This window comes from Scyliorhinus canicula, chromosome 14, assembly GCF_902713615.1.
Source record: "Scyliorhinus canicula chromosome 14, sScyCan1.1, whole genome shotgun sequence".
NCBI classification, from domain to species: domain Eukaryota; kingdom Metazoa; phylum Chordata; class Chondrichthyes; order Carcharhiniformes; family Scyliorhinidae; genus Scyliorhinus; species Scyliorhinus canicula.
In genome coordinates, this window is record NC_052159.1 from 110,686,957 (window position 1) to 110,822,950 (window position 135,994).

At 45.3% G+C, this 135,994-nt stretch overlaps 1 protein-coding gene across 2 annotated transcripts; it reads left to right on the forward strand.

The window, feature by feature from the left end:
• Positions 1-61,167: 61,167 nt before the first annotated feature.
• Positions 61,168-121,610, forward strand: arglu1b (arginine and glutamate rich 1b). 2 transcript variants are annotated; one of them, XR_005463287.1, is made up of 4 exons: positions 61,168-61,711; positions 107,432-110,781; positions 111,173-111,256; positions 120,717-120,756. XR_005463287.1 is itself a non-coding variant. In XM_038819066.1 (4 exons), exons 1-4 carry the CDS (start codon positions 61,407-61,409, stop codon positions 120,882-120,884), a joined length of 783 nt encoding a protein of 260 aa, XP_038674994.1. In that variant the 5' UTR covers positions 61,171-61,406; the 3' UTR covers positions 120,885-121,610. The 2 variants fall into 2 exon arrangements, 1 of the variants encoding a protein (XP_038674994.1); XM_038819066.1 differs by having other exon boundaries at positions 61,171-61,711; positions 107,432-107,657; positions 120,717-121,610.
• Positions 121,611-135,994: the final 14,384 nt, after the last annotated feature.

The window sequence follows — 135,994 nt, forward strand, 5'->3', positions numbered from 1 at the left end:
ACCATCATGAGCAACAATGGCCCGTGATTCCACAGTCGAGAATGGTCCACGTTTGCCAATAGATTCAATTTCAGGCATGTCACCTCCAGTCCGTACTATCCGCAATCCAATGGCAAAGTCGAAAAAGGGGTGCACATTGTTAAGCAGCCCATCCGCAAGGCCTCGGACTCCACTTCCGATATACACCTTGTACTACTTGCGTACCGGGCGACTCCCTTGTCTACTGGCATGTCACCAGCTCAACTGCTGATGAACAGGAACCAGTGGGCAACGCTTCCAGCCATACACCTGCCCAACCTTGATCACCTTCCGGTGCTGCAGAAGATGCAGCAGCTTTGTGACATCCAAAAGCAGGGCTATGACGCACATGCCACCGATCTGGACGTGCTATTCCTGGCAGACACGGTTAGGATCAAGATACCGCATGGTGGGTGGTCTGTTCCGGCTGTCGTTGTTCGACAGGCCGCGCCCAGGTCCTATGTCACGCATATGGCTGATGGCTCCATTGTGCGAAGGAATCGAAGGGCACTGTGAAAAGTTGCTTGCCTACAACCACTTTCTCCTCCATTTCCACTTGTCGAATTGCCACCTCCAGACACCTTGAACCACGAGGCCACCAGTCGTGCCTCCCACTCGTCTGTCAAGGCACCGTCATCCCCTCCACCACCTCTCTGGTGGTCACCGAGGATCAGACGCAAGCCTTAGAGACTGGACTTATGAGCATTTGTTTTGTTTGTTCTGTTCTGTATTCCTCAGTCAGTCACATTAGACAGACACATTCACATGCATATACGTCTACAAAAAAAGGAAAAATAAAAAAGGGGGAGATGTCATGATATGCAAACATGCAACCAATGAACACACAGAATAGGACATAACCAATGGACGGTCAGGGCATTCAGAGGTGGCATCACTACACGCGGAGCAAGGTGAGTGGCAGCCCATGGCCTGATCTAGGTTTGGCAAGGGTCGTGATGGGTGTTCTAGGGACTGCAGGTCCAACATGCCAACCCCTGGACCATGGTAATTCCGGTCCTGGGGACAACTCCAGCCCCAGCCTGCCTGCCCCACAAACCACCCAGAGCTCCCTCTGACCTCGGTGGCCTATGGCACGCGACGGAAGGCTATTGGTGATAGGGAATTGGCAAGTGTAGTTAAGTGAGCTTCACACCTCCCAAGTGGACCTCTGTGGGTAAGCGTGCCATGTAGCAAGTGGGAGTTATTAACTGGCATTCCCACTCAGACCGTGATGCCTGGACACTTAGGATGCAATGGCCAACATCCAAACACTGAGGCGCTGGGCACCAGCACTGTAGACATTCCGGCGACTAAAGGCTGGGTGTGTGTACCAGGGAGGGGATGAACACCTGGTCCAGGTAACGTTACGTGCGAGAGTTTGGAGTACAGGGTCTGTAGTCCGGTGATCAGGGGCCCTCGCTGCAGCCGGGGTGCGTGGGCAGGACATGTCCATGGGGTGGGGGAGGGGAGGAGCAATGGGGGGAACTGAAGGATCCTCGGGTGGAAAACAGCACTGGTCGTCAGTCTCACACACTCTTCAATTCCTTAGACATTCCACGGGATGGACGATATCTTGGACCCTGCGGAACTTCAGAATTCTCTGGCGCCGGAGAATTTGGCAACCGGCGGGGACGGGATTCATGCCGCCCCCCGGCGATTCTCCGACCCGGCGGGGGGGGGGGGGGTCGGAGAATCCCGCCCGTGGTGGTGATGGCCTGATGGCCTCACTGGGCCGAGCATCGGGAAGCTCACGGCAGTTCCTGCTCGCTACCACACTTAGAAACATTTTGGTTAAGTCAGGCATTAGCTCTGTTCGTCTCTCCACAGATGCTGCCAGACCTACTGAGTTTTTCCAGCAACTTCTGTTCTTATCACAGACACACGCAGCAAATTTCAATGTCAGCCTGAACAATTGTTATTTTTTTCCTCCATATACAATATCAAAAATACAATCTTAACCTTGTTATTATATTGGAAAGCTAGGAATCCCAAATAAAAAATAAAGTACAAAGACATTTATGATGTGCTCCAATCTGTCCCAGTATCTTACGGAAAAGTGATAAGCTACTCAATGGGAAATCCATCTGGTACATGGAAATAAGATTAACAATACTGTGTCAATCCACATTGCTTACAATGTATGGTCATGATACATGAAGTCCTGTAAACCTCTAATCTCTTGGTCTCAAAAATTCAATTTTCTGAACCTAAGTTGAAATATAATAAACAGCCGCAAATAATAATGGGGGTGATATTGTAAAGCCTAGTTCCGTGTTGGGGATGTTGTGATGTTTGATCAGCATTCCTTCTCCCCATATCTGGTCCCACTGAGGCAGGAAGAAAGTAAACTCAGTGCTGTCTTCTTAACTGAATGATTTCAGCATACAGTCCCTCAGGGAAGGCACTGTTAACTGGTTGCAAGCTGAAAAGAGTGTATGTCGCCCCAACTCTCATGTCCTAAGGACAATCCCTCTAAAAGTGGAGATTCACTTGTTATGTAGAGATTTCTGCAGACTTTCTCTGGAAGGCATGGAGAGAAGCAAAGGCACAGAGAATGGAGCAACAGCCAAGAGAGAGGGATGCTATGCTGCAGGCATTAGTTTAGGAGGTAGAAAGGAGAGGAGAAACAAAGGACTAGTTTGTACACTCCTTTCCTGATGGGTTTAAATGTGAGGGGCAGGGACAGGACATAAAATTTCTCAGGCGACATGCCTGCCACCTACCGTGCCCACATCACTATTTTACCAACAGTGGTAGTGGCATTGGATAGCGTGCAAGCTAGCAGGCCAATTGAGGCCCTGAAGTGGACAATTCATGCCCACTTCCGGGCCTCATCCTGCCATTACCGACCTTTAACCAGCAGCAGAAGAGGCCTATGTCAAGAGCCCAACCAGCAGGTTTCCCTACATGGACTGGTGGTGGGAAGAGGTGAATTCCCTCTTCATGGGTTCCCTCCTGCAGTTTGCCCTCCCCACCATGGTGTCGTAAACCCCAGCCCCCCAGCCCATCACACTCCTCACTCCCTCCCACCCTTCCTCTCCAAGGGCCTGCTAGCTTCACACTCGGCAAGCTGCCACAAGCACACTGAAATCCTGATGCAACGCCACATACTTCCATCCTAAAGTAAGGGAGAAAATCAGATGGATGCCATCAACATATGGTGCTTTAAAAGCAAATCATGAGATCCGTGCTGCTGCCTTGGAGGCTCATACTGCTGCCATCCATGGTTGCAGATACCAGTGCTCAAAGACGCTTGCAGGTTCTCACACTAATGCAGTCTATTCTTCAACAGATTACTAGGATTGCTGAGTGTGGCACCCTGAGGGAGTAGCAACGTTTATTCAAGTAAAAGCCTGCTGTCCATTCTCAAGGTGACAGCAGTCATGCTTCCACCATTTGCCATTCCGCAAGAGCCCTTACTGTTGCCTGTCAGCCAGCCAGCCCAGCCTGCTGGCACCCATGCTGAGGGGGTGTAATCTGAAGTTTGCGCCACAAGGCCCCAAGCAGCTCAACGTAGGCCTGCAAGGCAATCTTCAATCTCCTCAATGCAAGCAAGTCAACAGTCCTCCACCAGCCACGTTGCCGCCACTGGGATAGCACTGTGTACATGGGGCCGGGCAATGGGTCTCACAAATATTTCAGGGAGGATGTTAACCAAACCTGCATGCTCCAAAATAGCAGACAGTGCAACGTCACAATTTTCCGACTCCGCATGTGCCCTGCCAGTCACAGCAAGTCACAGGAGCAGCAAAAGAGATGGCCAGAAGTGCGTTTCACTTCATGATTTCTGTAGCGCCCATATGAATAGCACTAAGGAATCTAATTTTATGGCCAATGCCTTTCAAAAATGAAATTTAGTACTGATGATGAAGAAACCTGACTGAGCTCAGTGACACTCAGAAGTTACTAAAACCATATCACAAACAATCTATAACAATAATACTCAGTTATTATCTGCCCAGACTGTTTCGATTGATCAGTATAAGGGCTGCGTCAAACTTTGTTGTTCTGCAGCTATGGGGGTGACAGCTGGTTAATTAGATATTTAGAAACTGTATTGTAATATTCGGTACTGAGTGTACCGAGCACAGCAATTTTTCTGACCCATTTCTCGTCCATGCGTGCAGTTCAGAGATATGTGAACTGCAATTTTAAAAACTTCTCACTGTAGTTTGTGGAACTTTGCTGTGTACAAAATGGTTGCCACTTTGATTTGGATGTGAATCCAGGGGGCCAGTGGAAGGGGTTCATACAGTGTCAAACAATGGGACTTTGGGTGGGGGGGGGGGAAGGAGCTGGGCTCCTCATTTTAAATTAAGTTCTTGTTATCCATAGTTCCGATTGGCACTTTGTGGGAGCGGGGGGGAGGGGGGGGGGGGGGGGTTGGGGGGAGGGGCGGAGGGGAAGGGTGAGGGGAGGTTGGGGGTTGAGAGCAGGGCTGGGGGAGTTTGGCATGTGGTGGGAGATGGGGGATTGTTGAATACACAGGAGGGAGGTTGGGGCAGTTGGGAGTTGGGGATTAGGGTTTGGGTGGGGCTAGGTCACGGATGGGGAAGTTGTGGGGTGGGATGTGGTGTTGGGAGAATGGGGTGTAGGCAGGTTGGGAGGGTGGAGTGGGTTAGGTGGTGATGTCACTTTTAAGGTTTCGTACCACAGGCCTAAATACTGTAGACATCTCAAAAATGTTCTTTGAAAGTAAATTAGCGTATCAACGGCAGTCTAAATTTTCATTATGCCCTGAAGTAGACACAGTCCTGATGACATGCTGTGTTGATATACCAGAGCTTCAGAATCATCGGCCTCATCAAAATGAATGGAAGAATCTAAAAACCGGGAGTAATGGAAAACAGAACCTTGATGCACTATCGCCCATTTTATTGCTCTTGCAAAATCTGGGAATGTCCCTATTTGTCACTAAGGTATTGTTTCAAGATGGTTTTTACAATCTCTGCTCCATCATAGGTTCACACCATCCTGCCTAATCCTGCACCACCCTGTTTAAAATCTAGCAGAAGGTGGTCACAGATGAACTAAACTTTATTTGGGGGGAGATGGGATTCCTGATCATATATTGTAACTTCAGCAACAATAAGCTACGTAAAATCGCAGAGGAACAGCATGAAGCACTTTAACCACAAAGGGTCTTTATAAAACCCAAATCCTATGACTTAAGTTCCTCTAGAAATGATTTGCTGCAACATGTTTTATTGCTGTTGGAGTTTCTTATTTATTCATTAATGTTTCAATTTTACGCTATAAATTCACAGTGTACAACACAATATGTATGACAGCTTCTGATGGACGAGAAAACAATCCAGTTCCTGATTAATGCCCCACCATGTTTTTCTACCATTTATCATTCTTTTCTGAAAAATTCAGATCAACAATTTATCGACTTTTTTCCTAAGCTGGGGCTAAGTCATTAATGTAAAAGTGCAGATGTCATTTATGGTTCATAGGGGCTGTTTAGCACACTGGGCTAAATCGCTGGCTTTGAAAGCAGACCAAGCAGGCTAGCAGCACGGTTCGATTCCCGTAACAACCTCCCCGAACAAGCGCCGGAATGTGGTGACTAGGGGCTTTTCACAGTAACTTCATTGAAGTCTACTCGTGACAATAAGCGATTTTCATTTTCATATCATTTTTCATTGTGGGTTTGTGCAGAGAAGTCAGGATGGTAAGGTTGTCAATTCTACCACTGGGCGGCGACGGCTGCATAAGGGGATGGATCAAGGAGCCAGAAGCCGAGTGAGTGCGCGCGGAAGAGGCCTCCTGCATGGGGACCTCCCTCCGGGCCCTCACCATGGCAGCACTCCCATCCCCACCCAAAAAACACTCCAGCAGCCCAGTGGCAATAGCCACCCTCCAATCCTGGAACCAACTACTGCAGCAATTTGGCCTGACCAAAATGTCGGACAAAGCTTCCATCTGCAACAACAATAGGTTCACACCAGCACTGACTGATGCCACCTTCCAAAGGGAAGAGTCAGGGAACAAGAGAGGAGAACCAGGGAGGTGGGGGGGAGGCAGGGAAATGAGAGCCGGAAGGAAGGCACAGGATACAATAACAAACTTGGCATCTCCAGGAGCAGGGAACGAGGAGAATAAAGACGAAAGATGGGAGGAACGGCAGAGGCGGAGGTGAGCGCAAGACGGCAGTGAGATCCGTCCGGGAGAAGAGAGCGACAACACCAACACCAAACCCATTCGAGTATTGCCTACTGTAATTGTTTCTCCGGCACCCGAATGTATATTTACCTCCCCAGTCTCCAGCCCCCCTCCCTCCCTCCCACAAACAGTCGTCTACTTATGTGTTGTGAATAATTTTGCCAGATGTACAGAGTTGCTGCTGTTGAGCTGGTGCACAATATCCTACCAGTTATTCTATTTTATTTGTTATTGTATTTTTTTTATTATTTATTATTTCCTTTTCTTTGGTATGTTTGGGTGTGCCCTTCCCTTCTATATATGTATATATATATATGTTTCTTATCCTGTGTACATAACGGTAAATATACTTTGTTCAAAAACCCAATAAAAAACATTTATTAAAAGAAAGGATGGTAAGGTTGTATTAGTTACAGAGTTGAATTGTTCTATAAATGTAATAACTTCTTTGCAGCCACTTTCCTAACATCAATTTATTGCACTGTAATTAATTCCCCTTAAAAAATCTGCATTGGGCCTCCAATGTCACCATTGCTAGAGTCACATTGCCTACTGCATGCAGCTATAATGAAAGAAAGACAATGTACATTTACACATGTCTCAAATAATTTCACAGCCAATGAAATACAATGTAGGCAATGTTATAAATGAGGAATCAAATATTGTGATAAAACTCTGTTTCATTGTAGATATTGAAAATATTATCTGATGAAGGGTCATCCAAATTCAAAATCTGTTCTCTCTCCTCAGATGCTGTCAGATTTGCTGAGATTTCCCAGTACTTTCTGTTTGTGTTGAAAGTATATTGTATACTTGTATACAATATATTGTAATGAGAAGTAGCAATCAGCAGAAAATTCTGACTTGCTGGTCAAGAAAACACAGATATAATTGTGAACCATTCAGTCTTTGCGCTTTGGCCTTTTAAAAGTGAGTCGCTCAGAGACACCTAAGGGCACCAATGCATTTCACTGACAGTGAAGGCCTATGTTGTTCAATCAGTCCAATTTATTGCTCAGTTGTCATTTGCTATTTCTAGTCTGTTAGATCACTGATAAAATAAAATCCAATTACACTCTTTCTGTGAAATAATTATATTGAGTAATATCATGCACCCAGGCAGGAGAAAGTCTTCTAATTCTTCTACTAGTGGAAAATATTTTGTGCAGCATATCCAGGTTGCAAGTATTGAAACCTTCTGCCAAGTATGAATTTACTGTCACTTTGTCCACACACCATAATGTACTGAACATGTTAATGAGGGCTGAGGCCCTCTGAAACCAGTGATGTGGAGATGCCATCGCTGGACTGGGGTGAGCACAGTAAGAAGTCTTACACCACCAGGTTAAAGTCCAACAGGTTTGCTTCAAGCACTAGCTTTCGGAGCACTGCTCCTTCCTCAGGTGAATGAAGAGATATGTTCCAGAAACATATATAAAGACAAAGTCAAAAATGCCGGACAATGCTTGGAATGCGAGCATTTGCATGTAATCAAATCTTTACAGATTCAGAGATAGGGGTAATCCCAGGTTAAAGAGGTGTGAATTGTCTCAAGCCAGGACAGTTGGTAGGATTTTGCAAGCCCAGGCCAGATGATGGGGGGGTGAATGTAATGCAACAGAATCCAAGATCCCGGTTGAGGCCGCACTCATACGTGTGGAACTTGGCTATAAGTTTCTGCTCGGCGATTCTGCGTTGTCGCGTGAGCTGAAGGCAACCTTGGAGAACGCTTACCTGGAGATCAGAGGCTGATTGCCCTTGACTGCTGAAGTGTTCCCCGACTGGAAGTGAACATTCCTGCCTGGTGATTGTCGCGTGATGCCCGTTCATTTGTTGTCGCAGCGTTTGCATGGTCTTGCCAATATACCATGCTTCGGGATACCCTTTCCTGCTGCGTATAAGGTAGACAACGTCGGCCAAGTCGCACGAGTATGTACCGCGTACCTGGTAGATGGTGTTCTCACGTGTAATGGTGGCATCCATGTCGATGATCTGGCATGTCTTGCAGAGATTGCCATGGCAGGGTTGTGTGGTGTCATGGTCGCTGTTCTGAAGGCTGGGTAGTTTGCTGCAAACAATGGTTTGTTTGAGGTTGCGCGGTTGTTTGAAGGCAAGTAGTGGGGGTGTGGGGATGACCTTGGCAAGATGTTCATCTTCATCGATGATGTGTTGAAGGCTGCGAAGAAGATGTCGTAGTTTCTGCGCTCCAGGAAAGTACTGGACAACGAAGGGTACTCTGTCGGTTGTGTCCCATGTTTGTCTTCTGAGGAGGTCGGTGCGGTTTTTTGCTGTGGCGCGTTGGAACTGTTCATACGAGGGCATCTTTCAGCATCTGTAGATGTCTGTTACTCTCCTCCTCATCTGAGCAGATCCTGTGTATATGGAGGGCTTGTCCATAGGGGATGGCTTCTTTAATGTGTTTAGGGTGGAAGCTGGAGAAGTGGAGCATCGTGAGTTATCTGTGGGCTTGCGGTAAAGCGAAGTGCTGAGGTGACTGTCCTTGATGGAGATGAGAGTGTCCAAGAATGCAACTGATTTTAGAGAGTAGTCCATGGTGAGTCTGATGGTGGGATGGAACTCATTGATGTTATCGTGTAGTCGTTTCCGTGATTCTTCGCCGTGGGTCCAAAGGAAAAAAATGTCATCGATGTATCTGGTATATAACGTCGGTTGAAGATCCTCTGCGGTGAGGAAGTCTTGTTCAAACTTGTGCATGAAGATGTTGGCATATTGAGGTGCGCATTTGGTCCCCATGGCTGTTCCGTGCGTCTGGATGAAGAATTTGTTGTCGAAGGTGAAGACGTTGTGATCCAGAATGAAGCGGATGAGTTGCAGGATTGCGTCTGGAGATTGGCAGTTGTCGGTGTTGAGGACTGAGGCTGTTGCAGCAATGCCGTCGTCATGGGGGATGCTGGTGTAGAGTGCCATGGCGACGAGGAATGCTCCTGGTTCAACTGGTCCATGGGTGCTGAATTTCTGTAGGAAGACCGTTGTGTCGCGACAGAAGCTGGGCGTACCTTGTACGATGGGTTTCAAGATGCCCTCGATGTGGCCAGAGAGGTTCTCACACAGGGTCCCATTGCCTGAAACGATAGGACGGCCTGGTGTGTTGACCTTGTGTATTTTCGGGAGGCAGTAGAGATCTCCAATGCGGGGAGTACGTGGGATGAGAGCACGTAGGGTGCTCTGAAGGTCTGGATCTAAGGTTTTGATCAGTCTGTTGAGTTGGCGGATGTGTTCCTTGGTTGGATCTGCGGGTAACTGTAGTGTTCCTGGTTGTTGAGTTGTCGGTATACTTCTTTGCAGTAGTCCGTTCTTTTCAGTATGACGGTGGCCCCTCCTTTATCTGCTGGTTTGATGACGATGTTGCAGTTGGTCTTGAGAGCGCGGATGGCGTTGCCTTGTGCTTGGGTGACGTTCGGGCTGTCCTGTGAATGCGATTGATGAATCAGGCATTGACACGACTCCTGACGGCTTCAGAATACATGTTGAGTCTAGGGCTTCCGGAGGGTTCCAATTCGACTCTTTCCTTTTCGGTTGCCGCACCGCAGATCTCTCGGTATGCTGTTCCGGTTCATTGGTTGTCTCCTTGGGTTCGCTGTCGGCCTCTTGAGGTCTGTGGAAGAATTCCCGGAGCCTCATTTGCCTGATGAATTCCTCTGTGTCTGCCGCGACACTGATGGGGTCCATTTTGGTGGTGGGAATGCATTGCATGGGGGTTGCATGGGAGATGTGGCAGGAAGGGCATGTCAGAGCAATGACATTGGAAGAATGGAATAGAATGGGAATGACATAGTAGGGAGGGCATGGCATGGAAGGGATGGAATAGGAGGAGTGAGAGGGAGGGGATAATACTTGAGGGGTGGGATGGCAAGCGGTGGCATGGCATGGAGGATTAGCATGGGTTGGCGATGGCTTAAGAAGGATAGAATAGAATGCGATGGAATGGCATGAGAACGTGGAATGGCAGCAAAGGAATTGAGTGGGAATGATGGAAATGGGAGGAGAAGGAATGATGGGAGAAGATGAGATTAATTGAGAGGGAGAGAATTACATGGGATGGATAAGGTGCTAGATTTAGTTGAATATACTAATTTGTTGAATATACTAATTTGATTGAAAAGGTTTTGCAGGTCTCTGCTAGCACCAATAACTGTCACATAATACAAACATCCCAAAATGGGACCCAAAATTTGTAAACTTGCATTTATGAAGTGCCGTTATCAAAGAAAAATGTTCTGGTTGTTTCGCAGAAGCATGATAAGAAATTATTTGGGTGGGATTCTCCGGTCCTGAGACTTTAGTGTTGATGCCACAGCAGAATACGTGGACCTACATGTCAGCAAACTGTTGCCCGCACCTGGACCGATTCAGTGACCATTGAGGGGCTAGCACTGGTGCCACGTGGAACACAATCGATTCCAATGAGAAACGGTGCAAGATTCGCTATTGACACTGAGGCTGACAAGCTGCAGCTGCACGTACACACTTCACACCCCACGCACCCTCATCCCAGCTAACAAGATGGCACTGGTTATGCGGGAGCGCACCCATCCCACCGGTGGGTCAGCTGAGGCCAGAGGGCATCTAGGGGAGTGACCTGGGGGGACACCAACACGACCCGTGGCACTAGGTTCATAGTGGGCAGTCAGCGGCATGCGCAGCTGCATGGCTGCCTTGCAGGCTGCGACAATGATGTTCCAAGCACATCCACCCCAACCCCACAGCCCACCTCCTGGCCACACCCGCTACTCCCCCCGGCCCTGGCAGGAGACCCTTGGCCAGCGGTAGAACTGTCAGCAAACTATGGCGATGTTGGACACTTTTCGTCCCCGTCTCTCTCCCTCAGCAGCCACGTCACCTGTTTCACGATGTTTAAAAGCACAAGTGAACCTCACCGCCAGGAATTTCCCCCAGTGGAAATGGAGAATCGCGGAAGCCCCAGAGAATACCAGGTCAGGCCCGTTAATGATATGCCAACAGTATTTACTGTACGTGCAGAGTGGAATGCATTGACGCCACTGTCGAAGCACTGGAGAATTGCGATTTGGCGTGAAAACGGCACCCGCCATAATTTCGGCATCAAAACTGATTCTCTGCCCAATCGCATTTACCAATTCCGGCGTTAACTGACGGAGAATCCCACTTTATTTGTTTGGTCAGTAAATTGCTTAGATGATTTTCCGTTCCTTGTTCACTGCCAGCGCTGTGTTAGACTTGCATTTAAGAGATTAGTGGGGTCAGTTAATTACTTTTTTATTTTGTGCTCAGATAACTTTTCTCTTTTATTCAGTTTTAATGTATGCCACATCTTGCACCACAACAAATAACTGGGTGGAATTATAATTCTGACAGTTTTTTAGAGAATTGCACTGGAAGAACACACGAGGCAAACAAACGTTGTTTGATATGAAAAACAGAATTTAAATTAGGCAGGTTGGTTATGGTAACATTGTTTGTCTCATTATGCATCATTAAAGACTCGTAATACTGCACTAATTTGCATCACTAGATTAAAATGGACTTTCACATCACATGAAAAATCAAAGTGCACTTAAGGAGTACAACTGCCTTTATAAAAGTATATTTAAAAAATTGCTTATTACCCAATGTATAACAACTTGCATTTATATTATGATTTTAAACATAGAAAAATGTCCCAAATGATTCACTGATGCATGTTAATAAAATGAGTGCTGAATCAACAGAGAGAATAAGAATGATGACCAAATGCACAGATGAAGAGATGTGTTTTGGAGGTTCTTAACGGAAGAGAGGGAGTAAGAGGATCTCAGGGAAGAACATCAGAGGGTGGGATTGAAGTTGCTGAAAATACAGCTATCGATGGTGTGACAAAGAGAGGAAATGCCCAAGAACCTTGAGTTTAGCTACTGAAGAGCTTATGAAGGAAATCTTGGGCTCGAGGAGACTGCAAAAATAAGGGCCTGGGTTTTCCCGGTTGCATGGGGTGACATGAATGGGAAATCCCACTGCAAAGCGACGGGAAGAGAGAGTCCTGCTGCCAGCGAACGGCATGCCGCCGAGAAACACGTGACCAGAGAATCCCGCCCAAGAAAGTTTGGGGCTAGTGTGAAATTTAAACATAGGCAAAAGATTTTAATTTGAGGTTTCGAGGGATCTGAAGGCACAGAGGTCAGCAAAATTGGTGTCAGCTCGGAGGCAGACAGCAGTTTGGATTTTTTTTCAACAGTGGATAATTGCTTCACTGTCTACTTTACTGCCTTCTGCAGTGAGGCCCGCATTTTTAGTCCACTCCCAGTTCTGAAGAAGCTACAATGAGTTTATTTTTGGGAATACCCCTTTTCATTTGCTTTGGAGGGAGCAGAGGAAAAGCAACAGGGGTGAACAAATTTATGAGACATCACAGGAGATAGCTGGAAGCCATCAATTGGTACCCCTACTCCAGGTTAGACACAAAAAAATGCTGACTAAAGAGCAGCAGGGTGACCAACCATTCCGGAATTTCCATGACTGTCCCCTAAATGGGCTTTATGTCCTGGGTCCTGGGTCAGGCATTCCTGGGATGCAATTTGTCCGAGGTTTCTTCTGTCTTTTCAGGCTTTGTGGCGACGCATGCTTCGGCTGTGACAAGTTGGCGGATTCTGTTCCGGGCTATCAGTTGGTGTTCAGGGAAGTGGTGGGATCCAAGTAAGGACTTGGCGCACACAGTGGATCATGCACAGGTCAAGGACTGATTCTCCCGCCCTGCTCCCACAGTCTCGCCAGCATCCCTCCCTTTCCCCCCCCCCAGGCATGGTGTCCCGTTTCACAAACACTGCCCTTCAGAAGGGCAATCAGTGTGCCTTATCCCATATGCTGCAACTTGACCTGCATCAACCATAAACTATGACAACATTTAACCTGGAAGTAGTACAGTAAGGGTAATTTGTCATTTCTCTAAAATGGCTGGGAATTTGTAATTGCTTTTAAGAATGTTTGAAAATGATTTTTAAGAATTTGCATCAATTGTAAAGGGATCAATTTCAGTTCTTTTGGCTAATAAGAAAAACTGGTCAATGTAACCTGGTGGCCCATGGCCTGAAGGCAATACCAACAGGAATAAGGCCAGATGTTGTGTGGTTGGAAAACACATGGGCTGCGATTCTCCGAAACGGAGAGACAAAGCCGACGGCGGAGTGAAACCCGGAGTGTTTCACTACGGCGTCGGAGGCCGCTCCTCGCCCCGTATTCTCCCCCCCCCCCCCCCCCCCCCGGGGTGCTAGGAGCAGCGTTGCGCGAATCACGGGCGCCGGGCCTTTACGCTTGCATCAAAGCGGTACACCGAGAATGACGCGGCCGGCGGCGCCTAAGTGACGTCAGCTGCGCATGCGCAGTTTGGCCGGCTCCAACCCGCGCATGCGCGGTTGCCGTCTTCCCCTCCACTGCCCCGCAAGACTTGGCGGCTTGATCTTGCGGGGTGGCGGAGGGAAAAGAGTGCATCTCTTAGAGACGCCGGCCCGATGATCGGTGGGCACCGATCGCGGGTCAGTCACCTCACAAGCACGCCCGTGGTGCTCGATCCTCTCTCCGCCCCCCACAGGCCCCACACTTACCTGTCGCACGATGTTCACGCCGGCAGCGCCCAGGTGTGGTTGCCGCCGACGTGAACCAGTCGGGGTCGTCAGGCCGCTCGGCCCATTCGGGGTGGAGAATCGGCAGTCGCCGTAGGGGTGGGAGAATCGTGGGGGGTGCCAGAGCGGCGTGGCGTGATTCGCCCGGCCCTCCTGCGATTCTCCCCCCCCGGCGTGGGGAGCGGAGAATCGCGGCCATGGAGTGCTGCAGACACAAAAGCAGTGTGAAAGCAGAAGCTGTGTACAGCCAAGCTGAAAAGTACTGAATCCTAAATGCAGTGTGAATAGCTCAGGCATATCAAAACTGAGGCCAGCTTCTCTGTCAGCCGACGTCGGAATCGCAATTGGGCGGAGAATCGATTTTGACACCAAAATCATGGCGGGCACCGGGTTCATGCCAAATCACAATTCTCTGTGCTTCACAGCAGCATTAATGCATTCCACTCCGCACGTACAGTAAACAAGGTTCACTTGTGCATTCTAAAATCAAATCATGAAACAGGTGCCGTGGCTGATGAGGGGGAGAGGAGAGGTACGGAAAGTGTCCAACATTGTCATAGTGTGCTGGCAGTTGTGCCGCTGTCCGGGAGGCTTCTGCCAGGGCTGGGTGGGGGAGTAGTGAGGGGGCTGGCCATGAGGTAGGCTGTAGGACCGGCTGGACGGGCATAGATCACCATTGCCACAGCCCGCCAGGCAGCCATGTGGCTGCACACGCCACTGACTACCACTGCAAATCTAACGCTATATGTTGTTTGGGTGCCCACCCATGCATCTGTATCAACCATTTAAAGTGCAATTACAATTAAAGTGCAATTTACCTTGTTATTTGAAGTATCATTTTCCTATTAATTGATGTATGATTTGCATTAATTATAATGCATGCTGCAGTAAAAGAAAGTTACAAAAAGGAGAATCTTGTTGGTCATTTTTTCGTATGGGGGGCATTCAATAAATTTGGTTAATTTGTTTATGATTTCCTTCATGGGCAGGAATATATATTGCACTTTCAATGATAGTCAGAAAGATATGGGTGATTCCAGGCTGCCACTGAGGACATCAGTAACATTAGCCAGCTTTGCACAAATGCATCAAGTGAGTCACAGAAACATTGTTCGCTGGGACAGCCAATTCAATCACTCCCCCATGGAGAAATGACAAAGCACAGTAATTTTACCAAACAGCAAAATTCCAAATGTACAAGAAGTCATTGATCACAGTTACATATGCAATTATGTTTCCTTGATCATTCCATTGTACCAGTCCACAGGAAAGCATGACTTTCTCAATATCCAGTACATTCCCCAACAAGCAATCATACAAGCGGACAGCTCTTTGAACGGCACCAGGCACTGTGGCAGCATGTTTTCATTTCAAAAGACAAAGGGCGCGATTCTCCGCTCCCCACGCCGGGTGGGAGAATCACGGGGGGCCGGGCGAATCACGACACGCCGCCCTGGCATCCCCCGCGATTCTCCCCCCCCCCCCCCAAAATGGCAGAGAATCGCCGCTCGCCGTTTCTCACGCCGACCGCGATTCTCCGGCCCGAATGGGCCGAGCAGGCCTGACGAACCTGACCGGTTCACGCTGGCATCAACCACACCTGGTCGCTGCCGGTGTGAACATCGCACGACCGGTAAGTGTGGTGCCTGTGGGGGGCGGAGGGAGGATAGAGTACCACGGGCGTGCTCATGAGGTGACTGGCCCACGATCGGTGCCCACCGATCGTCGGGCCGGCGTCTCTAAGAGACACACTCTTTTCCCTCTGCCACCCCGCAAGATCAAGCCGCCATGTCTTGCGGGGCAGCGGAGGGGAAGACGGCAACCGCGCATGCGCGGGTTGGAGGCCGGCCAAACTGCGCATGGCGCGGCTGACGTCACTTAGGCGCCGCCGGCCACGTCATTCTCGGCGCGCCGCTTTGACCGCAAGCGTCAAGGCCCAGTGCCCGAGATTCGCGCACCACCGCTCCTAGCCCCCGGGGGGGGGGGGGGGGGGGGGGGGGGGAATAAGGGCCGAGGAGCGGGCCTCCAGCGCCGGAGTGAAACACTCCGGGTTTCACACCCGGCGTCGGCTGTTCTCTCCATTTAGGAGAATCTCGCCCAAATACTTTTGGGCAGATCTTGAGAAATGAAGATTCTTCATTCTACTGCTATTTCTGAAGATACCTGTACACTTTCTCAGGACACCAGCTGGGCAATATTATACTAAATTTCATTCTTCCGCCAGACACATCATGGAGCAGATAATTTTGAAGGCTCAACTGGCTGGCTAGGTCTGATTGTGCTCTATCTTGCTCTGCTGCAGTGCTAGAACGATGCACAATCGATGCACGAGCAACAAAAAACACAGCCTACAAAATGTTGAACCAGATATAATACATCGAATTATGAACATGTAGCAGTGTTCTGTTTCAATGTCTATCCTCAACATGAGCCACTTCCCACCCTATTTTACCTCTCTCTAAAATAAATTGCTTCCTAGTTCTTTCTCCCGTATATACTTATTTAGATTCTTCTTCAATGCAGTTATTGACTCAATTACCAGCAAGCTCCACAAGACAACCAAAGCAGTTTTTTCCAGAATTCCTTAATTGGATTTATTAGTGATGACCTTATGTTTCAGGCCACTAGTTTTGGATTCCACCAAAACTCCAAGAAATCTATGATCAAATTGCACAGTATTGTTGGTCGGGACACATAGTTTAAGTATTGCTCCATGACACAAAGAAGACCCATTCAAGCACAGACATAGTGCAGAGCTATGTGCTATGAGAAGGAGGTATCTGAGATACATAATGTAACAAAGAGAATGGAAAAGGTGAACCAGAATTCAACCTTAAATTGCAAGTGGAAGTCAAGGAGACACAGAATCAAAATAGTGTAAGTTAAATTTAATACTGATCTGTAAATTCTTCTAGAAAGGCCAGAATAGTAGAGTTTAGTACTGAAAATATAGAAAGCTGTAATAATTCCAGGAAATGCAGAGTGAAAGGCCAAATTAGTTTAAACTGAAAATAAAGCCGTTACAAAACACACAAAACAAACTTCCCAATACAGAACTATCGGGAACTGCCGGTCGGGTCTGGGAGCTACATTTAAAGGTCCCGCTATCAAGCCCCAGCTAAATGGACCTGTGCCCACTCACCAACAGATCTCATATTCCATGAAGCCCACGGGGATACCAATCAAACCCTGTGGTCCTCATGAGGGTTATCATATACCTCCCCCTCAGGTCCGAATCATCCCCCTCACTCCCACAACGATGAGGCCTCTTTCATCACTTGGCACAAGACCTTGAGTTGGCTGCAAATGGAGCCGGATCAGGTCTGGGGATTGATGTGTTAGGCGGGTTGGTTTAACGTTGACTGCAATTGGATGCAGGGAAGCTCGAAACAAACGTCTAACACCGGAGATGATCCAACACGGTTTTATTTCAACTATGAACGGCTGTACATGTTCAGCTGTGGGTTGACACTCTACTAATCCTTCTGACGACCTCTTACTGGTTCGACCAGACTTACTAGCATGGCAATAATGTTCACTGACTTGTGCACTCCCACAGTGTCAGTGTCTGGGTCCCGAAAAGAGCGGGAGTCTGAATGCCATGTGAGTTTTATAGTGGTGGTGTCTTGTCTGGTGATTGGTTGTTCTGTGTTGTGTGTTCATTGGTCATCCTATGTGTCAATCACTGCCTGTCTATCGCATTATATACATGAGTGGATATTATGACAGAGATCGTCACTTCCTTGTTGAGTATCGAAGGGCTACATACGGAGGCTCATCTTCAGTGCTGACCTCCAGCAGGGAATCAATCTTTTTTATCTCCATTCATCGTCACAGGAATGACTCTCGGGTCCCCCATAGGCTGAGCCCCTTTGTCAAGGTAGTTGCAACGGCATTAAGGATGTCATATCTACTGAAATCTGCACATTGACAGCACCTCCTGTTCTGAAGGTCCTTTTAGATGTTGCAGTTCCTTTTTAAGGTCTCCTGCTTTGACTCCACCTTTCCCCAAGCCGTTAAAAAGAAGGCTGAGTCTGGTGCGCAGTCATCACCCTATTAACAATTCCGTTGTCTCATAAAAACCAAGCCAAGTTTGTTTCCAGGGAACCAGCAGGCTGTTTCTTCATTACAGTTTTGGATATTTGAAAGCCCGTTCACCAGTCCCTTAGACAATGAATGGTGCAATGTCGTTCAGATGTGTTTGATATTGTTCCACTTCATGGATGCCTGAAATGCACCACTGGTAAAGGGGGTACCATTATTGGATACGAGGGCCTCTTGCCTGATGTGGGCACAGAAACTTTGCCAGAGTTTTTCTATTGTTGTATAAGAAGTTGTGGAAGACGTACAATGTTTTCTAACCATTTTGCGCAAGCATTGATCATAATAAGGTACATCGATCCCAGGAACAGGCCAGTGAAGTCCACATGCATCCGTATCCATGGTCTTCCTGGCATTCCCATGGGTGAAAAGAGGTCAAAGGTAGGGATCCTGGTTTTCCTGGCACAGGGAGCACTACTTCTGCAGATTCTCAATGTCTATTCCAAGCCCGGGCCACCAGATGTAGCTCTGTGCAAGCATTTTCATCTTGGATACGCCGGGGTGTCCATTGTGTAATTCTGTCAGGATTGGGCTGGTACAACTACTCGGCTCCCCACAGAAGGATGCCATCTTCTACACTCAGCCCTTGTCATTTAGTGACGAAGGGCTTCATGTCACCCGTGGCGTGTTCTCAGGTTCTGCCACTGAGGATCACTTGATGCAATTTTGCCAAAGTGAGATCCTCCTGCGTCCATGCTTGAATCTGCTTTGCGATATTGGCAAGGTATCCAGGAAGTTCAAGGGCATTATGACTTTGTCCAAAGCCGGCAGAGGTGTCACGTTTGTGGGCAGCAGAAGGCGACTCAGGGCATCCATGTTGGCAATGCGTGTTCCTGGGTGGTGTTCAGGAGAATATTCAAAGGCCATTAACAATAATGTACAATGTTGGAACAAGCCGAGGCGATGGGGGGAATCACTTTATCCTCTTTGAAATGGCCCACCAGGGGTTTATGGTATGTTATGATTGTGAAATAGGGCAGCACGGTGGTGCAGTGGTTAGCACGGCTGCCTCACGGCGCCGAGGTCCCAGGTTCAATCCGGGCTCTGGGTCATTGTCCGTGTGGAGTTTGCACATTCTCCCCGTGTCCCACAACCCAAAGACGTGCAGGATAGGTGGTTTGGCCACGCGAAATTGTCTCTTAATTGGAAAAAATGGGTACTCTAAATGTTTTTTTTTAAATGATTGTGAAATATCGGCCGTAGACATATGGGTGAAGTTTCTTCACTTCTAAAATAACAGCCAATCCTTCCTTTTTGATCTGAGAATAGCGTCTTTCCACGTCCTGTTCTCTCTTCGGGTTATAGTGAGCCAGGATGTTTGATGATAGTAACTGCTGCTTCATCTTCGTGAAGGCTTCATCCTGCAGCACCTGCCACAACCACTTCTGGTGATTTTTTTTTAAACAGTGCGCGCAGGGGTGACAATAAAGTGGCCAGGTTTGGGATACCTTTCCCATAGTAGTTTACGAGGCCTAGGATTCTGTCGTATTTTGCGGGGTTGGTGCCTCTTTGATGGCCTTCACTTTATCCTCGATTGGGTGTAAGTTTTTTATCAGCTTGATACCCGAGGTAAATCTCTTCACCTGCCCAGAACGTACATTTTTCTCGTTTGAGATGGACACCTGCATTAGAAAATCATTTCAAAATCTCCTCCAGGTTTGGCTCCTGTGATTAGTATGTCATCTAAGTTTACCGCTACCATCACGCGTTGAAAAATGGCGTATGCCGAAGAGACTCCATAGGGCAGGCATGTATGTTTACATAAACCCTTATGGGTACTAATCGTCACGTGCTTCCTGGATGACTTGTCTAGTTCTAACTGGAGGTAGGCATGGATCGTATCTAGTTTGGTGAAGGTTGACCCTTTGCATAGACGTTCTATGCATGGCATGGATTACTGATCTAAATTTGAGGCTTTATTAACTGTTAGTTTATAGTCCTTGGAAAGGCAGACCGACTTGTCAGGCTTGAGGACGGGGACTATTGGTGCAGCCCATGCTGTGAACTGCACTGGTCATATTATCCCGAGACTCTCTAACTGTTGCGTTCAGTCGCGAGTTTGGTAAGTAAAGCGTATGTGACTGGCTATGCCCTGAAATATTTGAGTCGGGCATCAGGGTCCACGTAATTCCCTACCCATTTCCCTTTATTCTCCAAGGCCTTCTTGGAATACCTCGGGGTATTTGCTAATGACCTTGTACAGTCCACTGGTTCCTAGTTTACAAATTTGTAGCCTTTCCAAACGGATCCTCTGGATCCAGTCTCTGCCCAAGAGGCTGAGTCCTGGTCCTTGTGCAGCTATGAGCGGGAGTCAGGCTATGTGCTGCCCATAGGTAACCAGGGTCATAGTGGTCACCATAATCTTCAAAGGTTCCCCTAGATAGATGGCCAACTTGCCCTTGGTGTGTTGCAGGCTTCGGGACAAGAAACCTATCCAGAGATGCTGGAAAGTCTGGACAGTTCACATATCCACCTCCATTCCTAGTGAATGGTTGTTGACCAAGACCGTTATCATTATGGGGAAACCTTAGGGGAGATGATGCAGTTTTCTTGCATCATTTCTTCCTCTCTGGGCTGATAGACTTGCAAGACCCAGGCCTGAAACATGTCATCCTCCGGGTTGCTTCCTGGTAATTCTAGGGTTATCCGACCATCTTTTGAGATGCCAGAAGGCCCTGGTTGAGTTGGAGCTGGGTGAGGCACTTGAAAGCCTTCACTGCGAATGCTGGCTTCTCTGTTTGAGGAACCTCCCGCTTACAGCCTGAGAGTGTAACTGACTATCATCCCTTGGGATTCTTGGGCCCCTTTCTCAACATTTTACAAGGACAGTGCTAATTCTATAGTCCTTTAGAAGTCTAGGGTGGATTATTACCAACACAGTATCAGGTCCGTGTAGCATTTTGGCCATGGATGGACCAAACTCGCATTATTCAGTCAGCTTCCTTAATCTAGCCAGGAATTGTGTCATAGGTTTCCCAGAGATCCTCTCAGCAAAGTTGAATTGATAATGCTGGAGGATTACAGACAGTTTGAGGTCTTAATTGTTTTTTTACTAGACACACAAGCTCGTTGAACGTTTTAGTGTCAGGGGCTGAGGATAAGTTAAACACTTAATAATGCTGAACGTCAGGGCCCCACATGCTGTCAAAAGGATTACTTTATGTCTCTCATCCCCTTCTATGCTGTTGGTGCATGCATTTGGCATACTGGCGCCAGTTTACCATGGCTGCATCATGAGGCTCATGCTTTCCAAGCAAGAGCATTTCTGGACTTTTTTCTGCTTTGTTTCTGACCAGAATTGTTGTCAGCGGGTTTTGAAAACACTGTTCAGAATCCCGTGCTTGATCCTCGTCGCCAATGTAATAATTCCAGGAGGCACTGACTGAAAGACCAAACTGGTTTATTTTATACTGAAAATGAAGCTGCTACCGGGACACACAAAACAAATGACAAAGCCCAGGGCTATCAGGAACTGCTGGGCCGAGTCCGGGAGCTATATTTAAAGGTCCCGCTCAGAAGCCCAAACCCGCTCATCACAGGAACTGGTATTCTACGAAGCCCACGGAGAGATCAATCAGCAATCCGCCATGGTCCTTGTGAGGGTTATCACACAGGCCATTTGGTCTATTGAGTCTGTGCTGGCTCTCTCAAAGGGCAATCCACACCTATGCACTTTCCCCATATCCCTGCATTTTTACTGCCTTCAGGTATTTGTCTAATTCTCTTCTGAAGGTTATTATTAAACCTATACCCAATGCCCTCTCAGGCAATGCATTCCAAATCTTAACAACTCAATGCATTAAAATGTTTTCCCTCAAATGTGCTTCTGATTCTTTTGCCATTCTCCTTAAATCCATGCTCTTTGGTTGTAAACTCTTCAGCCATTGGAAACAGTTTTTCTTCATAAGTAATTCAGAAGCATAAGAAATCGGATTAACAGTGGGCTACCTGACCCCTCAATGCTGCTCCACCATTTAACAACCTCACGGGTAATCCGCAACTTCAATGCAAGTTTTCCACCTAATTCTCAGAATCTTTGATTGGATTAGGAGTCCAAAACTCTGTCCCTGATACTTGCAGGTAAAGGCGTTTGCTAGGTGACAGGTAGAGGAGTTCCCTTTGCTGCCCTCGGGGGTGTGGGTCGGAGAGGGGAAGGTGTCTGACATTTATAAGGTAATGCAGGAGGTGAAGGAGTCGTCAGTGGAGGAGCTGAAGGCCAAATGGGAGGGGGAACTTGGGGAGCAGATAGAGGACGGGACTTGGGCGGATGCCTTAGAGAGAGTCAACTCTCCAAGGCACTAAGCGAGGCTTAGTCTCATCCAATTCAAGGTGCTGCACCGGGCCCACATGTCCAGGACTAGGATGAGTAGGTTCTTTGGGGGTGAGGACAGGTGCACCAGGTGTTCGGGGAGTCCAGCAAATCATGCCCATATGTTCTGGGCATGCCCGGCACTGGAAGAATTCTGTAAGGGGGTGGCGGGGACGGTGTCGAGGGTGGTTGGATCCAGGGTCAAACCAGGGTGGGGACTCGCGATTTTTGGAGTTGCGGTGGAGCCGGGAGTGCAGGGGGCGAAAGAGGCCGGGGTCCTGGCCTTTGCGTCCCTAGTAGCCCGGCGGAGGATCTTGCTGCAGTGGAAGGATGCGAGGCCCCACGTGTGGAGACCTGGATCAGTGACATGGCGGGATTTATAAAATTGGAGAGGGTCAAATTTGCCCTGAGAGGATCAATACAAGGGTTCTATAAACGGTGGCAGCCTTTTCTGGACTTCCTGGCTCAAAGATAGGTTGAGTAGATGACCCATGTAAGGAAACTGGTTGACTCTGAATCTGCCTTTTACAGAGTTAAGGTTCAGCTATATGGTCGTGATTCGGTCAAGGATCAGATGAAGATGTTCATCATATTCTTGCATAGCACGGACCCAAACCAGGGTGTCATTGACAATGATTTTGCAAGGTTAGCCTACAAAGAGTTGCTTCATGTACTGTTGCTGGAATATTGTCAGGGCCCATAGCTTTTGCACTATTCTGTGCCTTCAGCTGTTCCTTGACATCATGCGGAGTAAACCGAATTGGCTGAAGACTGACATCTATGATGCTGGAGACCTCAGGATGAGACTGAGATGGATCATCTATTTGGCATTTTTGGCTAAAGATTGTTGCGATTGCTTCAGCCTTTTGTACTGATGTGCTGGGCTCCTCCATGATTGAACATGGGGATATTTGTGGAGCCTTCTTCTCCTGTGAATTCATAGAATTTCCAGTGCAGAAGGAGGCCATTTGGCCCATCGATTTTGCACCGGCCCTTGGAAAGAGCACCCCACATAAGCCCACGTCTCCACCCTATCCCAGTAACCCCACCTAACCTTTTTGGACATTAAGGGCAATTTAGCCTGGCCAATCCACCTAACCTGCACATCTTTGGACTATGGGAGGAAACCGGAGCACCCGGAGGAAACCGGAGCACCCGGAGGAAACCGGAGCAGACAAAGGGAGAACATGCAGACTCCACACAGACAGTGACCCAAGCTGGGAATCGAACCAGGGACCCTGCAGCTATGAAGCAACTGTGCTAACCACTGTGCTACCGTGCTGTCCTTGTTGTTTAATTGTTGTTTAATTGTTTAATTGTCCACCACAATGACTCTTCCGGCGGCTGAAGCAGGGAGCGGTCCTTTGAGGAGGAGCTCCTGCTGGGATCACAGCTTTGTTCCGTTCTTTGCTGCGAACGTGTGCCCAAAACACAAAAATTGGTTTGTTTGGGCCACCCCACAGCAAGGGGATGTGGAAGAGGTGCCAAGCCAGACACTAAAAGAAGGAAAAAGAGGCCCCTTAAAGTTGGAGATTTGGATGCTCGGGAGCAGAGCGGTCGCTGAAGGGAGAGGCCCCCCTTTCCGGTGGCGGCCACGAATTCAGCAGCTGCATGGAAGGTCGCTCCAGTCTGGAAACTTTCTTTGACCCATTGGACCCGATGAAGGGGAACCAAACCCGGGGAGAAAAAAAATCCTCAAATCTGAGGCAGACCCGGCGAGTTAGAATAGCGGTGGAAGAGAGAGCAGATTCAGAGGGAGAAACAGCATGGAGAGAAATAGCATGGAGAGAGACAGACCCGGCCAATTAATATGGTGGAGGGAGAGCTCACCGTAAACAGTAGGATTATGGCCGGAAAAAATAACAAATCGAAGGGACGGCGAGATGTAAGGAGCAGCAGCGAGGGGAAAGTGCAGGAGCGGCGGGCGCGCAGGCAGGCGGCCCCGTGAGATGTGTTGGAGGTTCAGGCGAACCTGGAAGGGGAAAAGCTGGCGGACCAAACAGCGAAGCAGGAACAGGACACGGCGACAGGGGGAAGAGTAGACAAGCGTGCTGAAAAGGGAGCTAAACGCCATAAAGGAGGCGATCAGGACGCAGCTCCACACGATGATGAAAGAGGTGCTGTCGGAGACGACAGACAAAATGCAGTGAACCACCGAACGCCTGGGAAGGAAGGTGGAGGCTCAGCAGAAAACGATCCTGGAGTTGGAGCAGGCCGCCTCGGACCAGAGTGACAGGATGGTAGCTCTGGAAACCGAGGTGAGAAGGTTGGTAACGACCCAGGGGAGCCTAAGAGGGAAAGTGGAGGACAAGGAAAACAGGTCCAGATGGCAGAATGGTGGGTCTGCTAAAGGGGATAGAGGGCAGAGACCCATTGGGTTACATCACCCAAATGGGGCAAGCTAGTGGGGAGGTAGGACTTTCCAAACCCCCTGAAATAGACATGGCGCACAGGTCGCTTCGACCAAAGCCCAAAGCCGGGGTGCAGCCCAGAGCAATTATTGTGAAGCTGCACTGATTCCAGGACCAGGAAAAAATCCTAAGGTGGGCCCGTCGGACAAAATGGTGCATGTGGGAAGGGAAGAATATAAGGGTGAACCAGGACATTGGGGCGGATCTGGCAAAAAGGGCTGGGTTCAACAGAACAAAATCAGCACTCTACAAAAGTGAGGTGCGATTTGGGATGTTTTTCCCAGCCAGGCTCTAGGTAACATTCAAGGGAAAGGAACTATATCAGCGGAGGCTGATGAGTTCGTTAAATCGAACAAATTGGGGGAGGAACAGCCGCCACAGCAATGAAAGCCACGGGGGCGGAAAAGAAAGGAAGAATCGGAACAAAGAGCGGTGGACCGCAAACAGGGACAATAATAGCAGGAACTATACTGTTATACTGTCAATTCACTGTGAGACCGTGAGAACGAGTGAACATTAGGCTTTATTATCCATGAACTCACCTGTCAGAGTCGGCTGTACAAATGAGTGTCACCCACAGGTGGCCGGTCTATATATGGCCCCGGTGAGGGCGGAGCCAGAGGCAGAGCCCACTGGGGTTCCAGTACAGTACCTGGAAGTAGCCCGTATCATCACTTCCAGGTCATGGGTCACATCATTATACAGATAGACATGCATTAGGTGAAATACATTCACCACATGTACACATTTGTTTTGTGTTTTGCGCGGGACTGTGCTGCCTCATTTTCGGTCTCGTTTCTTCTCTCAATGCGATGGGGGGGGGGGGGGGGGGGGGAACGGAGCAAGGGAAGTCAGGATGCGAAAAGCAGACAGAATGGCAAGGCAAGAGCTGGTAGGATGAAGGTAAAGCAGGGCCAGAGCTGGGCAAGTACTGGGAGGGAAGCCACCGTATTAGCGAGGAGGGCCAACACGGGAGGGGGGGAAGAAAGGAGGGCCACGGCGCGCCTCTCAGGGAGAGGGAGCACCTGGCACAAAGGGGGGGGAAACGGGGCAGATGGGGTGGAAGAACACAAGGGGGGTGATAGAGGGACAGGGGCTAGAGGGGCGGAGAGGGGCGGAGGGAGCGCAGAACAGAAGAGAAGCAAAGAGAAGGTTGAGATAGAGAAGCAGAATGAACACAGGCCTTGGCAGGCATGGAGCAGGCGAGGAACCAAGAGTGCAGGGTCGCATCCACGTGGTGTACACATATTTGGCCGGGCCCAGTGCCTCACGTGGAGGACCTTCTGGCCGACAAGGCCTTCTGCCAGAAACCACCGCGGGCCATAGGCGACTACGTTAGTAACAAGCAGAACGGATGGTCTCATCCTCCACGTTCTGGGTAGCACTGAAGATCGTGACCAGAGGAGAGATCATAGCCTACAAGGCAAGCAGAGATAGGGAAGAGAGGATGGCCAGGCTCCAACTGGTGGACTCTATTCTGGAAGTCGACAGAAAATACTCCGAGGCCTCGGCCGTAGAGCTGCTGGCGAAGAGGAAAATGTTGCGAATGGACTTTAACCTGCTATTCGCTAGGAAAGCAATGTATCAACTCCGCCAGACACGGGGAACCTTCAACGGACATGGAGACAAGGCTGGCCGCCTCTTGGCTCACCAGCTGAGAAAGCAGGCAGCCACGAGGGAAATAGCACAGGTAAAGGATAGCAGAGGCAGACTGATAACAGAACCAAAGGAGGTCAATCGGGCATTTGAGACCGTCTACTGGAGACTGAGCACCTCCGAGCCTCCCAACGTGGACGCATGGATGAAACAGTTCCGAGACAGATTGGAACTACCAGCTGTGGTGGAAGCAGCTGGAAGCACCAATATATTTGGGCGAAATCATGGAGAGCATTGGCTCCATGCAGGCGGGGAAGGCATCCGGATCTAGGTAACATTCAAGGGAAAGGAACTATATCAGCGGAGGCTGATGAGTTCGTTAAATCGAACAAATTGGGGGAGGAACAGCCGCCACAGCAATGAAAGCCACGGGGGCGGAAAAGAAAGGAAGAATCGGAACAAAGAGCGGTGGACCGCAAACAAGGACAATAATAGCAGGAACTATACTGTTATACTGTCAATTCACTGTGAGACCGTGAGAACGAGTGAACATTAGGCTTTATTATCCATGAACTCACCTGCCAGAGTCGGCTGTACAAATGAGTGTCACCCACAGGTGGCCGGTCTATATATGGCCCCGGTGAGGGCGGAGCCAGAGGCAGAGCCCACTGGGGTTCCAGTACAGTACCTGGAAGTAGCCCGTATCATCACTTCCAGGTCATGGGTCACATCATTATACAGATAGACATGCATTAGGTGAAATACATTCACCACATGTACACATTTGTTTTGTGTTTTGCGCGGGACTGTGCTGCCTCATTTTCGGTCTCGTTTCTTCTCTCAATGCGATGGGGGGGGGGGGGGGGGGGGAACGGAGCAAGGGAAGTCAGGATGCGAAAAGCAGACAGAATGGCAAGGCAAGAGCTGGTAGATGAAGGTAAAGCAGGGCCAGAGCTGGGCAAGTACTGGGAGGGAAGCCACCGTATTAGCGAGGAGGGCCAACACGGGAGGGGGGGAAGAAAGGAGGGCCACGGCGCGCCTCTCAGGGAGAGGGAGCACCTGGCACAAAGGGGGGGGAAACGGGGCAGATGGGGTGGAAGAACACAAGGGGGGTGATAGAGGGACAGGGGCTAGAGGGGCGGAGAGGGGCGGAGGGAGCGCAGAACAGAAGAGAAGCAAAGAGAAGGTTGAGATAGAGAAGCAGAATGAACACAGGCCTTGGCAGGCATGGAGCAGGCGAGGAACCAAGAGTGCAGGGTCGCATCCACGTGGTGTACACATATTTGGCCGGGCCCAGTGCCTCACGTGGAGGACCTTCTGGCCGACAAGGCCTTCTGCCAGAAACCACCGCGGGCCATAGGCGACTACGTTAGTAACAAGCAGAACGGATGGTCTCATCCTCCACGTTCTGGGTAGCACTGAAGATCGTGACCAGAGGAGAGATCATAGCCTACAAGGCAAGCAGAGATAGGGAAGAGAGGATGGCCAGGCTCCAACTGGTGGACTCTATTCTGGAAGTCGACAGAAAATACTCCGAGGCCTCGGCCGTAGAGCTGCTGGCGAAGAGGAAATGTTGCGAATGGACTTTAACCTGCTATTCGCTAGGAAAGCAATGTATCAACTCCGCCAGACACGGGGAACCTTCAACGGACATGGAGACAAGGCTGGCCGCCTCTTGGCTCACCAGCTGAGAAAGCAGGCAGCCACGAGGGAAATAGCACAGGTAAAGGATAGCAGAGGCAGACTGATAACAGAACCAAAGGAGGTCAATCGGGCATTTGAGACCGTCTACTGGAGACTGAGCACCTCCGAGCCTCCCAACGTGGACGCATGGATGAAACAGTTCCGAGACAGATTGGAACTACCAGCTGTGGTGGAAGCAGCTGGAAGCACCAATATATTTGGGCGAAATCATGGAGAGCATTGGCTCCATGCAGGCGGGGAAGGCATCCGGATCCAACCGGATCCCGGCGGACTTCTACAAAAAATTTGCACTTGCCCTGGCCCCACACCTAAGGGACATGTTCGCGGACTCACTGGCAAGGGGCACCCTGCTCCCCATGCTAACGCAGGCCACAATTTCACTGATATCCAAAAAAGATAAAGATCTGACGGAATGTGGATCATACAGACCCATCTCACTGCTGGATGTGGACATGAAAATACTCGGAAAGGTCCTGGCCAAAAGGCTGGAGGACTGCGTACAGAAGTGGTTGCAGAGGACCAAACGGGCTTTGACAAGGGTAGGCAGCTCTCAGTGAACATCAGGCGCCTGCTGAATGTAAAATGACCCCCCCCCCCCCCCCCCCCCCCCCAGAGGTGATCATCTCCCCGGCCGCAGAAGGAAGCCTTCAACAGAGTTGAATGGAACTACTTCCTTGAGGTACTGGAACGGTTTGGGCTAGGAGCGGGATTCACCACCTGGGTGAGGCTCCTGTACAACACTCCCAAAGTAAGTGTCCGGACTAACACCACCAGCTCTGTATACTTCCAGCTACAGAGAGGAACAAGACAGGGCTGCCCCTTTCCCCACTCTTGTTCGCGCTAACAATCGAATCCTTGGCGATAGTCCTGCGGGACGCAAAAAGCTGGAAGAGAATCCGGAGAGGAGACAGAGAGCAAAGAGTTTCACCCTGTGCAGATGCCTGCTCCTCTATGTCTCGAAGCCACAGGAGGGACTGAAGGCAATACTGCAAATCCTGAAAGAGTTTAGAACATTTTCGGGCTACCAACTTAACCTGGGCAAAAGTGAGGCGTTCCCAGTGAACTCAAATGGGGGAGGGGGCAGAGCTGGAGGGGCTCCCGTATAAAATGCCCCAGAACAGGTTCCGTTACCTGGGGATCCAGATAGCCAGAGATTGGACACAGATCCACAAGTGGAACCTGGCCAGCCTGGTGGAGGAAGTAAAAAAGGACCTTCAAAGGTGGGGCTCACTCCTACTCTCCCTGGAGGGAGAGTGCAGCCGATCAAGATGAATGTGCTGCCAAGGTTTCTCTTCGTGTTTAGATCCATATCGATCTTCATCCCCAAATCCTTTTTCCAAAATGTTGGCAGTCTAATCCTGCCGTTTGTGTGGCGGGGGCGGGAGGAGGTAAGAACCCGAGAATTCCCAAACCGATACTGCAAAGAAGGAGAATCAAAGGGGGCTTGGCTTTACCAAACCTACAATGTGACCTCTGGACAGCAACGGCAGGGGAGAGGAGCTATAGACAGAGGGCGGCGAAATGAGGGTCAATTAAATGAAAGACAAAATAAACCTCTCTGTACAAATAAGTAAATTAACGCAAGTAAGAAAAATGTGATGTTTATGTACAATTGTTTATAAATATGAGAAATGCCAATAAAAAGATTTTTTTTAAAAAATTGTCCACCACCATTCACAGCTGTATGTGGTAGGACTGCAGAACTTAGATCTGATCCAGTAGTTGTGGGATCGATTCGCTCTATCACTTGCTGCTTATGTTGTTTGGCATGGTTGTCCTGTTGGTTGTGGGATTGCCTGGCTCTGTCTATTATTTCCTGCTTATCCTGTTTTATAGATTCACCATGTTGGCATCTCATTTTTCGGTATGCCTGGTGTTGCTCCAGGCATGCCCTCCTGCACTCTTTATTGAACAAAGGTTGAACCCCTGGCTTGGTGATAATAGCAGCATGGGGATATGCCAAGCCATGAGGTTACAAATTGTCATTGAGTCCAATTCTGCTGCTGTTGATGGCCCACCACATCCCATGGATGCCCAATCTTGAGTTGCTGGATCTTTTAAGGCCACTGAACAAACACAGGTGAAGGTGCAATCTGAGGCAGATGGAATAGTCTAAAGCAAAAAAATTAGAGCATCCAATAGCATATAAAAATAACATGCCTGTATTAAATTCCTCGATCCATGATTTTAATGGTGATGGTAGCATGTGCTTTCTGTTCCGTTAAGATAACGTTTCACATCAGTATGATATCTATTTATTATTGATTTGAAGGAGTTCCACATTGAGCCATGTTACCTGCCATGAATGTTTTGATGTTGAAAATAATTAGGCAGATTTTTTTTTACCACTTCCCCGTGGGAAACACTTATCACAAATCAGACATGGGTGCCTTAAACAATGTAACAGGGAAGCAAATGGGAAGTGGTGCAAGGAAACTGCTACATGTCCCAAATTATACAGGTTCTGTAATTTATCAACAAGACAACAATGAAACAACAGCAATAAATTTTAAAAGAGACAAATAACAATGGCTCCACCACTTGGACATGTGGTTGACCTTGCTAATGTAAAATGCTATTTTAAAGCGAGGAACATATTAGAATGATCATCAGACTAGTAGTGGGTGTTAATAAGGATTTCCCTTGGAAACCAAGCTGATAGAAAGGTCAGGAAAATGATAGTGGGGTTTGGCAATGTATCCCTATTGAGGGGTGAAATCAGTTTTTAAAGAACTCTTCAAGCAGTAGCCTAATTTGTACAAGTAAAACACGGAGACTGTAAATGCCATAAAATAACACATTGCATATTTCTCTAGTCACTTACCCATTCATTAAAAAATTATTTCCTCCCCTGGACTGCAGCTCCATGTTTCTCCCCCAGACTTCTGAACCAGGCCCACTGAGAAATGTGGAGCATAGTTGCTCCTGGAGTCCTTTCTTTGAAGTTTATTTTAAGAAACATCAGTGGAAGAGAAGCCACCATCACTTTTTACAGCTCTAGCTGCCTTATACAGGTAAGTTTAAATGTCCCAGCCACTTTGATAGGCAAGAAGGTAATTGTGTAAATGGTCAGTCGGGTGGTTCTGAGAGTGTCAGATGACCAAGGCCTCTGGGGGGGGGATTGGGTGAGTGGTGGGGGTATTTGTGGGTGTAGTCAAGTGGTCAGGGGGTGAAGGGGTGGGGGTAATCAGACGGTCAGCAGTGGAGGTGTAAGCAGGTGATATGGGGTATTCGGGGATCACGAAGATGGGTGGGTGGAGGAGGGGGTAGTCGGGGGCTCAGTCAGTATTCGAGGGGCCAGTGGGTGGGAAGGGGGTGGAGGGGTAATAGGTGGGGAGTAGTTGGGTAGGCAGGAACGATAGCCCACGGGTCTAGTGGGGGTACAAGGGAACAATATTATATTTACACTTGAGTTAGAACTATTTAATCCTTCTAACTTTTCCTGGGAGGCAGTAGTGTAGAGGTATGGTCACTGGACAATAATCCTGAAATCCAGGGTAATACACTGGATAGCAATAAAGTCAATAATAAGGAATGAAACTGGACGGACCATCCGGCATCAACCGAGGTATCGGAAATGACAAAGCCAAATCCAGCCCTGTCGACCCTGCAAATTCCACCTTACTAACATCTGGGGGCTTGTGCCAAAATTGGGAGAGCTGTCTCACAGATTCTTCATGAGGAAGACAGAATTTGAAGGACTTTTGTGGCTGAGTGATCACTAAAATCTGAGTGAACTACTGAGCCAATTCATAACATCTGTCAAAGTTGTACCTGCCATTTGTAGTGAAATGTATAATTTATATTTGTATTTTCAGGGGTTTTGCTTTTACTTGCAGTATAGACAAAGGATAGCTAGGTTGCCATACCATAGGTTGTCAGACTTTTATAACAGAGATGTTGCTCACAGTCCTAGGTGAAAGAGAGGGAAATCTCTCAAGTGCCTCTGATGATGTCACCACGTAGACATGTGACATACTATACAGAAGAGCATCAGTTACAATACATAACATCCCACTCCCTTTACTCCTGCAGTGAAATAACAAATGTCAACTTCAACTTTTACTGTGGTGAACAGTGATTATTTAATACTAATGAGGGTCTTTTAGGGTGGACATCAGTTCCACTTCAGCAGAATCCGTTGTTTAGGAGTCTTTATTTTCACACTCTTGGTAGTGCGTTCCACACTTGACTCAGGCACATCATCTGATAAAACTTGTTCCTCTTCAGCTGCTACAGAAGCTGTTGGTTCGACTGTTGTAGAACCTGAACTCGACTCCAACTGATCATAATGTCATGTGAGAGTACCTTTAAGAAATGGGTGTTTATCAATGATGTCAGTGTGTGGGTGAAGCTGGGCTGTCTGTCAGCGTTTTACTTTCATTTTAGGCTGTTTGCTGCAGGGTGTGTTTTAGTTTTGTTTTCAGAGCTGGATAGCTGCAGTCACAGCCAGAAGGTGTATGAGTCTCTCTCTCTGTAATCTAAAGATGTAAATCGATCCTTTGGTGATTTAAAAATAATAACTGCTCTCAGTAGTGACTTTAACCTGATATGCTTCTGTTTTAAAGTTTTTTTTAAAGTCTTCTGGATGTTAAAAGGGAAGCTTAAAGGATTACTGAGTGTTGTATTCTTTGGGGATTGTATTTGAATTGATGGTTGCTAAGATGTTCACTGTATGTTTTAAAAAGGTTAACTTGAGTTCTTAGAATAAACATTGTTTTGCTTTAAAAAATACTTTTCCATTTCTGCTGTACCACACCTGTAGAGTGGACCGTGTGCTCCACATACCACAATCTATTAAAAGTTCTGGATCAGGTAAACTCCAGAATACACTTGGGGGTTCCCGTACCAGCCTCCCTGAACAGGCGACTAGGGGCTTTTCACAGTAACTTCATTTGAAGCCTACTTGTGACAATAAGCGATTTTCATTTCATTTCATTTCAACCCTGGCCCATAACAATAGGTCCAGGGATTTCCCAACATTGAGTTCTGATGTTGGCCTCTCAGATACTGACGCTGCCAATTCTCAATTTGAAGCGAGGATTTGATCAACGTGTCGCCTGCAAACACTTACATCATCGGTTTCTACCGTAGAAGAAATAGGCCCCCACCTTTGCGAGTATTATGGCAGGTAGCCAACCACTTCTCACATGAAGAGTAGTTTCTTGTTAAAACTCTTTCTCCTTGCCCAAAACGTCTTGATTTTGATGTCCGTTCATAGCAAGGAACTTGATTTTGTTGCTGTTGCTCTACTATGATAGGAATGTCAGGTGGTAAGAACAAATCAACCTTGGTTCTCAGCTTCCGATTTAGAAGCGATGGCTGCAATTCACCGACCGCATTGTGCCCGGTCCCGATCCGGGAACGCTGGCGAAAATCAAGATTGGCGCCGGGCAAGAACCATTTTGCAATTCACGTGACCTGCTCCCGATGGAGAGTTCAGGATCGCTCCCAAAAATGATGTGAATATTATAAACCCTTATTTGCCTTCATTTCAATCTCATTGACAATTGAAGTCAAATGCATCAGCATTTCGGGAATTACCCACTCCCCAGCAGGAACTCACGTGGGCGTCATTCAGCACTCCTTTTCAAAAATGTGAACCTGGGGCAATGGCTTCTGAGGGGAAGTGAGGAGGTGAGTAGCCAATTTCATTTTCCAGCATGCAGCTCAAGGGCACCGAAGCTGCTGCCGCAGTGCTCAGTGTGGGAGGAGGGGGAGGGAACACCCCTTGGGGTGGTTGTGGTTGGTCAGGGGGCTGAAGCATTCTAGGTCAAGTGTCACCCTGGGCCAGGGGCATGAGGAGATTGGCATCTGTGAGGCCTTCAATCCATCTTTAAATATGCTGCAGGCTGTCTGTCCTGCCTGACAATTCCAGGGTGAAAGCTGCCTCACCTCAATGGTATTGTTCTCAGAGGTCTCCTCCAAGGTGTTCTCCTGTGTGGTGAGGAGGTGGGGGGGGGGGGGGGGGGGGTCCGGATGGTCTGGCCTCATCGGATGGAGATCCTGCGAGACATTAGACATGTGGTCAGTGAGCGGGAAGGGTCATTTTGTCTGACATGAACAACTCACTTGAAACAGGTCACCTAGGTGAAGGGGCAATGGAAGCTCACCTCTTTGTTTCAGGCCGTCCTTGCTGTTGGTGACTGCTCTCTCCTCGGGCAACCTCGTGATTTCCATGGCCCGTTCCTCTTCAGGGGTAAGGACTCGAGTCTCTGGGACTCTGCCCTCCATCTTGGCCTTTTCCTGTTTATTATCAGCTGCAGGGACAAGAAAGCATATTGTGAAACACATGCTTGCTGTGCCAGGGGTCTATAGCAGGTGGCGTGTATGGGCACTGCACCTGGACATGAAGGGGTTGTGCTGGTGGGTGACAAGAACTTCTCAGGAACAAGCATGAAGATCAGATGTGGGGAAGGTGCGAGGTGTCCGCCAGTGATTTGGAGGAGGGAAGGTGGTTTGGGAATTTGAGGAGTAGCAGGCGTAACTGATGCCAGAAGAGACGTGATAACTCAGTGTTGCAGCTCGGTGGAGGTTGTTTGTCTTCTTCCTACATTGGATGGCGGTCCTCCTCATCATACTGCCTGAACTGACAGCCACTGCCACAGCTTCCCAGGCGGCACAACTGACCCTGCTGCTGGTCCTTTGAACCCCTCGAGGAAACAGGGTGGCCCGCCTCTCATCCACGACATGGAGCATCCTTGTGCGGTTACCATCCCCAAAGCGAAGAGCAGGTCTTCACGCTGTCATGCTTCTGTGTTGACTGGGAATGAGTGGTAAGGGAGTGTTTAAAAGCAACTCCCCCTTGTTCGCATCGAGAAGCTGAGGCATGTGTCGGGTGAATCAGACTGTGAGGGAGCCAATAATGTAAAGAATCTCGTGGGGCCCATTTTTGCCAGTAAGTCCCATTGAATATAGACCGCAATCTCGTCAATGAAACACCCTGCTAAACACACCAAAACCATACTTTGAATTTTTTCCATTGTATTGTGCCCAATATTGCTGGCAAATCTAGGGTTGTTGTATGAGTGACAAATTGAGGAACTTATTCACTCTCTTAAACAATGGTCCTTGTCCTTGGAGGCTTTGATGGCATTCTTCAATGACTGTATCAACCTCTCCACCAATCCATTTGTGGAAGAATGATAAGGCGCAGTTTTTATATGTTATACCATTGATGAGTATTTTGTATCCTAACACAAGACTGACATTGACCTATTCTTTCTTCAATCTGTGAATCCAGTCCCAGTCACCAGAAAAAACACCTTGCGAGCTTTTTAATACAACTCCTAGATATCTTTCATGGAGTTGATCCAGTAAACGACTCTGCAATCATGGAGGAATAATGACTCAGATCCCCCATATAATTATTCCGTTAGGTACTGTTAATTCAAGTTCCCTTGTTCGGTACGGCTTGAATTTCCAATTCCTCCTCTATTTATCCAGTGGTATACATTTGAAGATTATGTCTATGTCATTCCCCATCACCGGAACTGACCTTGTGTGTCTTTGCACTCGATGTAGTAATAGGTACATTATCCTCCTGGAAAGTACACATAGCTTACATAGTTCCTCTGTGATTTGGCTCTGTTCCCCCATTGGTAAATGCGATCGGTGTTTCCATTTTGCTCTGATCTTCCATATTTAATCTCATAATTATGCGCTGATAAGATGACGGACCATCTCTGAAAGCGCCTCGCAGTTGGAAACGTATCGACCAAAAATCATTATCAAAGGCCTGTCGTCTGTTAACAAAGTAAAATGTCTTCCGTACAAGCAGAGATGAAATCAACTGACTCCAAAGATTATACTGAAGGCTTCTTTTTCCAATTGAGCACATTGCTGTTCAGCATTTGTCAAGGTTCTCGATTTGACATTATATGAGAGACAACTGCACCTACACAGTAGGGTGATGCATCACATGCGAGTTGTATTTTCAACTTAGGGTCGAAATGAATGAAGACTTCCGATCTCTTCTACAGATTTATGACTTCAGTATATGTCTCTTCACAGTCTTTTGTCCAAGTCCATTGTTAGTTCGCCCATAATAATGTATGAAGTGATTTTAATATGGCGGCGAAGTTTGGAATAAATTTTCCATAGTAATTGATGAGTCATAAAAAAGATCTCAGTTGCGATATATACTGCAGTTTTGGCATATCTAAAATTGCAGTCATCTTCTAAGGTTTCTTGTGAAGCCTGTCTTTATCAATTACATGGCAGAGTTGCTTATCGATGAGTGGAAAACTTCACATTATTCTCTCTTGTTATGAAGATTGTTTTTCAAATGCTCCAATGTGTCTTCCAAATTCTTTAGGTGCTCCAGTTCAGCTCTGCCAGGAATTAAAATGTCATCCAAATAACATCATTGCAGCCACTAGGGATTTGGTCCATGAACTTCTGCAATAGGGCCGGTGCAGACATTATTCCGAATGCTAGATGCTTGTACCTGAACACTCCAATAGTCCCAATAGTTAGAAGAGGTTGCAATTCAGCTGCAACCTTCATCTGGAGGAATGCTTGAGACAAATCTATCTTACTGAACAGTTGTCCAAACTGACAACAGCAAATAGGTCCTCTATTAATGGTAAGAGGCACTGATTGGTGCACAATGCTGGGATTATCGTCAACACCACAGATTCTTACTGTGCATTCTTATTGAGTTAAGTGCATTCAATTTCCAGCTCAGAACTTCAACATCACTCAAGTATGAAGCAGTGTGATTGGAATGCACGTAACTCCCTTTGATGTGGTAGATGTTTGTCAACATTGTGGTTTCTGCACTTAGACTTACTCACCCATGAAGAAGCTGATTGAAGCAAAACTCACAATGTTTTCTGGAAGCTGTCATTCATAGCCTACTTCCAGAAATAAATGGATGGCTTGCAGCTAATAGATCTGAGGGGTTTAAACACAAGTCACAGCTATTCTCTTTCAAGGAATGAACACTTGGTGCTTCCATGGAAGTTTTACAACTGTAATTTTTTTTCACTGCCCCTGCCTGGACTGCTCTCTAGCTTCCAGGCAGGCGTCTTTTTTCTGGGGGAAGTCTGTGTGTGAAGGTCCTCTATTTGGAGGCCTGTGGGAGGGTCTGTCTGGTTGGTGGATCTCTGTGGGGGGTTCCTTTAGTTAGGCGGTCTCTGGAATTTTTCTTTAATTAGGGGGTCCCTGCAGGGATTAATTTATTTAGAACCTATGGCAGGTTCCATTAGTTAGGGATTACCTGGGGGAGTCTCCCTTTTAAGGTGGTCCCTAGCGGGCTCTCCCTAGTTATTGGGTCGGGAGGGGGGTGCTCCCTATTAAGGAGGTGCCTGGCTGCCTCCCACTTTAGGGGGTCTCTGTGAGGAGGGTCGTTGGAGGGAGGGTTATGGTAGGCGAGGGGTGGGCAGAATTGCATTTTGGGGGGCAGGGCGTAACCTTTGGATGGACTTTGGGGGAACTCCCTTAAGGGGTTATCCCCTTGGACCACTGCAAGGTCCATTACATCAGGCTTACGTTTGGTGAGACCTATTGTAAATCTCGCCCACTTGATTCCTGGTGCAAGGGACCTGAGAACTACACAAGGCCGGAGAATAAAGTCCGCGGCCCGCTAAGTGGATGCAAATGGGTCATTGAGACTCATTTGCACCCATTAGCATCATCCCATTGGCAAGCAGACGCAAACCCCAATCCCGCTGCCAGTGGGGGGCCAGAGCATCGCGATCCGTTTGGCGCCTGGCACGAACCTCGATTATCAGTTAGACGCCCGCTTCTCCGCCCAATCGCAATTTGCGATCCTGAGGAGCAGAGAATTTAGCCCAGTATTTTGATGTTTGCTTTGGTGGATCTATATCGTAAAAATTCTTCTTGGTAGTATCAAACCTGAGTATTGCTGACAAAAGAAGTCATGCTGTCAAAGCTTATCATCTTGCACTCATCAGGGCAGAGTTGCGATACCAAATCTCAAAGGGAACAACAATTATACAAGATCATATTCATCTTAATTGATGAATCAGTACTTCTCTATATTGAACACCTCTTGGAAGGAACATTGAGGGTGGCAAGGACACAGAATACACTCTGGGTGGGGGACTTCAAGGTCCATAAGCCAGAGTGTTTTGGTAGCTGAATAACTGCCCATGCTGGCTAAGTCCTGAAGGACATATCTGCTATTTATAACTTAGCGCAAAGGACCCTGCGTAGTTTTCCTCGACTGTGGATCAAATGGGCGGGATTTACAATATTTTTAACTCCATCTTTTTCCTTGGCAACTATCTGAGGCTGAAGCAGATGGCTCACAACCTCGATGTTGTATTTGACTCAAAGATAAGCTTTGAATACATCTGTTCCATCACTAGCATTGCCCCACTCTGCCACTGACTCAGCTCACTTGATGCTGCAACCCTCATCGTGGCTTTGTTACTGCTAAATTTGACTATTCAAATGCTCACTTGGCAGGTTTCCCGCCACATTCCACCCTACATTATTATTTCTTTTAAATTTAGAGTACCCAATTCTTTTTTCCCATTAAGGTGCAATTAAGTGTGGCCAATCCACCTACCCTGCACATCTTTGAGTTGTGGGGGTGAGACCCACGCAGACACGGGGAGAATGTGGAAACTCCACACAGACAGTGACCCGGGACCAGGATCAAACCAGAGTCCTTGGTGCCGTGAGGCAACATTGCTAACCACTGCGCCACCATGCCGCCCCACCCTGCATTATTTTTAGCTCATTCAAAACTATGTATTCTAATAGACACCAAGTCCCTTTTACACATCACCTTGTGCGTGATGGCCTATATTGGTTCCCAGATCAGCATTATCTCAATTTCCATCGTTGTTTTAAAACCCTACCCATTGCTTCATCACTCCTCACTTCTGCAACCTCCTTCTGACAGAGCAACCGTCAAAGTCTTTCAACCCCTCCAATTTCTCTGGCCTCTTGCGCATCCCTATCTTTAGCTACCTCAACCCCAAGTTCTGGATTCTCACCCTAACCCTCTTCATCTCTCTATCTCTCTCTCCTCCTTTCAGATGCCCCTGACAAAACCTTTGGAAATTTGTACCAATATCTCCCTCTGTGGCTTGGCATCCTATTTTGTTGATCTTGGGACATTTTGCTTTGTTAAAAGCACTATATGAATGCAAGCGTTGTTGCTTTTATAGTTATATGAAACTTAATGGCCCATTTATACCATATGGTCTTCATTAATGTGAAGCAGTTTCATTTTTGAATCAACATAAACTGGTTCATATAACCTGGGAGTGGAGTATGCTTGATTTAATTCTAAATACCACTTGTGCATTGTTATGACTGTATATTACATTAGAATTAGGAGCGGTGCTGTGTTACAGATCACTCAGAGTCCAGGTTGCTGTGGCAACATACCCTTTTACATGAATGCCACAGTCTGGAGATATGGATTGTGGTGGTAGAGGCTCCAACTTCCTTGCCACCATCTGGTTGAATGCTTTTATTGCCTGCCATTAGCATATGTTGGAAGGATTTGCAGATTGGTAATTAACCTGTTTGGCCACATTATGGGTGAACACCCTCCTTAGTGTAGAGGGACTTTAGAAGGGTTTCACAGGACGGTGCAACATCGTGGGCCGAAGGGCCTGTACTGCGCTGTAATGTTCTATGTTCTTAGTCATCAAGTCCCACAAACATATAAATCAGGAGTAGAAGTAGGTCACTCAGCCCTTCGAGCCTGCTCTACTCAGTCAATAAAATCATGGCTAATCTGATTGTAACCTCAACCCCATGTTCTTGCCTACTTGTCGATAATATTTCACCTCCTTGTTCATCAGGAATCCTTCTTCCTGTGCCTCAAAAATATCAAAGGCTTTTGTGGAAGAGCGATCCTAAGACTGACAACTCTCTGAGAGGAAAGAAATCCTCCTCAACTCTTAATCTTAGTCTTAAATTAGCAACCCCTCATTTTCAAATAGTGACTCCTAGTTCTAGATTCTTCCACAAGAGGAAACATCCTCCCCACATCTACCCCCTCCCCCATTTGTGGACGACATAGTAGCACAGTGGTTAACACTGTTGCTTCACAGCTCAAGGGTCCCAAATTCAATTCTGGCCTTGGGTGATTGTCTGTGTGGAGTCTGCACAACCTCCCCGTGTCTGCGTGGGTTTCCTCCGGGTGCTCCAGTTTCCTCCCACAGTCCAAAGGTGTGCAGGTTAGGTGGATTGGCCATACTAAATTTCCCTTAGTGTCCAAAAAATGGTTAGGCGGGGTTCCTGGATTATATTGGATGTGTGGGCTTAAGTAGGGTGCTCTTTCCAAGGGCTGGTGTAGACTCGATGGGCCGAATGGCCTCCTTCTGCACTGTAAAAACTATGATCCTGCTAGGTGGAGTGGAAGAACTCAAACTCAGACCTTCTGACTCAGTGGCAGGGATGCAATCCACTGTGCCACAAGACTGCATCCCCCATGAAATAGGAGTAGAAATATGTCATACCATCTCAAATCTGCTCCACCATTCAATAAGATTATAGCTGATCTTCTAACTCAACAAATAATGATAGATGGGAGATAATTAACTGCCATTGCAAAGGCATGGTTGCTCGGCGACCAATGTTCGGACCTAATGTTCCTGAGTACACAATTTTTATAACAGGCAGACAGAATGGAAATGTAGGAGGTATAATCCTGACAGTAAATTATGATATAAGGACAGCTGTGAGAAAGGACATTCGCTCATAAACTGAGGGAATAAAGTCAGCATGAGCAGAGATTGGAAATCCAAAAATGCTGTTTACAGGTCTCTGAATAGTAATTATAGCAATGGATAGAGTATTAAACAAAAAATAATTGGAGCTTGTACGAAAAGCAATGTAATAATTGTGGGGACTTTAATCTGCATAGAAACTCGACCCATCAAATTGGTCATGGTGGTCTCTGGAAGATGAGTTGGTAGAATGTTTCTGTGACAGTTTCCTCGAGCAATATATTGTGGAACCAACTCGGGATAAAGCTGTTTTAGATCTAGTATTCTGCCACAAGGCAGAGTTGATTAGCAATCTTGTAGTAAAAGATCCACTGAGAACAACTTATCATAATACAATTAAGGTTCCACATTAAGTTTGAAAATGACACGCTTTGGTCCCAAATGAGAATCATAAACTTAAATAAAGCCAATTAGGTCCAACGTTGTGAGGGGAGTGTTGGCTAAGGTTGGCTCAGAGGTGTTATACAGTAGACACTGAGAGCAAATAGACTAAAAGATAGGGTGATAAATAACCACTCAGAAATATTTAAAGAAATAATTCAAATGTTCAACAACAATACATTCCCTTAAAACAATACAAACAATATCCATCTGTACTTTACTTAAGAAGTTAGGGATTGATTTAGAGTAAAACAAATAGGTTTATATTACAAATAATGGTATGACGCCTGAGGATTGGGAGTGTTTTAGAAATGAGCAAAGGACCACCTTCGATAAGAAAGTTTGATAAGTTGATAAGAAAGGAAAAAATAGAATATGAAAGTAAACTCGCTAGAAGTATAAAAGTTGATTGCATCAATTTTTATTAGTATATAAAAGGAGGAGAGTAGCTGAAATAAGCCTTGGCCCCTTGAGATAGAGACAGGAGAAATTATCATGGGGAACAGAAAAATGGCTGTGAACAATTATTTTGTGTCTATCTTCCTAGTAGGAGACCCAATTTAATAGAGAACTGGTGGGCAAGAAAGTGGCAGATGAGGCATATTGTGGGGAAGTGCGAGGTTATTTTCTTTGGTATTAAGAATAGAAATGCAGATTTTTTTTAAAGGCATGAGATATGTAAATGTTGATGTTCAGAGGAACTTGGGTGTCCTCATACAAGAAAAACAGCAAGTTAGCATGCAGGTACAGCAAGCAACTTGGAAATCAAGTGGCATGTTGAGCTGTATTGAAAGGGTATCGGACAACTATAATAAAGAAGTACTGCTGCTATTGTACATCACTTTGGTGAGACATCTGAAGTACTGTGCACAGTTTTGGCCTCCATATTGAAGGAAAATTGTAATTGCATTGCAGGCAATTTAGCAAAGGTTCATTAGATTAGCTCCTGGGATGAGAGGGTTGTCTTATGATGAGATACTGAACAAACTGGGCCTATACTCCCTGGTGTTTGGAAAAAATGGGAAGTAATCTCATTGAAACTCAAAAGTTTCTGCAGAGGTGTTATACAGTAGACACTGAGAGGTTGTTTCCACTGGCTGGGGAATTTGGAGCACAGGTCACAGTCAGGATAAGGAGTTGACCATTTAAGACTTGGATGAGGAGAAATGTCTTCATTCATAGTGCTGTGAATCTCCGGTTTTCTCTACTCGAGAGAGTGTTGATGAGCCATCATTGAAAATATCTAACAGTGACACAGACAAAATATTTTTTGTCTCAGAATATCAAAGGCTATGGGGAGCAGACAGGGAAGTTGAGTTCAGGTCAAGGGTCAGCCATGATCACATTAAATGATCGAGAAGGCCCAAGGAGGCATTTGGTCTATTTCTGTTTCTATTTCTTATGTTCTTTAAGACTCCCCTGATAAGACTCTACATAATGGCAACAGAATGAAAGATTTCAGAAAATCTATCATTTGTATCCCATGGGAACTAGAAACTAGTTAAAAGAAGAAAACTGTAGAATATTTAATGTAATCTGGGTACTTTAGACAGGATATGAATCTCCTGGCAAAATAAGGGCCATGCACAAAGACTTCTAATAGTTATTTGGAGAGTGATTCCATATGCACCTCTACAGGTGTTCCTGTACAAGTTCCCTATCAGGACAACAAAGTCACAAAGAGACATAGAAAACATAGAAAGATAGGAGTACCATGATAGTGAGAAGAAGTCAACTTTCCACAGTACAGTGTTACTGGCACTGACAGGGTTGAAATTAACAATCTGAATTATGTTGGGGGGATATTTATAGGAAAGGCGAGGTAGGTTCAGGTGCATGTTGAGGGTTAAATCCCCTAAAATCAAAACTGTAGGTTTGCGGCTTGTAAAATAATGAGTTATTTTATGCTTCCTGGGCATCTCCATTTTGAGTTGCCCTGAGATGTCCTATCTGCCTCACCAGTGCCCACTTCTCATGGTGAAATTGTCAAGGTTCTCAAGTTGACCACCCTCTGATTGAGCTGTCAGTTTCAGGAACCCACTTGCCATACTTTAGTGGGGCGGCAGGCTTGGAGGCAGCCAATTAGGAGGCTGCCCCAAGGAAAATAGCTCACCCAATTTGGCTCCTTGTAAGAGATTACAGAGATGGAGATGGATGCAACCATGGAGGGATTTGGAAAATAGGATGGCTCCTTGTGCTGTGTTATTCTTTGGGAAATGAAAATCAATTCAACATTTCCAAAATTTCCACAGGCTCCAAGAGTAATATGGAAATCAAAGAATATGAGGAAGTAGTGAGGTCGATTTTTCCCTGGTGCAGACTTCCATTTTGTGACTCAGTCCTTATTAACATTTGGTATATCTGACTGCAGACCAAACAATGAACACCTCAAGGCAGGTTAGACTCTTGCCACTGCAATATTGGGTGACCTGGCCTAATAAAGTTTGGTCCACTCATGTTTGGTGAAACAATTAAATCTGAAGAGTGGGAAACAAAGCAGCAATGGCTAAGACTAGTGTTATGGAGCGTTTAGTAGCATGTCCTTTCTTCCTGGCTACACAAAATGACAGTACTTTTTTACCATTGGACTGCATGATTGGACCAGCATTCTATGTCCAATAGTCTCCTAAAATGGGGGCCCTATATACACCATTACCTTTCTGAAAATTTACACAGCTCTCAAGACAAATTGTTTCTGGGTATCAGGTGTGTGGCGAGCTGGGACTTGCTCAGCAGAGTGACTAAGATACAAGATCCGAAATAATTTAGATTAAGAAGATTGGGGAAGACTCATGAATGTAAAGCCCTCTTCCCAGTTTTGATTTGATTTGCTTTTCCCTTCATCCCCCCTTCCTTCTTTTCCTCTATCCTCTTCCCTTTAATGTCATCCATATCATTTCCCTTTTTGCAATCCATTTCATGCCTCCATTTTCCTTTCACATGCTGTCAAATCTTCCTCATTCATGTTGCAAAATGAACTGCAAATTGTCGACAAGAATTCCTGTTCTCTCCAATAATTCCCATATGCTTTATGCAGTTGTCAAAATCACTTCAAATTGTACTTGGGTAAAAGGACTGATTCGAGTGGTTGTCAATGTGAAACATTCATGGCTGGCATAGATGTAATTTATATGGTCAGCAACAGGTTTGTATTGTTTTGTCACAATTTAGTGAGAGTGAACAAGAAATGTACAACTGGTTGGCCAACAACATTTTGTGACATTGTTAAGGAGCTTTACAGTGGCAGCTTCTTTAAGGTGTCCCAACTCCTTTCACAACAGCACGGTGCAGCACGGTAGCATGGTGGTTAGCATAAATGCTTCGCAGCTCCAGGGTCCCAGGTTCGATTCCCGGCTGGGTCACTGTCTGTGCGGAGTCTGCACGTCCTCCCCGTGTGTGCGTGGGTTTCCTCCGGGTGCTCCGGTTTCCTCCCACAGTCCAAAGATGTGCGGGTTAGGTGGATTGGCCATGCTAAATTGCCCGTAGTGTCCTAAAAAATAAGGTGGGGGGGGTTGTTTGGTTACGGGTATAGGGTGGATACGTGGGTTTGAGTAGGGTGATCATTGCTCGGCACAACATCGAGGGCCCAAAGGGCCTGTTCTGTGCTGTACTGTTCTATCTATGTAACATTTCTCAGGAATTGCAGGTAGTGCTGTAAGGTTGAGTGTGGCCATCATCTCCTTCCAGGCATGTTGCCTTGCTGTCCTGAGCTGTGGCCACACATCCCAACTTAGGCACCTTTGCTTTGCCAGTTATGAAACAAGGAGTTCCAGTGCTGCACCAATCTATCAGAAGCCCACTGCCTCTGTTTCCTCGCTCCGCATTAATTATATCAGCTATTGAGCATTGACAGTCAATGTCTTTGCCCAGGTATGCTTTGGAAATGGTTGATGTTTAAAAATATTGACAGCCTCTATGCGCCCCCAAGCAGCCTCTCACCTTTAAGTAAATGTTCCAACAGTTCTACACATGATTTCCTACCCGTAGCCAAATGTCAGGTTTCATGTCAACCAAGAGTTATCTGAACGTATTTTGAGGTTAATTTATATTCATTAGTGATTAAGATACAAGATCCAAAATAGTCTGGATAAAGAAGATTAGGGAAGATTCATGAATGTAACACTCCCAACAAAGCACTGTTCCCAGTTTGACTTCCTTTGCTTTTCCCTTCATACCTCCTTCCTTCTTTTGCTCTATCCTCTCCCCTAGAATATTTATATTCTCGAGGAAAGCAGACTCAAGGATAAGCAATAAGCTAACGCAGTAGAAATATTAAAATTAGACTGACGGCAACATTTCTTATGGGTCAACTCTCTTCCAATTGGGTAGAACAAATCCTGGGCTGTCAACTTCCTGCTGGGTATATGCCTGAAAATCAATGCTCAGTTGTACAAACTTTATTCATATGAAAATACAATTAGTTATTACAGAATTTATGAATTTAGATATTGTGAAAAGATAGTGAAACTGAACCACCTGATTCACATTTATTGATGGCACATATAATGCCATCTCACAGTCTTACAGTATGTTTGTTTATTTATTTAAATGAATATGTAAATAAATTTTAGTAATAAAATAAAGAATAAATTAACAACATGTATTCAACTAAATCCTTTACAAAGCATTTAACTATTGTGAAATCATTCTTCTTAAATATCTCAACTTTTCATCTCTTCACCATCAATGATATTTTACATGATATGGCTGTTCACTTAGGTTTCTTAATAAATTTCTGTTCCAGATTATGCTGACTTTGTATAATTAATTGATAAATAAAAACTTTTTTTTTTGAAAAGCTAAGAGTACCCAATTAGTTTTTTTCCAATTTAGGGGCAATTTAGTGTGGTCAATCGACCAACCTGTACATCTTTTTGGGTTGTGGTTGTGGGACCCATGCAGACACAGGGGAGAATGTGCAAACTCCACACGGAGAGCGACCCGGGGCCAGGATCGAACCCTGGTCCTTGGCACCGTGAGACAGCAGAATAAAACCTTAATTTTAAGACTAGGAAATCAAACAATAATCTATCCTTTTCATGGTACATGAACTCATTATTTTTTATTCAATCATGGGATATTGGTGTTGCTGGCTGGGCCAGCATTTATTGCCTATCCCGAATTGCCACTGACCTAAGTGACTTGCTAGGCCATTTCAGAGGGCATTTAAGAGTCTGGAATCACATGTAGGCCAGACCACCTAAGGATGGAAGCTTTCCTTTCCCAAAGGGCATTAGTGAACCAGATGGTTTCATGGTCATCATTGGACTTTCAATTCCAGATTTTTATTGAACTCAAATTCCACCATCTGCCATGCTGGGATTTGAACCAGTGTCCCCAGAACATTAGCCTTGGTCTCTGGATTGCTCACCCAGTGATAATACCACTGACACCGCTGTGGTGAATGTGATTCACACTATATATAGTTGCAATATCACTCCATGTATATATGTTCGTTATCCACCCATTGTAAGTACAGTTGCACTATCCGACCACCAGGGGGAGTCGCTCTGGGAGTATGCGAGAGTTTGTACTGGGCTCCTCCCTTGGCTCCGCCCAGGACTCCTCCCCCTGGGACCGATGTATAAAGATCAGTGCCTTAGAGCCAGCCTGCCAGTTCACCTGAAGTTCAAGGACGAATAGGCTGGCTCTATTATAAGTGTATTAAAGCCTCTGTTCAGATCCAACTACATGTGTTCGCTGAATTGATGGTTCCATCATCCGCCTCCCGAATTACAATTGGTTTAACTGTAATTAAAGATGATTATGTAGTATGAGGTTACTTGCAAGACATTAATGCACAGATCAACTGCTCTAATATGGGGGTGAATTCTCCGCCTCCCCAGCCACGTATTTCTCGGTGGCGCACCGTCATTGGCAGCGGGATTCTCTGTGTCTGCCGCTGGCCAATGGGATTCCCCATTGTAGCCACCCCACACCGATGGGAAACCCGCAGGTGGGGGTGTGCTGCCGGTGGAATGGAGAATCCACCGGTGGAGAATTCACCCCATGAACCATTTTAATGAAAGTTCAGGTGTTACATATTTTGCATAAACTAACTGATGTATTTTGTGGAGGAAAAATGAATGTTCAAGGGTTTTAAAGGTATTTCTGTATTTTTTAGTCCCAAATATTATTAAGCATCATAAGTGTGAATTCTGAAATATTACGACATAGAAACCAATATATCAGATTTACCATTTTGTTCAGTAGTCCACTCAACTGGCTTAAACACATTTTTGGCTGCTCTGGATGTATAATGCCTCAGAAGCATATTTTGGAAATTTGAACACTGTTTGCACCATGTTTTTTTGTATGATTGTGTCTGACACGTTTTCTTGGCTTGGATTTTGAGGTTGTGATGACAGCAAAACTCAGCATTCATCATCATTACAACTTTAAGTGACAGCAATTTGTGCCATCTGTACATGCAGAGTTAAACATGGAAATCCAAATGTTGCTGTCAGCGATTCCCTCCACAGATGGACATCTTTAGAAATCACTCAAATTAACATGAAATTCCACTTTCAGGTTTTTAGTTTTGCTGTATAAAGCCTTTGAAAATGTTAAGCCTTATGAATGAATTGTTTTTAATCTGTTATCATCATATTTGATTTTAAGATGAGATTGTTCATAGTTTGGGTTTACAAATACTGCTGGAGCAGTATTTTCAATTATACTAACCATGTACAATAAAGGCTTAACATGTTCAATACAGACTTAACACGAGGCTCTACATAAAACTACCTCTCAACATTCTCTGTCGTCACTGATGTTGCAGACATTGTACACTGATGCTGTAGACATATTTATATTTTTAACATTAACCCTTTATACTACATATAATAGTCTACTAAGCTCAGAATTATTGCTGAACAACCTCTCTGGAGGCCCTTTCTGTGGGATCTGAGGGGCTGCAACCAAAAGGAATATGCTGGAAATTCTCAGCAGATCTGGCAACATCTGTCGGGAGAGAAAAGAGCTAACGTTTTGAGTCAAATTACTCTTCGTCAAAATCATTGCACTCGAAACGGAAGCTCATTTCTCTCCCTACAGATGCTCTGCCAGACCTGCTGAGATTTTCCAGCATTTTCATTTTGGTTTCAGATTCCAGCATCTGCAGTAATTTGCTTTTATCTGAGGGGCTGCAGTGAGGCAAGTTCTACCAAGAATGGGGGAAACAGACAATGGGTGGTATTTTATGCCCTACCCCATGGCAGATTTTGAGACGGTGGAGCATTTAATTGGGCAGGAGATTGGCAGGTGGAGAGCCTGCCACATTGACACTTCCAGTCCATTTAAGTCTGCAGTAGGAAGGCCCAAGGATAGCCATGGTATGAAACCAGCGGCAGGCAGGTCTATCACTGGAGCATGACAAGCAAACCTGTGCACCATGACAGGTAGGAGGGGGTCTCTCATTCAAAGGGACTTAGTGTCTGATCGAGGGACCCAGCATCAGACAGAGAGGGGCCTTCTGAGAGGGCCGTGGCCTTCCTATCATATGCCTTACAATCCAACCATGACACCCACACACACCCCCCCCCCCCCCCCCCCCCCCCACCACCACAACCATAACTTTCGTCTGACCTGGGTTGCTCTGGGCCACCGGTGGGTATTGTTCCAGCAGTTTGTGTCACCTCCCTGGTGATGCTACTGAGGAAAAGAAATACTGACCAATCTGAGGCCAGCAGCTCTCGTCAGGTTGGAACTCCTGCCCCTGGAAAGTCCATCAGTGACCTGTTAATTGCCTGACTGGCTCAGTATTTGCTGGCCTTACACCGGCTCTCCAGTCCATGGCCAAGATCCCCATCACCTCTGTAAAATGTACCCCCACAGCCTCCTATCAAACTGGCGTGGATGGAAATGGCTGAGGAGGAACAACATGAGTGTGGTCCCTCCAACGTGGAGACAATACAGCCGAGTAATCCAGGAGCTCGGAAGGATGGGGCTGGTGAGTGGCATAAAACTTTCAGGTACCATGCACTAGGCTTTGACTTGCTCAGCATTCTCCTGCACAGCAGAACTCAGGTCAACACATCTATGTACATACCTTTCCCTGCAGGCACCTCGCATCCACATCTGAACAGCCACCATTCACCTCCTTGCATTCATGCCTTCACAAACGTTGTCCTTTCTTCCTCTGCACATAAGCCATTGCAATCACCTCCCTACCTTCTGCCCTTTCAGAAGAGAGCGTGCAACCTGATGAGAGGTGGAGACATGGAATGGAGGCTGTCTGGGATGGGAAATAGGCCTCCAGTGTTAAGTACCATGTTCGACATTCACAACGCATACTCACCTGCTCCAGTGAGAACGCAGCCTTGAATCATGAAGCTGCAGATATCAGCAGTGACCTGCCATGAGACAGGTGTTCAGACATGTTGAGAGAGCTGGTCCTCTCCTTGTACACGCTGTATTGGGGGAGTGAGGGCCTGATACTTCTAGCTATATCTGGGTGGCTATCCTCTTTGCCATGTGGAGGGGCATATGGCTGAAAAGAAGTAGTACTATTGGTGTGACTACTCCTGCTGCTGGAGCATTTATCAGTGCAAAACTTAGACCATCAGAAGAGGGTGTCGCTCAGAAGGCAGGCAGCAGGGAAATGTAGCTGAGGGTGTAGCTGAGAAGACCTGGCAAGCTTTGCAAGTCAGCCTCTCAGCCTGATCATTTCTGCGACTCTTCAGTGTAACTGATAGAAGCTTGCACGTTTCACTGAGGAAGTTGCTCCCACTTTCCTCTCGCCTTCTCGAACCTTCTGTGCTGGAGACAAGATGGGCAGATCTTGTAAAGATCCTGTGAGCGGGAAATAGGCAATCAGGGGCACTTGACTGAATGGGTGGCAAAATGTCTGCTTCCAATTGAGTTGGGTGGGTAGGCGCCAAAATCGGCGGCCCGGCAGAAATATTGATCTGGTCAATTAAGGTCAATCAGGCTTGTTATTATTAGGGTCAATCAGGATTGTTTGTGGGAAGTGGGGGCTATTGTCACTGCTCGGAGGGATTTCCCATACAGGAGATCTCCTCCATTCACACCTATTCCACCTCCGACGTTTTCACCCACCCTCGTACCCTTTCTGCGTTAGCCACCCAGTTGCAAAATCGGAGGTTCGGCAGAGCCAGTCCTCCCATATTTCTCTTTCTTTACATGATGCTTTTACAGATCCTGGGGTTTTTCCCACCCACACAAATGCAATAATTAATTGATCTAACTTGGTGAAGTAGGCCTTGGGGATGAAGATCGGGAGGGATCTGAATAGAAAGTACAATCTTTACAGCATGTTTATTTTTATTGTCTGCACGCTTCCCGCCAGGGAGAGCAGGAGCGGGTCCCACCACAGGTTTCTCTTTACCTCTCCCACTAGGCTCAACAGGTTCCACTATGGATCCATCCAGTTATGGGCTATCATGATTCCCAGGTATTGAAACTCTGTTTGATCAGTTTGAAAGGCAGTGTTCCCATCTCTGATTCTCTCCCCTGGGGGTTCACGGGGAAGATTTTGCTATTGATCAGGTTCTGTTTGTAACCTGAGAAGGCTCTGAACTTCCTTAGGAGTTTCATTATTCCTCCTGAGCAGGCTTGGGATTTGAAACATAGAGGAATAAGTCATCTGCATAGAGTGAGAGTTGGAGACTTTTGCCGGAGCGCCCTGTGGACCCAGTCTACCTCTGGGGGTTTGATGAAGCCTTCCTCTCTGACCAGTTTCCCGAGCATCCTTGCGATGCATTCTGTTGGGTTCCTGCCCTCTGGTAGACCAACAATTTCCAGGTTCTGTTGAAGGGACCTGTTGTCCTAATCGTTAACTTTCCCCGGAGCGCTTTCTGGCTTGTTACCAACCTTGCCACCTCGGCTTCAAGAGAGATGATTGCATGCCCTGACCGGTGGACGCTTTCTCCATATCCCACAACATTGCTTCCTGGGTCTCCAGTCTCCACTCCATTCTGTCTATCACTTCCTTAAATGGGGGCTGATGTGTTAGGCAGGTTGGTTCGATGTGGACTGCACTCGATGCAGGGAAGTTAGAAACAGACGTCTAACACTGGAGAAGATCCAACACTGTTTTATTCAACTATAGAACTGCTATACATATTCAGCTGTGGGTCGACACTATACTGATCTGGCTGGTGACCTTGTAGTAGCCTGACCAGACTTACTAGCTACCGCATGGTGTTTGCACTGGCTAGTTCGTGGGCTCTGACTGTCTCAGTAGCTGGGTCCCGAGAGAGCGGGAAACCTGGAGCCCTCTGGCTTTATAGAGGTAGTGACCTGTCTGGTGATTGGCTGTACTGTGTTGTATGCTTACTGGTCATCATATTTGTCAATCACTGCCTGTCTGCATCTCATTATATACATGTGTGGATATTATGACAGGGGTCAGTGGGGTTTCTATTGCTGACTTCATGGCCGACAGAAGGTCCGCTTTTATTGAGTCTCTGTGTTTCTAGAGCTCTATCGAGAGACATTCCATCAGCTGTTCCATCAACAGGTGGGCTGGCGTGTGGGCGCAGAAGACCCCAAGGGTGAGGAGGGTTTTCCTGGAGCGGGGTAGGGATGTGGGGGGGGTTGGCGTTGCCCAACCTATGTGGGTACTACTGGGTCGCCAATGTGGCGATGATACGTAGGTGGATGATGGAGGGGGAGGGGGCGGCATGGAAAGGATGGAGGTGACATCCTGTGTGGGCACGAGCCTAGAGGCGCTGGTGACAGCGCCGTTGCCGCTCCCCCCAACAAGGTATACTACGTGTCCAGTGGTGGCGACTACCCTCACAATTTGGGGGCAGTGGAGGCGGCATAGTGGGGAGGTGAAGGCTTCAGTCTGGTCCCCAATACGGGGGAACCACCGGTTTGTACCAGGGAGGATGGACGGAGGGTTTCGGAGCTGGCACAGGGCAGGTATCAGGCGGATGGGGGACCTCTTTCCCGATGGGACATTTGCGACCCTAGAGGAGTTGGAGGGAAGGCTGGGCCTCCCCCCAGGGAACATGCAGGTAAAGGCGTTCGTTAGGCGGCAGGTGGCGGAGTTTCCGCTGTTGCCGCCAAGGGGAGTTCAGGACAGGGTGCTCTCAGAGACGTGGGTCGGTGAAGGGAGGATTTCGGCAATCTACCAAGTGATGCAGGAGGGGGGTGGCCTCGGTGGAGGAGCTGAAAGAGAAGTGGGAGGAGGAGCTGGGAGAGGATATTGATGAGGGGATGTGGGCTTATGCCCTGGGGAGGGTGAATTCCTCCTCTTCCTGCGCGAGGCTTAGTTTATTTCAACTAAAGGTGCTGCATAGGGTGCACATGACTGGGACTAGGCTGAGCCGGTTCTTTGGGAATGAGGACAGGTGCGTCAGGTGTTCTGGGTGCCCAGCGAACCACACCCACATGTTTTGGGCGTGCCCGGCGCTGGAGGGCTTTTGGAGGGGCGTTGCGGAGATGTTGTCAAGGGTGGTTGGGTCCAGGGTTGAACCGGGTTGGGGGCTCGCAATATTTGGAGTTGCAGCGGAGCCGGGAGTGCAGGAGGCGAAAGAGGCCGGTATTCTGGCCTTTGCGTCCCTGGTAGCCCGGCACAGGATCCTTTTGCAGTGGAAGGATGCGAGGCCCCCGGGCGTGGAATCCTGGATCAATGATATGGCTGGGTTTATCAAGCTGAAGAGGGTCAAGTTTGCCCTCAGGCGGTCAGTGCAAGGATTCTTCCAGCAGTGGCAACCGTTTCTAGACTTTTTCCTGTATTGGATATGTGTATTTGTTCCCATGTTAACTATTTTTGTTTATTGCTTCTGTATTGGAGGGGGGTTACTGTTTCGCTTTTTCTTTTGTTTTTGTTGGTTAAAACTTGTTGAAAATTTCAATAAACATTATTTTTTTTTAAAAACAGGTGGGCTGGCATTTGAGTTGCCAATTCTGCTCGGTCCGTTCTGTTTCGCCAAATGTGTCCCCTCGTTCTGAGGTTGGGATTTTCCTTTCCCCACTTTTTTCAGGTTCTATGGCATTTCAGCCTGCTGGGTGTTAATTGGGGGTGAGGCTATTTTGTGGTGTTTTTGTCTCCAGGTTAAAAGGGCCTGGTAAGAAATTCCCAAGAGAGAGCCATCTTTCGTGTGACTGCTCAGCTCATGGATGCCACCAGAAGTCTTCAGCTGTAGTATTGTGTACAGTTTTAGGTGCCATATTCTAGGAAAGATGTGAATGCATTGGAGAGAGTGCAGAAGAGGTTTATCAGAAGGTTTCAGGGATGAAAAACTTCAGTTATGATCATAGAATGGAGAGGTTGGGATTGTTCTCCTTGGAGAGAAGAGGCTAAGAGAATATTTGTTGGATGTGTTCAAAATCATGAGGGACATGGACAGCGTAGATAGAGAGAAACTGTTCACCCTCATAAAGAAATCAAGAACATGAGGGCAGAGATTTAAAGTCATTTGCAAAAGAAACAAATGTGATGTGAGGAAATGTTTTTCATACAAAGAGTGGTTCAGGTGTGGAATGCACTGCGTGGAAGGAAGGTTCAATCAAGGCATTCTAGAGGGCATTATATGATCATTTGATTATCCCATGGGTATGGGGAAAAGGCAGGGGAATGGCACTAAGTCATAATGTCCATTTGGAGGGTTTATGCAGACATGATGGGCTGAATGGCCTCCTTCTGAGCCGTAACAATTCTGTAATTCTTTCTGCGATTTATGAATCACTGGTTAGGCCTCAGCTCAAATATTGTGCCCAATCTTGTGCACCATACTTCAGGAAAGATTAAGGCCATGAAGTCAGCACTAATAATATTTTTTACTGGAACCAAGGGATTTGAGATTTCAACTATATTGAGTGCCTAGAGTTGTTCTTATAGCAGAGACGGTTCAGGGAAGACTTAATAGAGGAGTCCAAAATTATGACGGGTTTTGCCTTTGCAAAGGGTTCATTGGCCAGTAATCAGTGGGCATCATTTTAAGATAAAGCAGGTAGAGACAGGTTGGGCCGCCCCATTGATTCCAAATGCTCAATTAACCAATGGATCAATTTACGACAGTTTGAATTCTGACATATTTTGTCTGCGCACTGCATAAATCAAACTCAGTTTCAGGCTCTAATTGATTTAGACCCCTGTCACTTTTGAAAAAATGTGACATTTTAAGTGATGATATTTGTAAAACAAAACTGAGATTCATATATTTGAGTAGATATGCAGACTGCATCACTCTTGTTTCAGCTTACGGGTTATCAAATTTGACAGTCCTCCAGCAACAATGGAGCTATTCCTGCTTGAAACAAGCTTGAAGTAGTGTTTTGCTCTGATCAGTGCCTGTGAAGCTGCAAACCGGACAGAACACAACTTATTTCTCTTGTTAAGTCTCAATTCTTGTGGAATCGGGTCTTCTTAACTCTTGAGTTTATTTTCCCTTTGCACAACGTGAGGCTTATTTATATTGTTATTCCAGCATTTTCATGTCGATGTAAAACGGTCACTTACAGTTTTGCAATAAAATGAAATATCATTTCATTTTATCTGAGGTTGATTCAGAAGGTCAACTGAAGCCGGGACCAAATAAGCTGTTCCTCGCAGATAGTCATACACTGTCTGAGCAATGGATGTGGCCTAAGTTCACCCTCGTGAAAAGCCAAGCCTGAAATGTGATAGACTATGCATCTCATGACACGTGTTTTGGTCTGAAATTGGTATCTGTTGGATATCAGCACTTTTAGTTTTGATTTCAGTTGGGTTTAAACTGGACAATCCAGTGATTATGAATGATTCACATTGCACAACAACATGAGAGTTGAAAGTAGAAAAACCTGGTAAATAAGGAAATTGTGATTGGATAATGCAAAGCTTGGATACCAAAAACATGGGAAAATACACTGATAATGCTTATCTGATTTTACTATTAATTCAATTCCGCAACTCATTTTCTCAGGAGCTCAGAACTGAAAAATGGTTGAACATTCCAAATAATATTCTGAATGATTGCTTCCCCCAAATATTCACAAGGGAAGGCATAAACAACATCCATCCCAAAGCAGCAATAGCAAAGCAAAATTAATGACTCAGACACAAATTAGATATATGGAATTCCTCAACAGGAGAAATTACTCACAACAAACCAATCCCCAGGCATAGATGGTATTTATCTCAGAGCAGTAGACACAGACAAAGGAGTTCAGAATCTGTCAATGCCACTGGAGTGAAGACAGTTAGCTTGAAACAAGAGAAGATGGTGGGCGGGATTCTTCGAGCCCGCGCTGGGTCGGAGAATCCCCGGGGGCCGTACAAATCCCACCACGCCACTCCGACGCCGGGACGCGATTCTCCAGAGAGCGGAGAATCGATGCCATTGGCACCGGCGCAGTTGGCGTGGCGCCGGTCGTAGGCCGCTCTATGCGGCCACCCCCGGCAATTCTTGGTCCGGGATGGGCCGAGCAGCCGTACAAAAAAATCCGAGTGTCGTTGGCGCCGTTCTAACCTGGTCTTACCCGACGGGACCTTAGCATGAATGGATCCGGGGGCGACCTGGTGGGGGGGGGCAAGGGGATCCTCCGCTGTGACCCGGCCCACGATCGGGGCCTACCGATTGGCAGGCCGGCCTCTTGGGCTGGGGGCCTCTTTTGTTCCGCGCCGGCTCCTGTAGCCCTACGCCATGTTGCGTTGGGGCCAGCGCGGAGAAGGGAGCCACCGCACATGCGCAGCAATCGCGGCGCCCATCTGACGCCAGGGATCGGCAGTTGGAGCGGCATGAGTCGCTCCAGTGCCGTGTTGGCCCCCTGTAGGGGTCAGAATGCTGCTCCTGAGGTGATGTTGACACCGTCGAGAAACACAACGGCGTTTACGACGTCGTCAACACAGCCTCAGGATCAGAGAATCCCACCCGGTCATTTAAAAAAAAAAATTAGAGCCAATAAAGCAAATGTAGACAAGTACAGTCCACTTTCTAAGAACTCGCCTTTTCAACAAAGCATTTGGTCTTCTTTCCTAACTCTTCCAATCGGTTTAGCAGCCATTCGTTTATTTCCCTTCTCTATTTCCTCCTTTCGTCAATATAAAAAGTCTTCTTCTTTAAATTACCTCGCGTCTATAGCACCATCCCAGCCTATTCCACCCAAGAGGGGAGGTGGATTTTATGGAGCCCACAATACCAGAAAGCCTGGTGCACCGGGTGATTTAATTAGGTGGTTGTGAAAGTTTGATTTCCCAATGGCAGGTTGAAATGCAGAGGCAAAAGGTGGGACTTTCAGGCCCTTCCTGCCGGTGGGATCTTTCTGTCCCATCAAAATCGACCCCCCCCCCCCCCCTCCCCCCCACCCGCAGTGGTTCCTTGGCAGTTGGGCAGGCGAGTCATGCAAAAGCCTGTAGACTTTGGCAGCACCAGAAGATTCCAATGGCAGACAATGATGCACCACATTCCCCGTCAGGAACCTGCTGCAGGGGTTGGGGTGGAAAATCCCAGCCAAAGTCGGTAGCATGCTTGCAATGTGTTGAGCTTTGCACTAGCCTGTATTTGTTATGTATTTGCATTCCATGAATACTCATTAGGATAGAACTGGTTTTTAATTATGTCCTGCCTTCTATATAAAATCTGCGTGCACGAGGACCTTGTGGCAACCAGTTCATGAGCATTTAAAGGCAGCGTGCACCAGCTAGATTTGTACCGTTAAGTGAAAAGTCAACTTTTTTCTTTGTTTAACACTACAGTACAATGAAGGGGAGCAAGAAAATGGTGACATGCAGAGAGATTTAGGACCAGCAAGAGTGAGTCAATAGTGAGGGAGATTGTGGCGTGGAGTCGGAGGCAGGGAGGAGTGGAATAGGAATCCAGGGGAGGACATAAACTGGGGTTAGGGGGCATGGAAGAGTGAAGTGGAAGAGGCCTGGTGCCCTTAGTATGATGGTCGGTGAGGGAGTTGGGGGACTGGGTCGGGGGAGGTGTCTTGAAATGGGGATAGTCAGTCAAGGTAAGAAAATGAGGGGCATAAAGGCAGTGTCAGTACTGTTCAAATGTGTAGTTATTTCAGGGTATTCAGTCATGTCCCACAGAATGGTGAGTACAACACTGGATACCAACACTAACATCAATAAAGAGTGAACAAATCACTAACTGTTTCTTGCACAATAAAAGAAATGTCCCTTACTCCCTTGCGACTATCAATGTGTGCCAGCCATAAGCCAGTGAATTTAGCCATCTCACGAAGCTAATCTCAACAAATAACAGTGATGCACATACGAATAAAGTGAAACCAATGTAATGTGAAACATTTACAAGTGAAATTTAATTCTGAAAAACACCCATGCCATCGTGGTACTCTTGGGTCTTATGTTTATTGCAATGCAGTTGGGCAGGAAAGCTTTAGCCATGATACATCCCTATTTGACCAGGAGGCTCCTTTATTTCCCACCCATTCCTGCTGCAATGTTAGCTGACAACTGGTTTCACCAATGAAAGACTTCCCCATCACTGAATTGCAAATGCTTTCCACGCATAATGCCAATGTGGTGAATATAACATGGTAAATTCACACTGTATATTGTAAGCGCAGTAGCGTTATCCGACCACTAGGGGGAGTAGCTCTGGGAATGCTCAGGAGCTTGTACAGGGCTCCACCCTTGGCTCCGCCCATGACTCCTCCCCCTAGTGCTGCTGTATAAATACCCTTGTCCAGAGTCAGCCTGCAGTTCACAGAGAGTTCATCAACAGGTAATAGGCTGGCTCTGAAGTAAGTTGATTAAAGCCTAGAATCATATCGGAAACACGTGTCTGGTGAATTGATGGTTCCATCAGCCAACACTTAGAATTTCAATTTGTAATCATGTGAGGAACAGGAAAGGGAGAGAGTGTGTGTAAGTGGCGCACAGTTCCATTACAGTGATCATTGCGGATGGCAGGCTGTTGACAAACTCCCAATCATGCTCCACATGAGATTCTCCCACCTCTCTTCACTTAACCCATTCAACAGATCTTTCCAATCTTTCAACCTCATGCTTATTTACATTTGTCTAAATGCAGCTATGCTATAATAACACAGATGTTTTAATGCTTTCATGGGATGTACGTGTCAGTGGCTAGACCAGCATTTACTATCCATCCCTAATTGCCCTTATGGATGGGGTGGTGAGCCACCTACTTAAACCGCTGTGGCCCTTATGGGTAGATAAACCCACAGTGCTGTTAGTGAGGGAATTCCAGGATTTTGTCTCAGCAACACTGACAAAATGGCAGTTTACTTCCAAGTCAGGATGATGTGTGACTTGGGAAGGAACTTTTAGGTAGTGGTGTTCCCATATGCCTGCTCCATTTGTCCTTCTAAGTGATAATGGTCATAAGTTGGGAGGTGCTCTCAAAGAAACTTTGGTTGTTTGATGCAGTACATCCCACACAGGTGGTAGAGGGAGTGAATGTTTAAGATGGTGGATGGGTCCCAATTGAACAGGCTGCTTTGTCCTGGATGGTGCCTATATTCACTGGAATCTCACTGATCCAGGCAATGTGTATTCTATCACATCCTGATGTGCACCTGGTAGATGTAGGAATGTCTTTGTTCTTGTAGCCATAATATATATGTTACTGGTCCAATTAAGTTTCTAGTCTATGAAGAGGCCCTGGATGTTAATGGTTGGGGATTAAACAACAACATCTATATGCACTAATATTGCACCTTTAAGGTACTAACGCATCTCAAGGTATTCCATAGGAGCATTATGGAGCAAACCTTGAATGGAGTTTGTGCTTAGGATCAAAGAAATGCCCCAGTTCTTCTGGTTTCATTCGCAAAGAACAGTGAGACATTCACTGCTATTTGCTGCAATGAAATTGGAAGTTCCAGGTAGCCAAATTACGCCAGAATCCTGAACTTCTAGTTTGTGAGAAATAGCTCCATGGGAGTCCCTGATGATAGTCCCCCAAGACCTCTCAGCACGTAAACCTGGGCTGTTTGCCTGGTACTTAACTAGATTTTACCCTGATTTGTTGGAGCTGCTTCAAGCAGTCTTTAAAATCAGGAGGCGTGTCTCCACACTCCTGTCTCTTCAGTGCTGCTAAACCCCCAGCATCAACCCTGGCTCACCTCCATCAGTCTCCGTCCACCTCCCCCCCAACATCCTCCGCCCACCTGTTGTCCCCCACTTCTATCCCACAGTTCCCCCTACCAATATGCACCCTTTGTCTCACGCCCTACCACTAGCACACTTGGCTTGCCCGCCTACTGACACCCCTTCTCACTCCCCAACTGGCACCCCCTGCTCAACCACCCCTCTGGAACCTCTCTCCGGGGCATCGCTGAGGGATAGTCAGTCAAGAAAATAAGGGGCATAAAGGGCAGCGGCGAGGATGAGCAGGTCTTTTGGGGGGATGTAGGATAGGTGTGAGAGGTGGACAGTGTGCGAGGGACCCGCAAATCACGTACATGTGTTTTGGGCGTGTCCTAGATTGAGGGGGTTTTGGCAGAGGTTCTCGGGTGTTATTACCATGGTTCTGGGAGTGAGGGTGGCCCCGAGTCAGGAGGTAATGATATTTGGTATGTCGGAAGTACCCAGGAGTGCGGGAGGTGGAGACCGATGTATTGGCCTTTGCCTCCCTGATAGCTTAGAGACAAATTTTGTTATGCTGGAGGGACTCAGAGCAGCCAAAGGCAGGGGTGTGAGTGAGCTACCTGGCAGAATTCCTGCAGTTGGAAAAGATCAAGTTCGCATTGCGGGGTCGATAGAAGGGTTCATTCGGAGATGGAAATCGTTCATCGATTTCTTCAAGGAGGACTGAATTGTCAGAGAGGGGGGGCTTGGTGGGGGTGGGGGGGTAAGGGAGTTAAAACGGGGAAGGGGGGACATAGTTGGGGCTTGGAGATTTTTATGTGTTGCTCTTCTGATAGTCTTTGGTTGCTCTTTTGATATTTTATATATTTATATTTTTGTTCAAAAGCCTTGAATAAAAATACTTTAAAAAAAATATACCTCACTACTAGGCCTCGCATTGCTCCTTGAAAATCAGTGCAGGAGAAGATGTTCTTGGTGCAAGCAGAGGAAAAAATAAGAATGCAATTTAAAATGCAGCATGCATAAAGGCACAGCTTAATCAATGACAGGAAGATCTGGGCTAATAGCTTCTGTTTTCCCAATATTTAACTGGTGGAAATTTCTGCTAATCCACTACAGGACACTTAGACATGAGGTCAAACAATTTAGAGACAGAGGAAGATTAGGGCAGTTGGAAGAGCAGTAAACCAGGTACCATCAATGTACATTGGAAAGCTAATACCATGATTTTGGATGATGTCGCCATGGGGCAGCATGAAGATGAGAAAAGAGAAGGATGAAGGATGGATTTTGGGGGACACTAGAGGTAATACTGCAGAGTAAGAGATGCCATTACAAAGGGTTCTCTGCCTATGACAGGATAGATGCAAATGAAACCAGGCAAGTGTGGTCCAGTTGAGCTGGGTGATGGTCAGAGGTATTGGAACAAAGTCTCAAGCTGAACCATGTCAAAGGCTGCGGACAATTCGAGGAAGATGAGGAGGGACAGTTTACTAATGCCACAGAGAACTAAGATGCCATTTGGGAGTTTGGGAATTCAGCTCTTTTGTCCACATTTGCATCACGTTTGTCATGGATTCTAGGGCTGAATGATGCTGGCAAACCCCAAACGCGATTTATTGAGCAGGTTATTGGTAAGTGCTGTTTGATAGCAGTGTTAACAACCCCCCTTACATCACTCCACCGATGATCAAGTGGACTGATCATGTGGTAATTGGTCAGATTGGGTTGGTTTTGCTTTTTGTGGATAGGACAGAGCTAGGCAAGTTTCCGCTTTGCCGAGTTACTGTTTTAGAAGAGGGAACAAAGTAGCAAAAGGGAAGATGTAGGCCCTGATGCCAGGTTCTTCTTGAAGTGCAATTGATCAGTGGAAAATTGGCTTCAAGGTAGATGAGGAAAGGTGAAGAGGTTAGGTGCTGCAGTTGGGAATCGACTTTTGCGAGGGGGATAATCTGTAGATCTGTTAGCCACCCTCAGTTTTCCAATTTCGGAAATGTAGTGACTTGACCTCAGGTAACATTCATTTGGGTGCCTGTGTTTTCCTGATCTCTCTGGCTCTGCTCAACCTTGGCAGAGCCTAGTACCCTCAGCCTCAGTCGGATGTGAAACTGGAGCCGCTTTGAGCCGAAGTTGTTCGGTAATCTCCGGAGCGGCCCGAGGCGCGATGCATTGTGGGTATATGTGTCGAAGTCCTTTCCCATATTTACCCGAACCGCCATTTTGTCGCTGTTTCCGCCGTGTCTCCGGGGCCTCGGGGAAACCTGCGAGTTGGAAGCCATCACGGAAGCTCGAGTCGGTAAACGGGCTCCTTCCTCGGTTACCGGAAGTCAGGGTGGCGCCATCCCGGATCCAGACTCCTCTCTTCTCCAACCCCCCCTCCCCCCCTCCTGTTCCCGGGATCGGGGGGCTGCGCCGGCGGCGATGGGCAGGTCTCGGAGCCGCAGCTCGTCCCGCTCCAAACACGCCAAGAGCAGTAAACACGGCAAGCGGCGGACACGCTCTCATTCGCGGGACAAGGAGAGGCCGCGCAAACGCTCCAAGTCTCGGGAGAAGAAGAGCCGCAGGCACGCAGCCAACCGAGAGTCGCGCTCCCGTTCCCGCTGCCGAACTACCCCGGAGCGCATCGACATCTTCGGCCGCAATCTGAGCAAGAGGAGCAGCTTGGACGAAAAACAGAAGCGGGAGGAGGAGGAAAAGAAAGCCGAGCTGGAGAGGCAACGCAAGATGTGAGTGGGGGGGGAAGCAACAGAGCTGGGGCCTCTTCCATGTTAGCCCGCCGCGGCCTAGTCCGAAAGGAGATGGGGATGGTTCTCCTTACGCCACGGCCTCGATTTTAAATAATTGCGGGCTCGGATAGGAGGGATTCTCGATGACTTCCTTATTGGAAAGGATCTTGTATGTATGTAGTAGTGGAGGTGGGGAATATGTTACTAGCGGGCTAATGCGGTGGATTTACAGGCTAATTGTGATGGTTTCTGTCCAGTTGCCAATCTAAAATGGCAGCCTGGGCCCTGACCCTCTTCATTAGGGGAAGAGCATTTACAGTCCCCAATTCTTTTGACAAAGGTTTCACTCCACCTGTGTTGGGGAAAGTATTGGGGGGTCGCCCAGGATTACATGGTGTGCAGTTTCTTACTGTTCAAGGTTTACTTCGTTAGCTATTTCTGGTAATCAGTTGCAGATTATTACTCCATAACCTTGCAGTGATTACATAAAAGCCATTAATCCTTGCGTAAGGATTTCATTAATATACTGTACCAACTCTGCAAGTTAACAGAGATATTGAGAGAGTCATTGTTAATGAAAGATTATCTTGCACTGGTTAATGAAGGCGACATAATTGAAAAAAAGCTCAGGGAAATTGGAAAGGACTCTTCCAATTGAAAAATGAACATGGGCAGTTTGAGGCTGAATGGGTACTCCGATTCCATGAGTGTTCTGGCAAGTTCTATTGAGCGATATTTCACAAAATGATATCCAAAAATGCGTTATGTTAAAATGGATGAAACAAATATGACCCTATGCATGCCTACTGTTTTAGTTGCAGTCTGCAGACAGTTCCAGTTTTATAACTAGGATCTTGATGTACATGAGCTGTCGTCCTTTTGCAGGTTTCTGTGCAAACATGTCCAATCTAGGGAATAGGGTTACATCTCTTAAGAGTCTAAAACAATGAAAGGTGATCTAATTGGAACAAACAAAATTCTTAAGAGCTTGCCAGGGTATATTCTGGAATCCGCTGCCTGAGTGGAGGTAGGTTTGAACAAGGCACTCTGAATTGGATTATTGTCGAAAAGAATGTGCAGGCTAATGGTGCATTGCTCCTTCAGAGTCAAATTCGACTGTCCAAATGGTGACCCCCCTGCACTGTAACAATTCTGTGAGATGTTGAGAAGATTTTTGCCAAGTTGGGGAACCACAAACATGAGGGCACAGTCTTCAGATGAGGAATTGATTATTTAGGACTGAGACGCGAAATTTCTTCACTCCCAAGAACTGAATCTCTACCCCGAGAACTATGGAAGCTCAATTGTTGAATTGTGAATCTCTACCATGAGAACGATGGAGGCTCAGTTGTTGAGTATATTCAAGACACATTGATAGATTTTTGGACATTAAGAGAATCAAGGCAAATTGGTACAGTGTGGGAAGTTGGATTTGAGGCACTCCCCTGAATCTTGGAGCAAGCTTGTTGGACTGAGTTGCCCATCATTGCTCCTATCGCTTACACTTTGAGGTCTGCATTCTTCAAGCTTCTCCTTGACTCTGCTCCCACCAAACTATTGATCACTGAATTATTTTTCCTGCCTTCAATGTTTGCTGCTCTCCCTAGGTACTGATCCACTTTGTGAGAAAATGCTAGTGTTGTGGTAATTCCAATGGACTCATAATGGGATCAAATTTTAGAACAGTAAAGCACAGTACCGGCCCTTCAGCCCACGATGTTGTGCCGACCATTTATCCTAATCTAAGATAACCTAGCCTACACCCTTTCAATTTACTGCTGTCCATGTGCCTAAGAGTTGCTTAAATGTCCCCAATGACACTGACTCCACCGCCTCTGCTGGCAGTGCATTCCACACACCCACCAGTCTCTGTGTAAAGAACCTACCTCTGACATCTCCCATATACCTTCCTCCAATCACCTTGAAATTGTGTCCCCTCGTGACAGCCATTTCCACCCTGGCGAAAAGTCTCTCTGGCTATCCACTCTATCCAAGCCTCTGATCACCTTGTACACCTCTATCAAGTCACCTCTCTGCATTCTTTCTTCATAAGGCATGCCCTCCAGTCCAGGCAGCATTCTGGTAAATCTCCTCTGTACCCTCTCCAAAGCATCCACATCCTTCCTAAAATGAGGCGACCAGAACTGGACATAATATTCCAAGTGTGGGCTAACTAGAGTTTTATAAAGCTGCAGCAAAACCTCGCGGCTCTTAAACTCAATCCCCCTGTTAATGAAAGCCAACACACCATGCGCCTTTTTAACAACCCTATCAACCTGGGTGGCAACTTTCAGGGATCTATGTATGTTGACCCCAAGATCCCTCTGTTCCTCCACACTTCCAAGAATCCTGCCGTAACCCTGTATTCAGCTTTCAAATTCGACCTTCCAAAATGAATCACTTCACATTTATCAAGGTTGAACTCCATCTGCCACTTCTCAGCCCAGCTCTTCATCCTGTCAATGTCCTCTTGTAACCTGCAACAACCCTCAACACTATCTGCAACTCCACCAACCTTTGCGTCATCGGCAAACTTACTAACCCACCCTTCCACTTCCTTATCCAAGTCATTTATAAAAGCCACAAAGAGCAGAGGTCCCAGAACAGATCCTTGCGGGACACCACTGGTCACCGACCTCCAGGCGGAATACTTTCCATCCAGTAACACTCACTGTCTTCTTTTGGCCAGCCAATTCTGTATCCAGCCAGCCAAATTTCCCTGTATCCCATGCCCTGTAACTTTCTGAATGAGCCTACCATGGGGAACCTTATCAAATGCCTTACTGAAAATGAAAATCGCTTATTGCCATAAGTAGGCTTCAATGAAGTTACTGTGAAAAGCCCCTAGTCACCACATTCCGGCGCCTGTTTGGGGAGGCTGGTACGGGAATTGAACCGTGCTGCTGGCCTGCCTGGGTCTGCTTTAAAAGCCAGCGATTTAGCCCAGTGTGCTAAACCAGCCCCTTACTGAAATCCATATACACCACATCCACTGCCCGACCTTTATTAATGTGTCTCGTCACATCCTCAAAGAATTCAATGAGGCTTGTGAGGCATGACCTGCCCCTCACAAAGCCATGCTGATTATCTTTAATCGAACTATGTTTTTCTAAATAATCATAAATCTAATCTCTCAGAATCCTTTCCAATATTTTGCTCACCACAGACGTAAGACTGATGGGTCTGTAATTCCCAGGGATTTCCCCATTTCCTTTCTTGAATAGGGGAACAGCATTCGCCTCCCTCCGATCATCCGGTACTACTCCAGTGGAGAGTGAGGACGCAAAGATCATCGTCAACAGCGCAGCAATCTCCTCCCTTGCTTCCCGTAGTAACTTTGGGTACATCCCGTCAGGCCCAGGGAACTTATCTATCCTGATGCTTTTCAAAATTTCCAGCAGATCCTCCTTCTTAATATCAACCTGTTTGAGTCTATTAACCTGGTTCACACTGTTCTCATGGGCAACAAGGTCCCTCTCTAGTGAATACTGAAGCAAAGTATTCATTTAGGGCATCCCCACCTCTTCAGATTCTAGGCACAAGTCACTATCCCTGTCGGCCCTACTCTCACTCTGATCATCCTTTTATTTCTCACAAGTGTTGAACACCTTGGGGTTTTCTCTAATCTTTCCCGCCTGGGGTTTTTCATGCCCCTTTCTAGCTCTCCTCAGTCCATTTTTAAGTTCATTCCTGGCTACCTTGTAACCCTGTAGAGCTGAGTCAGAAATGGCAGCTAGTGAAATTTAAATTCAATTAATAAAAATTCTGGCATTGGAAGTTAGTTTCAGTAATGGTAACCAAGAAGCTATCATAAATTGTTATAAAGACCCATCCGGTTCACCAATGTCCCTTTAGGAAACACGTTCTAGCAACTGCCATTCAGTTGCCCACTCACTCAACTTGTTCAATTCACACTGAAAGATCTCTCCTCACAGCTCCCTCCCACACAATTTGATGTAATCTGCAAATTTGGGGACGTCTTCTTGATGTGTTTGAAGCCTTTGATACATTTTGACGAACGTCCAATGCCGCTCTTATCCAGTTGGTGAGGACTGCCCTCGTCTGGTTCCATTCTTCTCTATTCACTCAGAGCCAAAGAATCATCTGCAGTTGCTTCTCTATACACTCCCACACAATTATCTCTGGACTCCTCCGAAGTTCTAGCCTTGATGCCCCCTCTGCTTGCTGCCCCTCCGTGACATCATCGAAAATCACATTGTCATGTTTCAAATGTGTGTTGACAAATCCCAGTTCTACCTCTCTCACCCCCTCCACTATTGCTAAATTGCCAGTGGTTTCTTGACATTCAGTTCTGGATAAGCAGAAATTTTGTTGCAAAATATTGGGTCCCCATCACAAAGTTCATTACTTAGCCACCAACTCCATCCTTCTCACTGACAACTGTCATGAGGCCGGACCAGACTATTTGCAACTTCAATGTCATATATGACTCATATCCCTGCCATCACCAAGACCACTAACTTCCACCTCCATAACATTTCCTGACTCCTCCCCGCTTCAACTCATGGAACAAAAGAACAAAGAAAAGTACAGCACAGGAACAGGCCCGTCGGACCTCCAAGCCCGTGCTGACCATGCTGCCCGTCTAAACTAAAATCTTCTACACTTCCTGAGTCCGTATCCCTTTATTCCCATCCTATTCATATATTTGTCAAGATGCCCCTTAAATGTCACGATCGTCCCTGCTTCCACCACCTCCTCCAGCAGCGCGTTCCAGGCACCCATTACCCTCTGTGTAAAAAAAAAACTTGCCTCGTACATCTCCTTTAAACCTTACCCATCGCACCTTAAACCTATGCCCCTGAGTAATTGACCCCTCTATCCTGGGGGAAAGCATCTGTCTATGCCCCTCATAATCTTGCAGACCGTTATCAGGTTGCCCCTCAACCTCCGTCGTTCCAGTGAGAACAAACCGAGTTTATTCAACTGCTGCCCATAGCTAATGCCCTCCATACCAGGCAACATCCTGGTAAATCTCTTCTGCACCCTCTAAAGCCTCCACATCCTTCTGGTAGTGTGGCGACCAGAATTGAACACTTTACTCCAAGTGTGGCCTAACTAACGTTCTATACAGCTGCAACGTGACTTGCCAATTCCTATACTCAATGCCCCGGCCAATGAAGGCAAGCATGCCGTATGCCTTCTTGACTACCTTCTCCACCTGTGTTGCCCCTTTCAGTGACCTGTGGACCTGTACACCTATATCTCTCTGACTTTCAATACTCTTGAGGGTTCTACCATTCACTGTATATTCCCTACCTGCATTAGACCTTCCAAAATGCATTACCTCACATTTGTCCGGATTAAACTCCATCTGCCATCTCTCCACCCAAGTCTCCAAACGATCCTGCTGTATCCTCTGACAGTCCTCATCGCTATCCGCTATTCCATATTTATCCTTCTGCACAGGAACATGCCGGTCCTGAATTCCTTTCAACTGACATTTGAAAGCCTGCCACATGTCAGATGTTGATTTACCCTCAAACATCCTCCCCCAATCTAGGTTCTTCAGTTCTCGCCTAATATTGTAATAATTAGCCTTCCCCCAATTTAGCACGTTCACCCGAGGACCACTCTTATCCTTGTCCACCAGCACTTTAAAACTTACTGAATTGTGGTCACTGTTCCCGAAATGCTCCCTTACTGAAACTTCTACCACCTGGCTGGGCTCATTCCCCAATACCAGGTCCAGTACAGCCCCTTCCCTTCCCTAGTTGGACTGTCTACATATTGTTTTAAGAAGCCCTCCTGGATGCTCCTTACAAACTCTGCCCCATACAGGCCCCTAGCACTAAGTGAGTCCCAGTCAATATTGGGGAAGTTGAAGTCGCCCATCACAACAACCCTGTTGTTTTTACTTGTTTCCAAAATCTGTCTACCTATCTGCTTCTCTATCTCCCGCTGGCTGTTGGGAGGCCTGTAGTAAACCCCCAACATCGTGACTGCACCCTTCTTATTCCTGATCTCTACCCATATAGCCTTGCTGCCCTCTGACGTGTCCTCCTGTAGTACAGCTGTGATATTCTCCCTAACCAGTAGTGCAACTCCGCCACCCCTTTTACACCCCCCCCCCCCCCCCTCCCCCATATCCCGCCTGAAACATCTAAATCCTAGAACGTTTAGCTGCCAATCCTGTCCTTCCCTCAACCAGGTCTCTGTAATGGCAACAACATTACAGTTCCAAGTACTAAAAAATACATATGCACTTCAGGCCACCAGACCCGCTGTTTTCAGCAACATCTCCCTGTCTGCTCTTCCTCAGAGCCTTACTGGCCCTTTTCCCTCGCCCTAACCCTAACCCTTAATGCTTTCACCTTCTGACCTATTGCTCCGGTACCCACCCCCCGCCATACTGGTTTAAACCCTCCCTTGTGACACCAGCAAACCTCGCGGCCAGGATATTTATGCCTCTCCAGTTTAGATGCAACCCGTCCTTCTTGTTCAGGTCACACCTGCCCCGGAAGAGCTCCCAGTGGTCCAGATAACGGAAACCCTCCCTCCTACACCAGCTGTTTAGCCACGTGTTTAGCTGCTCTATCTTCGTATTTCTAGCCTCACTGGCACGTGGCACAGGGAGTAATCCCGAGATTACAACCCTGGAGGTCCTGTCTTTTAGCTTTCTGCCTAGCTCCCTGAACTCCTGCTGCAGGACCTCATGCCCCTTCCTGCCTATGTCGTTCGTATCAATATGTACAATGACCTCTGCCTTTTTGCCCTCCCCCTTCAGGATGTCCTCTACCCTTCCAGAGACATCCTGGACCCTGGCACCAGGGAGGCAACATACCATCCTGGAGTCTCTTTCACGTCCACAGAAGCGTCTATCTGTGCCCATGACTATAAGAGTCCCCTGTGACTATTGCTCTTCTGCGCTTTGACCCTCCCTGCTGAACATCAGAGCCAGCCGTGGTGCCACTGCTCTGGCTGCCCTGCTGTTTTCCCCTGATAGGCTATTCCCCCCGACAGTATCCAAAGGGGTATACCTGTTCGAGAGGGGGACAGCCACAGGGGATTCCTGGACTGACTGCCTGCCCCTTCTTGTGGTCACCCATTTCTCTGCCTGCACCTTGGGTGTGACCACATTTATATAACTGCTATCTGTGACGCTTTCCGCCACCTGCATGCTCCTAAGTGCATCCAACTGCTGCTCCGACGGAACCATGCGGTCTGAGGAGCTCTAGTTCGGTGCACTTTCTGCAGATGAAGCCATCCGGGACGCTGGAAGCCTCCCGGACCTGCCACATCTCACAGTCAGAGCCCTGTACCCCTCTAATTGACATTGCGTCAATTAATTAGTAAATTAAATTGAAAATTTTTTTTTATTTTTTTTAAAAGTTACTGTTAACTAGATGTTTTCTAGCACTAGATTTCTACTATAAATGTGAAAGCTGGAACATTCATCCATGCTTTAGATATCTTTGGATTTGATTATTCCCGTGCTCTCCTAGCTGGCATTTCACTCTTCATAGAACATAGAACGATACAGCGCAGTACAGGCCCTTCGGCCCTCGGTGTTGCACCGACATGGAAAAAAACTAAAGGCCATCCAACCTACACTATGCCCTTATCATCCATATGCTTATCCAATAAACTTTTAAATGCCCTCAATGTTGGCGAGTTCACTACTGTTGCAAATAGTAATCTCATAAATGTGAGATTATTCAAAATTCAGCCTCCCACTTTCCCACTTGGACAAGTTCACAATCACCCATTACCCTGTTACTCATTTGTCTGGCAATGCCCCCATTTTAACATTCTCATCCTTGTTTTCACATCACTCCAAGACCTTGCAGCTCCCTATCTGAACCTTCTTTATAAGGATTGTTTAGGACTGGATCTCGCTGCTCCTTCAATCATTCCACCTTTGGTAGCTGTACATTTAGCTGCCTCACCCTAGATTTCAGAATTTTGTCCCTAAAGATTTCCATGCGTTTCTCCTCTAACGCATCTTTTAGACCAAGCATTTGATCATGTGTTCTAATATATGGGTCCCTGTTAAGTTGCATTTAATAATGCTTCTAACAAGCATGTTGAGATGTTTTAATACATTGAAAGTCCGACCCGTTGTTCATTTTTTTGCTTAAAAAGTACCGTTTTGTAAAAGATTTGCCATTCAGTCTCAGCGAGCCTGCTAGCTATGTACTGGATTTGTTTATATTGCACTGCATGTGCTGATAGTCTGGACTGTAAGCAAAATAGTGTTAAGGGAAGGGGAATGTGTGCAATGGTCAGGTAGTAAGTCATCAGTGCTAAATATGCCCTATATACACTTTTCCAATTTAGCTGTTTTTAGGCTGATCAGCTTGAAGAGGTTTTGTTGTATTGGAAGGCAACCTCACCACCCCAAGGCAGTGTACTCTGGTACACCAGCCCTATTTTCCTCCACTGTACCCTGTGTTGGAAAACCCTACTGAATCCATTTCTCCTTCTCCATCCAGTAAGTGCTACCAATCAATCTGTTGCCTCCCATCTATCTTACTGCATAATTATTTCAAATTAAAAAAGTGATAATAAAGAGAAGCTTCCAGCGTGGGAAGTCTAGTTTGTTTGCACTGTTTACCATGCGACCTTGGTGGTGGACATGTCAAAAAGAAACTTAATACTGGTACCCCATATTGTTGTTCAGCGATGCATCTTTCTTTTCTGACCATTTATTTACTTTATACTGTAGCTAGCTTAGGCTATTGTAATGTACTTTATATGTGATACCCGAAAATCTAAATTATCTGATGCAATTGGCTCTGAGGATTTCAGATAAAGGTACTTGACCTATAGTGTATGAAAGTCATCAAGAGAAAGTGTTTGGCAGGCATACAGAGACAAATTATTGGAGAGTGAGAAATACATAAAGAATTTTATGTTTAGTTTGAAGAGCAGTATGGGAGATATGTACTGTTATAATTAATAGAAGAGAGTAATTTCAAGGCTGTAATCCCTTTTTTGGCATGCAAATATGGTTTCACATAATTTAAGGATGGGATAAGGAAAAACTATATTTGTTTTTTAAGGACCGTGGACTATATGCCTTCTGCACATTTCTCCATGAATGGTTCCTGCTCTAGGGGAATTCAAGCAAAATTCTGTAACTTCTATTTATACATTCAAATATGCGGTATCCTGCACAGTCAACAAATATACTTTATAGTATAGGCCCATTGCGTTTGAAGTGTGACTGTTAAATCAGTGATGTAATTTTAATCAATACTGTATATTGATTTTTTTCCCTACAATTTAAGCAGCTCCTGTAAAATTAATTTGACGCTACAGTATTACACAAACCTATTGGAATTCCTATCGTAAGATATGTATAGATTGTGTGTCAAAGCTGTTTATTATGGGGAAGCAAGATTGTTGGGGTGAGGGGTGGTTCCGGAAATGTCCTCTGAGTAGTCAAACAATCTGTTCAATCCAGGAATGGTGTTGATGATTGTGTGGACTAAGTTGTCTTCACTTTGTTTCAGACGTGTAAGGGTCAGATAGGTGAAAATGGAAGCAAATTGCGAGAACTAAATTGGAAACAGGAAGATTCTCTATTTGCAAATGTAATTCGTACAGATCTGTCAAAAGTACCTGTATGACTGCAAATGCAAGTTTTCCTTTTCTATTTAGCTTAAGAAAGACTTCTTCAACTCCCCATTACCTAGCATTACAGTTCCCTATATATAATTAACCAAGAACTGGGAAAACAAATACGTGATGTGTCAACAGTCTACTACTTCTCCGTCTTCCCGATATTGCTGTTGGTGTCACCAGTCAGAAGCTGCTGCTCCCTTCCCATGCCCACTTTTCCTGTTTATTCCTAGGTCATGTCATGCAGTACAATTAGTTGTAGGATAAAACTCATTCAATGCTTAGCCCTTTAAGTCAATGTATTTTGCAATTAACCTGGAAATGCAACCTCTGCAGAGTTAATAGTTCCAGGATAATTTATCATCTGACTTCTGAAGTTACTGATCACTGATGTATTATCAATGTAATTATGCTGTTGAGCATTCTGGGCACTTGTAACCCCATTACTTTTGCCTAGTTTCTTTCCCAAGCACCTTGATTATGCAGGAGTGAACACTAACAATAATCTTTATTGGTGTCACAAGTAGGCTTACATTAACACTGCAATGCAGTTACTGTGAAAATCCCCTCGTCACCACACAGCAGCGTTGGTTCAGGTATACTGAGTGAGAATTCAGAGATGTCCAATTCACCTAACAAGATGTGCATTATTCAGGACAAGATATGCATTGTTCAAGATACTTTAATTCTGTATATTTTTAGTGTGAAGTGAAGCGTGCAGCTTTATAAAATTTTACCTTAACGAGAAAATGGGAAAGCAAAATACGATAGTTGTTGGATTCTGAAAAAAACAGAAATGTTGGTAATACTCAACAGTTCTGGCAGCACCTATGGAGAGGGGAAAATATGTCCTTTCATCAGAACTCCATGTCATTTAATGGATTTTTTTGGCTATGCTTAACAAAACAAAAGATAACCAAAAAAAGTGATGAATCTTAGAAACAGGGATATATTGTAAGATCAAAATGTATCTATCAGGAAATGGCCTGAAATTAATTTGGTTTACTATAGTAAGTAGCTTTGTGAAAGTGCTGCATATACAGTCTTTTCAAAAGTTATTATCTCACAGTATTTTAACAGTCCAGGCTTAAATCATTTCTGATAGGTTGTATCTTAGGATATTAAAGGAAGTAGCTACAGATATACTGGATACAGTGGTAATAATGTTCCAAGAATCCTTAAATTCTGGTAACGTCCCAGAGGATTGGAAAACTGCCAATAAAACACTCTTCAAAAAGCAAAGGAGATCAAAAAACAGATAACTATAGGCCAGTTACCTTAACATCTGTCTTTGGAAAAATGCGAGCGGCACGGTAACACAGTGTTTAGCACGGTTGCTTCACAGCACTAAGGATGGATTTGATTTCTGGTTTGGGTCACTGCCTGTGCGGAGTCTGCACATTCTCCCCGTGTCTGCGTGGGTTTCCCCCGGTGCTCTGGTTTCCTCCCACAAGTCCTGAAAGACGTGCTATTTTTGTTAGGTGAATTAGACATTCTGAATTCTTCCTCAGTGTACTCAAACATGAGGTATTGTATGGCGACTAGGGGATTTTCACAGTAACTTTGTTGCAGTGTTAATGTAAACCTACTTGTGACACTAATAAAGATTATTATTATAAAAGATGCAATAGCAGATTATTTAGAAGTACATAATATAATCTGCACGGCTTCATGAAGGGGAAATCAAGCCTGGCATATTTATTAAAATTCCATGAAGCAGTAATGAACAGGGTAGATAGAGTAGAACCAGTTTATGCACTATACTTGGATTTCCAAAAAGCGGGTCTAACATATGATGAACGGCTGAGGATCCTGGGATTGTATTCATTGGAGTTTAGAAGGTTAAGGGGAGATCTAATAGAAACTTACAAGATAATACATGGCTTAGAAAGGGTGGACGCAAAGAAACTGTTTCCGTTAGGCGAGGAGACGAGGACCCGTGGGCACAGCCTTAGAATTAGAGGGGGTAAATTCAGAACAGAAATGCGGAGACATTTCTTCAGCCAGAGAGTGGTGGGCCTGTGGAATTCATTGCCGCGGAGTGCAGTGGAGGCCGGGACGCTAAATGGCTTCAAGGCAGAGATAGATAAATTCTTGATGTCGCGAGGAATTAAGGGAAATTTACCTGTCTCCTTGAAACCATTTAATGGCTTAGACTCCACCACACAATGGGGCTGCGAGTTTCGCAAATTCACCACCCCCTGCGCGAAGGAAGTTCCTCCTCATCTCAGTGCTAAAACTACCGCTTCTCCACCTAGAACATAGAACAGTACAGCACAGAACAGGCCCTTCGGCCCTCAATGTTGTGCCGAGCCATGATCACCCTACTCAAACCCACGTATCCACCCTATACCCGTAACCCAACAACCCCCCCCCCCCCCATTAACCTTACTTTTTTTAGGACACTACGGGCAATTTAGCATGGCCAATCCACCTAACCCGCACATCTTTGGACTGTGGGAGGAAACCGGAGCACCTGGAGGAAACCCACGCACACAGGGGGAGGACGTGCAGACTCCACGCAGACAGTGACCCAGCCGGGAATTGAACCTGGGACCCTGGAGCTGTGAAGCATTTATGCTAACCACCATGCTACCCTGCTGCCCCCAGGGTAGCATGGTGGTTATATCTGTTTGTTTAACCTATAAGCTAAGAGAGCTAAGATAAGCTAAACCTATATCTGTTTGTTTAAAATAATTCAGTGTGGCCAATCCACCTAACTCTGCACATCTTTGGGTTCAGTAAGAAGTCTTACAACACCAGGTTAAAGTCCAACATGTTTGTTTCAAACACTAGCTTTCGGAGCACTGCTCCTTCCTCAGGTGACTGAAGAGGTATGTTCCAAAAATATATATATAGACAAATTCAAAAATGCCAGACAATGCTTAGAATGCGAGCATTTGCAGGTAATCAAGTCTTTACAGATCCAGAGATAGGGGTAACCCCAGGTTAAAGAGGTGTGAATTGTCTCAAGCCAGGACAGTTGGTAGGATTTCGCAAGCCCAGGCCAGATGATGGGGGGGTGAATGTAATGCGACATGAATCCCAGGTCCCGGTTGAGGCCGCACTCATGTATGCAGAATTTGGCTATAAGTTTCTGCTCGGCGATTCTGCGTTGTCGCGCGTCCTGAAGGCCGCCTTGGAGAACGCTTACCCGGAGATCAGAGGCTGAATGCCCTTGACTGCTGAAGGCGTAACATTTTGTCTACGTTTACTATGTAAATCCCTTTTAGCATTTTGTATATCTCCATCAGATCACCTCTCATCCTTCTAAACTCCAGCGAGTGAGTGTAAGCCCAAACTGTTTAATCTTTCCTCATCTGCCAACCATTTCATCCCTGGAATCAATCTGGTGAACTTTCTCTGAACTGCCTCCAATGCCACCCCATCCTTCCTCAAATAAGGAGACCAAAACTGGACACAATACTCCAGATGTGGTCTCACCAACAACCTATAAAATTACAACAACACTTCTCTAGTTTTATACTCCAGTCCTTTTGCAATAAACGCTAACATTCCATTTCCCATTTTAATTACATGCTGTACCTGCTCTATATGTGTCTGTAAAATCTTTATCTCCTCTTCAGTGCCTGCTTTCTTCCCTATTTTAGTATCATCTGCAAATCTTACACTCTGTCCCTGCTTGCAGATCATTTATATAAAGGGACAGTAAAGTTGCCATAATCCCAGATGACCATAAACTGCTTTCTCTTTGAGGGGGAGAACTGACATTATGGTTTAACCTGAGGATCACCACACCTCAGGCGAGGCTCAAGGTTAAGAATGCGGGCCTTCATGAATAACCTCAGCCGGTACGGGAATTGAACCCGCGCTGATGGCCTTGCTCTGCATCACAAACCAGCTGGATAGCCCACTGAGCTAAACAGGCCCCCAGATCATATAGATTGTAAACAGTTGAGGTCCGAGGACTGACCCATGCGGCACTCGGCTAGTTAGAGTTCGCCAGCCAGGAATATCATAACCAATGCGTCTAACATCTCTGCTGCCACCTCCCTTAATACCCTTGGGTACAGGCCATCAGGTCCCAGAGACTTACCTGCCTTTAATCCCATTAGTTTATTCAATACCATCTTCCTAGTGATGATTATTGCACCAAGTGTCTCTACGCTAACTGCAGTTTTTGAAAACATATTATGATCTTCCACCGTGAAGCAAAATATTGGTTCAGTGCCTCTGCCATCTCTGTGTTACCCATTATTATCTCGCTGGTATAATCCTCTAAAGGGCTAACATTTACTTTAGCTATTCGCTTCCTCTTTATGTACTGACAGAAGCTTTTGGTATCAGTGTTTGTTTTCTGCTAGTTTCCTTTTGCAGTTCATCTCCGCTCTTTTGATTTTATTTTTAGCAGCCTTTTGCTGAACCTTAAAGTTCTCCCAACCCTCCAGTTTACCACTTGTTTTGAAGTATGATGTCCTTTTGCCTTTATGTCTTCCTTGACTTCCTTGTTTAGCCATGTTCCTTGTTTTTCTCCCTTTTACAATTCCTCTTTCTCCACTTTAATTGAGAGGTCTTTAATATCTCCCTGAACACCCGCCATTGTTCCTCAACTGTCTTACGCTCGATTAATTGTGCCCAGTCTACTTGGGCCAACTCTTTCCTCAGGCCTGTATCAGTATCTCTGCCCAAACCGAAAACTCTATTTTGGCACTCTGTCTTCTGCTCAATCTGAATTTGACTTTCTAGCATGCTGTGAACACTCCTTCCAAGAGGATCCTTGACAACAAGACTATTTATCAATCCTTTTTCATTACATAATACTAAACCTAAACCAACCTGCTCCCTGGTTGGCTCCATAACATATTGTTCGAAGAAACAATCTATAAAATCACCTCCAGGCTACCCTTGCCACTTTGATTAATCCCGTCAATATGCATGATAAAATCACCCATGATTATCATTGTGCCCTTCTCACAAGGCCTCATTATTTATTGGTTTATACTTTGCTCCACTTTGGGAGTATGCTCGGGGGCCTGTAAATTATTCCTACCAAGGAATTTTTTCTCTTTTTTTTATTTCCACTCAGGTCAATTCAACATGTTGGCCCTCAGTGCCAATATCATTTCTTAATATTGCCTTGATGTAATCTTTAACCAGTAAAGCAACTCCAACTCCTGTTCCATCCTGTCTATCATTTAGCAATACTGAGTACCCATTTAACTTCAAGTCCCAGTCTCCCTGCAACCATGTTTCAGTAATCCCCACCAAATCATATCCATTTGTTATTGTGCCGCCAGCTCATTGACCTTATTCCGAATACTGTGTGAATTTAGGTACAAGGTTTTAAAATATGTCCGACTGTCTGTTCATCCTATTAACTGCACCTTCTCCTCACATACTGACCACCTGCTTTTGTTCTCATTAACCATGATACTACTTGTAGTTTTACCCTTCTTCTTGCCCCCCGCCTTGCTAGTTTCTAAGGCTGAGTCACCAGAATTTTAATCAGTCAGGAAATCGAGGGTTATGGAGATAAGGTGGGAAAGTGGAGTTGCGGATTATCCTATCAGATCAGTCATGATCTCATTGAATGGTGGAGCAGACTCAATGGCCTATTACTGCTCCTACGTCTAGTCGTTCGAGGCTTGGGTGGTGAATCATTCCCGGGTTAGGAAGGACATTTTGGCAGTAAAAACGTTGCACTTTGCTTGAGTGTATTTCAAACTTCCAGTGTTTTTATCATCTTTTACTGATGTAGTCAATATACTTATGCAATAAAATACATGAAGAACTGTATTATATTTGAACATTATCTAACTCCCTCCATTTTCTTCACTCACTCCCTTCCTTCACTCCATGGAGGTCCAACTTTTGCTGGAGAGCAACAACTATGTTTTTTGGTGGATATCGTAAGAAGCTATAAAGGTTGACCAAGCCCTCCTTTCAAAAGCAGTTAGCATAGGGATTACTGAAGAATGGTCAGGGCTGAGAATCCTTTTCTTCCATTTTGGAAGCTTGAGAGTGTTATAATGCTTGGAGGCGTGGGTTTGGGTTCAAGAGCAAGAACATACTTCCTCAGAGAAGGAGACCAAAACTGCACACAGTACTCCAAGTGTGGCCTCACCAAGGCACTGGACAATTGCTTCTATACTCGCAACCTCTTGCAATGAAGGCAAACATACCATTAGCCTTCTTTACCGCCTGCTACACCTGCATGCTTACCTTCAGCGAATGGTGCACAAGGACACCCAGGTCCAGCTGCACACTCCCCTTTCCCAATTTACAACCATTCAGGTAGTAATCTGCCTTCCTGTTTTTGCTTCCAAAATAAATAACCTCTCATTTATCCAATTGGTTTGCCCACTCGCCCAACTTGTCCAGATCTTGCTGTCAGATCCCTGCATCCTCGTCACAATTCACCTTCCTACCTAATTTGGTATCATTGCAAACTTTGAGATGTTACATTTTGTTCCCTCATACAAATCATTTATATATATTGTGAATAGCTGGGGTCCCAGCCCCGATCCCTGTGGTACCCCACTGGTTACTGCCTGCCAATTTGAAAATAACCTATTAATCCCTACTCTTTGTTTCCTCTCTGCCAACCAGTTTTCTATCCACCTCAATACATTTCCCCCAATCCCATGCGCTTTAATTTTGTACAATAATCTCTTATGTGGGACTTTGTTAAACTCCTTCCGAAAGTCCAAATATACCACATCGACTGGCTCCCCCTTGTCGACTGTACTGGTTACCTCTTCAAAGAATTCCAATAGATTTGTCCAGCGTGATTTTCACTTCATAAATCCATGCTGACTCTGACTGATCCTGCCACTACTTTCTAAATGTTCCGCTATAAAATCCTTGATATTGGAGTCAAGCATTTTCTCCACCACCAATGTTAGGCTTACTGGTCTGTAATTCCCTGCTTTCTCTCTATCTCCCTTTTTGAATATCGGAGTGACATGAGCTACCTTCCAATCTGCAGGGACAGTTCCAGAATCCATAGAATCCCGGTAGATGACCACCAATATATCCACCATTTCCAGGGCCACCTCCTTAAGCATACTGGGATGCAGATTCTCAGGCCCTGGGGATTTATCCGCCTTCAGTCCCATCAGTTTTCCCAGCACCATTTCTCTACTAATGTTGATCTCCCTCAGTTCTTCCCTCTCACTAAACCTTTCATTCATTTTAAACATTTCTGGGATCTGATTTGTGTCCTCATTTGTGAAGACAGAACCAAAGTATATATTTAATTGCTCAGCCATTTCTTTGACACTTATTATGCATTCTCCTGTTTGTCTGCGATGGGCCTGCATTTCTCTTTACCAATCTCTTTCTCTTCACATATCTGTCGAAACTCTTAGTGTCAGTCTTTACGTTCCCTCGAAGCTTCCTTTTGGACTGCACTTTCCCCTTCTTAATCAATCCCTTTGTCTTTCTTTGCTGAATTCTAAACTGCTCCCAATCCTCAGACCTATTATTTTTCTTGGCCAATCTGTATGCTTCTTCCTTGGATCGGATACTATTTCTAATTTCCTTTGTAAGCCATGGATTGGCCTTCTTACCCCCTTTGCTTTTGTAGCAGACAGGAATGAAGAGTTGCTGTAGTTCCTCCATGCGTTCATTGAATGTTTGCCATTGTCTATCCACTGTCATCCCTTTAAGTAACTCACCCCTATCTATCAAGGCCAACTCACGTCTCATATCCTCATAGTTCCCTTTATTAAGATTCAGCACCCTAGTCTCTGAATCAACTACTTCACTCCTTCTTGAGAATTTTTTTTATCATGTTATGGTCGCTCATCCCCAAGGTGTCTCGTACTGCCAGATTGGCAATAATTCCCTTCTCATTACACAGGACCCAGTCCAAGATGGCCTGCTCTCTAGTTGGTTCCTCCACATATTGGTCAAGAAAACCATCCCATATACACTCCAGGAATTCCTCCTCCACTGCATTGTGTTTGGGATCATTGTTTTATTGACCATGCGGCATTGGCATCGAAAGGAATTCCATCCAATCTTGAAGTGGTGTTGAAAGGAATTGTGAGAGCTGTGAATTTCATTAAACGCAGCGCACTCAATACCGGGCTTTTTGAGGCTCTGTTCCGATATGGGGGCCGAGCACATACATTCTGTTGTTCCACACAGAAGTCCGTTGGCTGTCAAGGGGCCTGGTGCTTGTCAGAGTTTATGAACGTAGGTACCAAATCAACACTTTCCTCCTTGAGAAATCGTCCTCTCTGGCTGATTCGTCTGGTGATGAAACTTGGATGCCAACTATGTCTTGCCTTGCAGACATATTTTCAATTCGAAATGAAATGAATCTCAAATTGCAAGAGAACGATGATGATTGCTTTTGGCACTGAAGAAATAGGTGCTTTCTAAAATTCAATGAAAGTTTGGCAAGTGCGAGTACAAAGCCAAAATTACTACATGTTCCCCACATTGCTACGACACAAAGAAAACAGTGTTAGTAAGTGTCAATAGACTGGCAAGCTTTATTCAAGCGCATCTAGTTGCCCTGATCAACAGTTTTTGTTGCTACTTTCCAGAGAAGAAGTTTCAGATTTTGAGAAGCGTGGTTGAAAAATCCTTTTGAGTTTGAGACCCCAGAGCCAATTATTAACCTACAGCTGACTCCGAATGAAGAGACTGAACTTCTGCACCTCACCTGTGACAGCACATTAAAAACACACCACAAATCAATAAGGCTGCTAGTATTCTGGAGTAGTGTCTCCAAGGAGTATCCAGTGCGGAGTAAAACAAGCATTTTGTTGCTTTTGACATTCACAGCGGCCTATATGTGCGAGGTTGGATTTTCTGTCCTCACAAAGATGAAGACAGCACAAAGGAACCGGCTGAACTCTGCATCTGATATGCGCAGAGCCCTCTCCTCCTGTGAACCTGATTGGAGTGAGATAATGAGGACCAAGCAGGCTCACCAGTCGCATTAATGGTAAGAGAAAATGGTGTGTTACGAAGTCCGCGCAGCGTGGGTCCTGAAGGTCGGCCGTCGTGGATCCTGAAGATCGGCTGGCGTGGGTGGCAAGAGTGAGTCCTGGAGTAAAGAATTTGAAAAACACTGCTGTAAAGGATGTGCCACGAATACTATAACTGAAGTGGTTACAAATGCTACATGGCTGGCCTTTGTTTTGTGATAGAATCTTCCCAGTAGGATTGAGCAGTGCTTCTCAAACTATCTGATGTGGCGTACTGGCAGTTTTGTTTTTCAATGTGCCAGGGACCGGTGAGCGAAACAAGCCAATCCAGCTGGGGGTTCGGGGGGTGGGGATGTGAACCCCCAGAAAATGTTTTGAGATATATCTTATTGCGGGGGCAATTATATTACATTATATTATTGCAAATATAATGGATATATAAGCTGAGATTATATATATATATATATATATATATATATATATATATAAGCTGAGATAATGTAATATTTCTTTCATTTTTATAGCTGTACAGTTTCCAGTGGAAGAGGGATGGGTCAGTGAATTGAGATCCCCCCCCCCCGCTCAGCACAGCCTGAGGACGCAACCAACCCCCCCCCCCCCCCCAGCACGGCCAGGGGACGCAACCCCCCCCCCCCCCCCGCCCGGCTCAGCACGAGGACGGAACCTTGGAAAGCTCCAGCTCAGCACTCACCTTTGCGCAAGTGTGAAAGTGTTTATTTTCTGGGAGTACTCCACGTACCGGCAGACAACGGCTCGCGTACCGGCACCGGTACGCGTACCACACTTTGAGAAGCACTGGGATAGAGTGTCCATTTCCTGGGACTGGTGGTGGTGAGCACAGCCTCTTTTTAATGGGGAGATTGGCTACAACGTGGAACATTTCTGTTCATGGCAGCAAATTAGTGAACAGTTACTGCCACCCAAATGTAAATCTGCAATTTGTTGATTGGGGCACAGGGTTTGTCACTGAACATACCCAAGTACCTTGCTTCCTGATGTCAGTGCCACCGAAACCATATTCCTTAACAGGAGGATTCAGGAACGTTTTAACCTTTAACTTTGAGAAAATGACAATTTTCTGGTTCTTGTATCTATCACAATGCTGGTGTCTTCTTTATCTTGTGCTTTCTGTTGTGCATAGATGGCACCACACAATAGAAGGTTTTTGCAGCTCTTCGATGCACAGTGCTAATAATTATTCCTCCTGCTTCCATGAATGCTCACTATAAATGAAAAAAAATCACTTGTAAATGAAAAATCTTACTCGCTGATGATGAATAAGACAGTTAATAGGAACTGTGGTGTTATTAATTCCTGAGACAGGTTCCTGCGGGGGAAAATAGCCCCTCGGTGCTGAGATGCAGGTATCAGCCAAGCAGTTTGCCATTGAGATAGCTAGCAAATTTGTCTGAATTATTCACAGAACCCATCAGCAGATCATCCATTTCAGGGATAAGCAGTTGCTTCGGCCTATTTAGATTAATTTCCTTTTCTTTTAAACTGATTCCCATTTAACCTTAAAATATTGGCATGATTTTTCCTTCAAACAACCAACTCTAATAATGCATTGCACGGTTTCGCCACCCTCTGCATTTCAAAAAAAGTTTCTTAATCTATCAGTCCTGAATTTTAGTTTTGTTGAGTCGCGTCATGGTTGCTCTGGTGCTTTCCTCCATTTACCGTATATGAACTTCTGCTCATCCTCTGCTGATTATATCTGTACCAAGTTGCCATTACCCATCATGTTTGTTGACTAAAAGTTATTTCTGATCTGACAGTACATCAACATAAATTTTTTGTCCTTGTTTTCAAAGGGGCAGCAGGGTAGCATGGTGGTTAGCATAAATGCTTCACAGCTCCAGGGTCCCAGGTTCGATTCCCAGCTGGGTCACTGTCTGTGTGGAGTCTGCACGTCCTCCCCCTGTGTGCGTGGGTTTCCTCCAGGTGCTCCGGTTTCCTCCCACAGTCCAAAGATGTGTGGGTTAGGTGGATTGGCCATGCTAAATTGCCCGTAGTGTCCTAATAAAAGTAAGGTTAATGGGGGGGTTGTTGGGTTACGGGTATAGGGTGGATACGTGGGTTTGAGTAGGGTGATCATGGCTCGGCACAACATTGAGGGCCGAAGGGCCTGTTCTGTGCTGTACTGTTCTATGTTCTAAATCTCTCCTTGGCCTTGTCTTTCCTTATTTCTATAACTAACTCCAGCCTGTCAGCCCTCCCAAGATATCTGCACTTCTCCAAATCTGGCCTCTTGTGCATCCTTGATTTTGGAAACACTATTGGTGACACTGCCTTCAACTGCCTAGACTCTAATTTTGGGATATAACCCAGCCTCTGCCTATCACCCCTTCATTAAGACGCTCTTTAAAATCTCTCTCCTTGACCGAGGTTTTGACCATCTGTGTTAATATTTCCTTATATAGCTCAGTGTCAATTTTCTTTGATCACTTGAAATGTCTAGGGATGTTTTTAAAGGTGTTCTATAAATTAAAGTTATTAATTGTCTTATATTTAATCCTATACCTAATTCTCCTCCTTTGTGATTCCTCAGTCACTGGAAATAGTTTCTGTTCCGCTCCTTTTGTAATTTCATTTTATATTAAACTTCTATCAAACTACCAAACAGTCCAAGTTTTCAACTCAGTCTTTGTATTGCTTCATTGTATTGCTCAGCCTTTGTATTGCAGGCAGTATCCAAGTAAAAGTGCATTTCACTCTTGCTTCAATATTCTTCAAGAATTGAACGTGAATAGTGGTCCAACTGTTATCTTACAAATGTATCACACAGGTTCACCATTACATGGTGACTTATGTTCTACACCTCTTGCCATAAAAACCCAATATTCCATTACTTTTTAATGGCGTAAATTACTTGCAATGCTCCTTTAATGTCTTAGAATCATAGAATTTACAGTGCAGAAGGAGGTCATTTGGCCATCGAGTCTGCACAACTCCCCCCCCCCCCCCCCCCCCCCCCCCAACCCCTGTAACCCAGTAACCCCACCTAGCCTTTTGGATGCTATGGGTCAATTCAGAACAAAGAAAATTACAGCACAGGAACGGGCTCTTCGGCCCTTCAAGCCTGCACCGGCCATTTAAACTCAGTGATCCGGCTGATGAAGGCAAGCATGCCATATGCCTTCTTGACTACCTTTCCACCTGCGTTGCCACTTTCAGTGACCCAGATCTCTCTGCCTATTAATACTCTGAAGAGTTCTGCATGGCCAGTTCACCTAACTGCACATTTTTGGACTGTCTAATAATATCAAACGCTTATTAAATTTTATTATGACTTTGTCTAACAATAGGATGCTGGAGGATGTGATGGCTATGGGTGCAGAGAAAGCTTTTTCTAGGATTGAGTGGAGTTATTTGAAAATTTGCTGGGCTTTGGGCTTGTTCGGATTTGGGCCAACGTTCATCACATGGGTTGGATTGTTGTATATGGCCCCCACAGCTGGTATTGAAACTAATTCGGCCAGCACGGGGGATTTCCAACTATTATGGGGCACGAGTCAGGACTGTCCGTTATCCCCACTTCTGTTCACGTTAGCAATAGAACCTCTGGCTATTGCTCTCCGAGGTTCTCCGGAATGGTCAGGTATTGTTAGAGGGAATTACCATTGACTAATTCTAATGTTTTATTTAACCAAAAAGATGTGACTGCTTCCTGGAACAATGTTCCGCTAACTCTTCTCCTTGATGTCTTGCAATGTCTGCAGCTTAGACTCCAGCTCAATGACTCTGAACCGTGATTGCTCAAGCTTTGGGACTTAGAACCAAAATGGCAGTCCAGGAATGCAATTCTCTCTGCAAACTCCCACATGCTATAGTTGCAGCACACCATCTGTCATGTTTGTCAACCATATTTATTTACTTATTTGATTAGCTAATTAGGTAATTTCTTATTCTGAGGCAGAAGAAAAATACTCAGCAAGCTGCTGGATGTAAAACAAAAAGCAAAAAAGCAGCACTCATTAACCCGGGGTGGGCAAACTTTTCCGTGCAAGGGCCACATTCAGAAATTCACAATTTTAAAGGGCCGCATAGTATATTAATTAATAGTCCCGGTTGTAACCAATTAGCGTGCGGCATATACCTCAGCGCTTCCCCCGGCGGCATCCTGCCTTTAGCCCTCTTTTTGTCTACTTTTCAAAAATGGCGCTTCACCCGGTTATGATTCTGGGCGCCTCATATAGAACATAGTACAGCACAGAACAGACCCTTCGGCCCTCGATGTTGTGCCGAGCAATGATCACCCTACTCAAGTCAACGTATCCACCCTATACCAGTAACCCAACAGCCCCCCCCCCCCCTCCCCCCATTAACCTTATTAAAGAAAATACAAAAAAAAAAATTTTAAAAACTTTTTTTTTATGACTTGACCTTGGTGGGCCGCATAAAGACGTTTGGCAGCCCGCGGGCCGTAGTTTGCCCACCCCTGCATTAACCTATTGCACCAAATTCCCATTTGTGCCAAAGTCCTGACACACTGTTTACAAGGTACTTCGCTCATGAACACTGCGGGACAGCAGAAACTCCATAGTCCAACCTTAAGTGCACACCAAGTGGCTGTGATCAGATTTGGAACATTTTAAACTGTATAAATGCATGTTCAATTTTCTTGCTGATATTGTTTTATTCTGTGAGATTTGTTCTTTTCTAAGCTATATTCACCTCCCTAGGTCTTTTGTTTGTTGAACTTTGGATAGCTGTCAGATGCTTTGATGGTGATGTACCCCAGGTCAGAAACTCCCAGCCACCACGATCAATGACCCTGGGTATGTTCTATCCCACCAGCAGAAGTGGTGACGGCACAGTGGTATACGGTTGGGAGGGAGTTGCCCTTTGTTTTCTCAACATCCACTCTGGAACCCGTGAAGTCTCATGCCTTCAGGTCAAACATGGGCAAGGTAACCTCCTGATTACCATGAATCGTCCACCTTCAGCTGATGAATCACTACTCCTCCATGTTGAACATCACTTGGAGGAAGCACTGAGGGTGACAAGAGCACAGAATGTACTCTGGGTTGGGGGCTTCAATGTCCCTTCACCAAGAGTGGCTCAGTAGCACCACTACCAACCGAGCAGGAGAGTCCTACAGGACATAACTGCGAGACTGGGTCTGTGGCAGATGGTGAGCAAGCCAACAAGACCTCGTCCTCACCAACCCGCCTGCCGTAGATGTGTCTGTCCATGTCAATATCGGTAGGAGTGTCCACTACACAGTCCTTGTGGAGACAAAGTCCCTTCTCGTTGAGGATTTTGTCAGTTTTGTGTTGCATTTCCATTAGGCTAATTGTGCCAGATTCAGAATGAAACTAGCAGCTCAAGACTGGGCATACATGAGACGTTTTGAGCCATCCGCAGCAGCAGAATTGTACTCCGCCATAATCTGTAGCCGCATGCCCCAGCATATCCCCCACTCTACACTTATCACCAAGCCATGAGATCAATCCTGGTTCAATTAAGAGTGCAGGGGGGCATGCCAGAAACAGCGCCAGGCATATCGAAAAAGCGCCGTCAGCCTGGTGAAGGCACAACACAGATCTAGCATGCCAAACAACAAAAGCAGCAAGTGGTAAAGCTAATCTATCCCACAGCCAATGGATCAGATCTGAGCTCTGCAGTCCTGCACATCCAGCTGTGAATGGTGGTGGACAATTAAACTCACTGGAGGAGGAGGAGGCTCCACAAATATCCCCATCCTTAATGATGGAGGAGCCCAGTACATTTGCGCAAGGGACTAGGCTGAAGCATTCACAATAATCTTCAGCCAGAAGTGTCAAGTGGATGATTCATCTCGGCCTCCTCCAGAGATCCCCAGATTTGCAGATGCCAGTCTTCAACCAATTCGATCCATCCCACGTGATATTAAGAAATGGCTAAAAGCTGTGGAGGCTGCCAAAGCTACAGGTACTGACATTCCAGCAATTGTACTGAAGACTTGTTCCATAACTTCCCGGGCATCTAGCCAAGCTGTTCCAGTACAGCTACAACACTGGCATCTACCCAGCAATGTGGAATATTGCCCAGGTATGTCCTGTACACACAAAACAGTACAAATCCAACGTGGCCAATTACCGCCCTATCATGATACTCTCAATCATCAATAAAGTGATGTGGAGATGCTGGCGTTGGACTGGGGTGAGTACAGTAAGAAGTCTTACAACACCAGGTTAAAGTCTTGACAGGTTTGTTTCAAATCACTAGCTTTCGGAACACTGCTCCTTCCTCAGGTGAATGAAGCGGTATGTTCCATAAACATATATATAGCCAAAGTCAAAGATGCAAGACAATGCTTGGAATGCGAGCATTTGCAGGTAATTAAGTCTTTACAGATCCAGAGTCATCAGATCAAAAAAGTGATGGAAGGAGTCATCAACTGTGCTATCAAGCGGCACTTCCTTAGCAATAACCTTCTCCTTGACGCTCATTTTGGGTTCCACCAGGTTCACTGTGCTCCAGACCTTATACAGCCTTAGTTCAAACATGGACAAAAGCGCTACACTCCAGAGGTGTGGTGAGGGTGGCTGCCCTTGACATTAAGGCAGCATTTGATCGAGCATGGCATCAAGGAGCTGTAGCAAAATTGGAGTCACTGGAAATCGGGGAGAATTCTCTCCATTTACTGGAGTCGTACCTAGCAAAAAGAAAGGTGGTTATTGGAGGTCAGTCATCTCAGTTTTGGGACATCACTGCAGGAGCTCCTCAGGGTAGTATCCTCGGCCAAACCATCTTCAGCTGCTTCCATCGGTAATCTTCCTTCCAATATGTGGTTAGATGTGGGGATGTTTGATGACTGCACAATGTTCACCATTCACAAATCCTCTGACACTGAAGCAGTCCAGGTCTCTTTAACTCAGAACACTTTGTATTCTCTTCCTTGAAATCTTCTGAACAATACCTTGGTATCTGTTCTCTTAACTTCAGGTGTCTTAAAAGTTCTTTCTCCCCAATTCCCTGCTTATCTGGATTGTCTTGTGTTGTTTAGGAATTTTGCATCTTTCCCTTGTCCTGTCCAGCTCCTGGTAGAGGTTTTTTAAAATTTTACAATTTTTTTTTACCAATTAAGGGGCAGTTGAGTCCAGCTAATTGACCTACCCTGCACATCTTTGGGTTGTGGGGGTGAGACCCACGCAGACATGTGGAGAATGCAAACTCCACATAGACTGCGACCTAGGGCCGGGATCTTGGCACCGTGAGACAGCAGTGCTATCCACTGCACCACCATGCCGCCCTTCTCCCAGTAGAGTTGAAAGATGTTCATTCCACAAAGTATGGTCTCCTAACTGCCCACAAATTCAGCTGAAACTAAAACTTATAAGATTCTCTACCTCACAAGGCCCCAGTTGCTAAGCAACACTACATACTTGCTATAACAGGACAGTCTGTGAGGTGAATAGCATAGATGTCTTTAAGGATAAGCTGGATAGGCAACTGAAAAATAAAAGGAATTATAATAATAACAACCATATGACATTCCAAAGCACCTTGCAGCTAATGAAGTATATTTTAAGTGCAGTTACTGTTAAAAAGTAGCAAATGAGGGAGAAATGAATAGGGTATGTAGATATCATTAGTTAATAATGAGGGGGGAAATCGTGATGAGCATAAGCCATCGGTTTGGGTAAAATGGTCTGTTTCTGTGCTGTAAATAATTTGTGATTACTCTGCTTTCTCACCAGAAACAAACCAGAAATCGCCATAGCAGATGATTCTATTCATGATCATTTGTGACTGATAGGTGTTTGAAACAGTAAAACACAATTACCAGTACAATTATGTAAATATTTCCCTTGTCTGAAATGTTTTTCACAAACCTTGTGGAAAAGCAACTTCGACTTGTGCACAATTTGCATGTTGGGAAATTGTGATTTGTCTAAATGCATGCGCCATTTTGTTTGCAACATCAATTATGGACATCAAGAAGTTTAGTTTCTGAAAGAAAATCAAAGCAGTATCTGGAATTATTTGTAGTGTGACTGTTTAAATTGGAGAATTCATTTCAAAATGCAGTTCAGTGTTAAATAGGGTGACACAGTGATTAGCACTGCTGCCTCAGCACCCGAGGCTTGGGTTCGATTCTGGCCTTGGGTGACTGTCGAGTTTGAAAGTTCTCCAAGTGCCTGTGTGGTTTCCTCCTGCTGCTCTGGTTTCTTCCCACAGTTCAAAGATGTGTAGGGTCAGTGATTGGCCAAGCTAAATTGCCACTTAGTGTCCAAAAATGTGCAGGTTAGGTGGAATGAAATAAAATGAAATTGGCCATAATCAGTGTACGGGGTTATGGGTATGGGGGTACGGCCCTAAGTCGACTGCTCTTTCAGACGGTTGGTACAGACTCGATGGACCAAATGGCGGCCTCCTGCATTAAGGGATCCTATGGACTTAAAATTGTGACTGGACAGTGACGATTGTGGACTGGAAATATGTAGATAGCCAATCTTTTTAATGAGACAAACCTATGTGGGAATAATAACATGTTTCTCAGAGGAGATGTTAAACTGAGGCCCCATCTGCCTGCTCAGGTCGCATTGTTTCAAAGAACAGAAGGGGAATTATTCCCGGTGGTCAGGACCAATATTTATCCTTCGATCAGCATCCACCAAAACAGATTATCTGGTCATTATCACATTGCTGTTTGTAGGAGTTTGCTGTGTGAAAGTTGGGCAGTTATGTCTTCAAGGACAGATGAGTATGCTTCAAACATACTTCATTGGCTGTCAAACCTTTCCTAGGTCCAATGATTTTGAAAGGTGCTATAAAAATGTATGTCTTTTATCCTTGCACCTTGGGCATGTTAGCTATTGTACTTACAAGCAAGATTTTTTTTTCAGTTATGGAACACGCTTGATAATTGGTTAGAAATTACACTTTTCTGCATTTTCGTGGCCAGCTCAATATAAGAATGAGCTGTTCCAGTAATGAAGCTCCATTAAATGGAATATCAATTCATACACTATAAATTGTTAGTTACACGTGAACATGTATCAATGAACATGTGTTGAACATGGTTACTGTTTATTCATTATATAATCTGAGTTTTAAAATTGACATTTGTTGAAATGCATTCTGCCTTTTGGGTGTTCCAGCACCGTATCATAATAGTTGATTTTGGAAGTAACAAATATGTAGCATCTATGTAGATAACATCTTAAATTATTTAAGATATCATTGATAGAAGTTCAAGGGGTGGCATGGTGGCTCAGTGGTTAGCACTGTTGCCTCACAGCACTGAGGACCCAGGTTCCATCCTGGCCCCGGGTCACTGTCCATGTGGAGTTTGCACAGTCTCCCTGTGTTTGCATGGATCTCACCCCAAGACACCCCAAGGTGTGCAGGGTGGGGGAATTGACCACGCTAAATTGCCCCTTAATTGGAAAAAAAAATTGGGTACTCTAAATTTAGGGGGAAAAAATTAATCTTAGTTCAAAAGTTTAAAATTCAGAAAGTTAAATTAAACTCACTGATCCAGCTTTACCCATAAAAATAATAGACAATGTTGCTGGACGTTATTTATGCCAGAATGATTAACAACTTAGGCACAGAAAAGAAATACGATTAAATGCAAGTATCCAGTAAGTACAATCTGAGTTGGCACACTCTGCTGCTAACTTTACAGAAATGTCATCTTGCTATCCGTCTCACCATTGAAATGCATAAAATGTCAGGAATTTGATGTATTTGTGCACATTGAATTCAAACATGGCTCAGAGTGAAGTCTTGGCCATTCCAGTCCAAGTACCCTTTTAATGGTGTCGTAATTGTTAATTACTGCTATTTGATCTCCTTGCAACTGAGATCTAACTATTAAAAGTGTGGAGTCTCATTCCTAAAGATATTAATGGGTGTTGGAGATTTAAGAATTATTTTTTTTTGCTTTTCCTTTCTGATTCTTCTGTCTTAATTCAACCTTTCTTTCTCTCTTTATATTCTGTACCTGATTTAGCATTGAATTTGCCCACTCAAAGTTACACTTACTTCTCGCACCTTTATTTCAGTCCTTCATTACTTCACAGTCCTTCAATTTGATTTGGTAAGAAGGTAAAGGGTTGCTTGTCTTGTTCACTAGTCTTAAATGTCCTGTTATCCTCACTGCTGTTTTCAGTTATAACTCTAAGCAGCTTGCCATACAAAAATATAAGACTTGTACTGCCTGTTCTAGTTAACAATAAACACTGTTTGATGCTCTGCCCCAGCAATGTTTGGTTCAATTCATTGTGGGCATATTTTGAAATGTAGTTGCTTTGCAATCCAATGTTCAAATTGCTAATTTCTTCAATGATCATAAAACATTGTCTTCATGAGATCTGTTCATTTTCTGTTATCAGTAAATCAAGTTGAACAAACGAGTTGGCACAGCATTAATTATGCTGATATGTAAGCTTGAGAGTTGTAAGCCAAACTATTGATCTGTTATGTTTTCATTACCATGCTTTTAGTATACATATATAACATATATGTATGATTCTTCCTCGTACATTTCTTGGCATAATTTATATATTTCCTTGAGAATGCAAGCAGGTTGCTTCTTGTACCAACACAATTTTGAGTCTCTGTCGTGTGTTTCTGCACCCTTCTGGAATTTAAAACTTTCCCTACCCCAGGCACAATATTTTATAGTCTTATTAACAAAAGCTTTGTGGAGAGACAAGAGAGTGTTGTTTGTTACTCAGATGTTAGACTGGACGCCAAAGCATCCTTGGCTCTTCAAAAGGTGATGCTGCTTCTGCAGTTATGGAGTTGAGAAACAGTACAGCAATTCTTCCATAATAAGTAATGTTTATCCCATCCCACTCTATGTGTAGTCTTACCAGTGAACACCAGTGCCTCAAAAGGCGGGCTGTTGATAAACCATTGTGTGTTGGCCAACATCCAAAATTCAAGAAAGATGGGGCTATGACTCTTAGCCATGCACTTTAAATAAATGAGTTTGTCCCCAATCTTGAAACTGCTTCTGTGATTGTAATTATTGCAAGCTTCATAAGTTGAAGACACAGTTGGGAAAATATAATTTGCACTTATTTAAAATCGTTTTCATTCTCAGGATGCCTACAGTGCTTCAGTCATGAATTACATGAATATCTGTTGATATGTAGATAAATGCAGCATCCTATTTGTGCAGAGCAGGTCCAACAAGCAGCAATGAAATTGTTAACTAGTTAATCTGCTTTGATGTTGGCTCAGAAATGTACATTGGCTTGTAGGGATCCCATTCCTGCCCCTTGAATTGTGCCACTGGGTCAGAGTACTAGCTGCAATGCATCACATCCTCAGAACTACGCTAAAGAGCCAACCAAGATTATGTCAAATTTTGCAGCAAGATTTGAATCCACAATCTGAGTTAACCTGGCACTAGATAATGATGCTATTTAAACACTTCACTTTAATAACCTTGGCTGTTGTGAATCAAGGATACCACTTTATTGTCTGCAGGGACATAATTTAAATTGATGTGTGGCCCATTATGAGATGGAAATAAGAATTGTGGGAAGAAATTGCATTGTAAATTAAGAAACTACAGCAAAAGGCCAAGGGCCGCAGCACAGTATAGAAACAGGACAGAATTTGGTAACGAGAGATTTCTGTGAGAACTCATGTTTCACAAAATAAAAAGTAGATATTGCTGTAAAGAGAGAAATGTTGCCTAAGCTTTTCATGTGTTCATCAGGACAAACGTATGAATACCAAATCTCAAACAATCACAACAATCTCTACGACAGGGGAAAAAGCAAGTTGACTGGCCTCGCGCTGAAGGAAGCAATGGTGAGCTACTGGCTCCCAAGCTCCCCGATAATTCAAAGGCACAGATCGTGAACATATTTTTGTCTCACAGAGAATGGGTCCCTTTGTTTGTCGCTTCTAGCAAGCACATGAGCCTGACTGATTATCTTAAACTGGTTATTAATATATTTTTGGCTCACTCGAGATTGTTCAGCAACTGCTGCCCAGTTGTGGAATCTCATTTGCTGGAGCTGATTTGAGTGTTCTGTCCATTATGAGCAATGGAAGGAACATGTTGTTTGATCAACCAATCACTGAGATTTTCACAGTAACTTCATTGCAGTGTTAATGTAAACCTACTTGTGACACTAATAAGGATTATTATGTGTATCCTACACACCTGCCATCACGCAGCACTGAAATTCATGTACACTTGTTAATTGTGTCGTAGGCAGGATGTCTTTTTGGACTGATGGCAACATCCTGTTGGAAAATACCGCACGTGAAGCCATCACAAAGTAGCACCTAGAAACAGCTTTCTTAACATGTTCAAACTTTTGAGATACTTTGCCTTGCCAGCTTACTTTGAGGTAGTGGTCTGGACACTCTACAATAAAATTGTAATCATCCAGCAGCTTAAATTGACTTTTTTTTTCTCCTTCCACACAGATCCCCAACCAAGATAGCAGGCACTACCAAGCACTTGCACTGCAACAGTACCACACCATTACTAAATTTTGATATTGTAAATGCAGAGTTACAGTCCATCCTGACTAAAGCACAATGCAGTTGTTCTGCAGTGAGGAATTAAATTTCAAAAAGTAGATAGACTCACACTTGTAATTTTTTATTATTCATCTGGGTGTCACAGGCAATGTCCCCAAACTGAAATGATTATCCTCCAATAACCACAACTATCATACTTTGTGCTCTGTGTGACTCCAAACAAGAGTGTTTCTCACTTGTTTTCTCCCCCCCCCCCCCCCCCCCCCCCCCACCTCCATTCCCATTGGTTTCAAATTTAATAGGACTCCTTGATGCCACACTTGGTCAAATACTGTCTTGATTTCTAGTGTTGTCACCCTTACCAGGAGCTGAGTGGCCCTGACTGGAACACAAACTGAGCGATAGAGAGGTTATCTGTGAGTAAGTGCCGCTTGATAGCACAGTCAACGACACCTTCCATCACTATGCTGATGGGCGAGAGTAGACTGGTGGCCGATAATTGGCTAGGTTGGATTTGTCCTGCTGTTTCTGTATAGGACATAGCTGGGCAATTTTCCACATTGCCAGGTAGATGCCAGAATTGAAACTGTACAAACAAACTTGGCATGGGGCACGGCTGATTCTGGAGTTGTAATCTACAGTACAAATAACGGAATCTTGGCACTGTTCAAAGCCATTGTTGTATCTGGTGCCTTGTGCTGTTTTTTGACATCACATGGAGTAAATTGAATCGGCTGAAGATCGGCATCTGTGATGCTATGGATCTTGAGGTAAGGCTGGGATGGATCCACCACCTGGCAATTTTGGCTCATGATGGTTGAAAATGCTTCAGCCTTGGTGTGCTTTTTGCTGCACCTGGCATGCCCTCCTGCACTCTTCATTTAACCAAAGTTGATCCTCTGGCTTGATGGTAATTATTGTACAGTGAGGGATATGCCAGGCCGTGATGTTAAAGATTATGGTTGAATATGGTACTCCTATTGATGGCCCACGGTGTCTCATGGATTCCCAGGTTTGAGTTGTTAGATCTGTTTGCAATTTAGGGTAATGGTAGTGCCATACACGATGGAGGGTGCCTGCATTGTGAAGATGGGGCTTTGTCTCCACAAGGACTGTGTGGTGGTCAATCCTACTGATACTGTCGTGGACAGCTAAGAGTCAACCACATAGTTGTGTGTCTGGAGTCACGTTTAGGCCAGACCAGGCAAGGATTTCCTTCCCGAAAATATATAGTTAACCAGAGATTTATGATAATGGTTTCATGGTCATCATTACTGAGTCTACCTTTTTATTCCAGATTTAATTAATTGAATTTAAGTTCTACCAGCGGCTTGGGTGAAATTTGAACCCATGTTCTCAGACCATTAGCCTGGGCCTCTGAATTACTCGTTGAGTGACATGAACACCATACCAGCACCACCTCCCTCAATTCTGCCATTTCTCTGTCCACGCAAGCAAGCTGTTTATGTCCAGCTCTGAAGAAAAGTCAAATGGAGTCAACATTGAATCTTCTCCCTCCACAGATGCTGCCAGACTTGCTGACTTTTTCCAGCATTTTCTGTTTTCAGATTCCAGCATCCATAATATTTTGCTTTTATTTATGTCCTTTTGATGTTCTACACTATTCTCACTGTTAACAATACTTGCAAATTTTGTATCATTCACAAATTGCCCTGAACACACAGGTTATTTATATTTACCAGGAGAAGTGTTCTTGCATAAATCCCTGGGTAATGCCACTGCACACCTTCCTCAATTTTTATCCATGTTGCTACTGTCTCTTTTTTGTATTCATTCATGGAATGTGGATGTCACTGCCCAACCCCCTAATTGCCTTTGAATTGAGTGGCTTGCTAGGCCATTTCAGAGGGCAATTGCTGTGCATCCGGAGTCACTATTTAGGCCAGACCAGGTAAGGATGACAGATTTCCTTCCCTAATGGAAAGAAATGGACATTAGTGAACCAGATGGATTTTTAACCACAATTGAAACTGGTTTCATGGTCATTCCAGAATTTTTTTTTATTAAATCTGTCGTGGTGGGATTTGAACCCGGGTCCCCAGACCTAAACCAATGTCTTCCCATTGCAGTTTTTATTCCACGAACTCTTAACTTTGGTCACAAGTCTGTTGTGCAGCACTTCATCAAATTATCGAATCACGACTTCCGGTGGCTGTGATGACGTAGGAAGCCACACATTTGGGAGCTCCCAGTTTAAACAGACTTTTAGGCTCTTTTTGGAGCTCAAAGCGGAAATTTTTCGACGTCTCCCGGTGGGGGAAGGTGTGCTGAACGACTTTCCCTGCAGTTCATGACTCGAACTCAGAGTGGAAAGGGGGAAAAAGCAGCAGCAGCTCCCCAGAAAAAACGGGGGAAGGGATCTAAGATGGCCACTGGCAGAGCTCCAGAGGAGTGGAGGCTGTGGGCCCAAGAGCAACTAGCTGCTCTCATGCGCTGCTTCACAGACTTCAAAGCTGAGGTGCTGAGCTCTCTGCAGGGAACAAACAGAAGGCTGTCAGAGATTCAGACCACCCAGGGTGCTGCCATCAAGGAGTTGCAGACACAGGCCACTGAACGAGAGGAGGAGTCCGTGGTCCTCGTGGGTAAGGTGGAGGGGCACGAGGCACTCCACAAGAAGTGGCAGGAACGCTTCGAGGAGCTTGATCACCGCATGAGGCGGAAAAACCTGCAGATCTTGGGCCTTGCGGAGGGGCTGGAGGGGTCGGACCTGACAAACTACGTGGCTATAATGCTGAACTCGCTAGTGGGGGCCGGGTCTTTCCATCTGCCCTTGGAGCTGGAGGGAGCGCACAGGGTGCTGGCCAGGAGGCCTAAGGAAAATGAACCCCCACGTGCGGTGCTGGTGAGGTTCCACCGGTTCAGTGATCGGGAGTGTGTGCTGCGCTGGGCCAAGAAGGTGAACAGCAGCAAGTGGGAGAATGGGGTAGTACGGATCTACCAGGATTGGAGTGCGGAGGTGGCTAAGCAGCGGTCCGGATTTAATCGGACGAAGGAGATGCTTTACAGGCAAAAGATAAAGTTCGGAATGTTGCAGCCCGCGCACCTGTGGGTAACTTATTCGGACCGGCACTATTATTTTGATTCCCCGGAGGAGGCGTGGGCCTTCGTGCGGGCGGAGAAACTGGACTTGAACTGGGGGTTGTGGGGTCGGTTGTAATATTTTAGTGCTGGATTCTGCTGTTGCTGTGTTCTCTTTGTTTTTTGTACTTTTACAATTTTGATATGGTTATTTACGGGGGTGTTCAGCTATGTTTTTTTTGCTGTGGGGCACTGTTCAAGTTGTGTATCTTGCGGGGAGGGTCGGGGGGGTTTGTTGTATTCTATGTCGGGTTGGGGGTATGGAGTGGGGCTGGTATTTGGGAGCTGCGTCAGAAGGGTGTGGTGGGGCAGTGCGAAAGCGCGGGCTTTCCTCTGGTTTCCCGGGCTGGGGGGCGGAGACTGTGACGGGGGGGAGGCGGGTTCTTCCCTGCGCTGGAGCGGTGCCTGGAGGAGGGATAGATTGGGGGATGATCCCACTTTGGGAGGGGTCGGGTTATTGGCGGGAGTTTCCGGGGTCAGCAGAAGTTAACTGACCCACGGAAGTACAATGGAGGACGGTTCGCGGCTAGGAGGGTTCCTAGCCTGGGGGGGAAGGGACAGGGGGGAAAGGGAAATACCGGGTTGCTGCTGGTAGGGTCAGGAAGGAGCTGGTGGGGGCTGGGGGGGCAGAGGTGAGGTGTTGTCGCCGTGGGAACTGGGTCGGGCAGGGGGTGCTGGCCTGGGGCAGGCAGTCGACGGGCTATGGCTAGTCGACATGGGAGGGGGGCGGGACGCCCTCTGATCCGGTTGGTCACCTGGAATGCGAGAGGGTTGAATGGGCCAGTGAAGCGATCGAGGGTACTGGCTCATCTGAAGGGGCTAAAGGCAGATGTGGCAATGCTTCAGGAGACCCACCTGAAGGTGGCGGACCAGGTCCGCCTAAAGAAGGGATGGGTGGGGCAGGTTTTCCAGGTAGGGTTGGATGTGAAGAACCAGGGCGTGGCGATTCTGCTGGGGTAAAATGTGTTGTTTGAGGCATCGGAGGTGGTGGCGGATAAGGGGGGCAGGTATGTTATGGTTAGGGGCAGACTACAAGGAGAAAAGGTGGTACTGGCTAGTTTGTATGCCCCAAATTGGGACGATGCGGGCTTTATGAGGCGTATGTTGGGACGGGTCCCGGATCTGGAGGCGGGAGGTCTGATCATGGGGGGGGACTTTAATACGGTGTTGGATCCTTCACTGGATCGGTCCAGCTCTAGGACAGGTAGGAGGCCGGCGGCGGCCAAGGTACTGAGAGGGTTTATGGACCAGATGGGTGGGGTGGATCCATGGAGGTTTGTGAGGCCGAGGGCACGCGAGTACTCTTTCTTCTCCCACGTACATAGGGTCTACTCTCGGATAGATTTCTTCGTGGTGAGTAGGGGACTGATTCCAAGAGTGGAGGAGGCCGAGTATTCGGCCATTACAATCTCCGACCACGCTCCGCATTGGATAGAGTTGGAGATGGGAGAGGTGCGGGACCAGCGCCCGTTGTGGCGGTTGGATGTGGGGTTGTTGGCGGAGGAGGAGGTGTGTAGGAGGGTCCGGGCAAGTATTGAGGGGTACCTCGAGGTGAATGATACGGGGGAGGTTCAGGTGGGGATGGTCTGGGAAGCCCTGAAGGCAGTGATTCGTGGGGAGCTGATATCCATCCGGGCACACAGGGAGAGGAGCGAGAGGGATAGACTGGTGGGAAAGATGCTGGAGGTGGACAGGAGGTATGCAGAGGCACCAGAGGAGAGACTGTTGGAGGAGAGGCGCAGCCTGCAGGCTAACTTTGATTTGCTGACCACTAGAATGGCGGAGGCACAGTGGAGGAAGGCACAAGGGGCAGTGTACGAAACATGGTGAAAAGGCGAGTAGGATGTTGGCTCATCAGCTCCGCAAGCGGGATGCGGCTAAGGAAATTGCTGGAGTGAGAGACAAGAGTGGGAATGTGGTGCGGAAGGGGGTAGAGGTGAATGAGGTCTTCAAGGACTTTTACAGGGAACTGTACCGGTCGGAGCCAACGGGGGAGAGGAGGGGAATGGAGAGGTTCCTTGACGGGCTTTCTTTCCCGAAGGTGCAGGAGGAGAAGGTGGAGGGGTTGGGTGCGCCGATTGAGCTGGAGGAGCTAGTTAAGGGGATCGGGCAGATGCAGTCAGGGAAGGCACCGGGGCCGGATGGGTTCCCGGTGGAATTTTATAAAAAGTTTGTGGATCTAGTGGGCCCCTTGCTGGTGCGGACACTCAACGAAGCGTGGGAAGGGGGGACTTTGCCCCCGACGATGTCGTGGGCGCTGATCTCTTTAATTTTAAAGAGGGACAAGGACCCCCAGCAGTGTGGTTCATACAGGCCCATATCTCTCCTCAATGTGGATGCTAAGGTGCTGGCAAAAATCCTGGCCACCAGGATAGAGGACTGTGTGCCAGGGGTTGTGCATGAGGACCAGACAGGTTTTGTGAAGGGAAGGCAGCTGAACACGAATGTGCAGAGATTGTTGAATGTCATCATGATGCCGGCGATTGAGGGGGAGGCAGAGATAGTGGTGGCGCTGGATGCAGAGAAGGCCTTCGATAGAGTGGAGTGGGGGTACTTATGGGAGGTGTTGGGGAGGTTTGGATTTGGTGAAGGGTTCATTAGATGGGTAAGGCTGCTGTATGAGGCCCCGACGGCGTGCGTGGCCACGAATAGGAGGAGGTCGGAGTACTTCCGGCTTTACCGAGGGACCAGGCAGGGTTGCCCCCTGTCCCCCTTGTTGTTTGCACTGGCAATCGAGCCGCTGGCGATGGCGTTGAGGGATTCGGAGAGGTGGAGAGGCTTGGTGCGAGGTGGAGAGGAACATAGGGTGTCGTTGTATGCCGATGACCTGTTACTGTATGTTGCGGACCCGGTGGGGGGGATGCCGGGGGTGATGGAGTTTCTAGCTGAGTTTGGGACCGTTTCAGGTTATAAATTAAATTTAGGCAAGAGTGAGGTGTTTGTGGTGCACCCTGGAGACCAGGAGGAAGGAATTGGTAGGCTCCCACTTAGGCGGGCAGGGGAGAGCTTTAGGTACCTGTGGGTGCAGGTGGCCAGGGACTGGGGGACTCTTCACAAGCATAATTTCATCAGACTTGTAGATCAGATGGAGGAGGAGTTCAAGAGGTGGGACATGCTGCCATTATCGTTGGCGGGGAGGGTACAGTCCGTCAAAATGACAGTGCTTCCGAGGTTCTTGTTCCTCTTTCAGTGCCTGCCCATCTTTATCCCCAGGGCCTTCTTTAGGAGAGTGACTAGCAGTATTCTGAGCTTTGTGTGGGCGCATGGGACTCGAGAGTGAAGAGGGTGTTCCTGGAGCGAGGGAGGGATAGAGGTGGGCTGGCGCTGCCCAACCTTCTGGGGTACTATTGGGCGGCCAATGTGTCAATGGTGCGTAAATGGGTGATGGAGGGGGGAGTGGCGGCATGGAAAAGAATGGAGATGGCGTCATGTAGAGGTACGAGCCTGGGTGCCATGGTAACGGCACCGTTGCTGCTCACCCCTAAGAGGTTTACCACGAGCCCGGTGGTGGCGGCGACCCTAAGAATCTGGGGACAGTGGAGGCGGCATAGGGGGGGAAACAGGGGGCTCGATGGAGGCTCCACTGGGTGGCAACCATCGGTTCATCCCGGGGAACAAGGATGGGGGATTAAGGGGGTGGAGGGGACGGTGTCGAGGGTGGTTGGATCCAGGGTCAAACCAGGGTGAGGACTCGCGATTTGTGGAGTTGCGGTAGAGCCGGGAGTAGTCCCTAGTAGCCCGTCGAAGGATTCTGCTACAGTGGAAGGATGCAAGGCCCCCAAGTGTGGAGACCTGGATCAGTGACATGGCGGGATTTATAAAACTGGAAAGGGTCAAATTTGCCCTGAGAGGATCAATACAAGGGTTCTATAAACGATGGCAGCCTTTTCTGGACTTCCTGGCGCAAAGATAGGTATCGTGGTGAATAGCAGCAACGCGGGGGGGGGGGGTGTTCCTTATTGTAGTTTCTATTCTGTAACTTTATATTGTGTTAATTTGCGTTGTTGTTAAAATGCTGTGTTGTGCATGGGGGTGGGGCGAATGTTTATGATTGTTAATATTATTGTTATTTTTGGTATTTTACTAAGGTGCGTTATTGTTGTATAAATACAAAAATTTTCAATAAAAATTATTTTAAAAAAAAAATAATTATCGAATCACTACATTGCAAAAGGAGACCGATAGAATCCGCACCGACCCCCTCTGAAAGTGCACCCTACCTAGGCCCACCTCCTACTCTATCCCCGTAACCCCACTGAACCTTTTTGGAGACAATTTAGTGTGGCCAATCCAACTAACCTGCCCATGTATGCCACATCAACAACATTACCCTCATCGATCGTCTGACATTCATCAAAAAATGTAAGCAAATTAGTTAAACACAATTTAACCGTACCAAATCTGTGCTGGATTTCTTTGACCATACCCTGATTTATAAAGAAGATTGAAAAATTATGGCTAGATTCTCTAGTTTTCTTCTTTTATAATTGTCACTTTCTATCGTGTCCATAAATGTAACTCATCTTGGTTGTGGTCCCTTATCAAGTTCAGACCGTCTATTTATCTGCCTCCATGTTTAAATCCCCTTTTGTCCCCTAGTCAGTTTCACTATTTATATGCCCATGGAAGGCATTTGGATTCCTTTTCAAAATACCTACCAGTTTCTTATCCACTCTTACCTTTTTTAAATTCTCATTGGAATCTTCCACATTCAGTCTGGTTCTTAGGTTATCCACCTGACATCTGTCATAAACACCCTTCATCTTCACCTTCATCCCTCTTGTCATCGAAGAGCTCTGAATTTGCTTGCCCTATTTTTCTCCTTGTAGGAATATACCTCATATACCTGAGTCGCTCATCGTTGGGGATAGCACCCGAAGTTTGTTTGTTTACTTTCTTGACACATGGCTCTCTTTCCCTCACTTGGGTGGGTGGGTGGGGGGGAGGGGGGGTTGGAGAGCCGTAGAGGGAGCCAACAGTGGGATTGGAGGTAGAGGCGGGAGCGGCCGGGGTCAGCATGAGTCAGCTGACTTACGGGAGAGCAATGCGGGGGGTGGGAAGTGAGGTTAAGCGGATGCTTGACTTGGGAGAGGGGGATCGCGGGGTGGGGGGGGGGAGGGTTGGGATGCTGCTTTGCTGGCTGTAGGGGAAGCAACTTTCAGAGTCAACGGGGGAGTCGGGACTGGGAGCTTCTGGCTGGGGGCTGGAGTGTGCAGGGGACGCGGACTCGTGGCTGGCATAAAAAAGGGGATGGTTAGTCAGCCGGTGGGGGGGGGGGGGGGGGGGGAAGAGAAGAGGTAATTAACCCTCCGACTAGGCTGATTACGTGGAACGTAAGGGGCTTGAATGGGCCAGTCAAGAGGGCCTGTGTGTTCTCTCACTTGAAGGGGCTAAAGGCAGACGTAGCCATGCTACAAGAAACGCATCTGAAGCTCGCTGATCAAACTAGGCTCAGGAAGGGATGGATGGGGCAGGTCTTTCACTCGGGGCTGGATGCGAAGACCAGGGGGGGTCGCAATCTTGGTGAACAAACAGGTGACATTTGAGGCGGGGGGTATTGTGGTGGATAAAGGGGATAGATATATTATGGTGAGTGGCAAGCTACAGGGGGCCCGGGTGGTGCTAGTGAATGTGTATGCCCCGAATTGGGGCGATGCGGACTTTATGAAGCGAATGTTGAGTAAAATTCCGGAACTGGAATTCCGGAACTGGAACTCGAAGGGCAGCACGGTAGCATGGTGGTTAGCATAAATGCTTCACAGCTCCAGGGTCCCAGGTTCGATTCCCGGCTGGGTCACTGTCTGTGTGGAGTCTGCACGTCCTCCCCCTGTGTGCGTGGGTTTCCTCCAGGTGCTCCAGTTTCCTCCCACAGTCCAAAGATGTGCGGGTTAGGTGGATTGGCCATGCTAAATTGCCCGTAGTGTCCTAATAAAAAAGTACGGTTATGGGGGGGGGGAGTTGTTGGGTTACGGGTATGGGGTGGATACGTGGGTTTGAGTAGGGTGATCATGGCTCGGCACAACATTGAGGGCCGAAGGGCCTGTTCTGTGCTGTACTGTTCTATGTTCTATGCCTCACGGTAGCATGGTGGTTAGCATCAATGCTTCACAGCTCCAGGGTCTCAGGTTCGATTCCCGGCTGGGTCACTGTCTGTGTGGAGTCTGCACGTCCTCCCTGTGTGTGCGTGGGTTTCCTCCGGGTGCTCCGGTTTCCTCCCACAGTCCAAAGATGTGCGGGTTAGGTGGATTGGCCATGCTAAATTGCCCGTAGTGTAAGGTTAATGGGGGGATTGTTGGGTTACGGGTATACGGGTTACGTGGGTTTAAGTAGGGTGATCATTGCTCGGCACAACATCGAGGGCCGAAGGGCCTGTTCTGTGCTGTACTGTTCTATGTTCTATGTTCTATGGAGTCACATGCAGTCTGGTAATTGGGGGGGGGGGGCATCTTTAACACGGTCCTGGACCTGGCACTGGACCGGTCTAGGTCTAGATCGGGTAAGAGGCAGGAAGCGGCCAAGGTCCTGAGGGGGTTCATGGACCAGATGGGGGTAGTGGACCCGTGAAGATTTGCTAGGCCAAGGGCGAAGGAGTTTTCTTTATTCTCCCATGTCCACAAAGTGTAAAACAAAGAACAAAGAAAATTATGGCACAGGAACAGGCCCTTCGGCCTTCCCAGCCTGCGCCGATCCAGATCCCTTATCTAAACCTGTCCCCTATTTTCCAAGGTCTACTTCCCTCTGTTCTCCACCCGTTCATATATCTGTCTAGATGCATCTTAAATGATGCTATCGTGCCCGCCTCTACCACCTCCGCTGGCTAAGCGTTCCAGGCACCCACCACCCTCTGCGTGAAAAAGTTTCCACGCACATCTCCATTAAACTTTTCCCCTCTCACCTTGAAATTGTGACCTCTTGTAATTGACACCCCTACTCTTGGAAAAAGCTTGTTGCTATCCACCCTGTCCATACCTCTCATAATTTTGTAGACCTCAATCAGGTCCTCCATCAACCTCCGTCTTTCCAATGAAAACAATCCTAATCTACTCGACATTTCTTCATAGCTAGCACTCTCCATACCAGGCAACATCCTGGTGAACCTCCTCTGCACCCTCTCTAAAGCATCCACATCCTTCTGGTAATATGGCGATCAGAACTGCACGCAGTATTCCAAATGTGGCCTAACCAAAGTCCTATACAACTGTAACATGACCTGCCGACTCTTGTACTCAATACCCCGTCCGATGAAGGCAAGCATGCTGTATGCCGCCTTGACCACTCTATCAACCTGCGTTGTGTTGCTCGTTCTGGGTGAGTGTGCTTAACACTCAATTTGGCTCTTTTTCGTTCCTTAGCTTTGGAGTCGCCAGGTATCGTTAAGATACCGCTACAAGTTTCAAGTTCAGGTTCAAAGCAATAAATCCATACACCAGTTAGTAAGTTCAAACAAGACACGTTTATTATATTACAGTAATCTACTAATCATGCATATAAAACTATAAGACTAGGCTAATCCTACCACTAATAGACCAAATACTTACCTGGATAAGGGGACTGCCGGATCAGGGAACAATGGCCTCTAGCTTTGTCCTGGGTCCGCAGGCTTCCAGTAGTTATGGACTAAAGCGGGTCAGGAGTGTCTACTCTCGTAGCGTGCGTTGTGACACTTGTTGGTGGCTGCCGTCCAGACCTCTTCTCGAGGTTCTTCTGCTGTGACGGTGTTCTGCTGGGAGGGCTTCCAGTAGTTCTGGACTAAAGGGGGTCAGGAGTGTCTACTCTCGTAGCCCGGAGACAGATCTTGTTAATGTGGAGGGATACGAAACCCCCAAGTGTGGAGACTTGGGTCAGTAACATGGCTGGGTTTCTAGGTTTGGAGAGGATAAAGTTTGCCTTGAGAGGGTCCTTGCTGGGGTTCTCCAGGCGGTGGCAACCGTTCCTTGACTTCCTTGCGGAACGTGAAGTGAGGAGGTCAGCAGCAAACGGGGGGGGGGGGGGGGGGGGGGAGTTTAAACAAAAAAGAAAATTCCACTGAACACACTCGAGGCACTCTTACCCCTCTTTGCTCTTTGCACTACAACTGCCCCATTTCGAACATTAAAGTTCTCATTATTGCTGTTCTATAATTCTTGCACTTCTCTGTAATTTCCTTGCAAATTTTTTTCCAGTAGTTAGTAACTTACATCCTACTTTGAGAAATATAATTGCACATTTTTGTACCTTAGTTCTAACCAGATAGATTCTGTCCTTGATCCCTCTGGGGCATCCTCTCTCCAGCACTGCAGTGTTATTCTTAAGGAATTACCCGTCCCACTTTCCTATCTTTCTGAACCTGTTGTATCCAGATATATTTAATACCCAGCCCTATCCTTTGAGCTACTTCTTCATTATAGCCCCTATCATATTTTCACGTGGCTATTTGTGTCTGCAACTCGCCAATCTTATTTACCACACTCTTGCACATTCACATACATGCACAACAACACTAATTTACTCTGAACCTACCTAACATCTTACTCTTTTCCAATGGTATCGGGGATCTGGCTCTTCCAATATTCCGTGCACCTTGGTATTCCTGCTAATATTACCTCCTGGTCCCCACACACTTATTAATTTAGTTTAAACCCTTTCCTCCTGTTTTTGCCTCATCTCCCCCAGAGCTGGTCCCAATGTCCAAGGAATATAAAGACCTCCCTCCTCCCCATCTTTCCACATACACATTAAAACTTCCTGTTTCTATACTTGTTTGCGCGTGGTACCTGAAATAATCTGGAACTCACTACTTTTGAGGTCTTGCTTACTAATTTCCTACCTAGCTCCTTAAATTCTGATTGGCGGGTCAGTCTTTCTACCTATGTTGTTGGCACTGATGTGGACCACGAATGTTGGGTGTTCACCCCCACCCCCGGTATACTTTGCAGCTGTTCAGTGACATCCTTAACCTTGGAATGAAGGAGGTTATGTACCATCCTGCATTCACGTTGCAGCTGGACAAATGCTTGCGTATTCTCCTGTTGAATCTCCAATCACTCTTCAAGTTGTTCTCCTGCCTCCTGTGCAGCTGAACCAACCATGGTGCCATGGACTTTGTTCTGGCTGAACTTCCCCAATGAACCATCAATTTTATCTTCATTCAGAACTGGATTTAATGAGATGCATTTGGGGGTCTCCTGCATTACTTAAACCTGTTTCTTCTTGACAGTCTTGTGGTCACCCATTCCTTCTCCCCTAGCATACTTTTAGCTGTGAGTTGACCACAGCTATAAATGTGTTACCATAAAACACTCAATCTCTCAGTGTGCCTGCCATCTGCTGCTCAAGCTCCAAAGACCGGAGCACAAGCTGCTGCACCCGATGACACTTCCGGCATATATCATTATCGAGGACACTGGGAGCATCCTGGAGTTCCCACATAATGCAGGATTCAAGAGGTTGGAGTTGTCCTGGCATTCCTTTGTCTATTTGGATAATAAACCTAGCTATTACTAATAAACCATACCACTTTTTAAAAAGAGTTACTTACCAGCTACTCATTTCCCTTCTGTTGACTTCACTTAAATATAAGAAAACTGAATGCTTTACTTGACCTTTTAAAAATATTTTTAGTTTTACAGCTTAGACTAACTCCATAGCTCTGGAGAAAGAAAAACGCAGTTACAATTATCACCAGCTTCTTCCTGGGATTCCAAATTTATTTATCTGCTCCAGTTCTCCTTAGTTAATTGTCTGACGCCAAACCTGGGCCTCAATTAATCTCCTCTCCGGTACTCCTGATTCACCTTTAATTTGAGTAACTCAAAAAGGAGTTTCAAATGTTTTGTCTTGTTTATATAGGCAGAATGTCAACATGAACTCGTTTGACAAAAGTACGGAAGGCAGTATCATTGGATTTCTTCAGTTAGTGCTTCCTGAACTTGAACGAGACATAGTATTTACTCATAAAATGGGGATTGAATATAGGTTTGCTGTATTTTTTTAAAGAAAACAAATATTTGAATAATAGAGTTGCGTCCTATTTCTGGATATATCCATCTAAGTCGCAGTGAAATAATATTTTGCATATCAGGATCATCAATACATCTGAACAGTGGGTAGCACTATTGTTTCACAGCTCCAGGGTCCCAGATTCAATTCCCAGCTTGGGTCATTGTCTGTATGGAGTCTGCACATTCTCCTCGTGTCTGCATGGGTTTCCTCTCACAAGTCCCAAAAGACGTGCTGTTAGGTAATTTGGACATTCTGAATTCTATGAACAGGTGCCGGAATATGGCGACTGAGGGCCTTTCACAGTAACTTCATTGCAGTGTTAATGTAAGCCTACTTGTGACAATAAAGATTATTATTAAAGAAGGATTTTTATGCTGCAGCTCAGAGTGTCTTTATTCAGCGAAAACAAATTGCAGTAGTGCAGATGTTCCTTAACTAAATACATAAAGATTGTAGCCCAACGGCTACAGAATGGTGTTGTCTGAGCCACTTAATCTTCTTTTTATGGAAGTATACTTGAACCTGGAGAAGGAAACCATGAGCATCCCACAAAATGACTTTTATTGACTGATCAATTCCGCCCAGAATTTTTGGAGGAATTCCACACCCAGAAGTAAAGGCAGGGTGAAGACAATAAAACAATATGTGGCTCCTGTGTGCAAATTATGGTGATAGCTTGAGTGTGATTGAATACTTTCCAAATGCCTGGATGAGTGCAGCTTTAATAGCAGTGTGTAACAAATACAAGATGCACTGTAGGAACTTGCCAAGCTTCAAACAACATCTTTCAAATCCATGACCATTACCATCTCGAAGGCCAAGGGCAGCAGACTCATAGGAACAATACCACCTACAAGTTCCTCTCCAAGTCCCTGACCATCCTGACTTGGAAATACATTGCCATTCCTTCACTTTTGCTGAGTCAAAACCCTGGAACTCTCCCAAATAGCAACGTGGGTGCTCCTAAACCACAAGAATGGCAGCGGTTTATGAAGGCAGCTCGCCACCACCCTCTTGAAAACAGTTTGGGACGGGTATTAAATGCCGATCCAGTGACTCCTACATCCCTCAAATGAATAAAGAATTACTGTCCCAATTGGAAAGTATCTTCCAAGTTACTGCTTTCCAATTTGCGTGCTGTAATAAAAGGCATGCAAAAAAATTCTGGTCACATGACACCTCCCTATAATGATTTCGAGAGCTATTAGCTCATGGACATTGTTTTATGGCCGAGGTGATTGGATTCTGTAGTGCCCCAGCCATTAACTTCTGAATGAACCATTATCCACCTTGATGGCATAGGAAGAACATCTTTCCGTATATGTGTGTCTTGGTCGACTTTGTCTCCACTCGTTGTGTAGAGGCAGTTTCATTGTATATTTTTAAGTAGATCTGGACATTGACAAGTGTGAAATTCCATTTTAGGTTGCCTGGGCATGTCCTAATTGTATTCCACATTGGAACCTTGCAGAAAACTGGTCAGCTTGTAATAACAGATGTCATGCGACTATGGCAGCAATCTTAAGCCAATGGCTTTGCTTGCTTTTTAAAAGTCCTTTTTAAAGCTATTCAATGTATGTTTGATCAGCCAATTAAATTAAAGATTAATATCACATACATATTTCACATCATCCTAACAACTTGGTTACTAATTGTTTTCACTCATCTATTTAAGCCGACAGCAGGAAATCGAAGAGAAGCTGATTGAAGAAGAAACAGCAAGAAGAGTTGAGGAACTTGTGGCAAAACGTGTTGAAGAAGAGTTGGAGAAACGTAAAGATGAAATTGAGCGTGAGGTACTCCGGCGTGTTGAGGAGGCCAAGCGCATTATGGAAAAGCAACTGTTGGAGGAGCTTGAGCGACAGCGACATGCTGAGCTTGCTGCACAGAAAGCTAGAGAGGTAACGCTCGATCGTTGGAAAAGCAAACGACAGTCCATGGCAAAACTTTCAGTCACAGTCAATGGTCACCACTTAATCTTCATCAGTAAATGGAATCAGAATACGTCTGTCCCTTTCCAGCAGTCTGCAGTACCACAGCGTTGTTTTTTTTTAAGTTGTATTTCTTTTGATGTGCAAACCAACCTTTTATAATAGTTAAGATGCTGAACGAAGTATTTAATTAGGCTACACAAGGCATTGTTCCATGGCATTTGCTGTTTAAATTCAAGAACCGTTGGTGAAATAATACTAATGTGCCAGCATATCAATACCTGTGAAAATCTTTTTCCACACTTAAGTTTAATTGAAACTTTTGCCATGGCTGCAGAATTTGAGTTAACCTAACCGTGCAAAAGCTTTTTCTTTAAAGGCTTTTCAGGCTAGCAATTTGCCCTTTATTTGTGTAAACACTTTTCCATCCTTATTCCAAGCGACTTAGTCTTTTCAATGCTGAAGTAGGTTAAAGTGGCTGAGCTTGCAGTACTTGCTTATGGCAAGTGGTTTATGTTTGCTGTATATCCATCTTGAGATTATAAAGGGGAAATGTTATCATGAGGTTTCTGATATCAGCCTCCATTTTATTCAAAGGATTCTTGTGGGACTGGAGCTAGTCCTTTATAACCCACCTCCATCGTGTAGTTATAAGTACCTATTCCTCCCAAGAGGGCTATTGACGACTGGTGAGTCCCTCCTTGAAGCTAGACATCCTGTATGTTATATGGTCTAGAAGCTGGAAGATGTCTTCCTGTGAAATAGTGAATTGCTACTATATTTGAATTTTGCTGGCACTCATCACCCTTTGGATTCTGAAATGATATGCTTAATCTTACAGAGAGGTGCAGTATCTAGCTGTCCATGGAAACTTCAAAAATCTAACATTAACCCTTTGAGTGTGGAGTAACTTGGCTTTCATCAATGTACGCATTTTCTTTCAAGTAGTTTAACCGTTAACTTTGGACATTGTTGAATGGAATTAGGGGGGGGGGTACAAAATAGTGTTTAATTCACCATATGCTCTGAACAAACCAATATTTGTGAAGTTTTATACCAAATATGGTCCTACACATTTATGGCAACACCCCACTCAACACTGGCACAAATTGAAGCCCCAGTTCCTTTTTTGTGTATTCATGCCAAATATTTACTGTCTTATGTCGACAACATTGTAAATGCTGGTGTGCTTAACTTGCCAATTTTTTGTAATTACCAAATATTTTTATTAACACTATGTCGTTCAGACCTAATCTTCAGGTAAGTTTTTTTTTGTTCCACCGTGGATCAGATGTATTTGTAAATAACGGGTAGATAGAGAAATTGCTTTAACTTATTTCCCATATATCAGTTCTAAACCTCAGACTTAATTTTTGTTGTTTGGCTCCCCCACCTCCGATCATTGCCTGTTCCTGCACTTCTTTCTTTAATTTCATGCACTCCTCCCTGTCTTCTGCCTTCATACCTCAATTCCATATAAACTAGATGAAAGCCTGGAATTTTAACTAACACACAGCAGCCATAGTATTTCATCGTTTTTAGGAACCCGGTGTAAAATCTATTAATTGATATATTTTTTAAAAATTTGTTCAAGAAAAGATAATTTTAATGCAAGTTTTTTATTCCCCTATAATTTTTTTTGACAATAATACTGTAGATTAAGATTACTTGCGTCTTGCTGACAAACCACATTAACAAAATTAGCATGATCAATACACCATCATAGATGAGTAGGACTATATTTTAAAGTTCCGCAAAGTTTTCAAAGGGTTAGTGATTAGTTTGGTTTGCTGGTAAAGATATGCTGATTATTGTTTTAGAAATAAAACCAGCGGTATTTTGGGCTGCGTTGCCGTGCAGTTTTAGTTTACTCGTATTTTTAAGTTTTGTTAAATTAACCTGAAATTTCTTGCATTAATCTGTTGACATTAAGTGAAGGAGCATTAATTATTTTAGTTACTATATTTAGTTGTCCTATTGGACTTAAACACATATTCATTTCTAAATGTTCTTGTCTGCTCCTTGAAAGGAGAGGCAGTCGATATTTTCTTTACATTTAATGCAACCAAGGAAGACACAAAATGTGTGAAGAACTCAGTATAGTTAATTTATATGCCATCTTCATAAAATTAAAAACACCTTCAAACTGAGTTTATATTATGAACAGTACTGTATTATAAGCTGCATGATAGTCAGTGCTATCTTACTTTAATGTATTTTATTTCATTTTATTTAAACACACTTATCAAAGTTGTAAAATATTCAGAGTGTATTGATATACTGTAAGATAATGCCTATTGTATTATGATTTGCGTTCTAACTTGTTTGTATTCAGGTTATTTGAAGTTCCAGGGTTGATGAGTGCCAGCTTGTAGCACATTACTAATCATAGTAAGATCATTTTTCTTTTTCATGTCTCTTGATAGTTTCGCTTGGCTTCATGTTAGCATTGTCATCCTACAGACAAAGGGCAAATTTCCTGGGCCATTCACCGTACTGAAGATGTATTTTTTCCGTTCTGTGCACCGTGTGAAATTGTTAACCCGAAGTGCTTGGTGGGTGTTTTGTTGACCAGAAATTTGTAGCAGGCTGATCTGAAAACTTGCAAGTGCACAAAATAACTGAAGTAGTTATTATAAAATGGTTTGATCCCAAGGTCAATATATATAATTTATTCAGCATTTACTCATTAACTTGTAATAACAAATAGTGCCTTGACATTGAAAAGTTACTGGATCACTAGTAGCTTAAATGGCACTTACATATGTGTTCTCAGAACGGAACAAACCATCATTTCTCCTACTGTGAAAGATGCTCTCAGTTCCACAAAAGGATGGATTAAAGCTTGTATTTTTCACTAACAGTAAATGTATCTTTCTTATTAATTGTTTGCCTTAGGAATGGTGATTTATATTGTTTCTTCTTACCGTAAACATCTGCATTCCTCAGCTCAGCCTACGTTGTGTTGTGTTTCTTGTTATTGGCTGAGCTGCTGATGCAGGTGTTGCCAAGCTAACAGTACAAATCAGTTTAAAGAGGAAGCTGGCGCATATGGCAGCCGAGGAGCACACTCTGCAGGACACTGGACGAGACAGTAAATATTCAACTTTTAATGCTGATTAATGGAGCTATAGGTAAAGAATACGTAGGTATTTGTAATTGACGAGAAAAATCTATTCTTTTTTTATTTTTGTTAATGTAATTGGTAAAGTTTCTTTAGCAGTTGTATTGTGTGGTTTAAAAAAGTAGTAATATCAGCAAGCCTGACGAAGGAGGGTTTGGGTCATTGCTGTTTGAGGGCTGGGGTGGGATGGTTTAAACCCAGGAAGAATTTAAGTAAGGGCAAACTAGTTCACATGAATGGCAATAAAAAGGTGGCTGTCTTGGGGATAGAGGAAGGAAAGTATACTAAGGGAAGGAGCAGCTAGTGTAGATGCAATCTTAAAATTATTTCTCTCTAGTAACATCATTTGTCTCCTATTTAGGAGGAAGAACGAGCTAAACGAGAAGAACTTGAGCGAATATTGGAGGAAAATAATCGAAAAATAGCAGAAGCTCAAGCTAAATTGGTAAGCATTATTAAAATAATTATAAGATTGCCTTATTTAATGTCTTAAATGTGATTTCCGCAGTTTACAATAGATAATAGGGATATTAAATGTCCAACAAAATCTTTTGTGTGATATGTCATCATAAGATGGAATGGTTTTTGATTTTGATGAGAGTTCAAATTAGTAACGTCCACATATACAATGCATTGTCATTATCTTGTAAGGATAGGAAGGGAAATATATCTGCAAACTTGGCTGCTTTCGGAAGCCATGATCAATCTTGATCTAATAGAAGTATTACTTAGTTTTCCTTTCTTACAGTTACAATGCACATGTATTTTTTCATATTTTTTTAAGTACTATGCCCAAAAGTGTGGGTCAATATCAACGGCTCATACTTGTGCTGACTCTTATGGCATGTCTTCAGCCCAATATCATTGAATTACTTTCTGTGGCAGAAGCCACACAGTTTGGTGCGAATGAATGCTTCACTGGACTACAATCTTGACTATTAAAGCATCCAAAGTTCCAGTTCACTGGATAGGCTGGAGAGTTTAATTTGCACAAGAGCAGCTCTATATTGCTCAGTAAGAAAGTAAGAATAGTGTGCTCATAGAAAATTCTCAAACATTCCTCTGTGCTAATCATTTTGAATTTTGGCTTGTGTAACCAAGAAAATGGCATTGTGACTCTCTCTCACTCCCATACAGCTTCTCTCAAAATCAGTCACAAGCATAATTCACTGGCAGTTCTGGCCAGAGGTTCCCTGGTTGCTGAGTGGAATTGTTGATTTTGTTTTTGCTTCTATCATACTGACTTTGTATTGTTGAAAACAGTTGATCTAGTGTCAAACCAGGTAACTCCTTCATCAAGTTCCTGAGTTCGTTTGAAGGGTTTTCAAAAAATGTAACAGTCGTGTAGCCGTATGGCTGAGTCCAACGATACAGGATGGGGCAGACCAGAGCTCTTTATAGTTAGGAAGTAAACCCCTTAAAGGGGAATAGCAGCCTTTTCCTTTGGACTCATCTCTCTTTTATATACACATACACAGCCCCCCCCACCTCGCGTTCATCTTTCTCACACCGACATTCCTCTCTCACGCACTGTCACCTCACGCAGATGCATGCACTCTTACCTCTTACATAAACATCATTCACCTGTCCCTCTCACATTCACCTCTCACACACACACTCACCCCAACCTCTCACACAAAATTTTTCTCACATTCACCCCATGCTCACAGACACTCCCCCCGACCTCACACACACAGTCTTACCACTCTTTCGTAGACTCAACTCTCACACAGGCACACACTCATCTCTCCCTCACCCAAGCACACACACTCGCCTCCCTCACATACCTCTCTATCACATACAGAACCCCCTCCTGGTACACACACACACTCCTATCTCTCACGCGCACATTCTTCGTTCTCTCTCTTTTTCTCACACACCCACTTACCCTCCTCTCTCACAGACACTCTCCATTCTCACACACACTCGCACCTCTATCATGTACACACTCACCCCTTCACTTTCACACACTCACCCCTTCACTTTCACATACACTCACCTGTCTCATGCCTGCGCACACATTCACCTCTCTCACTCGTGGGCGCACACACTCATCTCTTTCACACACACTCCCTTTTTCACACACAGGCACTCACCCTCTCTCATGCACATAGCCTCACTTCTCTTTTATGCACACATTCTCACCTTTCGCTCTCGCCCACTCACCTCTTCATCCATTGCATCGTGGCTGCTTCCACCCTCTAAAGACGCGAGTTCTCCTACCCTCCAAGGCCACTACTGCTCCCACTCTCCAGGGCAGCTATCCTCCGACCCTCTAAGGCTGCTACACTCCCACCCTCTGAGGCCGCCCCTTCTCCCACACTCCGAGGCCGCCTCCCATCCCGTCGCCACAGCCTACCTCACTCTGCATCCAGCAGCCATCGCTCTTCACCTTGCCTGGGACTTTCAGTACTGACTTTGCTAGAGTTTGCAGCTCGTCCAATAAGACGCTGGCTTCTCAGTGCATCAGCTGCTGGCAGGCTGAGTGGTGAGCCTATCTATAGCTGATGCAGTATAAAAAAAACCTTCGATTGAACAAGCTGGAAGGACAGATTTTTCAAATCTTAACCTACCATACGGACCTATCCCTGGATATCTCCTATGGAACTCCAGTGTTTCGCAAAACCCCGTTTGGGAAAAGCTGATCTAGAATGATACTTAGTGCAGTATTAAATGTGCTCTATTTTGAAGGCAGTGCCTTTTATTGTATCTGTTCAGGTGAATGTAGTAGATCGCAAAAGACCATTCAACGGAAAGCAGTGGTTTTGTGGTCAACATTTATCCCCTCAACTGACACCATGTATAGTACATAGTGGACTTTTATCTCATATTTGTGGGATCTTGATGTGCAAATTAGCTGCTGCATTTCCCTACAAGACAATACTGAAGTTCTTAAATTAGCTTTGGAAGTACCTGGGAAATAAAATAGACACAAAAGGTACTAGGGTGTATAAATGCAAGGTTATTTCTGTCCCTTAACCTAATTATAAGTCCAACACAGAATGCAGATCTGTACAGTAGACTATCTTGAAGGTAATAATTCTTTGTCCATCTGCCACTCAACCATCCAAAAGAATCAAAGTTCGAAATTGTGGCTGTTCTTGAAAACTTGGGGGTAAATCGAACACTGCTGTTGTGTCAGTTACTTTCCAGATCCGTTGTGTTTAGATGTCTTGCCTACTGATCTATTGCTCGTCCAAAAATGCTAGCTCTACCAGGTGTTGTCACACATAACCACTGGCTACAGATATGAGTGAAGATTCTGTATCCTCACAGGAGCATGCACGCTTATAAAAAGGAACATTTGAATTATCCCAAATTCTAAATGTAATTAAGGAATGAATATCTTCATCAGTGTGTCTTAGTTACCAAGTCTCTCTGTTATTGACCTTTGATATTTTATTACAAACATATCAAAACCGGTTACAGCGAATAAACACCCGGGGAAACATACTTCCCAACAATCAACTATATGGTCTACAGATTTATCCCCCTTTTCACCCGTGCAGAACCTATCATGTGACATTAATGAATGAAAGTTTATCAGTAATCCAATATCCAGCATCCAGATAAATAATGACAATCGGTAAAGTTACCAGTGTGTGCAAACTTGTATGGTTCATGTATCCAACCTCCGGTAGCCGGAAACCCTTCACTGTTTAAAAAAAATCTGTATAATTGCAGAAAGTTAAATCTTTTTGAAAAATTATTTTAATAATCTTTATTAGTGTCACAAGTGAGCTTTCATGAACACTGCAATTAAGTCACTGTGAAAATTCCCTAGTCGCCACGTTCCGGCGCCTGTTCGGATACACGCAGGGAGAATGTAGAATGTCCAATTCACCTAACAACACATTTTTTGGGACTTGTTGGAGGAAACCAGAGCGCCAAGAGGAAACCCACGCAGACACGGGGAGAACGTGCAGACTCGGCACAGACAGTGACCCAAGTCGGGAATGTAACCCGGGTCCCTGGCGCTGTGAAGCGATAGTGCTCAACACTGTGCTGCCATCCTGCCTATATTTTTATATTTTAATGTTCACGGAAATGTTGACCAACATTAAATTAATAAAACTTCCATTTATATAGTGTTTTTAACATTTTAAAATGTACCAAGGTACTTCATAGTAGTGTAATCATACATAAATGGACACTAAGCCAATAGAGCCATGAGGACAAGTGGCTAACAGCTTGGTCAAAGAGGTAGGTTTGAAGGAGGAAATTCCAGAGCTTAGGACTTGGATATCTGAAGGCATAGCTGCCAATGCTGAAGAAAATCAGGATGCACAAGATGCCAGAATATGTTTATGAATCTGACAGCTGAAGGATTAGCTTATAGAACATATTAAAATACAGCACAGAACAGGCCCTTCGGCCCACGATGTTGTGCCGAACCTTTGTCCTAGATTATCATAGAATTTACAGTGCAGAAGGAGGCCATTCAGCCCATCGAGTCTGCACCGGCTCTTGGAAAAAGCACCCTACCCAAGGTCAACACCACCCTATCCCCATAACCCAGTAACCCCACCCAAAAGGGCAATTGTGGACACTATGGGCAATTTATTATGGCCAATCCACCAAACCCGCACATCTTTGGACTGTGGGAGGAAACAGGAGCACCCAGAGGAAATCCACACACACACGGAGTATATGCAGTCTCCGCACAGACAGTGACCCAAGCCAGAATCAAACCTGGGACCCTGGAGTTGTGAAGCAATTGTGCTATCCACAGTGCTACCGTGCTGCCCTTCAGAACAAATTAATGTACGCTCCATCATTCTACCATAATCGATGTACCTATCCAATAGCCGCTTGAAGGTCCCTAATGTTTCCGACTCAACTACTTCCACAGGCAGTGCATTCCATACCCCCACTACTCTCTGGGTAAAGAACCTACCTCTGACATAGGGCTAATTCGCTGGCTTTGAAAGCAGACCATGGCAGGCCAGCAGCACGGTTCAATTCCCGTAACAGCCTCCCCGAACAGGCGCCGGAATGTGGCGACTAGGGGCTTTTCACAGTAACTTCATTTGAAGCCTACTTGTGACAATAAGCGATTTTCATTTCATTTCATATCTTCCACCATTCACCTTAAATGTATATCCCCTTGTAATGGTTTGTTCCACCCGGGAAAAAAGTCTCTGACTGTCTATCTATTCACCTGATCATCTTATAAACCTCTATCAAGTCGCCCCTCATCCTTCTCTGTTCTAATGAGAAAAGGCCTAGCACCCTCAACATTTCCTCATAAGACCAACTCTCCATTCCAGGCAACATCCTGGTAAATCTCCTTTGCACTTTTTCCAAAGCTTCCACATCCTTCCTAAATTGAGGCAACCAGAACTGCACACAGTACTCCAAATGTGACTTTACCAAGGTTTTTTACAGCTGCATCATCACCTCACGGCTCTTAAATTCAATCCCTCTGATAATGAACACTAGCACACCATAGGCCTTCTTCACAGCTCTATCCACTTGAGTGGAAACTTTCAAAGATCTATGAACATAGACCCCAAGATCTCTCTGCTGCTTCACATTGCCAAGAACCCTACCATTAACCCTGTATTCCACATTCATATTTCTCCTTCCAAAATGGACAACCTCACACTTTCCAGGGTTAAACTCCATCTGCCACTTCTCAGCCCAGCTCTGCATCCTATCTATGTCTCTCTGCAGCCGACAACAGCCCTCCTCACTATCCACAACTCCACCAATCTTCGTATCGTCTGCAAATTTACTGACCCACCCTTCAACTCTCTCATCCAAGTCATTAATGAAAATCACAAACAGCAGAGGACTCAGAACTGATCCCTGCGGTACGCCACTGGTAACTGGGCTCCAGGCTGAATATTTGCCATCCACCACCACTCTGACTTTGGTCGGACAGCCAGTTCGTTATCCAACTGGCCAAATCTCCCACTATCCCATGCCTCCTTACTTTCTGCATAAGCCTACCATGGGGAACCTTATCAAATGCCTTACTAAAATCCATGTACACTACATCTCCTGCTTTACCTTCATCCACATGCTTGGTCACCTCCTCAAAGAATTCAATAAGACTTGTAAGGCAAGACCTACCCCTCACAAATCCGTGCTGACTATCCCTAATCAAGCAGTGTCTTTCCAGATGCTCAGAAATCCTATCCCTCACTACCCTTTCCATTATTTTGCCTACCACCGAAGTAAGACTAACTGGCCTGTAATTCCCAGGGTTATCTCTATTCCCTTTTTTGAACAGGGGCACGACATTCGCCACTCTCCAATCCCCTGGTACCACCCCTGTTGACAATGAGGACGAAAAGATAATTGCCAACGGCTCTGCAATTTCATCTCTTCCCATAGAATCCTTGGATATATCCCATCAGGCCCGGGGGACTTGTCTGTCCTCAAATTTTTCAAAATGCCCAACACATCTTCCTTCCTAACAAGTATCTCCTCGAGCTTACCAGTCTGTTTCACACTGTCCTCTCCAACAATATGGCCCCTCTCATTTGTAAATACTGCAGAAAAGTACTCGTTCAAGACCTCTCCTATCTCTTCAGACTCAATACACAATCTCCCGCTACTGTCCTTGATCGGACCTACCCTCGCTCTAGACATTCGCATATTTCTCACATGGTAAAAGGCCTTGGGGGTTTTCCTTGATCCTACCCGCCAAAGATTTTTCATGCCCTCTCTTAGCTCTCCTAATGCCTTTCTTCAGTTCCCTCCTGGCTATCTTGTATCCCTCCAGCGCCCTGTCTGAACCTTGTTTCCTCAGCCTTACATAAGTCTCCTTCCTCTTAACAAGACATTCAACCTCTCTTGTCAACCATGGTTCCCTCACTCGACCATCTCTTCCCTGCCTGACAGGGACATACATATCAAGGACACGTAGTATCTGTTCCTTGAACAAGTTCCACATTTCACTTGTGTCCTTCCCTGACAGCCTATGTTCCCAACTTATGCACTTCAGTTCTTGTCTGACAACATCGTATTTACCCTTCACCCAATTGTAAACTATGCCCTGTTGCACGCACCTATCCCTCTCCATTACTAAAGTGAAAGTCACAGAATTGTGGTCACTATCTCCAAAATGCTCCCCCCGCTAACAAATCACTTGCCCAGGTTCATTACCAAGTACCAAATCCAACATGGCCTCCCCTCTGGTCGGACAATCTACATACTGTGTTAGAAAAGCTTCCTGGACACACTGCACAAACACCACCCCATCCAAACTATTTGATCTAAAGAGTTTCCACTCAATGTTTGGGAAGTTGAAGTCACCCATGACTACTACCCTGTGACTTCTGCACCGTTCCAAAATATGTTTCCCAATCTGTTTTTCCACATCTCTGCTGCTATTGGGGGGCCTATAGAAAACACCCAACAAGGTGACTGCTCCTTTCCGATTTCTGACTTCAACCCATACTACCTCAGTAGGCAGATCCTCCTCGAGCTACCTTTCTGCAGCTGTTATACTATCTCTAATTAACAGTGCCAACCCTCCCCCCCCCCCCCCCCCCCCCCCCCTTTACCACCCTCCCTAATCTTATTGAAACATCTATAACCAGGGACCTCCAACAACCATTTCTGCCCCTCTTCTATCCAAGTTTCCGTGATGGCCACCACATCGTAGTCCCAAGTACCAATCCATGCCTTAAGTTCACCCCCCTTATTCCTGATGCTTCTTGCGTTGAAGTATACACACTTCAACCCATCTCCGTGTCTGCAAGTACTCTCCTTTGTCAGTGTTCCCTTCCCCACTGCCTCACTACACGCTTTGGAGTCCTGAATATCGGCTACCTTATTTGCTGGACTACAAACCCGGTTCCCATTCCCCTGCCAAATTAGTTTAAACCCTCCTGAAGAGTACTAGAAAACCTCCCTCCCAGGATATTGGTGCCCCTCTGGTTCAGATGCAACCCGTCCTGCTTGCACAGGTCCCACCTTCCCCAGAATGCGCTCCAATTATCCAAATACCTGAAGCCGTCCTACACCATTCCTGCAGCCACGTGTTCAACTGCACTCTCTCCCTATTCCTAGCCTCGCTATCACGTGGCACCGGCAACAAACCAGAGATGACAACTCTGTCTGTCCTGGCTTTTAACTTCCAGCCTAACTCCCTAAACTCGTTTATTACCTCCACACCCCTTTTCCTACCTACGTCGTTGGTACCAATGTGCACTACGACTTCTGGCTGCTCACCCTCCCCCTTCAGGATCCTAAAGACACGATCCGAGACATCCCTGGCACCCGGGAGGCAGCATACCTTCCGGGAGTCTCACTCGTGACCACAGAATCTCCTATCTATTCCCCTAACCATTGAATCTCCTATTACTATTGCTTTTCTATTCTCCCCCCTTCCCTTCTGAGCCCTAGAGCGAGACTCAGTGCCAGAGACCTGGCCGCTAGGGCCTTCATGCCCCCCACAACAGCATCCAAAACGGTATACTTGTTTTGAAGGGGAACGGCCACGAGGGATCCCTGCACTGCCTGCCTGTTTGTTTTCTTTCCCCTGACTGTAACCCAGCTACTCTTGTCCTGTACCTTGGGTGTGGTTACCTCCCTGTAACAGGAGGAGCATGCAACTGCCCTAGCCTCCATTCCCTCTTACCTTACAGAATATAGCTGCCCTGTGGACCAACTGGACCTCCGCCCTCTGACTCTGCTCCCAGTCAGCTGCACTCTCTGTAAACTCCTGGCTCCCTTCTCGCTCTTTGCGGAAATGAAATGAAAGGAGCACCGTGCTCCCTCCTCACCTAACTCCCTCAGTCACCAAACTCTCACTATAGCACTCAAATGCACCACATTCAGCACTCAGTGCAAACAAAGTTTGCAATGTAGCTGGATCACTTTTATACTGTGACTCTAGCCTCTGAAAACTGGACTAATCCAATTAACTAATTAACAAGCTCCAGCTGCAAGTACCTACAAGTAGAACCTTTGTTTAAAGCTGATTGAAAATTCACCTTCTTCTAAACCAAGCAGCAACTTTTAAGTTAATTAACTAAATAAAAGAAAGACTAGGGATGAGATTCTCTGCAAATGCGGAGAATCGTAAAGGCTACCGTGGGACAGGCCGTGACCCACGGCAACCTTCACGCCCACTTCAGGGGCCGATTCTCTCTCCCCACCCCCCCCCCCCCCCCGCCCGGGCGGGGCTAGGAGCGCGGCCCCGTGCGTCACGGCCTTGATGATGGTCGTCAAGGCTGCATGTCAAGCGTCACGCCGGCTGACGCGGCCGATGACGTCAGCCGCGCATGCGCAGGTTGGAAAACGCCAACCCGCGCATGCGCAGTTGGCGTCTTTTCCCTCAGCCGCCCCGCAAGACGTGGTGGCTTGATCTTGCGGGGCGGCGGAGGGAAAAGAGACCGTGGTACTGCCGTGCAAATTGGGCCCCCAGATGCCCCAAACGGGCATCTGGCGCCTGTTTCACAACGGTAGCGAGCAGGTGTGTTTGCTGCCGTGTTGAAACGGGCGTGAAGGCCTGGCCCATTGGCCTCGGGGAATCGCCACTCGCCGTAAAAAACGGCGAGCGCCAATTCGTGGCATGGGTGGGGGGGGGGGGGGGGGGGGGTGAGAATAGCGGGAGGGCGTGAAAAATGTCGGGAGGCCCTCCCGCTACTCTCCCACCCGGCGTGTGGGGGCGGAGAATCGTGCCCTAGACTTTAGATAAAAATGAACCCATATACCCCCTCAGTCACCAAACTCTCACTACAGCACTCAGATGCACCAAATTCAGCATTCAGTGCTGATTTACTCCGAATTGTTTATTTAAATATATACTATAGAATTGACGGAGTTTCAGAATGGTTGTGTCTGAACTACCATTTTGAACCAATCACTAAGTCGGATAAATTATTTTCTGTAAAGGAAATACTGTTGATTTTCTATGAAATTACCTTTTAATTTGTAATTTACAGGCTGAGGAGCAATTGAAAATTGTTGAAGAGCAAAGAAAAATCCATGAAGAAAGGATGAAGCTTGAGCAAGAAAGACAGCGTCAACAAAAGGAAGAACAAAAACTGATCCTGGGCAAGGGGAAGTCCAGGCCAAAGCTGTCCTTCTCACTGAAAAGCTCTGTTGGATAACTTTGTGCTTGTGTTCTTTTTTTAACCTTGTAGCTTCATGTTGAAGTGTTTTTGGAAAAGACAAAGTTCGAATGATCAGATGTGGGCTGTGCTCTACAACATTTCTTAGCAGAATGAGAAATGTGATTTTAAAACTGAAATTCAAACATCCTGTTTATCAGTACAATGGAACCCTGTATAGAGCATCTCTGATTTGCAGATGTAAAATGTTCTCAAGCAGAAATCATCCTCATGAGTTTTCTCCACAAATTGGCTGTAGTAGATTGGGACTTTGAAAGATTAAGGGGATCTTCACAGAGATGATCTAAAGATGGGTTCCGCTGTAGTTAACTTAGCAAACCCAATGTGATGTAAATGTTAAGTAGTATTGGGATGATGTAGTAATATCAACTGTAAATGAAGCAAATTAGCAATGGTGCCCATTTTAAACACATTTGATCTGTAATCAAAATTGATAGCCCAACAAAACCTGAATTAACTGTGGAGTCTGTCTGTGGTGTGTTAACAAATACAATGCTATTGTCAGTAGAATGGCTCCTGACATTCACAGGTAAGGAAAATCACCACATTTCTGGGGGCAAGGAGAATTATTGTCTGGACCTGCAGTACATATACCTCTTCATGTTCTGATTTGTTTTCATCATTTAGCAAAGTTAGCCTGCTTTTTCCCCATATTGTAAATGTACAAACTACACAAATAAAATAAGATTTTAAATGCACTGTGAAGCCAGTATAATTGTTTCTAATCTTTTGTTTGAAAAACTTTGCAATACAGATTGCAATTGCTGATCATGTTGTATAGTTGACTGTGTGAGATTGTATGCATGCAAGATACTGGGTAGATATTGTATGCATTTATACAATACATTTAGCAAGTGCACATTAAGACCAAGTAATAAGATGTTTCAACGTCAGAATTTATGGCTGCTTTTACCCGATGGTACAACATTATTGCTGTGGAAAGACGACGTCAGCCCATAAAGGCCGATAATGATATTGCTGACCCAGAGTTCTGCTGTACATTGTGACACTTTACATTCATGATGGTGTCAGTTCTGTGCGTTTTACACTTTACACTTCATCGGGTTTGGTTGAAAACCTGAGTCTCTGAGCTTGCATACCTCTTGTGCGCTACACCTGTGAACTTCGCGATAAGAAAATGCATGTTAGGAGATCACCCATGTTACTAATTTGCAATTAAAACCTAATCGTGTTTAATACCATCAGTCATTTCTGTTAACTGTCTTGAGAGTCTTAATTTGCTTAATGCCCTGTATCTATTTGTATAATTGCATGCCCCAAGCATCCCTTTGTGATTTGTGTCAGTGTTGTGTCTTCCACAGATGTATTTCTTCAATCCCCTTGAAGCTGGAATGATTGAACATTTTGATAATGCAGAGATTAAGCTATTTCGTTTTAGTTATAGGAGCTGGAGTGGGCCTTTTGGCCCTTGAAGCCTGCTCCACCATTCAACAAGATCATTGCTGATCTTGAACCTCAGCTACACGTTTTCATTTGAACCCTTAATTCCTTAGTAACCAAAATTCTATGTAATGAATAGGTTCTGTGACTGAACAACCAAAGCTCTTCAGGTAGAGAATTCCAGAGATTCACAATACTTTGAAGACATTTCTCCTTCGTTCTGGATTCTCAAGTCAGGAGAAACATTTTCTCGACGACTTATTTTCTGGATCCATAATTGTTTCACCTCATGATGTGTTTTTCTCATGCCATTGGTGAGATTGGCATGGGGATGGAAATCAAGATATAGTATTAGAAAGGAGCAGCAACATGCACAATGGATTGAGAGAACACCAGAGTAACAAATGGTAAGTAGGTGGAGTCAGTCTAAGGTAAATACAGTAAGATCTATTTCCGGTTTATAAAGCATGGTAAGTAAAGTTGAGCTGCAGGTGCAAATGCCTACATCGGAATACGGTGGTGTATTAATGGAGACCTTGCTCATGAAGGGACAGGGCTGGGTATCAAGATATTCTTGGATGCAAGATGTTCAGGAAAGATAAGGAAAGAAAGGAAGAGGATAGAAGTACTGATTAAGTACAGTGTTGAAAAGAGTGGATGTCCTGATATAACTTGGTTGAAATTAAGGACATTAAAGCTGCCATTACACGACTGGGTGTATTCTATAGGCACTTACCAGTGTAAAAATACAGAGGAGCCAATTTGCAGAGTAATTTGAGATGTGTACCAACTGTAGAGTATTGATTGGGGGACTTTTGTTATCCTAGTGCAGATTGGGATAGTGTAAAGAGCAGAGGGATAAAGGTTTCTGAATTGTGTTCAAAAGAAGTTTCTTGATCCACATGTTCCTGGTCTGTCTACATCCTGGGGGTCATCATTGATCAGAAACTGGACTCACCAAATGAATACTGTGGCTACAAGAGCAGGACAGAGGCTAGGAATCATGTGGCAAGTAACCTCCTGACTCCCCAAAACCTGCCCGCAACCTACAAGGCACTTTCCTGAATGAGCTCCTTCAACACTCCAGAAACTTGACATTAGGATACAGCAGCCTGCTGGATTGGTAACTTTTCCACAAACAATCAGGAACTCACCAAGGCTTCTTAGATAGCACCTTCCGTTCCCAGGACCACTACAATCGAAAAGGACAAGAGCAGACACATGGGAGTGCCACCACCTGGAAGTTCCCCTCAAAAAAAGCCATTCACCATCCTGACTTGGAAATCTTTCACTGTTGCTTGGTCAAAATCCTGGAACTCGCTCCCTTAACAGCACTGTGGGTGTACCCATACCACATGGACTGCAGCAGTTTAGGAAGGCAGTTCACCACCACCTTAGGGACAATTAGGGAGGGGCAATAAGCCCGCGTCCCATGAATGAGTAAAAAAATGAAAAAGGAAGGATCAGGATTCTGGGGAATGAGATGAGTCGGATGAATCGTGTCAGTAGGGGGACATTTAGGTAACAATGATCTTTGTATCGTATGGTTTAGGCTAGCAATGGAAAAGGACTCGAAGCAACCAAGAGTAAAAATACTTAAATGAGGGAGAACCAATTTCATTTAGCTTTGAATAAGTGTGGAGACCTCCATAGGTACAACCAATTCACAGATGACGATGTATGGGCTGTTTGGGTCTTTAAGCACAAGACAGTGGTTCCATGAGCTTCTGAATCAGTTTCTATGATGTTTACTAGATTGATACCTGGATGAATCGGGTTATTTTCTGAGGAAGTGTTGGACAGATGGGCTTCATTTCACTGGAGTTTAGAAGAGTGAGGGGTGACTTGATTGAAGTATGTAAGATTCTCAACCGTGTTGATAATGTGGATACAGAAATTATGTTTCCTCTTGTGGGTGAGTCCAGAACTAGGAGGTACTGTTTTAAAATTAGGTGATGACCTTTCAGGACAAAAATGAGGATTTCTTCCTCTGACGATTGTGCAATTTTGAGGCCATTGAATATCTTTACGGTGGTGGTCGATGGATTCTTGTTAGGGAGGAGAATCAAAGGTTAACGGGTACCCGGGAATGTGGGATTAGATAGAGAAATACAGCACAGAACAGGCCCTTCGGCCCACGATGTTGCGCCGAACTTTTGGCCTAGGTTAATCATAGAATTTTGGACAATTTTTCATGGCCAATCCACCCAACCTGCACATCTTTGTACTGTGGGAGGAAACCGGAGTACCCGGAGGAAACCCACGCAGTCACGGGGAGGATGTGCAGACTCCACACATACAGCGACCCAAGTCGAAATCGAACTTGGGACCCTGGAGCTGTGAAGCAATTGTGCTATCCACAATGCTACCGTGCTGCCCTTAAGTAGTTAACCTACACTCCATTATTCTACCCTAATCCATGTACCTAGCCAATAGCCGCTTGAAGGTCCCTAACTTTTCCGACTCAACTACTACCACAGGCAGTGCATTCCATGCCCCCACTACTCTCTGGGTAAAGAACCTACCTCTGACATCCCCTCTATATCATCCACCATTTATCTTAAATTTATGTCCCCTTGTAATGGTGTGTTCCACCTGGGGAAAAAGTCTCTGACTGTCTATCTATTCCCCTAATGATCTTATAAACCTCTATCAAGTCGCCGCTCATCCTTCTCCGTTCTTATGAGAAAAGGCCTAGCACCCTCAACCTTTCCTCGTATGACCTACTCTCCATTCCAGGCAACATCCTGGTAAATCTCCTTTGCACCTTTTCCAAAGCTTCCACATCCTAAAATGAGGTGACCAGAACTGCACACAATACTCCAAATGTAGCCTGACCAAGGTTTTGTACAGCTGCATCATCACCTCACGGCTCTTAAATTCAATCCCTCTGCTAATGAACGCTAGCACACCATAGGCCTTCTTCACAGCTCTATCCACTTGAGTGGCAACTTTCAAAGATCTATGAACATAGACCCCAAGATCTCTCTGCTCCTCCACATTGCCAAGAACCCTACCATTAACCCTGTATTCTGCAGTCATATTTGTCCTTCCAAAATGGACAACCTCACACTTGTCAGGGTTAAACTCCATCTGCCACTTCTCAGCCCAGCTCTGCATTCTATCTATGTCTCTTTGAAGCCGACAACAGCCCTCCTCACTATCCACAACTCCACCAATCTTCGTATCATCTGCAAATTTACTGACCCACCCTTCAACTCCCTCATCCAAGTCGTTAATGAAAATCACAAACAGCAGAGGACTCAGAACTGATCCCTGCGGTACGCCACTGATAACTGGGCTCCAGGCTGAATATTTGCCATCCACCACCACTCTGTCTTCTATCGGTTAGCCAGTTTGTTATCCAACTGGCCAAATTTCCCACTATCCCATGCCTCCTTACTTTCTGCATAAGCCTACCATGGGGAACCTTATCAAATGCCTTACTAAAATCCATGTACACTACATCCACTGCTTTACCTTCATCCACATGCTTGGTCACCTCCTCAAAGAAGTCAATAAGACTTGTAAGGCAAGACCTACCCCTCACAAATCCATGCTGACTATCCCTAATCAAGCAATGCCTTTCCAGACGCTCAGAAATCCTATCCCTCAGTACCCTTTCCATTACTTTGCCTACCACCGAAGTAAGACTAACTGGCCTGTAATTCCCAGGGTTATCTCTATTCCCTTTTTTGAACAGGGGCACGACATTCGCCACTCTCCAATCCCCTGGTACCACCCCTGTTGACAATGAGGACGAAAAGATAATTGCCAACGGCTCTGCAATTTCATCTCTTCCCATAGAATCCTTGGATATATCCCATCAGGCCCGGGGGACTTGTCTATCCTCAAGTTTTTCAAAACGCGCAACACATGTTCCTTCCTGACAAGTATCTCCTCAAGCTTATCAGTCTGCTTCACACTGTCCTCTCCAACAATATGGCCCCTCTCGTTTGTAAATACTGAAGAAAGTATTAGAAACTCAAACGGACCAGCCATAATTTTATTGAATGGTAAAGCAGCCTTGAGGTGCCGAATGGACTACTCCCGTTTCATATGTTCATCTGTGAAATTCTGAACTCAACTGCAGTAGTTGTTCTCATGGTGGTCTTCATCTGATCACATATTTTCTTATGCTGCTTTGCTAATTTCTTCAATGTGCAATTTACTAATTGACTCCCATGGAATGGATGTATCTCTATGGGTGTTGCTACTGTAGGTGCGTGCAAGCTGCTATAAGGTGGATAGATTGTGTTTGTACTTTGGACTCAGCCATCATTTAAATGGATAAAGGACCAGAAAAACAATATATTTTAGACTTTTCCTGTTGTCATCCATTCAAACAACTCCGCAATGATTTTCTACATTCAAGATATATAAAGGTTAGTGCTGCTTTTTTCTGGCAAGACATTCATAATTGTTAGTCCTGCACTGTTGTGGGTGAGGAACTGAATGAATCAGTAAGCTGAGAAAGATAAACCAATGACAATGCCAGCCATGACCATGAGGTGGCCTCTAATCTTCCACTTAAATTCCAGGATCGCCAGAGTGTTATGTATAGGTTTCAGCTCACTTACTTGTCAGTATAATTGATAAACCTACAGTATTAAATTGCAAAATGGAATAAAACGGTGAGGTAAAAGCTGAAATAAGCAGAGCACCTGTCCCTATCTTGAGAGATGAAAACCACTTTGTTTTCACAGCTTTGTGAAATGGTCATTGAAGTGGGTTGAATTATAATTGTGTCTGACAGTGTTTGCTATCATCTGGAAAGGGTGAAAGAACGCATGCTTGAAAGAACTGGCAGTGCTCTGTGTCCAAACAATTATATGGCCACAATCTTTTAAGATTTTATAGCTTTTTTTTTTACCTGGTGACCTATTATAACTGGGAAGAAAGAAGTCTGCGGTAGACACAAATGTCATTCTGACAACACCAGCAATAGATCTGCTACTATTACAATCTCAAAAGCCAGGCCAAGACTCTTGACAGTTTTAAAGGTTTGGTCTGAATCATCATTCAAATGCCAACTGTTGCCAAGTGCCTTTCATTGGGGAATTCATCTGCAGCCTTTAGAACAAGAAGCATTCCAGCGAGTCCTGTGTTTGAACGAAGTTATCACACCAGGAGGCACTGGGCTTGACATCAGTTAAAACAACACCATGAAATCAACCATTTTGAAGGTTTGAAACCACCAAAAATGATATAACATCAGTGAACATCAAATTGAAAAGTTGCTTTGTTTCTGAATGTGAACCATTTTCTACAATACCCAGAAGAAAATGGTGTTGGATGTTTTATTGAGCCTGCATGAATTGAAGCCAATATACATTGTATAATTTTTCTATTAATAGGATCGAGCACATCCATAATAGATACATAGGTATGTGCAGGAAAAAAAATGCAGAGATATTTAAATTCACTATATGTCATACTTTACAGTCTAAACTGATAAAGTTTGATGCCTCAGTCAAACTATGTCAGATTACTGAGCCCTAATGTCACTTAATCCTGCTTTTTTTATTTATGTATGAAAATTAGACATATCGAGCAAACCAGAATCACTGAGTTATTTCTATAATACTTTGGGACTGAGGTGTAAATGTTTGTTCTGTGCCTCATAAAGAGGTCTGGACGCTTGTGTGACATGTTTATTTTGTTTTTATAAATTTAGAGTACCCAATTATTTACTTATTTATTTTTCCCAATTAAGGGGCAATTTGATGTGGCCAATCCACCAAACCTGCACACCTTTGGGTTGTGGGAGTGAAACCCATGCATTTATGGGGAGAATATGCAAACTCCACACGGACAGTGACCTAGGGCCGGGATTCGAACCCAGGTCCTCAGTGCCGCAATACCGGTGCTAACCACTGCGCCGCATGCCGCCCCGTGTGACGTGTTTATTAACAATTCATAGCTATATCCATCTCCAGGGTACAATCCATGCTGGCTTCAGCTCGACCCAGACTGTGTCAACTTTTCTGTGACTCCATCATACTGTGGGCTGTACTGTTTCCCTGGTCCCACATTTGCCCTTGCTATGTCGAGCAACTTAATACTACAAGTTGTATGTTTCCAAATTGCTTTTGGGATGAAAACCAAATATAAACTAATAATTTTGCCAATCTCAAAGATACTTAAACTTCAACTTCTTTGGTGTAATAGGATGGTAAGAATGTTTATATTCCAATTGAGAAAACATAGATTTAAACTAGAATTAAGAGAGAATTTTGTCATTTTGACACATTACAGTTTCTGATAATTATGTGTTGTACAAATTCGGAGGCCCTATATTCAAAAAAGCAGATCTTATTGTTTGTTTTGGAAAATAATGGTGATGAAAGACAATTAACACCATGCAGAAAATCTCAGTAAACATAGTAACCTTGCTATTTGAAACATGGAGAAGCATCCAACATTAATATAGGAGGGGAAACATACTGTTGAACTCTGCATTGAACTGTAATTGTGTTACTACATATGTATTATTTTCCAAATTTCAGCAATCCAAACTGAAGGCAGTTCCACTAATGACAATCACCCCACATATTTGCAACCAATATCAGAAAGAAATTAATAATGTCCTATTATTACAACTTTGAGAGAAAAGAGCCCTAAATCACTTAGATTTTTAAAATTACTGTTTCTTTAAATCAGCAATCAACATTGTGAACCATCTTTGAGGTGTGGATGACACTGGTAAAGCTGTCTTTGTCAGCAATCCCTATTTGCCCTTGGAACATTAAAATAAAAACAAAAAACAGTGGATGCTGGTGATCTGAAAGGAATACTGAAAGTGCTGGAAAATCTCTTGGTCTGGCAGCATCTGTCGAGAGAGAAAAATAATTATAAGTTTTGACTCTTCAAAGGAGATATATTTGAGTCACATTCTTTAATAACTATTGAAAACTACTGTGGAAGAGCATGTAATAGCACACGAACACCTTGTATTAATGTTATCCCTTTAATAAAATATACCATGGTCTTTCACAGGACCATTATAAAACAAAACTTATAATAATCTTTATTATTGTCACAAGTAGGCTTACATTAACACTGCAATGAAGTTCTGTGTAAAGTCCTTAGTCCCCACATTCTGGTGCCTGCTTGGGTACACAGAGGGAGAATTCATAATGTCCAATTCACCTAACCACATCTTTCGGGATGTGGGAGGAAACCCACGCAGTCACATGGAGAACATGCAGACTCCACATGGACAGTAACCCAAGCAAGAATCGAACCTGGGACCTAAGCGACTTGACACCGAGCCTTATTGGGAGATGTATGGGCAGAAGACTAAAAGCTTAAAGAGGTAAATTTTAAGAAGTGCCTTAAAGAATAAAAGCAAGGGAGAGTTGCAGAGAGGTTTAGGGAAGGAATCTCAGAGCTTCGGGCTCAGGCATGTAAAAGATTAACTGCTAATTACATAACAATTCTATGTCAATGTAGCAGATACACATATTTTCAAAAAACATTAAAACATGGGGGTACATTTGTTCCCATGGTGCAGCTTCAAGTAATGCTATACAGATTATGGGCAGACAGTGCCTTGGGTAGCTACATGCATAGGTTCCTTCAGCAATATCAAAGGAGTATTTCATATTGAAAATGCAGGTGGCAGCCTGAGATGTAGTATGCACCTATGATCAACATATATCTGCCTACCGCTGCTTAAAATGGTGCCATATGAACAGTGTACCCCAGTTCCTTTTCTACATTTTTATTATCAGGAAAGCTTGTCAGGCTTTGGGAGAACTCAGTCCAAACTATAATTTTACAACTTCCCTTCAGAGATGGAGATGAAAGATTCCATGGAACTTTTCCAAAAAACAGAAATGGGTTTTCCAGATTTGCACCAACAAGCAGATTATCTGGCAATTACCCCAGTGCTGTTTGAGAGACCTTGCAGTATGCAAATTGGCACCCATCTTTCTCTACATTACCACCCTGACTATACATCAAAAATTACTTTACCAGCTGTAAAGTACATCAGGATGTCCTGAGGTTTTGGAAGACACGATACAAATACAAGATCATCCTTCCCCCTCAACAGGTAATGAAGTTAAACAATCTGAGGTTGAAGAAAAATGGCCATTGTGCTGTCTTCCAGAGTCTGATATTATCATCAGCAGTGTCTATTGTCACATTCACTTCTATTCATTAGGACTGATCAGCATATGTTAGCATAAATAAAATGCCTCGTTGAGGTACAAGATTTAAATAGTGGCAGTTAACTTCTTGTGTCCCAAAATGCCAGTAGTTGGACTGACTTAACACTTGTTGGAAACCGCACCTCTCCGAAATGGGCAGAAAATAAAGGAATTTAATGTTGTGAATCTCCCTACAGGGCCACAATTCCCATTGGTTAGAAAATTACCTTGACTATGTTATTAGGATAACATAAATTCTGTTAATTAGTCTAATTTCATAAGACAGATTGGGTTAATTACAAAATGCTGTAACAAAGGATAAGGTTTTCTCTATTAAGGTTCAAGGGTATGTCTATTATGGCATGATAAAGGATAATAAAGTCAAAAATAAAGTTAATTAGGTTAATTTACATATAAATTCTACCTCTTTGTTATGCTTTCTCCTATAATTCAAAAACCATAAGATCCGGTTTTACGCTAAATTTTGAAGTTGTATTTGTTTTTCTTTAGGTAATATATCATTGAGTTGCACTAATTAGATTTAATTTACACATGCTGAGTTCTTCTATGGCTGAAAGAGCTAATCTGCAAAAGAATGAATGTCATGCTACTGTATCATAGAATCTCTATAGTGCAGAAGGAGGCCATTTGGCCCATCGAGTCTGCACCGTCCCTCTGAAAGAGCACCCTATTTAGGCCCACTCCCCCACAAACCCACCAAACCTTTGTACACTAAAGAGAAATTGAGCATGGTCAATCCACCTAACCTGCACATCTAGTGGGAGAAAACCCATGTAGACACAGGGAGAATGTGCAAATTCCCCACAGACAATTGGCCCAAGGCCAGAATTGAACCTGGGTCCTGGGTGCTGTCAGGCAGCAGTGCTAACCACTGTGCCATTTGTATTGTAAATGGCATCCACTTTTATAACAGTTGCAACCATAATCATGAGTTGTTAACATTAAATTTTGTTATCAGATTCTTTATCTCCCTCTACATCCTTGCCTTCTTGCTTCGACTAAGGGCTTTTCACAGTAACTTCATTGAAGCCTACTCGTGACAATAAGCGATTTTCATTTCATTTCATTTCATTAATGCTTGATAAAATCCTTTGACTTTAGGCTCAAAGTACATTGTTTCTGTGGGAACCGAGGCTGTCTAATTAGTGGAAATTGGGATTGCTGATCTATAAATATCTACATAATTTAAAGCCATACATCTAGCATGCATCCCTCACATCATCTTTCAATGATACAATGCATCAACATAATACTTTAAAGACCATTGTCCCTCAAAGGCATAGCAATCAGGGCAAAAATAAGTAATTGGTGAAAAGTAACTGATTTGTAAAATTATGAAACATCTGATTGACTAAATGTGAATGAATTTAAACGAATGAGGAGGAATGAGTAATTAGCAATAACAGTTTATGAAATTCCTTTTTATTTCAAAGCTACCATCTGTAAGCCAGAAGAAACAACAAATAATATAATTCAAGTAATTTCTTCAAAATTTTGAGCTGCTGTCTTTACACAGGTGACTTTATACAACTGGAAACATAAGAAAAATGAGAAAATTACACAATTCTGGAAAAAAATCTTTACACTTCCCCAGAAAGTTGCTTTTAATGTGAAAAATATCCATTATAAACTTCACACAAATAGATCTTATACACAAATTTGGCCTTTTTGATTAGTTTTGGTCTGGCGTGTCTTCACATCCAGTGAATGAAACATAAACAAAACAGGAGTTCAAATTCCTGCACCAAAACTATTTTGATATAACATTGCAACGGCTGAAGTACAGGCTGAAATAATCCAATCTCAAAACTGGTTGATTAATTCAGTTTAAGTATTCTTTTGTATAACTCCTTTCTGAATCAGAAGTGGGATTTTCAAAAATCTAGGAAATCCCAGATTATATAAAGAAATGAGCGGATTCAGATGAATTAGTCTGCTTGAGGGGTCATTCTGAAAAGAGCCAATCAGTTTGAAACACTTGAGACAGACATAAAAAATCTTTTTGAGTTTTCAAAATAGTGTAAATTTAACAGATTCTCATGGTGTATGAAACTACAGAGAAGGCCCTTCAGCCCATTGTGCCTGCACTGGTCAAATTCAAGGATAGGAATTTATTGTGCATTATTTTGACTATTTACAAGGAACCAGAGTTGCGAGCAAAGTTATTGCTCGTGGGATAAAAGGGACAGTAGCAACATGGGTGTAAAATTGGTTGAATGATAGTCGTGGTCAATGGATGTTTTTCAGACTGGAAGAAAGGTTGCAGTAGAGTGCCTCAGGGGGCGGTATTGGGGCTGTGCTGATGCACTTTAGAACATAGAACACACAGTGCAGAAAGAGGCCATTCGGCCCATTGAGTCTGCACCGACCCATTTAAACTCTCATATCCACCCTATCCACATAACCCAATAACCCCTCCTAACCATTTTTGGTCACTAAGGGCAATTTATCATGGCCAATCCACCTAAACTGCACGTCTTTGGACTGTGGGACAAAACCGGAGCACCCAGAGGAAATGCACGCAGACACAAGGAGAAAATGCAAACTCTGCACAGACTGACCCAGCGGGGAATCGAACCTGGGACCCTGGCGCTGTGAAGCCACAGTGCTATCCACTTGTGCTACTGTGCTGCCCAAATAATAGGCTTTATTTAGGAAGACAAAAAAGTTATTTATTAATAAGAACTATACAGCTGCACCTTGTTCCCTACATGTCTAAGAGAGGATTCCACCCCCTAGGGTGCTTACCCCCTCTCAGTCCCAGTTGGTCACACAAGCCATGTGACCTTTACTCTGCTGTGTTGCCCTTAACAATCACTGTATTCACCACAGGGATCATTGCTCTTCCTAATAAATGTTACTGATTTAAACCTTGGCGTACAGAGCACAATTTCAAAATCTGTGGATGATGTGAAACTTAGAAGCATTGGGAACTGTAAGATGGATAATATGGATCGTTAAAAGGCCATAGACAGTTGGTAGAGTGAGCAGACAAGTGTTAAATATAATTCAATGCAGAGAAATTATGCATTTTAGGTAAAAGATAATGGAGAGACAATATAAAATAAGGGTGTCATTCTAAAGGAATATAAAAGCAGAGGGACCTGGGTACATAAGTACATAACTAATTGAAGAATCGGTTGAGAGAGCAGTTAATAAAACATACAATAAGCAGGAGATAAAAGATGCAATTGGGAGGATGCAGTCGGGAAAGGTGGCAGGGATGGATGGGTTTCCGGTGGAATATTATAAAAAATTCAAAAATAAGCTGGTGCCACTGATGGTGGGGCTGTTTGAGGAGGCGATAGGGAAGGGGGAGTTACCACAAACATTGGGGCAGGCATTTCCCTGTTCCTTAAGAAAGACAAGGATCCAACGGAGCGTGGGTCATATTAGGGACAGCACGGTAGCCCAAGTGGATAGCACTATGGCTTTACAGCGCCAGGGTCCCAGGTTCGATTCCCCGCTGGGTCACTGCCTGTGCGGGGTCTGCACGTTCACCTCATGTCTTGGCTTCCTCCAGGTGCTCCATTTTCCTTCGACAGTCCAAAGATGTGCAGGTTAGGTGGATTGGCCATGATAAATTGCCCTTAGTGACCGAAAATGTTAGGAGGGGTTATTGGGTTACGGGGATAGGGTGGAAGTGAGGGATTAAGTGGGTCAGTGCAGACTCGATGGCCAAATGGCCTCCTTCTGCACTGTATGTTCTATGTTCTTGTTCTATGTATAGGCCCATATCACTTTTAAATGTGGACGCAGATATTGGCGAAGGTACTGGCAGATAGGCTGGCGGAGTGCCTCCCGAAGGTGATAGGTGAAGATCAGACGGGGTTTGTGAGAGGGAGGCAGCTCTTTTCGAACATTAGGAGGGTATTGAACATGGTGTAGCCATCTGGGATGGCCACTTCCAGAATACAAAATGGATGTTTGCAAAGACTATAGGGAAACATGAACAGTGCTAAGAAAGCAGGCAGGCACAGAGGCTGGATGCATATTGAGAAGGCAACTCCCAGACGAGACTTAAACTGTAGGTCAATTAGCATATTGATGGCCCATCTCCGGGAACAAAGGAATAACATTCAAGTAACCGATACTATTGCAGACACCCCGGCGCCAGCAAGACACAAACAAAGCAAGGCCAACGGCCACCTAAGACACGCACAGCCATCAGGGCACCCACCGCTTTATTGGTCGAGATCGATACCGATGATCAAGATGCGGTCCAATTAATTGGGGCCAAGTTCAAGGCCTGCCCAAAAGCACGCGAAGCCCCTTTGGGGAGAAGAAGAAGCCCCCGAGAGAGAATCGCTCTCTTGGACTCGGCTCTCGAAGTGGAGAGACCCGTCCACCAGCTGCACCAGAAGCAAGTAAGTCCAAGGTCAATGCTCGCCATCAGACGGACGACCTTAGCTGTTCTCCTGTTACACCTTCGCACCCAACAGCCTCAGATCCGAACAACGGCCATTGTTCCTCTGAGTGGGCACCCGAAGTTAAGTATAGGTGTTAGCATGAGAGATAGTTTAGTTTATGGTATTTGTGCATGAGTAGAGATTATTGTGTGTAAATAAATAGTATTGACTTTGAACTAACTAACTGGTGCATTGGTTCTTTGATCAGTATTCAGGTTTGAACCTTGTGGCGGTATCGAAAGATACCTAGCGACTCTAGAGCAAAACATAATTAGAATTAAGGAAGGCGAACATATTTAGAGCCAGATGAACAGAGCAACAATGGTTACGGTACCGGCCGAGGGGAAGGAAATAGGTGGTTGTGGCATTGGACGGCGAGAAAATGTTTGACCGGGTAGAATGGGGTACTTGATGGCAGATCTAGAGCGGTTTGGGATTGGACCCAGATTTATCGACTGGGTAAAGCTATTGCATAAGGCCAGTGTCCGCACAAATAACATTAGCTCAGAATACTTTCTTCTCCACCGTGGGACTAGGCAGGGATGTCCTATGTCTCCCCTGCTGTTTGCACTCGCAATTGAGCCATTGTCCATCGCATTAAGAGGTTCGGTGGTATGGAAAGGGATAGTGCTGGGGGGATAGAGCATAGGGTGTCCTTATATGCCGATGACTTGTCGGAACCAAGTGTGTCAATAGGGGGAATACTGGAGCTGCTTTGGGTGTTTGGGTTTTTCTCAGGGTACAAATTAAATCTAGACAAGAGTGAATATTTTGTGGTGACTCGGCCAGGGGTGGGGGCAGGGGTGGGGGTGCTGCCATTCCGTAAGGCAGGGACTCAATTTAGATACCTGGGGGTGCAGGTTGCTCGGGATTGGGGGGTGAGGGCTCTGTAGGTACTAGGGAGGACTGGTTTAGCACACTGGGCTAAATCGCTGGCTTTTCAAGGCAGGCCAGCAGCACGGTTCAATTCCTGTACCAGCCTCCCCGAACAGGCGCCGGAATGTGGCGACTAGGGGCTTTTCACAGTAATTTCATTGAAGCCTACTCGTGACAATAAGCGATTTTCATTTTCACTTCATTTTCACACTACATTTCTCGTTTG

What these genes read in the sequence shown, in the direction of transcription:
- arglu1b (XM_038819066.1), top strand. Translation starts at nt 61,407, where the DNA reads ATGGGCAGGTCTCGGAGCCGCAGCTCGTCCCGCTCCAAACACGCCAAG. An exon ending in CTGCACAGAAAGCTAGAGAG is followed by an intron (nt 107,658 to 111,172) that starts GTAACGCTCGAT and finishes TCTCCTATTTAG; the next exon opens with GAGGAAGAACGAGCTAAACG. An exon ending in CAGAAGCTCAAGCTAAATTG is followed by an intron (nt 111,257 to 120,716) that starts GTAAGCATTATT and finishes TGTAATTTACAG; the next exon opens with GCTGAGGAGCAATTGAAAAT.